The 144,179-nt window shown below is 40.0% G+C and overlaps 3 protein-coding genes across 5 annotated transcripts in view; 1 reads left to right on the top strand and 2 right to left on the bottom strand.

Moving 5' to 3' along the window:
• The window catches only part of LOC131227486 (small polypeptide DEVIL 19-like), a 1,090-nt gene extending 923 nt beyond the window's left edge, over positions 1-167 (bottom strand). Inside the window, exon 1 of the mRNA XM_058223275.1 lies at positions 1-167. This exon is cut by the window's left edge and continues 923 nt beyond it. The gene's annotated coding sequence lies outside the window, so the exon portion shown is untranslated.
• A 59,006-nt stretch (positions 168-59,173) lies between these two features.
• On the top strand, positions 59,174-114,006 carry LOC131227664 (vacuolar cation/proton exchanger 2-like). 3 transcript variants are annotated; one of them, XM_058223458.1, is made up of 12 exons: positions 59,174-59,341; positions 104,814-105,086; positions 105,352-105,419; positions 105,526-105,554; positions 105,644-105,840; positions 105,945-106,157; positions 106,669-106,803; positions 107,991-108,107; positions 108,197-108,250; positions 110,242-110,358; positions 112,870-112,963; positions 113,718-114,006. In XM_058223458.1, the coding sequence occupies exons 1-12, from the start codon at positions 59,300-59,302 to the stop codon at positions 113,726-113,728; spliced, it is 1,350 nt and encodes a 449-aa protein (XP_058079441.1). In that variant the 5' UTR covers positions 59,174-59,299; the 3' UTR covers positions 113,729-114,006. The 3 variants fall into 3 exon arrangements, with proteins under 3 accessions (XP_058079441.1, XP_058079443.1, XP_058079444.1); XM_058223460.1 differs by having other exon boundaries at positions 105,945-106,161; positions 106,673-106,803; XM_058223461.1 differs by having other exon boundaries at positions 59,175-59,341; positions 104,814-104,894.
• Positions 114,007-116,605: 2,599 nt separating this feature from the next.
• Positions 116,606-130,909, bottom strand: LOC131227554 (myb family transcription factor PHL6-like). The gene is made up of 7 exons (XM_058223355.1): positions 130,039-130,909; positions 129,512-129,725; positions 129,327-129,403; positions 129,184-129,223; positions 126,081-126,150; positions 125,257-125,326; positions 116,606-117,292 (listed from the first exon to the last, which is right to left on the bottom strand). Exons 1-7 carry the CDS (start codon positions 130,726-130,728, stop codon positions 116,945-116,947), a joined length of 1,509 nt encoding a protein of 502 aa, XP_058079338.1. The 5' UTR covers positions 130,729-130,909; the 3' UTR covers positions 116,606-116,944.
• Positions 130,910-144,179: the final 13,270 nt, after the last annotated feature.

Genomic DNA, 144,179 nt, shown 5'->3' with positions numbered 1-144,179 from the left:
TAATAAAAGAGGGTGAACGTGGGTATGGTCTTTAATAAGGTTAGGGTATTTTTTAAAGTGAGTGCAGATAGATTAGAAAAAGTATCAAAGGAAGCATTTCAAAAAGGAGGCCTGCTTAAGCAAGACAAGGCATTGGGATAGCTTAAGGGGACATTGTGCCGGCTTCATGATCAACGGTGAGGAGGCAAGGTTGCTTCTATTCAACTGCCTCTCCCAACTTACTCCGTGGATTCCCAAGACTCAGCTGCATTGGCTTAGCTTCACCTGGCTTGGCTTGACCTTAGTCCTACCATAGTTACATGTATTTAGCAGAGTTGGTTATGATATAAGGATAGCCATGGCTAATTAGGAAAGTTCATATTCGGCTACATGTGATTCAAGTTAAAGCCGTCCAATCTTGATTTTTGGGAGGCATGGGAAATTATCGGTGGGAACCACATGATGGACAGTCCAAATTAATGATTGGGACCTTCACAATGGATGGATAGATCAAAGCTTCCAGAAACAATTAAGTAGAGATCATTTATTTTCATACCCATTTTTTAGCTGACCAAGATCATTCAATCAAAGTGACTGCCCATGGGGATATGCAGTAGAATGTCCCACATAATGGATGATCTGAATCAAGGCTCGGGCATTCTCTAGTCCTTTTTCCTAGACAACAATGAGATAGTTAGAATCGGCCGATCCAAGTGGTTTTTGATAGATGGGCAATTAAATGTGGCTTGCATGATGGACAATACACATTTTCCTATATAATCAATTGTAACAGCTATTTTTATTTTATTTTTTTATCATGGTGATGTTTGTTCAATCAAAGTGAGCATCCAGAATCAATTAAAGAGGGGGCTAACCTGACAGAGGCACTGTGACCAACCAAATTACATACTTTTTCTAGAAAATATTACTGTGACAGAATTTAGACTATTCACAAAGGAGTGAGCCAAATATAACTTAGATGCATGCCTTCTTGGAAACTCTGAGCCAGGCCAGAGTTTCCACGGTAAAAGTTACAACCAGGAAAGGCACTCTGCAGTGTATATTTCTTTGAATTGGGGGAGCTGTGTTGGCCCCACCGTGATGCATGTTGAACATCTACCCCATCAGTCAGATGCACTATTCCATGGTGGGCCTCGGGCTTAAAAATCAAGTCAATCCATGACTTGTGTGGGCTACACCACGTACAAAAGTTGAGAGGGGTTACCCTCCCATTAAAACATTCACAATCATTTATTAGGCCCATATATAGTTAGTATTACAACTAAGAATGTTGCTTGCCCCGATAAGCACTCCTCCAAGTACACCTCCACACACACCAACCTTGGATGTGTGCAAGACATCAGAGCCATATATCAGGTGGGACCCACTCTATAAATGATCTGTCCAAACATTTGGGCTGTTCAAAAATGCACTAGGCCACACATGTGAAAACAATTAGGACCTTTTAGACTGTCCATCATTTATGTAAATATGTGGCCTACCAGTTAGTTAAAAGGCCAGTGTTTTCAGCTAGGTGATCCACATGGTGAGTTACACCAGATAGGGATGTCAGGTTGTTACATGTCATCGCATGTAGAGTTGTGTTGTGCTAGCAATTTTCACCAGTTGAAGAAAGACTATATATATAAACTGGGTGTACTAGGGAGAGTATCACTTTACAATGATGTAATAAATATATAAAACCAAAGGGCGAGTTTCCTGTTCATTTAATTAGATAGGGAACTTTCCTGTTTGGTATTTAATATGTACATGCGGGGACACATAATTGGTTTATCCAATCCATTGATATGATGTCCCATATCATGGAAGAATTATGACAACAAAAAAAAAAAAAAAAAAACCAATTGGGAAGATCCCAACCATCAAATCTTTCCTCTTTTCTCCTTTGAATGTGGACTGTTGGTGATTGTTTTCTTGACCATGTATTTACATGCCAAAAGTAGAAAGTTTACAATTGATTACATGAAGAGATTTTTTTGGTGGGGCCGTAAGATTAATAAATTAAATAAACCATGGGCCCTGCATGCACAGATTAAGTACCAAACATGGAAATTCTCATAATGAACAACGAACTCAGGCCTCATAAAACCATGTTGAAAACCATTTCATGGGGGAAATATATTTGTGATGTGCCAGTAGTCACGAAACTGAAATGTTACATACTAATGAACTGGCGGGGTGGCTCGGAAGTTGCTCATCGACTGCACACCAAGGCTCCTCCTCGAAATAACCATTGAGTCTATTCTCTAATCTATGCATTGCACTGTAATCTATTAATATATAAGTATTAAATAAAACGTCGTGTCGATAACCCGGTATGTGTTTAATACATATATAATAAGATGGTACATTGTACTTGTCTCCTATTCATCAACTTCAAGAACTAATTAAAAGAGAGAACCAGTTGCTTAGACACCAGGGAAAAAGCTGTATTTTGCTGAGAGGGACAGAGAGTGGAAGCCAGGGAGGAAATGGGATTTTTCTAACTGATTAATTGACACATGGAGATTCGGGATTTGATCTTCATATCTCGGCATTCCACATGTCGAGTTTGGCATTGGTCAAAAGCACATCTCCTTGCATAGTAGGAGCTGATAAGAGATTTGCATGTCTGTGTGTGGAAGAAATAAAATCATAGATTCTTACATTTGAGTTCGATATGACAAGTAAGAGAGAGAGAGAGAGACTATAGTATTTAGTAAGATTTTAAATGGTTTGGATAGAGAGTTTGGTTTGCTATCTTTATAATATAAAATTAAAATTAAAATTAAAATTAAAATTTAAAAAAAAAAAAAGAAGAAAAAAGAAAAAGAAAAAAAGAACGTTTGGTTTGAAAATTAAAGAGGTTTCTAAAATTTGATTTCTGTTGGTTAATTCAGATACGCAAGGTTTATTGAGGGAAAAGAAGGATTAGTCCTTTTCATTTATTGAGGTTCCACACGCCACCAATCTCCACTCACTGAGGGATGACCCAACTGATCCCAAACTTTAATTCAGCCAGTGGGCCCCACTTGACCCGACCAAGCTCCACTTTTCACTGAGGCATGCCCCTGCTGACCCAAAACTTCAATTCAGCCAGTGGGCCCCACTTGTAGGGCTGTACACGGACCGAGTTAGCTTAGTTAGCTCGCTCTCAACTCAACTTGAAAAAGATCGATTCGACTGGTACGAGCCAAGTCGAGCTGATTTTTTGAACTTGAAAAAATTTCAAACCGAGTTCGAACTTACTTGAGCTTGACTCGAATCGGATCAAACCCCAACTCGAATCGAACTCCGATCAAACAATTCGGTGACTCGGTTACTTTGATATTGATGTTGCTCACCAAGTGTTTGATGAAATGACTCAAAGAAGAGTTGGTTGGTGGCAAGGAAGGTATGTATATGAAACAAATACCATTTTTTCTTGACTTTGTTGTTGCCTGCAAGGTGTTTGATGAAATACCTGTAAATAGCTGCTGTTGTTTTACATACAGTAAGAAATTGAAAGTGCGCTTCATGTGTTTGTGAAAATGCTGCGCTCCATGTGTTTGTGAAAATGCTACACAGGCTTGATCTTGGCTCAAACTCGGCTTGAATTGGTCCAAGTTGCTGATCGAATCAAGCCGAGCCGGCTAGTCAGGCTCGAGGACTGAGCCGAGCCGAGTTCGAGCTGGGGTTAGCTAGTGGCCGAGCCGAGTTGAGCTATGCCAAGCTCAAGCCAAGTTGAGCTGTGCCAAGCTCGACTCGGTTCAACTCACGTACTCCTCTACCCACTTGACCCCACCAATCTCCACCCATCAGTGACGCATAACCCTAGTGACCCAAAACTTCAATTTAGCCCGGGCCCCACTCGACCCCACAATCTCCACCCATCACTAATGCATGGCCCTACTAACCCAAAACTTCAATTCAGCCAGTGGGCCCTAGTTGACCCCACCAATCTCCACTGCTCACTAATGCATGGCCCTTGACCCCAAACTTTAATTTAGCCAGTGGGCCCAACCCACCAATCTCCACTCTTCACGGGGGATGCCCCAATTGACCCAAAACTTCAATTCAGCCTATGGGCCCCACTTGACCCTACCAATCTCAACTCATCACTGATGCATAGCCTTACTTACCCAAAACTTCAATTCAGTCATGGGCCTCACTTGATCCTACCAATCTCCAGTCCTCATTGAGGCATGACGCTACTAATCCAAAACTTTGTTGGAGAACCAGCCTTGCGGAAGCATCTTAATCTAGATTGAAACAAACAAGAGAATGAAAAGATCCAAGCAACCACACAAAAAATACTTTAAAAAAAAAAAAAAAAAAAAAAAAAAAAAAAAAAAAAAAAAAAAACACAACGTGGAAAGTCATTGTGGAAAAAAATCAAGGCACAAAACAACAATCAACCTATTATTCTGAGAAGATTATAGAGATGGAAAGAACTCAAGTAAAAAAATCATAGCACTCTTTCTTCGAAGGCTTTCAAAATATCAAAAAGAACTCAAAAATAGTAACTTTTTCTTAAACTCTAACATAACTTATCCTAAAAGCCATCATTTCACGAGGGAAATATCAAAAATACTCCTCCAATAGTTCACTAACATTTGGCCCTTGTTAGCATGTAAAACATGAATCCTTGTTAGATGGAAAGAACTCATAAAAATGCATAAACCTATAGTGATCACGGTGTCACAATTTTAACAAACTACAATTCAGCCAATGAACCCCAGTTGACCCCACCAATCTCCACTCTTCACTGAGGCATACTCCTACTGGCCCAAAACTTCAATTCAACTAGGGGCCCCACTTGGAAGGTATATGACTGATTTTGTGCAATCGTAACCATTTCACAGTTGTTCATTGGAATCATTGAATCAGTTTCGTAATTCAGCTGCATCAGTAGAAAACTTGATATTACGACTCAGTCACCACTGGTTCCACTTGATGGCCAATTGATTGACTCACTTGGGCGTGGGTTTTCATAAAATGGATCAAGGTTTGAACTTATTACCTCAATCAGAAAAAAGAAGAAGAAGAAAAGAATTAGTGCGCGCATTAGATGCTAGAATTTTTTATTTACTTTATTTATTTTATTCACTTTATACCACGTAGAACTATGCTAAAACTTCATTTATATTTTAATAAACAGCAAAGCTTCGATACTCTGGCAGAGTGCGATGAATGATATGCAGCTACTTAGAGGCCACTCAGAAATTACATACTTGGTGTACAGGTAATTCAAACTAAAGTGTCCAAAGTACCTGTCCCAGTTTAGATATATCATGGACCAAAAATTAAGAATATTCGATTATCCGACTATTGGATTGGTGGACATGAAAGGGACAGTCAAAACTGAAATATATCCAATAGTTTTGTTTCAAGAAACAAGTGTCAGCCAAATAGAGGTTCGGATTGCTCAACCAATTGATTTTGAGGGACTTTTAGTGACAGTGGGATCCACAGTTGAGTTGGTTTAATTTGAGTTAATGTATGTTACATTTAAAATCTGTGGCTGCCTGCATATCAAGTGTCATATGCAGCCAGAGTATCAAATAACTCCCCTTTAATGACTCCTCCAAGTCTTCAAGTTAACATGACCTTGCTAGACATCCAGACACATCCAGTTTTATGGTTTTTGAACTATATATGGTGAAAATCAGGCCTGAACCCAGATTAGATCCAATTAATGGGTCTCGGGGCTCAGAACAAACCCAAGCCAGAGCAGGCTGACTAACATTGACCCAGGCTAGCCCAGCTTATTTGGCGGATTTCCTAGCCGGTAAATCACTCACGTTACTTATAAGTATGGTTGTCAGACATGTTGACTCGACTCGGAACTCATCTGAGTTAACCTGAGCCGAGAGGGAGTCACTTCCATAGGCAGCTTTTTAATAAATAAATAAATAAATAGACCTCTGGTAGGAAGATCAGCATCTCTAACCAACAAGCTAAGCATTCCATGTCTGAATTATTTTTATTTTTATTTTAAAATCTATATATGACTATTTAAAATATTTATGTATAATATTAATTTATTTATTAAATATCGAATTGAATCAAGTAAAGACTCATCCGAGTCTTCGAGTCAACCTAACTTGGCTAGAAATCGAATAAGTTGTGTTTTCCAATTTTTAAACTATGCTTGTAAGGTCGGCTACAGTATATAAAATTTGGATGGTTAGAAAAGTCTTTTTCAATACATCCATTTGTTTAAGATTGTTGAAGTGATAAAGTCCCTTGATATATATTGATACACCACACTCTGCAGCTTAAGCTTTTAGAGTAAATGGCTATTTAACATGGTATCAGAGCGGAATGTCCTATGTTCGAATCTCGAGAGCAGCAAATATGTCTCGCTAATATATTATTCTCCCACAGGGGGTCAGGAAAATCAGGTCCGGCCCAGGGACCGGGAAATTAAGCCCGGCCTATTTATAGTGTGAGTGTCCCTCCACCTTCGTCAATATGTTTCCGTGCGGAGTTCCCACTTCGCACGTGCTGGGGGGTGTTGAAGTGATAAAGTCCTTTGATATACATTGATACACCACACTCTGACAGCTTAAGCTTTTGGAGTAAATGGTTGTTTGACAAAGACACCGTGGCCCACCAACGCAGATTCCATGGTGACCCTGTGGCCACCAACATCAGTGGTGGCATGACCCTATGAGGCCCACCGTGATGTGTATATATATTTTATCCATGTTGTCCATCTGTTTTGGCAGGCCATTTTAAGCCATGAGACTAAAACTAAAGTACTATATCCATAACTCAAATGTACCACACCAGAGGAAACAGTGGAGATAATGACATCCATCATTGAAGCTTCCTAGGGTCCACAATGATATTTCTTGGTCATCTAACCTGTTAATAAGGTCATTCAGACCTGGATGAAGAGAAAACACAAACATCAGCTTGATCCACTACTTCCGTGCCCTTAAGAAATTTTCAACATTAGGCGTTCAATCCTCACTGTTACTTGTAGTGTGGTCAACTTAAACTTTCTATATGTTTCTATTTTAGGTTCATAGCCTAATATTAGCTGCCAAAACGGATGGACACTCCGGATAAAACACATACATCACGGTGGGCTCCACAGTCCCGCCACCAAGGAGGTGGTGGTGGCAGGGCAGGGTGACCACGCAATCTGCGTCCGTGGTCCATCTGATGATAGGACTAGGCTGAACTTTGTGCCAAAAAGACCACACAGTGTCGCCCATCTGATGGACGGCTGAAATCTGGCACATGTTTGACATATTGGCAAGTGCAATGACTTGTAGATGGATAGGCTATACACGTGCGTGTGCTTAGCAAAGCTGGATAATAAAGGCAATGTTATGCTAAGGTTGCTAAATGATAAAAAAAAAAAAAAATAATAATAATAATAAATAAATAAATATAATCCAAGTTGAAAGGAATCATAACTGGAGGAATATGAATAAAATACGTTGTGTTGTGTGAGGATTTGAGCAGTAAGAAGTTTAAGAGTCACGTGATGGTCAAGTCTCCTAAGGGTGGCAATGGACTGGTTGGCCGGCTGGACCCGAATGTCTGAACCAGCTTTGTACCGAGCTTTGACCAACTAGCTTAGCCCATGAGCCAGCCTTGTGAGCAATACCCAATCAAATTTTGAAATGCTTGGGCTTAAGATTTCAGCCCAACTCGGCCAACTGGACTAAATATGTAAGTATTTCATTCCATTAATCCTTCATTTAAAGAAGGAAAGGAGGAGAGAGAGGTGGCGCGATGACCCCCGGTGGGGCCCACGTTGCGTGGCAACACGCGTGTGGGAAGGGGTTCTCTCTCTCCAAATTCATGACTGCGCCCCTCACCCCTTTTTTGTGTTAGGCCGCACCAGCCCTTAAAGTCATGTAGCTGCACATCTTTCCTCTCACCCCTTCCCTACTTTGTGCGGCCATTTCATCAGCATCCTGTTTTTGGGTAGAGCCACACCACCCCTCCACACTACTCTTTTCAGTGGCTGCACCGCCTACCTGAGGTGAGAGAACAAAGAGACGAGGTATGTGATATTGTGAACGCCCCTGACAGTTGCAAATGCGGTCTTACGTGCTTTAATGTTTTTAGTTTGAATTAGCTATGGTTGCCTCTTTTTTTGCTTTTTTTTTTTTTTTTTCTTTTTTTTTTTTTTTTTTTCTTTTTCTTGACTGTGTAATATCACGGAGATAAGCTTGGAATATGTTGGTATTTGAAGTTGTCACTAGCTAAAGCATGCGTCCATATCTACAACCGGCTAGATGCCATAGGATAGCTTCGGATTAAGAGGGTTCAAAATTTATTGATTCCGGATGACTCATATGGTTTAATCTACAACCATAAATTTCTAGGGCCTCGGTTATAAAAGAAGAAAGGGTTAGGTATCTTTTTCACCAGCACATTGTGCGGTCTTTACTTTACGAAGTTTGTCAATTTTTTGGATATTTTAATTGAACTTTAGCAGTATTACATCTAGCTTTACAGCACAAAGATTCGACCCTCCTGGCAGGCAAAAATATAAAAAATAAAAGTAAACAGAGAAGAAGAGATTAGATAGGAGAGAATGTACAGGAAGTCTTAATCCTGGGAATGTATGGAGCTGGATACAACTTGACTTTGAGATGTGGGGAAAAGAGAAACATCAAATACTCTTTTGTGCACAATAAAGGTATTGAAGGTCCCTTATTATAGGGTAAGTTTTTAGTATAAACCCGACGGAGCACCCACCTTTTTTTATTCGACCTGAACAAAACCTACTAAACCAAACTAGACCTCTACCCGTACGGACAAACCCATAAAGACGAAAATACCCCACTTTTTCGAGCTGTTTTACCCTAAAGACGAAGGGTATTTTCATCCATAACCCTATTTCCGTACCCTAAAAATCTCCTTTAGTAGCATAAGTTTTCGGGTGTTGAAAAAAAAAAAGGCATAGTACGGAAGAGTCTACAGTGCTAATTTTTTCCTTATTATATCCATACTCTCATCTTAAACTGCTTCAATGATGGATTCTTCTTGAGTTGGCCTAGTAGATTTGCGTGGTTGGGATTCGGGCATGACCTCGAATTCACCCTTGGAATTTTTGTTCACTTGAATTCTCTAACTGTCACAGCCACTCTTTTCTCCATTAGGGGGCATTTGGTGCATGGTATTAGATGGGATTAGGAGGGATAGAATTGCATTTGGTCCCGTGCAATTCCATCCAGCATTTGGAGAGGATGGGATTAGGTGGGATGGAATTGCATTTAGTCCCGTGGAATTGCACTTAGTCCCATGTAGGATTTTCATGGATTTTGAAATCCACTACACGTGGGCCCCCACATTGATGCATGTGTTTATCCATGCAGTCCATTCATATACACCACTTACACGTGACATTCTGGTTATATATGCGTACAAACGAGTGATGTCTGTTGCAAATTTGGTCCTTTGGTTACAATTCCATGGTCCACCAAACATGATTTTGCTTAATCCAATGTTTTCCCGTAGCAAAATTTTTATCTCAAACATGGGATTGGATGGGTACAATACTATGGCATATCGAACATGCAATCATTGAGCAATAATGATGTTAATCCCATCGAGTCCTTTGATTACAATTCCTTAACCTCTTTTTCTTAATCTCCCCCCTCCTAGAAAGCTTGTTATGATTAGGGGTGTACATCGAGTCGAGCTGGCCTTAGCCCGACTCGGCTTGGCCACTAACTGATCTCGGCTTGAACTCGGCTCGACTCGGTCCTCGAGCCTGACTGGCTAGCTTGGCTTGGTTCGGTCAACAACTCGGGCCAGCTGTTCACACCCCAAGTACTATAGGGTTGTGATGTAGTAATAATCTTGGTAAGACCGAGGTCGAATCCATAGGAACTGAACCTTATACGTAATATGAAAATAACTTGAACTAGAATTAGGCGAAGATAAAATCTAAATCAGAGGCTTTTAAGAGAGTAATTGTGAAATAGTAACCTAAAACTTAGAAATTTTAAAGGTTAGGTTGTCAAGGATCCCCTTGTAGAGATCAGGGAGATCTCATGCTTGATTCAAGAACTCAACTAGACTTAGAGTCATATCATCATTGAGTTGGAAGATATAACTATGCAATTCAAATCTGAACTTCTTTTGATCTAGTTTTCAAGAGATAAGAATGATGTAGATTAGAATGGATTTTATCACAAGACCATGCCCATGCGACAAAATAAACAACAGAATTAAGCCAATCCACAACCAATCTGAGAGATATATGAATGTTAGGAAGGATTCCATCATCCAACCACATCCAAGGGGCAATGGTGAACAACAGGGCTTCCTATCTTCACGATCATAATCTCCATACATGCATGAAAAATATTAGAAGATATCGTAAATCTATTTTAATTTAAGTCACAACAAACCATTAAAAATTAAAGGCATTCCATATAAACAAGTTAGAATCAAATAGAGTTCAAGTTTAACATAAATCCAAAGGCATAAATAAAAATCTCATCTCGCTACAAACTTCACCTCTTAGCCCTAACTAAGAGGTTTAGTCAATCACAAACATGATAGACTAAAATCTCTAAAAAACATAAAAGGAAAAGGAAGAAGAAAAAAAAAACTAAAAGAAAGAAGGAGAAAACTCCCTAGCCAGCCAGCTCTTCTGCATCTCTCTTTCTCTTTCCTCTTCTCTGCTCTCCATGTCCAAGCCCTCCTTTACGTTCTCTCTATCTTTCCTTTTATAATATTAGGAAGGTCGGTTGGTGCATGTCGGTTGGAGTTTATGCACTCCACTGCGCAAGGATTTTTTTTTACGCAGAGAGACATTACACAGCCGTGGTTTTGTTGTTGCGATTTATTCGATTTCCATCAGATATCTTAGGAATTCTTCACCATCAAGATCGTTCAAGTTGCTGGCCAGCTAATGTCTAATGGCCCATCAACAGATTATTCTTGGACTATTGATTGGACAGTCCTTTTTGATGGATGATTTGCGAGAGTTCCTCCCGTGTTTTGCGACTGTCTTGCATGAGAAATCAGCAAACTCCAAGTTTCCTCTTGCTTCTTCTCTTTAGATGATGTGGTTGTGGTCAGAACCACCCCTACTAGTTTTTTAACGACTCAGATCGTCCCATGTATCCTCCATGAGATTTCCTTTCTCATGAGATCTGCAACTCGGTCGATTTCCTTCTTACGATACTTGTGGTGGAAGGAAGTTTGACAGTCTGTGGGGTTCCGATTGAGAGTGAAAAGTGCTGGGGTTCGGTCGTATTTGACCTGTCTATAAGATGGGCGGCTTGGATTGTACAGCTGGATCGAAGTGATGGACTTACAGTCATCACAACCGGACGTTGTCCATCGGTTTCATATTGTAGAGGTCCCTTTTCGGCCCGATCTCGCGAGCACCACTGTGATCAAACTGTTACAAAAAATATTGATTTTAATAAAATAATATATAATATATAAAAGTTGTTTTGAAAAAATACTTTTTTGTGGGTTTTTGGGAATAGTCCCACATGGAAAAGAGGAGAAAAATCTATGGTTTATATGAAGGATGTGGAGTATTATAATATTTACCTACCTAGTCCGTGGACTATGGACCTCACCCGCGCGCTCGTGCTCGGGCTCGGGCTCGGGCACAGACTCGGACTCAGACTTGGTCACGGGCTCGGACTCGGTGCGAGGGCGTGGGCATGTAAGGCAGTGTGGCAGGCTAGGTGCGTGGGCGTGGGCATGTGAGGCAGTGTGGCTGTAGAGGCGCTAGTGGCACACTTCGCACGTCTGCATCGTGTCACAGAGGGTCGCTCCTTCGAGACCTTGAGCGAACCGGAGCGAGACGTGTGCGAGTTGGCATGCGACTAAGTGGCTATGGCGGGTGGCTAGTTAACAGAGAGACTAAAGGACTGAGAGAGAAATCTCTCAGTATAAATAGAGGGACTGAAAAGAGCTGTTGCAGCAGAAACTGTAACAGCTGAGCCATTAATGCAGGGTCCAGCTGTAACTGCTGCATGGCTAGCCCAACAGCTAGAAAATGGCTAGCTGTTGTCTTACAACAGTCAGCATGCAGCAGCTTAATGGCCCATGCACAACAATTAGAAAACGGCCATAAAACGGCTAGTTTTCTAATAGCCAGAAATGGCTTAATGGAATTTAAGTCTCTGGACCATAACCCCCTAGCCACCATAACCTATAAAAGGAGGACCTGGATGGGTTTCCAAACATCTCAACTCACTCCAGCAAACCCATACAAACTGAGACAGCCATCCCCTCTCCACTCATATATTCTAGTGTTTCCAGCAACGTAGCAAGGCTTAAACCTTAGCTTGAAGAACAGACCAGCGGTGTGGTCTAGGACGGTTCAACTGAACCAGTGGCTGAAGATTTGAACTGACATGTGTAGAAGTCGAAACTATTTTTCTCTTCTTTTCTTCTTCTCTTGGAATTTTTTCCTTTATAGTGTAATACTGCCAAAAAGTGTGTAATTGAGTTCTATTTAGTGAGCCTTCGTATTTGCTGAACGCAGACCCACACCAGGCTCGTCGTATCCTAGAAGCTGTTTGCCTGTAACCTATCAGCATACTCAATTCACTTAAGTAGGGGTAAATAACGCTTTAAGGACAACGTTTCAGACGTGCTTTAGCCTGTCCTGATTTCTTATTATTTTGCAATTTTCAGTTTCCACATTATACAGAAATACATTAATCTGTATAATTTCAAACAATCTTAAAGCGTTAGTTTTCTGATGGAAGCCAATAGTGTTTCATCCATCAAGTTGATGAATCAGGACTTGATACGTCTTGATCGGTTCGATAGAACCAATTTTACAAGATGGCAAGATAAGCTGAAATTTCTCCTGACGACGCTGAAGATCTATTACATATTATATCCAAATTTGCAAGCACTACCTAAAGCATCTGACAAAAACACACCTGAACAAGTAGCTGCCCGCACCAAAAGAGCCGAAGACGAACTCTTGTGTCGAGGACACATTCTGAACACTCTCTCCGACCGCCTGTACGATCTATACCAACAGACATCATCAGTAAAGGAGATATGGGCTGCTCTAGAATTCAAATACAGGGCTGAAGAAGAAGGTACCAACAAGTTTCTCATCGCCAGGTATTTTGACTTCAGCATAGTAGATAATAAACCGCTGCTGCCCCAAATTCAAGAACTGCAGCTAATAGTAAACAAAATGAAAGCGATAAAAATCGATCTTCCTGAATCATTCTAAGTCGGGGCTATAATCGCTAAATTGTCACCGATGTGGAAAGACTATAGAAAGAAGTTGCTGCATAAAATCGAGGACTACATGCTGGAACAAATTCAGAAACACCTCAGGATTGAGGAAGAATCCCGTAACTGCGATAGAAAAAATGATAACGGAAATACCTCGTCCAAGGTACATGCTGTTGAAAATACTAATAACAAACATCCCGAGAAGGGCGATTCCCTGAAACCTAATAAAGAAAAATTCAAGAAGAATACCCAAAAGAAGAACGGAAAGTTCAAGGGCCCATGCCATGTCTGTGGAAAAATCGGGTACTATGCTCGAGTATGCCGCTATCGCAAAACTAAAAAAGAGGCAAGTGCAGTAGAAGAAGGCGATATCGTGGCTATGATCACTGAGGTAAATACCATCCAAGGTAAAGTTCCAAGTTGGTGGTATGATACTGCCACTATTGTACATGTGTGCTACGATAAATCAGCCTTCAAAACCTATGAGGAATTGACCGATGGTCAAAAAGTCTAAATGGGTAATGAAGTCTGATCGAAAGTCGTCGGCAAAGGGACTGTCGAAGTGATATTCACCTCTGGAAAGAAAGTGATTCTAACTAATGTACTGCACGTCCCAAACATGAGGCGGAACTTAGTTTCTGAGGATCTTCTGGGAAAACCAGGCATAGGGGGTGGTATATGAGTCGGGTAAACTGATTCTATCCAAAAATAAAATTTTTGTCGGAAAGAGATATGCTTGTAACGGAATGGTTAAGTTTTCTCCGAATGAAAGTAGCACTTCTGCGTATATGATTGAATCCGCTGGACTGTGGCATAATAAACTAGCCCATATAGGGTATAATACCTTGAAGTTCATGGCTAAGAATGGTTTAATCTTATACACAAATAATGAAACCGAAAAATTGAAGTGTGCATAAGATATAAAATGACAAAGAAACAATTTTCAAGTGTTAAAAGATCGTCTCAAGTATTGGATCTTATGCACAGTGATATCTGTGAGTTAAATGACATTCTTACTTGTGGAGGTAAACGGTACTTCATAACCTTTATAGATGATTGCTTTAGGTATGTGTATGTGTACCTATTAAAGAGCAAAGATGAGCATTAAACATGTTTAAAATATATAAAGCTGAAGTAGAGAATCAACTGAATAAGAAAATAAAAATTCTCCGTAGCAATAGAGGAGGAGAATACTTCTCTAATGAATTCGATAACTTCTATGAAGAACATGGACTGATACATCAATGTACAGCGCCATACACACCTTAACAAAACGGAATAGCTGAAAGGAAGAATAGAACATTAGTAAAAATGGTCAACTCAATGCTGATAAGAGCAAAGTTGCCACTAAGTCTATGGGGAGAGGCACTGCTTGCAGCATGCCATATAATAAACAGAATTTCGTCTAAAAAATATAAAATATCTTTATATGAAACATGGAGAGGTAGAAAACCTAACCTAGGATATCTAAAAGTGTAGGGGTGTCTTGCATATTGCAGAACCCCTGATCCAAAAAGAACTAAGTTAGGACCAAGAGCTATTAAGTGTGCCTTCGTAGGGTATGCACAAAATAGTAAAACTTATAGACTTCTAGACATAGAGTCTAATACAATAATAGAATCAAGAGATGTTGAGTTCTTTGAGAACTCACTATCCTTGGAGTCAAAGGATAATGGAATCCAAACTCTTAGTAGAGAATCAGATAGCACAGCTCCACAGATAGTGGAAGCTCCTATTGAGCCTCGTAGGAGTCAAATGACAAGAATAGAGAAGAGTCTAGGAGATGACTATATAGACTCACAACGTGTCATTTTTCATCTTCTAGAAGGAGATAGAGAAAATGTTATAAGGAAAATACCTATAGTAATAACTATAGAAGATGATCCTAAAACATATAAAGAGGCTGTATCCTCTAGAGACTCAACTTTCTGGAAAGAAGCGATAAACGATGAAATGGAATCTATACTATCAAATCAAATATGGGAACTAGTTAACTTACCTCTAGGTTCTAGACCCATAGGTTGTAAGTGGGTATTTAGGAAGAAATATCACACTGATAGGACTATCCAAACCTTTAAAGCTCGACTAGTAGCTAAGGGTTTTAGACAAAAAGAACGGATAGATTACTTTGACACATACTCTCCTGTAACTAGGATAACATCCATTAGGATATTATTTGCGCTAGCTTCAATACATCATCTTCACATCCACCAAATGGATGTAAAGACCGCATTCCTGAATGGTGACCTCAACGAGGAGGTATATATGGAACAACCTGAAGGATTCATTTTACCAGGAAATGAAAACAAAGTATGTAGATTATTCAAATCTTTGTATGGATTAAAACAAGCACCAAAACAGTGGCATGAGAAGTTTGATTCCAAAATACTATCTCATGGTTTCATGCATAATGTAGCTGACAAATGCATATATTCTAAAGTAGATGGTAGTTATATCGTTATTATTTATTTATATGTTGATGACATGTTAATGATAAGTAGTAATAAAATGGAAGGTGTGACTGAAACAAAGAGGTTTCTATCTTCCGTATTTAAAATGAAGGATCTTGGACAAGTTGATACCATTCTTGGTATCAAAATTAAAAAACATTGTGGGGGTTATGCTTTGTGTCAATCTCATTATATTGAGAAGATACTAAACAAGTTTAACCATCTAAAAATAAAAGAAGCAAAGACCTCATTTAATCCAAGTATCAAGCTAAAAGAAAATACTGGAAGAATAGTTGTACAATTAGAATATGCGAGTGCTATAGGGAGTCTTATGTATGCTCTGCAATACACTAGACCTGATATCGCATATGCTGTGAGTAAACTTAGTAAGTTTACTAGTACCCCAATACTGAACACTGGAATGTAGTAAGTAGAGTCCTTGGTTACTTAAAAGCAACCAAAGACTTAGGACTATTTTATTTAGAGTTTCCTACCGTATTGGAAGGATATACTGATACAAGCTGGATATCGAGTGTAGGGGACAACAAGTCTACTACAGGGTGGGTATTCACCCTAGGAGGTGCAGCTGTATTTTGGGAATCCAAGAAACAGACTTGCATAACGCATTCGACTATAGAGTCTGAATTTATAGCCCTGGCTGCAACAGGCAAAGAGGCTAAGTGGCTAAGAGATATTCTATTAGAAATTCATTTCTGTGTAAAGCCTATATCGGCCGTATCACTACATTGTGATAGTTAAGCCACTTTAGCTAGAGCCTATAGCGGCACTTATAATGGTAAGTCTAGACATATTAGTCTTCGACATGATTATGTCAGACAATTGATTCGAGATGGAATCATTGCTATTTCTTATGTGAAATCAAGCAATAACCTGGCAGATCCTTTCACTAAACCTCTACCGAGAGAGGTGATAAAGGCTACATCTAGAGGGATGGGGTTGAAACTCTTCAACCAAAGTTCCACCAGTGATGGTAACCCAACCTAAAGTCAGAAAATCTCTAATTTTGAGTTTAATGGGTAAGAACAAGTCACTAATATGTGGAAAGTTTTCAGCACTAAATTATAAAACCTCATCCATAATAGATAAGTGTTGAGCGTTACGATAGAGGGTGGAGTCTTAGAACTCTTAATGAAATTCAGTCTATAAGGATAAGTATCTTATAGTAACGGAGACACTGGAAGGATTTCACCTATATGAACGTAAAAATGGTGCCGTCTCTCATGAGAGTTAGAAGTTTTCTCTTGGGATCGTTCATGAATTAGGATAAGCACATGGTCATTAATTGTGTTGAGCAAGATTGTGGGAACTCTAACAAACACATAGCGAATATGTGTGTAGTATTTTCAATTATGTTATCTAGGAATAACTGGTTCAAAGGTGCGGCTACCAGTCATTTCGACAGAGTTTTGAGATACTTACACTAAGAAAAGATTAAAATCGAAAGATATCTTTCTTTATGCATATAAGCAAATTATTCTGGTAGTATTATTTAACCGAGAAAATATTTTTATAAAATCAAGTGGGAGATTGTTGCAAAAAATATTGATTTTAATAAAATATATTTCAATAATAAAATAATATATAATATATAAAAGTTGTTTTGAAAAAATATTTTTTTTGGGTTTTTGGGAATAGTCTTACATGGAAAAGAGAAGAGAAAAATCTATGGTTTATATGAAGGATGTGGAGTATTATAATATTTACCTACCTAGTCCGTGGACTATGGACCTTACGTGTTCCAGTGCGTAACACTGGAACACCCACGGGCGCGCTCGCACTAGGGCTCGGGCTCGGGTACGGGCACGGGCTCGGGCTCGAGCTCGATCTTGGTCTCGGACTCGGACTCGGACTCGGACTCGGTCTTGGGCTCGGTGCGAGGGCATGGGCATGTGAGGCAGTGTGGCTGTAGAGGCGCTAGTGGCGCACTTTGCACTTCACACGTCCGCATCATGTCGCAGAGGGTCACTCCTTTGCGACTTTGAACGAACCGGAGTGAAACGTGTACGAGTCGCGGTGCGACTAAGTGGCTATGGGAGGTGGCTGGTTAATAGAGAGACTAAAGGACTGGGAGAAAAATCTCTCAGTATAAATAGAGGGACTGAAAAGAGCTGTTGTAGCAGAAACTGTAACAGCTGAGCCATTAGTGTAGGGTCCAGCTGTAACTGTTGCATGGCTAGCCCAACAGCTAGAAAACCGCTAGCTGTTGTCTCACAACAGTCAGCATGCAGCAGTTTAATGGCCCATGCACAACAGTCAAAAAATGGCCATAAAACGGCTAGTTTTCCAATAGCCAGAAATGACTTAATGGAATTTAAGTCTCTAGACCATAACCCCCTAGCCACCATAACCTATAAAAGGAGGACCTGGATGGGTTTCCAAACATCTCAACTCACTCCAGCAAACCCATACGAACTGAAACAGCCAGCCCCTCTCCACTCATATATTCTAATGTTTCAAGCAATGTAGCAAGGCTTAAACCTTAGCTTGAAGAACAGACCAGCGGTGTGGTCTAGGACGGTCAACTGAACCAGTGGTTGAAGATTTGAACTGACCTGTGCAGAAGTCGAAACTATTTTTCTCTTCTTTTCTTCTTCTCTTGGGATTTTTTCCTTTATACTGTAATACTGTCAGAAAGTGTGTAATTGAGTTCTATTTGGTGGACCTTCGTGTTTGCTGAACGCAGACCCACACCAGGCTCGTCATATCCTAGAAGCTGTTTGCATGTAACCTATCAGCATACTCAATTCACTTGAGTAGGGGCAAATAATGCTTTAAGGACAGCGTTTCAGACGTGCTTCAGCCTGTCCTAATTTCTGATTATTTTACAATTTTTAGTTTCCACATTATACAGAAATACATTAATCTGTATAATTTCAAACACAGACTCGCACAAGTCTACTTGGGTTAGAGAAAATCAGTTCGAAATATCTGATGGACGGTTTGGATCTTCTGTATGAACGGTCCAGGTGGGCCCACAACGTCCATCAAACGAACAAACTCCGTTGTTGCGCGGGACTGCAAAACAAAAAGGAAATCCTTTCCTAATTCAAATAAGAGTCGAGTCAACATGCGTTTGACCTGACCTCTCGTTAGGTGCGCGGCTGCTGCACCTGTGCACGGTGCACTTGCGACTGCCAATGGGGCTAATGGTGATGTTTTTTAAAAATCCACTCCATCCATAAGTTTTTTCATACCATTTAAAGGGTTTATACCATAGTTAAAGTATATCAAGATATCATGTGGGCCCCAGATCAATATTTTATGGGCTTATTTGTCCTTTGGGCTACCTCCACAAGGATATAATGGTTGAAATTTGACGTGTACGGTTAAATTGTGATCCTCAGGTCATAATATAAAGTTTCGAGTTCAACGGATGGTTGAAACCCTATGATCTTGTATTCTGGACAATTTTCAGGCCCGTTTAACGCTAGTGGCTTGATTTTCTCGGATCTCTAGCATGTAAATTCTTCGATATCAGTCCTTTAGGGTCTGTCCCTTACCTTGGTGACTTCAGAGCACTAAATCCATACTTTTAGAACCCCTTTTCAGTCCAGGCTCCTAAATTCACCTTGCATCATAAACACAATTAAAATAGGATGTTAAACCATATCATGTTTGTTGAGGATCGAATATTGCATATTAGACCCCAATTACTACATGGATTTATGTACATGACACTGCTTAATGGTTTAATTTAATCGTGTTTGTGATGCAAGGTGAATCTAGGAGCGTGGACTGGAAAGTATGCTAAAACTATGGATTTAAAGCTCCAAAGTCACCAAAGCAAGGGACGAACTCCATGGGACCAAGATCGAGGATTTACACGCCAGGGATCCGAGGAAATCAAGCCGTTCACATTAAAAAGGCCCGAAAATGGTCCAAAATGCAAGATCATAGGGTTCCCGCAATCCGATTGGCTCGAAAATTCATACATTTTCTGGGGGCCATAAATAAACCATACCTATTAAATTTCAGCCATTGGATATCTCGGGAAGTGGCCTAACGGACTGATAAGCCCCTTAATTTCCTAAGTGGGGCCCACCTGCTATCTGGATATGCCTCAACTTTGGATTCAACACATTATATGAGGAGACAAGACGGATGGATGGAGCTGATTTCCCAGAACCATCATATTGGAACCCACCTGAGTTGGGTGTGCATAGTGCACAAGTGCACTAGCCGTGTACGGCAACGAACCTCCTTCCTAAAAACGGAAACTCCATTTTCGTTCCAGCGTGCATAACAGGGACTTACGCTGTGATTTTTGTGGGCCAACACCGTGCATCAAAGGTCCGATCTGGACCGTCCATGAGACTCACAAGGTCCCTCTCAGCTACGCCTAGGTGATAGAATTGAATAAGACAATGAAGATTGGTTTTTCAACCGTTCAAAGCGGAATGGACGGTAGAGAAGAAAATCAGGTGGACCGCATCAAAAGCAATCCAAAAGCAGTCACTTCCTACTGAAATTTTGAGTATATTCTAATAGACGGCATGAATTTCTCATTAGAATTTGATCATGGTGCCCTCTGACACCACCGACTCAAAACAGAAATTTTCGTTTCTTCTGGCGTGAAACAGAGCACCGTTTGATCTATAGTGGGCCTCCATTATGGTCCAAATGCTCAATCCGAACCGTCCATCATATAGAGTGGCTTGATTTAATCAAACCCATGTTGACCTTGTGCACTCATGCACGCACACGTGCTGGTTTCAACAGTTACAAACGGATAGCCCTGCACAGATTGCAGCTTGATTACTACCTTCAGTTGCGTCAATAACATTCCAAAACCACCCATATCTTGCTGAAATTTTGTGTACAATCCAATGAATGGATTGGATCTTGTGAGCAATTCCAAGAAATGGGTCCCACCAACGTCTAGCGTCAGTCAGCAGGCCCTGCTGCGCACATTGCTGCGTAAGCTTACGATGTCACCGACTGACCTCCACCGACACAGCCTTGGCTATAAAAAGAGAAGAAAGGGAGAGAGAAGGGCATCCTATCTGGGGTTGGACGTGAAGCACAGAAGAGGGAGAGAGAGTAGAGTTGTTTCTCTTTTGCTTTTTCTTTTGTTTATTTTTTTTTAAGGGACTTAGCCTAATCATGTTGCTAGGCTAAACCTCTTAGCTAGGGCTAAGAGGTGAAGCTTGTAGTGTGATTGGGTTGTTAGCTTTGCTTTGATTTATGGTTATTGAACTCTTATGGATTTTAGTTTAATTATTAAGGAATACTTTTAGTTTTTAATAGTTTATTGTGACTCAAATTACAGTAGATCTGCAATAGCTTTGAGTATGTTCTTTTCATTATGAGATTGTGAACTTAGAAGGCCCTGTTGTTTACCATTGTCTCCTTGGCATGGTTGGGTGACGGAACCCCTTCCTAATTATCACAATTTTCTTGTGATTGGCTGTGGGTTTGGTAAATTGTTGTTATTTGCCATAGTCTCCTGGGCATGGTTAGGTGATGGGATCACTTTCAAATCTACATCAATTGTATCTGTTGATGATTAGATCTATGAGATATTCAGAGATCTGACAAATCTCTTCTTACCAACTGGATAGGATGGGACTCTGATTCCAGTTGTGTCCTTGAATCAATACAAGGTAACTTTCCAATTGCTAAAAGTGAATCCTTGGCACTCTAGTTTCCACCTTTATTTTTATTAGTTTTTAATTAATCTATTCACAATTATTCCCTCATATTCGCTTGATTTAGATTACATCTTAATCTAGTTCTAGTTCTATTTAGTTTCAGATTACGTATAGGTTTCAATCCCTTGGGATTCGACCTCGGTCTCACCGAGTTTATTACTACATTACAACCCTATACTTGGGGAGTGAACAAGTTTTTGGCGTCGTTGCCGGGGATTGACGGCTACATTTTCTGAGATTAATTAGTTTTAGAATTAGGTTAAGCTTAGGATTTTACTAACTTTAGGTTAAAGGTTTATTTTATTTTATTTTTAAAAACTAACCTATTTTCTTATTTTTTAGGATCCTGAAATAACTTCTAAATTGGTAATCCCTTTCTAATTCCTCTACTTTTTCTATTTTTAGAATTAGGGTTTGAGTTTTAGAAATTTTCTTATTCTAGGCTTTCTTTTAATTTTAGAAAGTTTCTATTTTCTCATTTTAGAAAATTTTTCCTTTTTAGAAACTAACTTTACTTTCTATTTTAGGATTATGTTTTTTTTAGAATTTTCTAACTTTAGGTTTAGAACTTTTCTACTTATTTTTAGAAACTCTCTAATTTTAAGTTTTATTTTCTCCTTTTAGAAATTTTCTAATTCTAGTATTTTTCTATTTTTAGGAACTAGTTTATTTTTAGAAACTTTCCTCTTTTGTTTTTAGAAACTAGGTTAGTTATTTTCCTTTTTAGAAATTCTTTCCAATTTTAGAAACTAACTCATCTTTCCTTTATTTTATTTTTAGAAACTTTCCTTTTTAAGAATTAATTTATTTTTAGAAACTTTTTAATTTTAGGTTTGGATTTTCTATTTTAAAAACTTTCTAATTCTAGGTATTCTTTTTAGAAACTAACTTAGCTTCTAGGTTTAGGGAACTTTTCTTTTTAGAAATTAACTTTTTATTTCAATTATAGGAATTTTCTAACTTTAGACTTTCTATTTTAGAAACTAATCTCTTTGTTTTCTTTTGCAGGATCTTAACATAGGAACTTCTCATTTGGTACCTTCTTTCTAACTTCTCCTCCTCTTAATTTCTATATTGCTGTAGGATCGTTTCTTTTATTTTTCTTAGGATTAGATTCAGAGTTCGGGTTTCACCATGTATATGCATGAGTGGGAACGTCAGTATGCTGAGAAGAATAACATATATTGGGATGATGATTATAATAGAAAACAACCTATGTATCAAAACTTTTCTGAAACTATTATCGAGAACCGATCGGAATATAAAGATTCACTGGTTAAGAAGTCCTTACGTGATCATATGCAAGAAAACAATTACACCCCACGGATTAACAAAACAGTACGTGAGTGTTGGGGTTATCATAACTATGGGAGTGAGAATTATTATCACCCATCTGATAAAAAGAAAACAATACGGGATTATATTATGAGTGATAATATGTATTACCAACCATCAGATTCTTCCACCTATGATCCGTATGACTATAATCAGTGGAAACATCAAAATTGAAAAAATGAACCAACAACATGTTATAATGATTATTCTCTTGGATCCCCTACCTTTGAGATCCAACCAGAAACGATCTAAGATGATTCATTTCAGTATAACATGGCATGTCTTGTGGAAATTAGAAAATCATTTGAAGCGCTTACTTCGCGCCTTGACAAGATAGAGGAGGCGCAGTCATCCCAGCCACAATTCATTCCAGAAATATAATGTGAGGAAAGTGATCCTAACTCGCCTTTGAAGAATTCTGGAATTTGGAATGAAGAGTTGGATTGTGTTAATGAGCATATGATTCAATTCCCTGATGAGTTGATCTCAATGACGGTCCAAAGGAATGGTCAAGAGACGTGGTTATCTTTTAAATACAGTGATGATAACACACCTCCGTCACATGACACACAGGATTTCAATGATGAGGTAAATGTTAATTTATTCGAACCTCAACCTAATTCAGGAATGGAATGTGAGGAAAGCGATCCCATCCCGAGTGTGCACTACCGGACAGAATTAGACAATGATGTATATTGGGATGACTATTATGAACGTGCAACCCAAATTCCCCTAAAATCAAACTCAAGTTTGGTCCAGGTCAATGATCAAGTCGTACACGAAGTGGTCGGTCATAATGAGCCACTCCCTTCACCTGACATGTCTGATTTAAAAGTGGATAATGAGCCCCTTACAACCGACCTTTCTAACTCTTATAAAACATGTGTCGACCACTCCTCTGAATCGAATGATGATGTGATTCGGGAGAAGAACGAGTTGCTCGCTACGACCCTGGAATTTGAAACCACTCAGTTGAGGACACCATCTGAGTTGTACATATTTGACAATTCAACGCCTCGATTGAGTAGTTTCAATGAACAGAGTGATCACATAAATGCTTCCCCTATTGATTTTCAATCTATTTGTGCAGAACTAAAGCAAGAGAGCGTACCTCCATCCACTTTCAAGGATGATGGATTCCTTGGGCAGATCATCATGAGCTCCAATATAGAAAATAAGTCACGCTCAGCTAAACTTTCCAACTCTTTAGATAATTGCTTGGCACACTTTGTAGATTCAACTGATCCTATGTCAAAAGACAAAGTGGATGCCTTGCAAGACAACATCTCGGTAGTCATCACTGACCGAGAGAACCCTTATTCTGAAGCCCCTCCCTCCCTATATCCTCACTGTTTACAATTAAGGGAGGAGGAACTGAAAATTAAACCGAAGTCTGATACTTTGGAATGTGTTGAGACTATACCGCTTCCTGAAAATTTTTCTCAATTTGATCTACATGTAGTCTCTGATTCACCATGGGATACTAACTTTGAAACTTTTTTTTGACACAGGTGAATCATATATACTTTGGATACCTCAGGCGAATCAACGGCAAATTTTTAATGAGGTACATAAGTTTCTCTGGAAAGTCAAGCTCTAGGGCATCCAAGCTTATTGCAAAAAGGGCTTTTGGATGATCTTGTTGAGAAACCTACTGAGAAATTTATCACGATACTGGCCAGAAGAGGAACTTTGTGGCATAGTGGCTTTTCCTCTACTTTCATAGGACTAGGGTAGTTTGCTTTATGTTGTTTTAGGATAGTCGGTTTTATGCTGTTAGGTTAGTTTGCTTTCTACGTTGTTTTAGAATAGTTTGCTTTACTCTTGTGCTGACCCGCTCTCACGTTACGATCTCTTTGGTAAAAGCTTCTTAATTCCTTCGTCCAGGTACTATCTTCCCATCACTTCTCATTTACTTTCATTGTCTCATGTGCATTGCATGCTCATATCTTTTACATTAAGGACAATGTAGATTTTCGATTGGGGGTGGGAAATTAGGTTACCTAATCAGTGTTTGCTTAGTCTTGAGCGAAATTTGTGAAAAAATTGATAGTCGTGATTTGAGAAGTATAAGATATGTAATGTTGGATTTATGACTCTTGGATCCAATCATCTGGTAGATTTCACAGTTAAGTTCGAAACATTAACCCATGATTAGAAGTTTTAAACATTGACTGAGTCATGATTTCACAGGACACATCTCGCTTACACATTGAATGATTAACTTGGTAATCACTAAGCATGAAAGAAACCAGCCTGAAAAAAATAAGAAATAAATTATTATCATGTTCAGTAAAGAATTTAAAGGGTAAGTCGCATAATCTTCATGATAAGTTTGCTCCCTATAGGTGTAGATTCGATCCCCCATGGTTGACATTTAAAAAAAGTTAGGCGACAAGTTTTCACCATAGGTTTGCTCCCTATAGGTGAGGATTTGATTCCCCTCCTTGGCGTTACTATTCATAAAGAAAATCAAATGCTGTTATAATGAAAAGTAAATCTGTAAGGCAAGTGTTGGTTTTAGGTTTGGTTGCCATGAATCATCTTGTTGGTTACTAATGATATCTTGAAATAAAGAAGTGAATTTTAATGATGATAAGTCGAGATTAGACTATACACCATGGAATTCAATGTTTAGAATTGTTCTAATTGAAGGATACTTTGAACTTAATCATGAAGTTTACCATGTGCTTGAGTCTAGGACTGAAAAATGGCCAACATTCATGAATTTTAGATTTTTTGTATCTGAATCGTTTTTTAAAATATCACTCAGTTTCAAAAGAATTGTCTCGTAATTCTCAACTTATTTTTCGCATACTTTGCTCGGGACTAGCAAGATGCTGGTTGAGGGTTGTGTTGAGGGTCGAATATTGCATATTAGACCTCAATTACTACATGGATTTATGTACATGACACTGCTTAATGGTTTAATTTAATTGTGTTTGTGATGCAAGGTGAATCTAGGAGCGTGGACTGGAAAGTATGCTAAAACCATGGATTTAAAGCTCCGAAGTCACCAAAGCAAGGGACGAACTCCATGGGACCAAGATCGAGGATTTACATGCCAGGGATCTGAGGAAATCAAGCCGTTCACATTAAAGAGGCTCGAAAATGGTCCAAAATGCGAGATCATAGGGTTCCTGCAATCCGATTGGCTCGAAAATTCATACATTTTCTGGGGGCCATAAATAAACCATACATATTAAATTTCAGCCATTGGATATCTCGGGAAGTGGCCTAACGGACTGATAAGCCCCTTAATTCCCTAAGTGGGGCCCACCTGCTATCTGGATATACCTCAACTTTGGATTCAATACATTATATGAGGAGACAAGACGGATGGATGGAGATGATTTCCCAGAACCATCATATTGGAACCCACCTGAGTTGGGTGTGCATAGTGCACAAGTGCACTAGGCGTGTACGGCAACGAGCCTCCTTCCTAAAAACGGAAACTCCATTTTCGTTCCAGCGTGCGTAACAGGGACTTACGCTGTGATTTTTGTGGGCCAACACCGTGCATCAAAGGTCCGATCTAGACCGTCCATGAGACTCACAAGGTCCCTCTCAGCTATGCCTAGGTGACAGAATTGAATAAGACAATGAAGATTGGTTTTTCAACCGTTCAAAAGCGGAATGGACGGTAGAGCAGAAAATCAGGTGGACCGCATCAAAAGCAATCCAAAAGCAGTCACTTCCTACTGAAATTTCGAGTATATTCTAATGGACAACATGGATTTCCCATTAGAATTTGATCATGGGGCCCTCTGACACCACCGACTCAAAACGAAAATTTTCGTTTCTTCTGGCGTGAAACAGAGCACCGTTTGAGCTGTAGTGGGCCTCCATTATGGTCCAAATGCTCAATCCGAACCGTCCATCATGTAGAGTGGCTCGATTTAATTAAACTCATGTTGACCTTGTGCACTCATGCACGCACACGTGCTGGTTTCAACAGTTATAAACGGATAGCCCTGCACAGATTACAGCTTGATTACTACCTTCGGTTGCGTCAATAACATTCCAAAACGACCATATCTTGCTGAAATTTTGTGTACAATCCAATGAATGGATTGGATCTTGTGAGCAATTCCAAGAAATGGGTCCCACCAACGTCCAGCGTCAGTCAGCAGGCCCTGCTGCGCACGTTGCTACGTAAGCTTACGCACGTCACCGACTGACCTCCACCGACACAGCCTTGGCTATAAAAAGAGAAGAAAGGGAGAGAGAAGGGCATCCTATCTGGGGCTGGACGTGAAGCATAGAAGAGGGAGAGAGAGTAGAGTTGTTTCTCTTTTGCTTTTTCTTTTGTTTATTTTTTTTTTAAGGGACTTAGCCTAATCCTATTACTAGGCTAAACCTCTTAGCTAGGGCTAAGAGGTGAAGCTTGTAGTGTAATTGGATTGTTAGCTTTACTTTGATTTATAGTTATTGAACTCTTATGGATTTTAGTTTGATTATTAAGGAATACTTTTAGTTTTTAATGGTTTATTGTGACTCAAATTACAGTAGATCTGCAATAGCTTTGAGTATGTTCTTTTCATTATGAGATTGTGAACTTAGAAGGCCCTGTTGTTTACCATTGTCTCCTTGGCATGGTTGGGTGATGGAACCCCTTCCTAACTATCACAATTCTCTTGTGATTGGCTGTGGGTTTGGTAAATTGTTGTTATTTGCCATAGTCTCCTGGGCATGGTTAGGTGATGGGATCACTTTCAAATCTACATCAATTGTATCTGTTGATAATTAGATCTATGAGATATTCAGAGATCTGACAAATCTCTTCTTACCAACTGGATAGGATGAGACTCTGATTCCAGTTGTGTCCTTGAATCAATACAAGGTAACTTCCCAATTGCTACAAGTGGATCCTTGACACTCTAGTTCCCACCTTTTTTTTTTTAGTTTTTAATTAATCTATTTACAATTATTTCCTCATATTCACTTGATTTACATTACATCTTAATCTAGTTCTAGTTCTATTTAGTTTCAGATTATGTACAGGTTTCAGTCCCTTGGGATTCGACCTCGGTCTCACTGAGTTTATTACTACATTACAACCCTATACTTAGGGAGTGAACAATGTTCATAAAATCAGGTAATTACTGGGGCCTAATATGCAATATTTGACCCTCAACACCAGCTCGAGCCGAGTTCGCCATTAAGCAATTTTCACAAACACTTGGACTCCACCTTCCAAATCTCACTGTTTTTGAGATAACAGCAATAGTTTTACAGGTATTTTATCAATCACCTTCGAAGCAATATAAAAAATTGAGAAAAAAAGGGTGTTGGTTTCATATACATACCTTCCTTGCCACCAGGCACACTTCTTTGAGTCATTTTATCAAACACTTGGTGAGCAACATCAATATCAAAGTAACTGAGTCATCGAACTGGTTCGATCCGAGTTCAATTCGAGTTGAGTTCGATCCGAGTCGAGTCAAGCTGGGGCAACTCGGCTCGAACTCATTTTTGAGCTAAAAAAATCAGCTCAACTTGGCTCAAACTCAGCTTCGAACCAAGCTTTTTCGAGTCGAGTCGAGCGAGCTAACCGAGCTAGCTTGGTTCGTGTACACCCCTAGCTAGCTATGATGTTGTTTATATAGACGAGACCACCCGGTTCGTGTGCCTTATAGGCTTCCCTCATAGCCACTGTCAGGATAGAGTTTTAGGGAGAGGAGTCTATGAAAGCGTAGCTATAGGGATAAATAATTTCAATTGTCATTTTTGGGGTCCAGAATTATTGGAGTTGAGATATGCGGCTGAGATCTACCCTATATGGCTCATCTTTGAATTGATCAGACCCGGTCGTTGTGTGTGCCGAGGGTTTGGCTGATCGAATCTATGCGGGCCTACTACCGTTGGAGTTGAGAAGATATGGCCTGATTAAGCATATTTATCTTTATGGACTATTGACTGTTTTAATCTCGAGCCCATCAATTTGGACCATTGATTATTTTAACTGTGCACTTTCCATCTTTCGTGATCACTCACCATCTTACTAGGTTCTTGAGACATCTTCATCAAGCCAGGTCTTTAGAATCAAGTAACTTGCTTTTTTGGTGGGGGTGTCTACAAAATTATGCTATATGGGGCCCGTCTACTCGTAAGTCTATCATTGGATTAGAGATGGCTTGTCTTCCTGCATGCGATCGATTTGAGCAGGCCATTGGATATCATGTTTCAACTCTCCGAATTGATTAGTGATCATATCGGTTCGATTTTTAATAATAATAAATGCCACACTGTCCACTTGCGCAACTAATAACCCATACATCCTGAACGTGCATTGTTGGTTTCTTTCCTCTAAAATGTCTATTCCTTTGTCCACGTGTGGCCCATTTGATCAACAAATTTAATTAGTAATATTCAAGTGAAAAATAATGATCTTATATATCATTTTTCAGGCCTTAGGCCAAACAATTTTCTCAGGTTTGGCCTTGGGTGGAATGTGCTAGGTCCATGTTGGAATCAGGCCTCGAGTCTTAAGCATCGGTCTGGGACCAGCCCTGGCTTGGCCAATTGCCACCCCTAAGCTCTAATTTATAATATTTGTAATTGGATTTATGAGCTTATAGGCTATTGCAATTTGAACAATTTCATTGCAGTATTTGTGTACCCATGTAAGGGGAGCAATGTATTTCTTTGTGCAATGACTCCACATCAATGATGACCCAGGAGTGACGAGGAACATTAGCCGGGGCTAATCATGTTTAGGAACAAAACTTCTAAATGCCTCGTTCAACTCCTTTCTATCATAATTTTTTTCTCTCTTTTTTTACATTGGTCCCAAAGCATGGTGGCTGGTGTAAGATTATTATTTTTGTATTTATTTATTTATTTACATTAGTCCCAAAGCATTACATATTGTGACACTAAAACTCGGCTGTTGCTGATAAGGGTACATTTGGTTACACCAAATACTGTCATATGTCATGACTAATCAGTTTAATTTGGTGCCAAATATCATGAAATTTTATGATATTTGGTGTGACTAAACGCACCCTCCTAAACTTCCGTTGCTAATAAGGGTGCATTTGGTTACACCAAATATCATGATATTTCATGACTAACCAGTCTGATATATATAGAGCTTTATAGCCAAGATGAATCGGAAAAGGCCTGATCGAAAGTGGAAGTGATCCGGACCATCCAAACCTTAAAACAGACATATCTTGTAAATCGGAATAAGTTATTCGACATGCTATTGAGGGTCAAATATTGCATATTAGACCCCAGTTATTACCTGGATCTACAAGCATAATACTGTTTAATGGTTGATTTAATCATGTTTGTGATGCAGAGTGTACTTACGAGCTTAGACTGAAAAAGGATGATAAAGCATAGATTTAACGCGCTGATGACACCAAGGGCAAGGGACGGACTCCAGGGGACCAAGATCGACAGAATTACACGCCAGGGATCCGCGAAAATTGAGAAACTGAAGCTTAAGCGGCCTGAAAGTCAGCCAAAATGCAAGATCACTGGGTTTCCATCATCTGTTTGGCTCGAAACTTCATAAATGGCCTGAGGGCCATAAATTAACTGTACACGTAAAATTTCAACCATTGGATACCTCTGGAAGTGGCACAACTGTCAGATCAGCCCATAAATAGTTGATTCTGGGCCCACCTAATCTTCGGATATGCTTCAACTTTGGTCTCGACCTCTCAATTCACATGACGAAAGGAATGGATGGAGAGGATTCTTCATATACATCAAGCTGGAACCCACCTTGCATGGCGCGTGTGCACAGCACACGTACAGTCGCCGTGCACCGAATCTCCCAAAGTCGGTCAGCGCACGCTGACCGACTCTCATCTTCCAAACCAAGAACGACAACAACGTCTTGACGCTGATCGCCGGTTCTTGGTTGTGGGCCCCACCCATCACTTATATATTAGATCTGGACCATCCATGGTGTCCTAATGTGAGCTTTAACCCATGCCAAGGTTGCCTTTTCGTCCCATGTGCACACAAACACGTCTTCAACCGACCAACGCAGGATGGACGATGGAGTGAAATATCTCGTGGGCTTCATTAACGGCGGATTAAAACCAGCCATTTCCAATTGGTTTTTTGAGGAGATTTCAATGGACAGGGTGGATTTCCAAGTTGACACTGATTATGGGCCTCACCAACTTTCACAGCGTCGACACGAAAGCTCTGTTTCGCAACAGAGCTTGCAGACGGAATTTGTGGGCCACCATAGTCCATGTTCCAGATAATCGGGATCGTCCATCAGGGGTAAAAGGGCCCTATAAACATGGCCTAGGTGTCGGAATCGCGGAATGAAGTGCAGGCGGCTGTTGATATTCCAAAACGCAGAATAGATGGTGTAATAAAATAAATTGTGGGCCACCATGGTTTTAACCCAAAATCGATTAGGTCTGAATGGTTTTTCTTAAGTAATCTGGTGGACGGTGTGGATTTCTTGAAAGATAGCCAAAGTGGGCCCCACTGAGAGCTAAGCGCAGCTCTGATGCGTATGTTACGCACGTCCGAAAATTTTGGACGTTCCGGACAGTGGTGGCCCATCTCCGTCGATCTATTTGATAATCCAGACCATTCAAGTTGCAAATTCTAGGGTCTAAACTCCTCCTAGGTGGTCGGATCGACCGGACTGGCTTCACTTTCATCTTGCACTCGATCCAAACGCAAGTCCTTTTGTGTTTTCTTTTGCTGTGCACGCTGCTGCACCGCCTGTTGCTGCCTAAGAAGCTTTCTAAGAGTTTCTGCACCGTCTCCAGCAGCCACAGCATTGCCCCTAATGCTTCTATAAAGGGGAAGCATAAGAGAGAAGGGAGAAAAGGAAGAAAAGGGACAGGACGTGGAGCAGAGAAAGTTGGACGTGGAGAAGTTCACAAAGTTCTTTTTCTTCCTCTCTCCTTTGTTTCGATTTTATGTCTTTTATGAGATCTAGTCCCATCATGTTGGGCTAAACATCTTAGCTAGGGCTAAGAGGTGAAGCTTGTAGCGTGATGGGAGAACTTGTTGCTCTTGCCTTTTTATTTAGATTGAATGGGTTTTTGATTTAATTTTATTATGGAAATATTTTTAGTTTTTAATAGCCTGTTGTGACTGAAATTACAATGGGTTTGCAATGGCTTTGAGTATCTTTTTTTCCTTATTTTGATTATGACGTCAGGAAGCCCTATTGTTCGCCATCGTCTCCTGGGCATGGTTGGATGTCGGTACCCTTCCTAACCTTCATAATCATCTGATTGGTTGGTAATTAGTTTAATTATGTTATTGGCTTTGTCTCCTGGGCATGATTTGGTGATAAAATCCATTCTAATTCATATACCTTTTATCTCTTTAAAATTATATCAGAGAAAGTTCAGTTTAATTTTCATGATTTTTGAAACAGGCATAAGATCTCCCTAATCTCTACAAGTGGATCCTCTGAATCCCTAGTTTCTTATCTCTAATTTCTCTTAAGTTTTAGATTAATCTCTCACCATTATTCATCACTTTATATTGGATTTAGATTTCATCTTAAGCTAGTTCTATTTCTACTTAGTTTCAGGTAACGTACAAGTATCAGTCCCTTGGGATTCGATCTCGATCTCCCCGAGTTTATTACTACATCACAACCCTATACTTGGGGACTGAACACATGCCATATATGATTTTGAAGTAGGACGAGCTACTTTAGCCACCCAACTAGCCGAGTTGCGCAAGCTGAATTTTGCGAAATTCCGCCATATCAACGGTTGAAATGTCATTTTATTTCCATTTTTACTATTTATAGTAAGTTTTAGTTTGATTATAACTCTTCATCCGTTGGGCTTTAGGAGATGAGTCCAACATGAAAAGTTCTTAGAACAATTAGGAGAATAACATAGTGAAGCCAAATAGGCCACTTACTATTTTTGGCCAACAACCATGTGCACTAGTGGAAATCACTACCGTCTATAAATAGTAAGTTTACTATTTATAGTAAGTCACGATTTCTAGGAGTTTTAGTTGTAGTTTAATTCCAAAACTTCTTTCATGACTTAGTAATTCTATTTAAAGGGTTGTAAACTCGTTTATTTTGATCATCAATCAATTTACGAATTTTTTAGAATTTATTTCTATTTTTCCTTGTTTTTTTTCTCATGAATTCGAGAAGTCTCTGCGAGGAGTCCAAAAAAGCTCCGTGGATTCAAAGTAGTTATCCTTGAGGAAGACGGTGAACAACCTCATCACGTTAATCCCCGCGTCACAATCTAACTTGGTGATATCATGAAAATTTATGATATTTGGTGCAACCAAATGCACCCTCCTAAATTGCCGTTGGTAATAAGAGTGTTTTTGGTTACACCAAATATCATGATATTTCATGATTAATCAGTTCAATTTTATCAAACAACCACTTGTTCTAAAAACTTGAGTAATTAGAATATGGCGTATTAATGTATATTGAGGGATTTTAAAAGATTTAGTGCCAAATATTATGAAATTTTATAATATAATTTGATGCGACCAAACACACCCTTCAAACAAGTAGTATCATCTAATAATGGCCGTTAGTGTCATGTAATGGTATGCTAATGCAAACTTCAGACAACCCAGCCGGCCAGCTTACCCAGTTTTGTACAAGCATAAGCATAGCCCAGATCAGCAATGGGCTTTAACATCCAAGCCTAACCCTAACCCATTAAAATTAATTAATTCATGCCATGAGCAAACCTAGCCCAGTCCACATTCTTCAACCTTGGACATTTTTCCATATTAAAACAAAAACACATTGGACAGGTTTTGAACATTTGAATAGTATGTGTACACCGAGACCGAGTTCCCAAAAAATTTGTAATTAATGGAAATGAATTAATTGACAGAAAAAACTAAGTATAATTATTATGCTACTCTTAGTGTTCTAATCGGTTCATGGGCCCACCCCATATAATTACCATTTCTAAAATTCCCATGAGGTTGACCTCATAGTACCATTTATAACAAAAAGTTTTAAATGGTGGGTGTCCAATTCCCACTGTTGTCCACTTGAGCCTCGGATCTACCTCAATTTTGAGTTTATAACTAAAATTATTTGAAAAATGGATGGGCAATGTTGATAAAACCCATACATCAAGGTAGCCCCACGGATCTTTGCCTAGGTGGATTATCGTCCAACAGGCAAGACACGGTAGGTTTGCTCCCGCCTTGGCTCATTAATGAGTACAAGCAAGGGTTTTGTGGGTTCATCGCAATGTATGGGTTATATACATGCCTGTCCATCCAATTTTTAGGTCATTTTAAGGTATTAGTTAAAAATTAGGCAGGTCTAAATGCTCAAGTGGACTGCACCATAGGAAGCAACGGTGATAATGAAACTCACCATTGAAACCTTCATAAGGGCTATGGTGATTCTTATTTGCCATCTATCCTGTTTATAAAATACAAATATTAGATTGATCTAAAACTTCTGCTGCTCCCAAGAAGTGTTTAATGGTGGGAGTTTGACACAGAGATGGATGTGATTAGGTCGATCACCATCTTCCTCAAGGGGATAACTACTCTGAACCCATTGAGCTTCTCTAGACTACACAGAGATACCTTGAATCTACGAGGGAAAATAAGAAAATAGAAAAAAAAATTTAAAAATTCAAAATTTGATTGATAGATGATGAAAACGAATTTACAACCTTTTTAAATAGTGATACCAAACCTTGGAAGAAGTTTCAGAATCAAACTCTAACCCAAACTTTCTAAAATTTGTGACTTATTATAAATAGTAAGCGTACTATTTATAACTGGTCATGATTTCCACTAGACTTCATAGTTTTCAGTCAAAAATAGTAAGGCTGTGTTTGTTAACGCTGAATTTTTGCACTTAACATGGAATGGGAAAAATTTTCCGTGTTTAGTGGTGTTTGTTAATGCATTATTAACGCGAAAGACAGAAAGTGCTAAGTGGTTTTTCACTGAATTCTTTTCGTGATAGAGTTTGGCTTAATGATGAACGCGGAATGCGCTCCGTGATTTTTCGTTAAATAAAATTTTTTTGCTTACAAAAGTACCCATTTTCAAGTTAATTTTTTCTTTTAAATTGTTTGCGCAATGCAAAATCAACCTTTAACCTATGAAACTTCTTTATGCCCCACCATGATTTATGTGTTTGATCCACACTGTTCATCAACTTTTTCAGATAATTTAAGGTGTGATCCAATAAAAGAAGCAGGTCCAATAATTAATTGGACCATAAGGTGGGGATTGAACGTCCACCGTTAAAAACTTCTTGAGAGCTGGAGAAGTTTTAGATCAAGCTGATATTTGTGTTTTCACTTTATCCATGTATACATGACCTAATGAATAGGTTGGATGGTAAAAAAACATCACAGTGGCCCTTAGAAAGGTTTCAATGATGGATGTATACATGAATTTTTTAATGGTGCAAAACATTATCCCGCTGCTATTTTTGGTGTGGTCCACTGGAGTATTGGATCTGCATCATTTTTGTGTTCATGCCTTAAAATAATCTGAGAAAAGGGATTGATGGTTTGGATGTACAGATACATTGCCCACAGAATTGCATGCCTGTTTGGAGCTAGGGACGGGGGCAATACGCAATCCGCGTCCTCGTACAACTCGGCTCTAGACGCGGATTTCCTGCAAAAGCCTTTCGCATGAGGTTCCTGTGTTGAAACCTGGGTGGGGCTCAACGTGATGTTTTTGAGAAATCCACCCTGGCCATCCGTTTTCCGAGATATTTTTAAGATAACAGGCCAAAAATGAGCTGTAACTAATACTCAAGTGGACCTAAAATGTGAGTATTGAACGTACATAGTTGAAATATTCGTGGGCCACAAAAGTTTTGAATCAGGCTAATATTTGTGTTTTCAGTTCATCCAAGTAGAAATGACGTTATTAATGGTATGGATGTCATGTAAACATCACTTTCTACCCCAGAAAGTTTTCAACGGTAGGAATTTTCCTACCCACCTTTTACTCTAGTGCGCCCCACTTGAGTCTTGGATCCTTCTCAGTTTTGGTCTCAAGTCCTAAAATGAGCTCAGAAAACGGATGTATGGGGTGGATTTCTTAAAAATATCACGTTGGGCCCCACCTAGTTTTCCAGTGCAGGAAATCCGCGTCCCTCGTCCTGGACAGAAGACGGTAACGGATTGGCTACTCCCCCTGCCACCGGCCAATGGCTGGTGGTCGGTGCTTTGTGGGCCCTGCCATGATGTATGTGTTTCATCCATGCCGTCCATCTATTTTTATATATCATTTTATGGTATAAAAGAAAAAATGAACCATATATCAATCTCAGGTGGACCACATTACAAGAAACAGTGTTGAATGAACATTGACTATTAAAAACGTTTTAGGGGCCATAAAAGTTTTGGATAAGATTAATATTTATTGTTTCCCTTCATCTGGGTCTTTATGAACTAATCAACAGATTGGATGTCAAATAAACAGTACGGTAGGCCTTAGAAGGATTTTAATGGTGGATATCCATTCATTTTTTTTCCTATGGTGTAGCGCACCTAAGATTTATATCCCTATAATTTTTTGTAACAAGCCCTAAAATTATCTGTAAAAATGGATGAAACACGTACATTATAGTGGGGCCCAGAGAGCACCAACCACCAGCCGGCTGGTGTCAGGTGGAGTAGCCAATTCATCTCCAAGTCAGGGACGGGATTGGAAGTGGATTGGCTGGAGTATTGACGTCAGCAAGTTATGTGGGTCGCATCATGATGTATTTGTTATATCCAAACCGTCCATTCATCTTGCGAGCTCGTCGTAAGACTTGAACCAAAAAATAAAATAGATCTAAAGATAAACTGGACCACACTGCAAAAAGCAGTAGGGGATTGAACGTTTACCATTAAAACCCTTTTGGGGTCACAAAAGTTTCGGATCAATATGAAATTTGTTTTTCCTCTTTATTCAGATAGTTTTGACCTTATGAATAGATTAGGTGCAAAATAAACGTTACAGTGGGCCTGAAAATTTTTTAACGGTGAAAATCATTATCCCGCTGCTATTTTTGGTGTGGTCCATTTGAGTTTTGGATATGATTCATTTTTTTTAAAAATGTTCTAAAATAATCTCGAAAAATTTATGAACGGTGTAGATATTATAAATACATTATTGTGGGGCCCATATAACTTTCATCTCCTTTGATTCGTACAACTGGGACCTCGAGGAGCGTCTTGGGCACGACACGTATCTACACCAACAATATAGCTAGTGTGTGATACGAAAATGGATTGGCTACTCCCCAGCTTGGTGGGTGATGGTCAGTGTTGTGTGGCCCTATGATGGATGTGTTTCATCCATTTTTACATATCATTTTTTTTCTCTATCCCAAAAATAAGATGCGTATAAATCTCAGGTGGACCCACCACAGGAAAACAATAGTGATTGGATATCCACCATTAAAATCCTCCTAGGGCCCACTATACTGTTTATTTGACATCCACTATGTTGATTAGGTCATACATGCCTAAATGAAGTGAAAAAACAAAAATCAACTTGATTCAAAACTTTTATGGCCCCCAAAAAGTTTTCAACGAACAAAGCTCATTCAACATTGTTTGTTGCATATATCCCGACAGATAAACAAATACCTTATAAAGGAAGAGGAAGGGGTGAATGTGCTCATAATGTTATGATCATCTGTGACTTTAATATGATTTTTACATATGTCATAGCTGCATGGAAAGGGGTGACACATGATTCAAGGGTCCTTATGGATGCTGAGCCTGATCCAACAAATATATATATCTATATATATATATATATATATATATATATATATATATATATATATATATATATATATATATATAGGCATGCTCACCTACGCACCTACGCACATGCGCACCCTTTCACACGTGTCATGGGTGTCGAATCCGAACGGTCCATAAGATGCGGAATCCCATGAAACCTTAGGCAGTGAATTTTCACCCTGATATAAGATTCTAGTGGGCCATAGAAAAGAGAAATTCAAATCAAGGAAAGAAATTGTTTGCATTTTTCATGGCCCACCAAAGTTTTGGATCAAAGTAAAATTTTGTACCAGGTGGTTTCATGAGGTTCTGCTTCATGTGGACCGTTCAGATTTTCGAGACTAATCAGATAAAATGAGTTTTCAAAAAAGTTCGTATGTAGTACGTACGAACTGGTTCGCAGGTGAGCGTTTCCATGTGTGTGTGTGTGTGTATCTTGGTAAAATTATAACTTAAAATTTTGCTAAAATGTCATTCGTTTTTATGTAAATAAATATTATCTGGTTGATGCTGCTTACACTCACACAAGAGGATTTATGGCACCATACCGTAGTTTATTTGAATTAAATAGAATAATTTTATTTTCATTTAATAAAAAATAATTTCTTTATAATGTAAAATATTTCAAAACAGGAAATAGGGGCGTCAAATTAATAAATTTCAGACATTTCAAATATTTGTTAACAAACAGATTGCTTCAAATTCAGTACTTAATTTTCAGACTTCAGCCATAATTACCAAACAAGCTTTTTGACTTTAGATTTCAAAATCAGGGTTTCATATTTCAGATTCAGCTTCAAATTTCAAATTTAAGCTTTAGACTTCAGATTTAACAAACAGGGCCTAAGTGTCATGTTTGGCTTAAATATGTTATTCTCTTAATTTTTCTAAGCACTTTTCACATTGGACACAACTCACTTTTCACGTTGGGCACAACTCTTAAAGATCAAAGGATGAAGAGTTATAATAAAAAATAAAACTTAATATAAATAGTAAAAATGAAAATAAAGTGGATTTTCAACTGTGGATATGATGGAATCTCTTAAATTTAGCATGGCAGCGGGTTGGAGGGCTAAAATAGCTTCTCCTACCCCTAAAATCATATATGTAAGTCAAATAACTCATTCCAATTTGGAAGATACATCTATTTTAAGGTTTTGTTGGTATGAAATACTTTCGCCTCTGGTCAAGCATTCTCTGGCTCATCTTGGAAATAAAAGTGTCTGCGACCGCTCTACATCGTATGTCAATCCGCATTGTATAATCCAGCCTCTTATTTTCTTTATTTTTGGGTTCCTACTGTAAAATGATCTTTTAAAAAATAGTTGAATGCTTAGATAAAACCTATAGATTAGGTTGGCCCTGTAGAACCGTGTCCACCATTATTTATGTAGTTTATCCGCTCCGTCCAACCATTTTCCCAAATAATTTTAGGCTTGAGCACAAAAATGTTTAATGTATAATGTTCAAATGGACCACACCACACGAAACAGTTGAATTGAACTTCTACCATTGAAAATTTGGGGGGCCACATAAGTTTTGGATCAAGCTTATATTTGTTTTTTTCCGTTCATCCGTGTCCGTATGATCTTATGAACAGGTTGGATGACAAATAAACATCATTGTGAGGCCTAGCAAGGTTTCAACGGTGGAAATCATTATCTCTACTGTTTCTTATGGTATGATCCATTTCATCCTTGGATATGCTTCGATTTTGGGCTCAACCCCTTAAATTAGATTAAAAAACGGATGGACGGCCTGGATAAATCATACACATTCAATGTGGGCCCAACTGAGTTTACTCAGTACGATAAAAGCGTACTGAATAACGCAGTACGCAATCCGATTTCTTGTTGTTGCTATGATTGCCCACCACATTCTTTTCCTGCCGTACTATTTATGGAACTTTCGCGGAAGCTTCCGTCTGATTCTTTCCCCGCCGTATTTGGCACTTTCTCAAAAGCTTCCGTAAGATTATTTCCCTTCCGTGCAATAAATGGCATGTCCGTGGATCCTTGAAATTAAAAAAAGGTAACTGGCCCACATATGATTCCATCACAAGAGGCCGTCTGCTAAGTCCAACCAGATTAGGTTTTTGCCTGTTGCCTGCCCAGCAATGGTGGGATCTACCGTGGGAGTCACCTAAGTATGTGGGCCCCATCCACTGCTCCACAACCAAAATATTTTTTGCACCGTTGCCCATCTATGGTGGGGCCGGCCTATTGGGTCTCTGCTCCAAACCATCCATATGGGCTCCATCAAACATTACTATGTAGACATTTTAAGACTAAGTTGCCCATGATCAATATTCTTGGATGGTACATGGGTGGCAACCAACCTTATTTTTGGACCCAATGATCTCACTTGATGGATCATAGTGACATCCGGATAGGATGAGTGGCCTATGGTATCTGATATATAGTCTATCATGAATTATGATTTAGAGTTAAAATTACTAATGAATTATGGTTAAATATTTAAATAGTTTAGAAGTACAATAGATGAATAGAATAAGCCATTATAATTTCCCTTGCTATTTTTTCTATAATCCCTTTAAGTGAATATTTCTTTTTATAAAAGAAATGAAAGAGAGAGAGATGAGAGGATTTAGATGAGTACATCTAATCTCTCTTTTAAATTTGAAGGAAAAATAACTGAGTCCAAAGGGAAGTATGAGAAAAATGTGTTCATATGGACCGTACAAATTTCAGCACGATTCAAAAATTTTGCCGCCCATAAGAGGTTATTAATGTTCATTCACCACTGTTTCCCGAAGTGGGGTCATATGAGATTTGGATCTCTTCATTTTTAATTTTTGTTTTGGATCATGCCCTCAAAGGAGCGGTCAAAACTCAAATATCCAAAAGAAATTTCCAGAGGCCTGTTAGGGGTTGCAATCGGCGAGGTGGCTAGGCTGTGGCCTGGCCCCATTGATTCAGGGTATGGCCCCCTAGACTTGACTGGAGGACCATGCCTAGGGTTGAAAGCTACCTCATATTTAGGCTGGACCAGGGTCTTTGCGCTCCTGCTCCGGTAGTAGACTACTAGGAGTTTCAACACCGGGTCACGGGTTCGAGTATCCACAGGTGGTGAAATTCCACTAGCGTGAGTGTGTGGGGGTGTGCGTGCGTGTGTGTTTAAAAAATAAAAAAGAGCTGGACCAGGCAAGGGTCAATGATTAATGGCCGATCCCAGCCCGTTGGCCCCAGTCCAATCATCGAGTGGGCCACCATTATTGTATAAAAATGGACTGTTTAAAGTCACACTCAACCATTCACTATACATGTGAAACTTGTTGGATCCCTATCATGTTTTACATGATGGGACTCATGGTAGGTAAAAGGATCTATGTGGAAAAAAGAAAAGATAAATCTAAAAAGATTTAAATGATGGATGGTTTGAAATTGGAAGGATGTAAATAATTGGAAAGATAAATTTTTATTTAGACTAGTTTCAAACCATTGATCATTGTCTCTATCTTTTTCTTTACAGTGACCACCTTTTGAGCCCTAAGGCCAACCCAGCCCAGCCTTTTGTCACTCCTACGGACTCTTGTTGGAAGTCCAAATGGTGCAGCTCCTTGCCTAGCATCTCCTTTTCTTGGGGCTGTTTGGTTTTTTGTATTACTTCCTATGTTTGTTAGATTTTTGTGAGTAAATCCATTCCAAAATTGGTACAAAGAGGACTGACTTAAATTTGTGAGACCCACTATAATCTATGTGAAATATCCACACTGTTCACCTGTTTTAACAAAATATTTCAGAGTATGAAGCAAAAAAATGAGGTAAATCCAAAACTCAAGTAACCCACACCACAACAAACAATGGTCCTGAAACTTCTACCATGGAAATGTTTTTTTTCTTTCTAAGCTCATAAGACCATTTATTTATCATCTAACCTATTCATGAGGTCACACACATTGATAAAAGGAAAACACAAATATCAGTTTGATCCAAAACTTTTAAGCCCTCAAAAGTTTAGGCTTTTAATTTCTACTGTTTCCTTTGATGTGGTCCACTTGAGATTTAGATCTACATGATTTTTGGGCACACTCGTTAAAATCATCCACCAGAATGGATGTACGGCATGGATAAGCCATATACATCACATTGGGCCTTATATGAAATTCAAATTCCATTAATACCTATTTCAAGGTCTTTAATGTTGTGAATTAGAAAACAAACGGCCCCAACAATGATTATGTACATGACAACCGACCAACACTGTCTGCAGATGCCTAGCTCCCCACAAATCTTCACGGGCTGAAAAGATTCCAACTTGAAGATTGTTTTGCCTCAGTCGCGATTGGGAAACCAGCGTGTGCTTCTGCTTCTGCCAACAGAAGGCCACGTGCTGAGATGGTCCGTGATACCAACCGTTCATATTATCATCATGACGTGGGACTAGAGCTGTACACGAACCGAGTTAGCTCGGTTAGCTCGACTAAACTTAGACTCAAAAAGCTTGATTTGACTCGGTTCGAAACTGAGTTTGAGCCCAGTCGAGCTGATTTTTTTAGCCCGAAAAAATTTCAAGCCGAGTTTAAGCTTGCCTGAGCTCGACTCAACTCGGTTTGAACCCCAACTCGAATCAAACTTAGATCAAAACAGTTCAGCGACTCAGTTATTTAGATATTGATGTTACTCAGCAAGTGTTTGATGACATGACTCAACAAAGTGACGGCTAGTGGCGAGAAAGGTATGGATATGAAACAAATACCCTTGTATCTTGATTTTTATGTTGCCTACTGAGTGCTTGATGAAATACCTGTAAACCGATGTTGCTGCCTTACATTCCGTGAGAAATTGAAGGTGCAATCCATGTGTTTGAGAAAATGCCACAAAGGCTCGAACTCGGCTCGAATTGGCCCGAGCTGCTGACCGAACTGAGCCGAGCTGGCCAGTTAGGCTCGAGGATTGAGCCAAGCTGAGTTCGAGCTGAGGTCAGCTAGTGGCCGAGCCGAGCTGTGCCAAGCTCGACTCAGTTCGACTCGTGTACACTTTTATGTAAGACGTGACACAAATATATTGTGTCACGCCCCAAACTCGGAAAACGGGCTCACAAAATTTTCAATCGCCGAATCTGGTGCCGACAGCCTCCGTAGTGTCCCATTCTCGGATCCCAGCACTCACATGCCAAATTTCGATCCTGAGATCATACTAGGAGGATTTTCAGTATGACTTTTTTTTTTTTTTTTGTAATGGAGCATAACCACAAGTATAACTAAGTCACAAACAATATCACCACATACCCACTATATTAAAAATTTTAAGTACAATGCGGAAAGGAAAATATAAGGGATCAAAAACTCCAAAATAATCTGAAGTGCACTCCTGCCTCAGCGCTGCTGCGATCCAATGCCACCTGCACGCAACGGTCGTGCATAAGCTTACAAAAGCTTAGAGAGTGGTGTAAGTGTGTGCGCAAGGCAAGCGTCAAGTGTACAATATCAGAGTAATGCGGAAATATACGGTAAGTCCATAAATGTTATCAGCTGTATCAAAGCTATGTGATGCAAGACATTAATGTTATCGGCCATACCAAGGTCAAGCGATGCAAGGCCTATGTAGCCTAATGTCATATGTGAGATGCAAAGCAAGCATGCTAGTACTCATCAAGTACACGTATCAGTACAGTTCCTCTCTGAGATATCACCGGGGTCTAATATACTTCACACTGACTGCCGCCTCCTTAACCATATAGCCCAGCAAGCGGAATCGACCTCACTATCCGCCTGACCAGTAGTTTGCCAATACCCACATGGCTCGTCGATAACGGACTCATTTACAAGCTGGTCAAACTCAGCCTAGCTTATAGCCCCCTCACTCGGGCGGATAAAGCCACTCCCCCTTCCAACAAATCACGACACAGTGGGAGATGCAGCCTACTGGCATTCGGCACTCGGGCGCTCGTGTATCCACTCGGTCTAGACGTTGGAGCACCTCCTGGTACCAAAAAGGTTCTAAGACTTTCACCCAAGGACATCCTAAGTACCCACAGTGCTAGAACCAAGTATTTTCGGTATCCGATACGGCCATCCATGATGTGTCTGTGGAGCCATGACCTTGATGTCGGTAGAGCGTACAATGATCAAGTCACATATATGCGAGATGCATAAGTCACACTGTACAATCATGCAGCAATTTTGCGCATACCACGCGATCATGTGGGGCACTCCGTCTCATAAGGAGTCCAGTAAATGTCTCAACCCAACGGCTTATGCTATAATGAAATATTCCTCATATCAAGCATACATATGATGCGTATGGGCATGAATCATGGAATTGTACTAAGCATATTATAAAGTAATAAACTACCATTTCAACGCAAATGGGCTTAAACGGCCTACGCACAACAAGCATGGGCCTATCAATGGGCCATAGGGAGAAATACAATGCGGACATTTAACCAACATTATCCTTACAATGCGGACGTCAAACCAACATTGCTCCCAAGGCATGGCCCGCCATAAAGGTCAACACATAAACCACAGTGGAATCACATTCCAATGGGCCTTATGTACATCCCATTGAGCCTCGACCCATGGGCCTCCAATACATCAAATGGGCCTCATATCATGGGTCTCATATATATCAAGGTGGGCCTCAACAACGGGCCACAAATACATCAAGATGGGCCTAATCACATGGGCCTCATGAATTCCCAAAATGAATCATAGATCATTTGGACCATACCACAAATAGCATTTGAGACAATAACTTTCACGGTTAGCTAAATCACAGGGCCCACTCTAGAGTTTATTTTTTTTTCCAACCAATCTAATCATAAGGTCATAAAGACCTGGATTAAGAGGACAAACAAATATTACATTGATCCAAACTTTTAAGCACAAGGGTTAAATGGTGGATGTTCAAACCCACTGTTTCCTGTAATGGTCCACCTGATCTAGATCTGCCTCATTTTGTCTCAAGCCCCAAGGCAAGTCTGCCAACTGGAGGGCCTATTGGGTCTCTGCTCCAAACCATTCAACCATATGGGCTCCATCAAACATTACCATGTAGACATTTTAAGACTAAGTTGCCAATGATCAATATTCTTGGATGGTACATGGGTGGCAACCAACCTGATTTTTGGACACAATGATCTCACTTGATGGATCATAGTGACATCCAGATAGGATGAGTGGCCTATGGTATCTGATATATAGTCTATCATGAATTATGATTTAAAGTTAAAATTACTAATGAATTATGATTAAATATTTAAATAGTTTAGAAGTACAATAGATGAATAGAATAAGCCATTATAATTTCCCTTGCTATTTTTTCTATAATCCCTTTAAGTGAATATTTCTTTTTATAAAAGAAATGAAAGAGAGCGAGAGATGAGAGGATTTAAATGAGTAAAATAACTGAGTCTAAAGGGAAGTATGAGAAAAATGTGTTTATATGGACCATACAAATATCAGCACTATTCAAAAAATTTGCGGCCCATAAGAGGTTATTAATGTTCAATCACCACTGTTTCCCGAAGCGGGGCTCATATGAGATTTGGATCTCTTCATTTCTTTTAAAAAATTTTGGATCATGCCCTGAAAGGAGCGCTCAAAACTCAAATATCCAAAAGAAATTTCCAGAGGCATGTTACGGGTAGCAATCGGCGAGGTGGCTAGGCTGTGGCCTGCTGGCCCCATAAATTCAGGGCATGGGCCCCTAGACTTGACTGGAGGACCAGGCCTAGGCTTGAAAGCTACCCCATATTTAGGCTGGACCAGGGTCTTTACTCCTGCTCTAGTGGTAGACTACCAGGAGTTTCAACACCGGGTCACGGGTTCGAGTATCCACAGGTGGTGAAATTCCACTAGCGTGAGTGTGTGGGGATGTGCGGGCGTGTGTTAAAAAAAAAAAAAAAAAACAGAGCTGGACCAGGGAAGGGTCAATGATTAATGGCTGATCTCAGCCCGTTGGCCCCAGTCCAATCATCGAGTGGGCCACCATTATTGTATAAAAATGGACTGTTTAAAGACACACTCAACCATTCACTATGCATGTGAAACTTGTCGGATCCCGATCATGTTCATGTTTTACATGAGGGGACTCATGGTAGGTAAAAGGATCTATGTGGAAAAAAGAAAAGATAAATCTAAAAAGATCTAAATGATGGATGGTTTGAAATTGGAAGGATGTAAATAATTGGAAAGATAAATTTTTATTTAGACTAATTTCAAACCATTGATCATTGTGTTTTATCTTTTTCTTTACAGTGACTACTTTTTGAGCCCTTAGGCCAACCCAGCCCAGCCTTTTGTCACTCCTACGGACTCTTGTTGGAAGTCCAAATGGTGCAGCTCCTTGCCTAACATCTCCTCTTCTTGGGGCTGTTTGATTTTTTGTATTACTTCCTATGCTTCTTAGATTTTTGTGAGTAAACCCATTCCAAAATTGGTACAAAAAGTACTGACTTAAATTTGTGAGACCCACTATAATCTATGTGAAATATCCACACTGTTCATCTGTTTTAGCAAAATATTTCAGAGTATGAAGCAAAAAAATGAGGTAAATCCAAAACTCAAGTAGTCCACACCATAAGAAACAATGGTTCTGAAACTTCTACCATTGAAATGTTTTTATTCTTTCTAAGCTCATAAGATTGTTTATTTATCATCTAACCTATTCATAAGGTCACACACATTGATAAAGGGAAAACACAAATATCAGTTTGATCCAAAACTTCTAAGCCCTCAAAAGTTTAGGCTTTTAATTTCTACTGTTTCCTTTGATGTGGTCCACTTGAGATTTAGATCTACCTGATTTTTGGGCACACTCATTAAAATCATCCACCAGAATGGATGTACGGCATGGATAAGCTATATACATCACATTGGGCCCTATATGAAATTCAAATCCCATTAATACCTATTTCAAAGTCTTTAATATTGTGAATTAGAAAACAAACGGCCCCAACAATGATTATGTACATGACCACCGAACAACTCTGACTGCAGATGCCTGGTTCCCCACAAATCTTCACGGGTTGAAAAGATTCCAACTTGAAGTTTGTTTTGCCTCAGTCGCGACTGAGCAACCAGCGTGTGTTTCTGCTTCTGCCAACAGAAGGCCACGTGCTGAGATGTTCCATGATACAAACCGTTCATATTATCATCATGACGTAGGACTAGAGCTGTACACGAACCGAGTTAGCTCGGTTAGCTCGACTAAACTTAGACTCAAAAAGCTTGATTCGACTCGGTTCAAAACTGAGTTTGGGACTAGTCGAGCTGTTTTTTTAGCCTGAAAAAATTTCAAGCCAAGTTTAAGCTTGCATGAGCTCGACTCAACTCGGATTGAACCCCAACTCGAATCAAACTTAGATCAAAACAGTTTGGCGACTTGGTTATTTAGATATTGATGTTACTCAGCAAGTGTTTGATGATATGACTCAACAAAGTGTCGGCTGGTGGTGAGAAAGGTATGGATATGAAACAAATACCCTTGTATCTTGATTTTTATGTTACCTACTGAGTGCTTGATGAAATACCTGTAAACCGATGTTGCTGCCTTATATTCCATGAGAAATTGAAGGTGCAATCCATGTGTTTGAGAAAATGCCGCAAAGGCTCGAACTCGGCTCAAACTGGCCCGAGCTACTGACCGAATTGAGCCGAGCTGGCCAGTTAGGCTTGAGGATTGAGTCAAGCCGAGTTCGAGCTGAGGTCAACTAGTGGCCGAGCCGAGCTGTGCCAAGCTCGACTCAGTTCGACTCATGTACACCTCTATGTAAGACGTGACACAAATATATTGTGTCACGCCCCAAACTCGGAAAACGGGCTCACAAAATTTTCAATCGCTGAATCCGGCGCCGACAGCCTTCGTAATGCCTCATTCTCGGATCCCAGCACTCACATGCCAGATTTCGATCCTGATATCGTACTAGGAGGATTTTCAGTATGACTTTTTTTTGTAATGGAGCATAAGCACAAGCATAACTAAGTCACAAACAACATCACCACATATCCACTATATCAAAAACTTTAAGTACAATGAGGAAAGAAAAATACAAGGGATCAAAAACTCCAAAATAATTTGATGTGCACTCCTACCTCAGCGCTGCTGCGATCCAATACCACCTGCACGCAACGGTCGTACATAAGCTTACAAAAGCTTAAAGGGTGGTATAAGTGTGTGCACAAAGCAAGCGCCAAGTGTACAATATCAGAGTAATGCGAAAATATGCGGTAAGTCCATGAATGCTATCAGCTGTATCAAAGTTATGTGATGCAAGGCGCGAATGCTATCGGTCATACCAAGGCCAAGCGATGTGAGTTCTATATAGCCTAATGTCATATGCGAGATGCAAAGCAAGCATGCCAGTACTCATCAAGTACACATATCAGTACAGTTCCTCTCTGAGATATCACCGGGTCTAATACACTTCACACTGATTACCGCCTCCCTAGTCGCACAGCCCAGCAAGCGGAATAGACATCACTATCCGCCTGACTAGTAGTCTGCCAATACCTACCTGGCTCATCGATAGCGGACTCATTTGTGAGCTGGTCAAACTCAACCTAGCTTATAGCCCCCTCACTCAGGCAGATAAGGTCACACCCCCTTTCCAATCGACCACGGCACAGTGGGAGATGCGGCCTACTAGTATTCAGCACTCGGGCGTTCGTGTATCCACTCGGTCTAGACGTTGGAGCACCTCCTGGTACCAAAAAGGTTCTGGGACTTTCACCCAAGGACATCCTAAGTGCCCACAATGCTAGAACAAGTATTTTCAGTATCCGATACAGCCATCCACGATGTGCCTGTGGAGCCACGACCCTGATGTCGCTAAGGCGTACAATGATCAAGTCACACATATGTGAGATGCATGAGTTACACCGTACAATCATGCAGCAATCTCGCAGTAACCACGCGATCATGTGAGGCATTCTGTCTCATAAGGAGTCCTATAAATGTCTCAGCCCAACGGCTTATGCCATGATCAAACATTTCTCATATCAAGCATAGATATGATGCGTATGGGCATGAATTATGGAATTATACTAAGCATGTTATAAAGGAATAAACTATCCTTTCAACGCAAATGGGCTAAGACGGCCTACGCACAACAAGTATGGGCCTATCAATGGGCCCTAGGGAGAAATACAATGCGGACATTTAACCAACATTATCCTTACAATGTAGACGTCAAACCAATATTGCTCCCAAGGCATGGCCCGCCATAAAGATCAACACATAAACCACTGTGGAATCACATTTCAATAAGCCTTATGTACATCCCATTGGGCCTCGACCCATGGGCCTCCAATACATCAAATGGGCCTCATATCATGGGTGTCATATATATCAAGGTGGGCCTCAACAACGGGCCACAAATACATCAAGATAGGCTTAATCGCATGGGCCTCATAAATTCCCAAAATGAATCATAGATCATTTGGACCATACCACAAATAGCATTTGAGACAATAATTTTCACGGTTAACTAAATCACAGGGCCCACTCTAGAGTTTTTTTTTTTCCAATCAATCTAATCATAAGGTCATAAAGACCTGGATTAAGAGGAAAAACAAATATTAAATTGATCCAAACTTTTAAGCACAAGGGTTAAATGGTGGATGTTCAAACCCACTGTCTCCTGTAATGTGCTCCACCTGATCTAGATCTGCCTCATTTTGTCTCAAGCCTCAAGGCAAGTTTGCCAACTGGAGGGACGATTTGGACGTAACACATACATCAAAGGTGGGGTCCACTAGTCGTCTAGCAGCCCAGCAAAATGGCTGGACGACATGATAAAACACATACATTTTGGTGGGTTCCACCGTCCACCTGGACGGTGCGAATAAAACACATACATCATTGTGGGTCCCACGTAGGGCCCACCATAATGTTTATCTAACATCCAATCTCTTGATAAGGTCACACGGACCTGAATGAAAAGAAAAAAAAAAAACAAATTCCATGATGATCCAAAACTTTTGTGACACCCAAAAGAATTTCAGTGGCAGTCGTTCAATCCCACTGCTCCCTGTGATGTGGGCCACCCAAGTTCCATAATACGGCTGATTTTTTTGAGGGGCCACTGCCCAAAAAGGGGGCCACCAAATGCACGGTTTTGATATTCCACACACATCACGGTGGGGCCCACGACTGGGACCCGTGGTCCTTGCCCGTCCGCCCACGACCAGCGCAGGACGCTGCTGCGTCCTTGGGTTGTCAGCAACAGTAGCGCCTACTACTGTTGTGTTATATATATTTTTTTAAAAAAATAATGAAAATTTGAGGTTTTTCCTAGGTGGGGCCCGCATCAGGGGAATCCGACCCAGCCATTGGTTTCTATAGCTCAAGACAGACTAATCGAGCCCAATATGCGGTATGTTTTGGCATATAGAAAGGTCGAAGTGGCTTTCAACGGTAACAATACTGTTTCCTATACTATGGCCCACCAGACAGTCAGATTGGGTTCATTTTTCAGCTCAATGTCTAAAATGAGCTGGGGAATGAAATGGACGGTGCGAATTAAATCCATACATCAAGGTGGGGCTTGTATGAGTGGCCCACCCAAAAGCTTGTGAATCAAGCTAATATTTTTGTTTTCATTACATGTCCAGCGTCCCTAGACGCTGGACGATTTGGCATAACACATACTTAAGGTGGGCCCTGCTCAGGTGGGCTACCAAATGATGGATGGTGTGGATACAACACATATGTAAAGTGGGCCCTACCTACAGATGGCTAAGATAAAATACATGCTTCATGGTGGGGTCCATCCGGGTGGACCACATGGCCACATCATCACATACAATAGGAAGAAATGAAAGAGAGAGGGAGAGAGAGAAAAAAAAAAGTGGGACACACGTGTGATGGAAGGACCCCGACACTATGGGCCCTCCTTTTTGAGCATTCAATCATACATCAAGTGGGTCCTAATACATGTGGGCCCACCAAATCAAAAATCAACGGTGGAGATTACTTCTCCACCAAAATGGAAGGTCTAGATGACCTCTTTAAATCTTAGGAAAGTAAATATCATAATGGGGTCCATGGAGAATGGCCCCATCATGGAATGATAATGAAAATCAATGTGGACTATCAGCCACATCAAGGGTCCAAAGTGAGATCCATACCATCAATTGGTAGGCCTCACTTGGCCCCTTATAAAAATATGAAAATCTAGCCTATACAAGCACCCACCATTCGATCTTCTTGGTCTGATGGAAAGTTAATCTCCTTGTGTCTCACTTTGATGGAAGATGATGAGGGATGAATGACTAGGATGAAGGATTTTGGGGTGGGAAAGTGGGCCATACAAAACACCTTTTCTCACACTTGGGGTGCTTGGACGTCCATTTTTTTGCTTGAGATTTGGAAAGTGTGTTGAGAAAGAGAGAGAGAGAGAAGGGTTGTAAGGAGAGAGAGTGATGAGTGATGGATGTGAGGTAAGTGATGGATGTGAGGTGATGGTGTACTTGACTTGAGAGTTGACTTGGTGGTTGTTTGACTTATGGAGAAAGAAAGCATGGGTGTGTGTACTTGACATAAGGTGATTGACTAATTGATTGATTGGACATGTTGTAGAGATTCTCTTGAGATTGCAAACGCGCGGTGTTTTTCTCGAACTGAACGTGGGCTCACATCTCCCTATCAGGGTATCGGATCGGTATGCAAGATGCGGCATTAGAATCGCGGCGACGGTGCGGTCGTAATAGTACAAGTCTCGGATTATGCCGACTCAAATCTACAGGATATGACTTAAGATCATGCGCAAACGTCGATTATCGGTTGCAGGTTGCCGGAATTCGACGAGAAGGATCGCGGAAGTCGACGGAACAATACGAACTAGAATACGGGTCTTATATATTGCTAGCATGATTGGACCAAAGAAGGTGAATCGTAAATTAACCATAACTTTTGATTGGAATGTACAAACTATCAATTTTTACTATAATATGGCATTCCTGTTTCACAAGAAAACACAGAATTTTAGCTCAAAAATAAAATTTTAGAAAAAAAATTTAAGATATTTAATTGTTCCGATTTTTATAGTATTTCATTATTTTTAAAGTTAATCTTTTTCCTTTTTAAAAATAACTTGTAATTATGGTAGGACTCTTCCAGCAAAAATTAATTTGAAATTTTTATTTTTTGAAATTAAGCTTTATAAGAGTTTTACTAAAATTTGGACTTTTATTAGGATTAAAATTTCATTATTTTTTATAAGAATTTGGATCCTCTGCTTGCCATAAGCATGAGAATCCTATTTATTGCAATTTAATTAGGCTACGTCATCACACACTGCATTTAATGCAATAGTACTAACAACATCAGTGATGATGTGGACTAATTACGATGCAGGAAAACAAGATTTTCCTACTTGTAGCAAGTAGAGGATCCTGATTCTTTTAGTAATTATGAATTTTGATTTATTTTTTTCTTTATTAATGGTGTAATTAAGACGCTTACAATTAGACAATTATAATTGATTAATAAAATTTTATTTTTCCTTGTGGATTTAATGTTTTAATTACTTGAGAAAGATGATAATCTTTCTCATTATCCCTTCACACTCTTCCCTGCGTCAGTTAGTATCAAAGCGATGCTTTTCCTCGAGCTGATAGCATTTAACAAAGGTGCGGGCAATAATTCCATGAACAATACTCCAAAGAATAATCCAATAATAATGATGACGTTTGAAGCTTTCCATCGGGAGAATCGACAAATCATGCAAGGACTGCAAGCAACAATCAATTGTTCGACGAAAGCCACAAGACAAGTCCATGTTTTTAATAATAAGCAATATGAGATTAGTGATGGAGCTTACGGTCATTATGTTCATGGTGTGACACTACTAATGAATCGTAAACTACCACCCGATATTGGTGAATCGCGAGTCACCACTTTAATCATGAGGAAGTCGTTGTACATGCTAAACGTAAAGATAGATTTATAATAACTAATATTTAAAAAAAAAAAACTGTGTAGTGTAAACAAAAAATTTTGTAACATGATCATCGATGTCGGGAGCAACAAGAATCTCATATCGAAAACAATGGTGGAAAAGTTGCAAAAAAAAAAAGAAGAAAAGTACCCATCTCCGTATACGATTAGATGGATCAAGGATATCAATAAAACAGAAGTAACCAAACGATGTCGTATATCATTTTCTATTGGTAAATATTATAAAGACGAAGTAATATGTGACATAATCGACATATAAGCTTGTCACATGTTACTTGGTCGATCATAGCAATGTAATATTGATGCTACACATAAAAGCCAAGATAATGTATTTATATTTATTAAATAGAGTAGAAAGATTATTCTCACCCTTATGGGATTAGAGAACCAACCCAAAACTTATAAAGTGGAAGGATGGTTTCTCGTAATCGAATAGAATTTTGTCAAACAATCAAATGAAATAGGATATATTGATATATTAGTTGAAAAGGAAAAAGACGTGGAGTGAGCACATGAACATCCTAGAGGATTTAAAACTAGTATTACAGGAGTTCAAGGAAATTGTACCCAATGAACTTCCTAAGGAGTTACCTCTCATGCTAGATATACAAAACCACATTGATATGGTCCTAGGGCAAATTTGTCTAATTGCTCACATTATTAGAAAGAGTGCGAGATCTTGTAGGTATAAGTGAAGGAACTAATCCATATGAGTCAAGTCAATGAGAGCATGAGTACATGTATTATGTCAGCTCAAGAGTTTAATGCAAAGTATAAGAAAAAGGCTGACAAACATCAGCACTATGAATTATTTAAGTATCATAACCAAAATCCTTTGAATAATTGGAGGACAAGTTTTTTCCAAGTTGAGATGTTTGATGTAAGACATGGCACAGATACAATCCTAGTATGGTTCGGCCAAAAGAATGTAAACCTTGAAGCTAGATTTGCGGAAGAAAATTTAAAATGAAAAAAATTAAAGTAAATAAATAAATAAATAAAGAGAGAGAGAGAGACAGAGAGAGGATTCACGAATGCCGGTCCTTACAAAATTTTAACATGAAAAATCCATAAAAGACCAATGTAGGATGTAGTTAGCTTCAAATCTTTTGAAGATAGGCATTGAAACAGAAAAACTGCTTTAAGGTGGGATTTGGGAAAATGAGCAGTGTCAGAGTGAATGAGGTTGAGGTGCCATTTTGAGCCAATTGCATTGCATTATTTCAATGATGCAATTGAAACCATTCACATTATTGTAATTTTGGTCGTTTGTGCATTATTGAGTTGATTTATAGCTTTGGAATTAATGTACCCGATGATGACCACCTTTAGTACAACCTGCTAATTGAGTGCCACGTGGGTACGAAACTTTCATTAGATGGACCCGTACATCATGTACCTGCTCTGTGTTTAACATGGAATCATGGACTCGTGATTATCCAAAAGTCAAGTAGACCACAGGAAACAAATCGAGATGAGACATCCACCATTACTTTTCTGTGTAGCTCCACCTTCCTACCCATTCATCTAATGTGGCTCATTAGGATGAAAAGATCACCCTAACATCACATCACAGTACAATTTCAAAACTAAAGTGGACCCTAACATGAGAATTAGAGGTCTGATTAACGGTGGATGACTGTTGAATCAGCCTGATTTTTGGGATGAAGGCCAAACAAGGGGAGGATTTCATTCACATTAGTGAAAGTTTAATACTACCGTCGGTGGGAGTTGTCTGTATGATAATAACATCAGTCCAACGATATTTTTGTCGAGCCTGTTCCAATACATGAAAGGAAAGAAAAGGTAACTACTTTTTTTTTTCTTTTTCTTTTTCTTTTTTTTTTTTTTTTTTGAGAATTGATGGTGAGCACCTTTTCTCACATCTTCTTTTTGTTCTAAAATAATTAATTTGTTTTCCCACGTCTCCCCCGGGGGAAGAGATTGTTTCCCAGTTGAAAGAAAATAAGAATTTTGAAGAATTAAATATTATGTACCACCACATGCCGTTCTAATCACATACGTTACATATGCAAATGTTTTATCGTCCATCTTCTATTTGTCACACATGTGACAATGAGCCACATGTGCCTTAATCCATCTTCACATGGCCCCATATGTACAAAACACCTCAAATATGTTGCGGGTGCCAACTTTTAATTGCTCATCTTTTAATATTGTGTCATACGTGCCACCATGCATCTATTTTCAGCTGAGCCCCACATATAAAAGGCAACTTGCATGTGTTGTATGTGCCAACTTTTTATTATCCATATTCTTCTATCATGTCATACCACATGTGTCACAATTCATTTTAGCTTGTACTCCCCGTATGTTATTTTCCATCTTCAATTGTTGTATAAGTGAATGTGCACACATGTCAAATATGCTATCACACGTACAATCATATAACTTTAATTATCCCTCACATGTCGTGTGTGACACCATTAAGCTCAAGTGCCTACAAGTGCCATCGTCTACTTTGAAGCATTCCAGCTCCAAATTTTATGATACAAGTTATCTTTCACACCATTTATTGAAAAATAATGTCTCTACAATGTTTCCTTTCTCATGCTTTCTACAAATCTAAACCAATGCTAGAGAGAGAGAATAAGAAGAAGAAGAGATTTTTTTCTTCCCTTAAAATTTAAATGAATCTATATTTTACCAAATATGCCTCCATGATTGGAAAATACATGGATGTGCTTTTCAAGAAATAAAATTACAAAAAAAGAAAAGAAAAAAAAAAAGAGTAAAAAGCCCATATTTATCTCTCTTTTTTTCTCTTTTTTTTTTTCTTTTTTTTTTTTCTTTTGTTTTTTTTTTTTTAAAGTAGTGAAACTAAAACTTGTGGGGCCTTGTGGTATGTATATGCATAACATCTAACCTCGAAAACATATGCACCATACCATGATGATAATATGACCAAAACAACGTGTCATTAAGATCATCAGATGGGCTACATTTGAATTAGGAAATTGTGAAGGGTGTATGTTATTTTTTATGGATTGGCCCACCCTATGATGGGATCTATCATTTATTTTTTCCATGGCATGCATTTGTTGGGGGGATTTGATATAAGAGATCTACCACTTGAGTCCTACAACTTTTGATTTTCCACTTTGTTGCAGTGTAAAAGCAAGGGAGGGCAGCAATGTAATCCAACTTCTTAGAAAGCACGGCCCGCGGATGTCGGCTACTGGGGCATTAATTATTTGGTAAAATCCACTTCATTGAGGAATTTAGAGGTAAAAATCCCAAATAAAATCACAATACTTTTGCATTTGGAACACCTCAATGGTACTGTAAGCTCACGGTTTTAGCGATCAGATGTGGGGCCCATGTGGTGTATTTTCACCATCCAACTAACCTATCTGATGTGTCATGCACCACCAAAACCCTCTGTGGGTCACAGGAAAGGGAACAAGCACCTTTGAATTCCACATGAGCCCACCTGAGTGGTAAAACGGCCTCCTGTTTGATTGGCCTTGATTATATACACACAACACAGTGGGCCTCCATGCTAATCAATGGCAACCCTGCGCTGTAGCTGATCTGAGTTTTGGAGCAGTCTGATTTTTGGGCTGTGGAACTTTTCTGAGGCGACGGAACGCATAGATTAGTTGGATTCTGTGAATGGATAACTGGATCCCACATCTGCCCAGTACTACCGTAAGCTTACGATTGCACCGTTGCCACTGGAGCTTCTCTTTTGAGGAAATGACAAAAATAGTACAATGTTTATGGGCATTGTATACTCAATACTTCTCTTTCATACTCAACATGGAAACTTTTCTCCTATGACCCCTCCACAGAGATTTCCTTTGCAAATCCAGTCCGTCCATCTATTTTGCAGGAACACAATAGGATAGTAGTCTTTAAAAAAATAATTTTTTTAAAAAAATAAAAAAGGCAGATCCAAAACTCATGTGGGCTATATCACACGAAAAAGTAGGGATTGAATACTCAGGGATGACACAAGTTTTATGTCAGGATGATGTTTGTGCCTACTGTTTATCTGAGTGGTAATAACCTTATGAACGGTTTGGATGACATATAAACATCATATCGTCAGCTCCATGAAGGTTTTAACATGGGTGTTTCCCTTCCCTTCCCAGTGTTTCACTGTGTGGCCCAACTGAGTTTTGGATCGGTATGAATTTTAGATTCCCATACTATTGTGATCTTTCAAAACAGATGGACCGTGTGGATATGTCATGGACATATGTGGACCCCACAGCCCTGTGCAAAGGTATATCTCTCTGACGGTTGGGGTCACAGGCAATCGGCTCCCTCATGTCATTTTTGTTTTACATAGGATGTGAGTAGTCGCCTTCATTTCCTATTAGTTACACTGATAATTGCAAACCAGCCCAATTCTACATCCAAACACTCCACCCATATCTCTGTTGTATATATGTGACGCCACCTATATAAATTCTTCCATCTTATGGGTTAGAGGTAGGAGAATAAATTTTAAATTTTAAGAGGAAAGGGATTTTGATATGCTCTTTTAATTTGGGTATTTTTTTGTCATTTTAATCTATTTACCTAAGCTATTTGCTTCCATGTCTCTCTTCTTTGCCGGTAGCATGGTCTGAAATAAAAGAGCTCATGCAACAAAGACTTTGTAAGGTTAACCATGATAACTTTGTGACATTTATTCAGTAAATCTATTGCATTAGAGCATGTTAGTACAAAAGATCATTAAAACACTATAGATCATATAGAGTGGGCCACAACACTTAAAAAAGGTGAGGATGGACCACCATAAATGAAACTATTTTGGCACCTTTGTCACTTTCTCTCTCTCCACGTGCTGCGCGTGTAGCAGGTACCCTTTCCTTCCACCTCGCTTTGATATTCTCTCCATGAGAGAGGATTATGTGAGACCGAACTCATCCAAGATGGACTGTGGGCCACCTTGATGTATGTATTTTGTATCCACACTATTCATTTGTTTTTCCATATCAATTTAGGGCATTATACCAAAAACTGAAGAAGATCCAATTATCCGTTGGACCCTACCATACGAAATAGTGGTGATTGAAGGCCCTACCAATAAAAACTTTTTAGAGCACACCTTAATGTTTCCATAGTGTTTATTTGCTATCCAATCTATTGATAAGGTCGCATAAGCATGGATGAAGGTAAAAAAACAAATATCAGTTTGATTCAAAACTTTTGTGGCCCATTAATGGTCAATCACTACTGTTTCCTATGGTATGGATCACATGATAATTGGATCTGCTTCATTTTTTTAGGATAACACCCTAAAATGATATGAAAAAAATGGATAGACATTCGATACAAAATACATACATCAAAGTAGGCCCAATGGTAAGGGCCGCACCCTCTTGGGTGAGTCCGGGGTCTCACCTGATTTGCTCCCTCTCTCCACATACCACCTAGTGTATCTGAATTAATTGCCCCTAAGGCCACAATTTAGGAAAAAAGCAGGCAGCTAGGCAGCTAGTTGTTGTTTGTGAGCAGGAAAGAAAGTATTTGGGTCCGTCGAAGGCAAAAGCTATCTAATATAAAAATAATAAAATTGTCCATTTTGCATAGTGACAATTAATTTGGTTTATTAAGAAAAGGCCATTAAAAAAATTAAAAAATTAAATTAAAAAAAAAAAATCCTTGAAATAGGCCATTCCAATCCTTGGTTGCACATGCAACCATCTTGGCTGTCGACCACTAGTTTTATTCCTCTAAAATGTCTATTTCTCTATGCATATGTGACTCACTTACTAGTGCAAGGATAGATGTGATAAGGTTGATGACTGTCTTCCTCAAGGGATGATTACTCAGAATCAACGATGCTTCTCTATACTCCTCACAGAGATTTCTCAAATCCATGAGGAAGAATAAGAAACTAGAAATAAATTCGAAAATAAATTGATTAATGATAAAAATGAAATTATAACCCTTTAAAAAGTAATCTCAAACCTACAAAAGAGTTTTAGACTCAACTCCCTAAAAATGTGACTTACCATAAATAGGAAACTTGCTATGTACAAATTGTCATGATTGCTACTAGACTTCATGATTTCCGGCCAAAAATATTAAGTGCCTAATTTGGCCTAACCACATTATTCTCCTAATTTTTCTAAGCCCTTTTCATGTTGGTCACGACTCCCAAAGCTGATTAAGAGTTATGATGGAATTAAAATTTACTATAAATAGTAAAAACAAAATTAAAAAGGATTTTCGCCCTTCATCTAATCAAATCTTGCAATTCCGGCATGGTAACCCATCATAGCAGGGTCGGTTGACTAAAGTAGCTTCTCCTACCCAAAATCACATATGATATATATGTCGAATAACTCGTTCCAGTTTGGGAGATATGCATGTTCTAGAGTTCTGTAGGTCTTGATGACTTCCGCCTCCAATCAGGCCTTCTTTGGTCCATCTTGAACATGAAAGTGTCTGCGACCCATTCTATATCACTTAATCAATGCATAATGAGGAATATTCAAATGAAGAATAGGGATTTTACAATTTTATGTGCCGCCCTGATTTAAATTCTATTTTTTCAGGCTCGAGATTGGCTTGGCTGGGCTTGGGTTACGCAGGACCGAACCTGACCCATTTCCACACCTAGCTGTTACCCATGTTCCATCCCTGATAAAGCCCACTAAGGTGTAGAGTCGTGATGTTGAAGGGTGGGCCTATCATATTCATGTCCCGTGAATAAAGAGAATGCTGGGGAAGGAATATAAATGCAAAGCATAAATAAGACGGTGGACCAATCAAGAGGCCTGGCCAGTCCACGGGAGAATTGCAATCGAGCGAGATATCCTACCATTTCTCGTTAAACCAAATCATAAATAAGACGGTGGTCGGTCCTTCAATCACCCCTCCTACACTCCCTCAGTTCTAATCCCCATCTTCCATATCTCTCTCTCTCTCTCTCTCTCTCTCTCTCTCTCTCTCTCTCTCTCTCTCTCTCTCTCTCTCTCAGAGAGGATCTTGCTATTTGGACGGCGGAGATTCACTGACTGGATAATTCCATGAGGCCCGACTACTTCGTTAGCTCGCCTGCTCCTTTTCGGGTACGTATGTGTTTTGATGGAATGCCTGGTCACAGGTGTTAGAAAATTAGGCCATTCATAATGTAGTGCGTACCATAAACATGCTGTATACAAAATGTTTCAGGGCGGTACTCGTACGTACATTAAATTTGCCACACACGTAACTAGATTTTGGACTGTCGGCCTTTTCTAACCGTCCATTTTATTGGTTTTTTTTTTTTTTTTCCTGAATTACTATCTAATTATAGAAATTGCATCCCATTACCATTTTTCAAAAGTTTTAATTAAACTACCTCATTATTTTATTTCAGTTATTTTCACTAAGATACCTTTATCTTAGAAAGACATCTAAATAGAAGTTAGCTTAAGTGGGTTATGTTTTGTAACTGGCAGAACTAACGTGATTCTTGAAAGACGACCATTCTATATTTTTCACTTGTAAATGTTCAAACAATCTCCATCAGTCATGTAAAAATATTAAATAAAGCATGTAATTGTTTTTTGGGAGATTCATCGTATCTAGGAACTGTAATTTGGACGGTTTAGTTTGGCATACTTGCATGCCATGTAAGTGCCTGCGTATCATCCATCATAATCTGTCAGAGTATGAAATTTCTCTCGTAGCTCGCGACTTCTTGCGTCGGCAAACACATGTTATATGAGAGAAGAGATTGGAGAGGAGACTTCAAGTCACACACAAGCGAACATGGCGTATGAGCGTGAGTTCCGGATCAATCATCAAGTGGGGCCCACCGTTAATATCCCCAAAAGTCTTGAATGTTACACTAGTCAGATGGGCTCCATGTAGATGGAAAAGACATTGGCCATGTCATGCAGGGATGAACGCGCGTGATAAGGTCGATCACTATCTTCCTCAAGGATAACTACTCCGAATCAATGGAGCTTCTTTGGACTCCTCACATAGATTTCTCGAATCCACGAGGAAAGAAAGCAAGAAAATATAAATAAATTTTAATAAATTTGAAATGTAACCCTTCAAACATGGATAACAAGCAATGAAAGAGAAATCAGAAGCAAACTATAACTAAAACTCCCTAAAATTCATAACATACTACAAATAGTAAAATTACTTTTTATAGTAAGTTTTCTATGTAGCTTAACCACGTTATTCTCCTAATTATTCTAAGCACTTTTCTTGGACACAACTCTTAAAGCCGAATGGATGAAGAGTTATAATCAAACTAAAACTTACTATTTATAATAAAAACGGAATTAAACATGGAATTTGACTATCAATAGGATGGAATCTCACAAATTCGGCGTTGCCAGGTTGGTTGGCTAAAATAGCTTGTCCTACCCCAAAATCATATATGGTGCGTCGAGTAACTCATTCCGTTTTGCAAAATATGTTTGTTTTAAGGTTCCGACTGTCTTGACGACTTCTGCCTCTGATCGGGCCTTCTCTAATCCATCTTGAATATGAAAGTGTCCATGGCCCGCTCTACATCACCATGTTTTCCTAGCCACCCATTATCCACACATGCCCAATGCCGACCAAACAAGTGGACCAGTCTCAAATTTTGGACAGGACATGGTAATAATGGGCCGACATCGTCGCAGATGTCACATGCAAGTACATTTTTTACCCATGCATTGTCAATCATCTCTTGAAAGGGAATATTTCCATGCGTGAATGGGCGTAGAAGTTGTGGTTGGAAAATTCAATGCATTCTTCGCGTTAAAAGGTCTGTTTTATCCTTTACAAAAAAATTAACCTGCTTAATCTAACTGAAGGTATCTCAGTAAAAATAATCAAATGTATGAGGTAACTTAATAAAAACCATTTTTTTTAAAGTATGAGCATGTATTTTATAAAATAATTTGCTAGTAATTTGTAAAAATCCCCATTTTATTCATGGTAATGGGAGGGCATCTTCACCGTTTACCCTGCATGACAAATGGGCCAGATCTCTACGTGCCAAGGCCGCTTGCATTCTATTAAAACCATACTCTCTCTCTCTCTCTCTCTCTCTCTCTCTCTCTCTCTCTCTCTCTTCTTTTTTCTTTTTTTGCTGGCTCTTTACGATCTCTCTCTCTTTTTTCTTTTTTTGCTGGCTCTTTACGAAATGCAGTTTCTCTCTTTCGCTTTCAGCACAATACTAGTTTTTGATAGAATGTGGGATCCACATGGGAGCACAAATTACCACTTTCAGATGGCACACATGTTAGAGATCGGGACCATTCATTTATTAGGCAGGGTTGAGAGCGAACATGCGTGTCCGACTAAGTTAACGAGTGTGGAGCTCTTTTTTTTAAGAGTGCATATTAACGAGGACCGGAATCAACTACAAACACACGTTTTATGCAGCAGCGTAAAGTATCCACTATCTATGGGGGCCCACCATTTCGTCCATTGGGTGATAACCCTTATTTTGACCGTACCTATAAAATATCAACCTGACTAAAAACTCAAATGGTCCACGCGGATAAGAACAAGGTGAAATTGAGCCTAAAACATCCTAATTTCACATGGTGGGACCATCTAAGTTTTTGATGAGGCTGATTTTTGTATTTTACTTGGTGTGTTGGGGATTTGTGCTGCGGAATAGCAAAATCAATAGCCTCTAGTGCATACTCCGTCCTTCTTTTACACCATCGTCAAACCCAGAGAAGTTGCACATAACTTAAACTTCTCTGCAGGAACGACCTTGAAAATCATGTCTTCCGGATTCACACAGGTGTGAATCTCCTACAGAGTTATGCATCCTTCCTTAAGCACCTGTCGGATAACATGAACATCCAACTAATTGTTCCACCCGCTAGTACAAACGAGTAACCTGAAGTTGACTTCTTATAATCCACACTGCCTGCGTAATCTGAATCTACATACCCTTCCAACTTTGTTTGTCTTCTCAAAAGGAAAGACGTAGTCTTCTTACCATCTCACTGTTACCCAATATTGCTTGCCGGGGTACTTGCTCATAACACTGATAGCCTGTGAAATAATCGGTCTAATCCAAACCATGGCATACACTACCAATCGTATTCGAATAAAGCTCATGAGATATATCTTACTTTTCCTCATCTGTTTTGGGACATGTCCTGAGAAAAACTTTGAGGAGAGATGTGTAAGAAACGCTCTCCAGCTTTGCTTGGTCCATCACATCCTTAATCAATACCAACCTAAGGTATTCTGCCTGAGATAACTAAAGCATACTCCTCTTCTAGTCTCAATGCCCAGAACCGTCTTTGCAGCCCCTCGATCCTTCATCTTAAATGTCCCACTTAACCGAGTCTTCAGTACATTGATTTTATACATGTCATAATTGCAATCTACATGTTATCAACATACAATTCCTGACTCACCATGAAGGAATCAAACCACTTGCCTAGGTGACAGGTCGTACCACGACCTCTTGCAAAGTCTTTTTCTCAATCCCTTTAACTTCGAACCGCTCTAGTTGTTTCATGTAGATCTGCTCTTCCAATTTCCCATACAAGTGTAAACTCTATATCCATTCTTCCAGCTCCAGATCACATTAGCCAACCAGTGTCAATCACGGATCTAATAGACACATGTTATACCATCGGCGTAAATATCTCTGATAAACCGATCCCTTCTCTCTGAGCATAACCCTTCGCTACCAACCTCGTCCTGTATCTATGTTGTACCCTCCTGAAGATCCACTTGCATCCAACCGCTCTCTGACCCATTGGAAGCTCCACCAGCTCCCATGTGTCGATCTGGTACAACGAGTCCATCACATCGCACATAGTCACCTTCCACTTCTTAGCATCAAGCTCACCTAGAGCCATCTGAATAGAAGATGAATCTCCTGCAATATTGAAGTCATCTATGTACCTCACCGATATCCAACGATTATGCTGTGTAATTCTTCTCACAGGTGGCTACTCTACTTGCTTTGTATCCCTGTCCGCGCATCTCAACCCTCCTGCCCTGCCCGCTCATGTGGTCATGCCCAACATGCCACACACGTGCAAAGGTGGAATCCGCTACAGCCACTGCAGCTCCACCTGTTGAAGTGCTCCTGATTAACCTGTAAACATTATCGAGTCGTTGTGCTTTCATGATTACTTGTGCCCCCTTAGATACTTTAAGAGCACCATCAATACTTGTGTACTCGCAACCCATTGCTTCAAGTACGCCAAGAGAAATCAGATTCTTCTTCATGTCAGGAATGTGCCTCACATCAGTTAGGGTATGCTCCACCCTATCAAACATCTTGATGCGCACCGTACCAACAACCACAACATTACAAGCAATGTCATTGCTCATAAACACATGTCCACCATCATACTCCTTGGAGCTGGTGAACCAACTCCAATGAGGAGTCATGTGAAAAAATGCCCCTGTGTCTAGCATCCACTCGTCCTTACGATCATCGTATGGTCGTCTAATCGTAGACACAGATAAAACATCACCATCACATCCACTCAATCCATCTGACATGGCAGCATTGTCCTCCATTTACAAAGCCTCAGAATCTTCTCTCTTAGATTTAGAATTTGTATAAATTAACCTTCTTCTCATGTCCTTCCATCCCATAATTCCAGCACTTTACTTTTCCTTTGCCCTTGCTCTTGGATTTGGACCTAGAACCTGAAGAACTCGTACCTTGTTCAAAATTCCTACCCCTTGTAAGCAGTGCATCAGAAGATATCCTCATGTCGACATTAAGCTTTCTCATGGCCTTCCCTTGAAGGGCTGAGATAATAGTGTCGACACTCAGGGTTTTATTCGTGGAGCACATTGTGTCCTTGAATGACTCATAAGACGCCGGTAGAGAATTCAGCAACATATATGTTTGTTTTCATCTTTCATCACTTTCTCCATATCCAGCAATTTGTAAACTAATTTATTAAACTTGCTTATGTGAGCCTCCAGATCTCCACCTTCTTCCATCTTCAAGTTATACCACTGTCACTTCAAGTGTAGACAATTTTTAGAGGATTTTTTCATATAGACATCCTCTAATTTCGCTCATAATCTAGCAGCAGTTTTCTCCCTCATGACATGGTAGAGAACCTCATCCATGAGACATAAATGGATCGATGATAAAGCCTTCTTATCAAGAGTATTTCATTCACCATCAGTCATGCATAGTAGACTTTCGCTCCTCATGAGCACCATCTTCACTTTGCTTGATTAAGGTACTGATCATCTTGATTTTCCATAACTCAAAATTATTTTTCCCTAAGTACTTCTCAATATCATACCTAGTGTTCGCCATTATTACTAATCCCTCAAATTCATATCTGTGTCCAACGATTACTCTGACACCACTTGTTAGGGATTTGTGCTACGGAATCACACAGATCTAAATCTAAGATAATAATGTAATGGCACCAAACAATCACAAGAGAGCACAAAGATTTAATGTGGAAAATCCTTTCGGAAAAAAATCACGGCGCAAAGCGACAGAATTTCACTGTGAAAGCATAAATTACAAAGAGAGTGGACTTACCCGAGTTGAACAACCTCGAATCTCACCCTTGCTACTCCCTTTAGAAACCCTAAAAACCCTTTTAAGAACCCTTGAAACCCCTTTAGAAAGCTTTAGCATTGCCCTAGAATAGCCCTAGGGACCCCTATTTATAGTTTAGGAAACTCCCCTTCTGCACCTCTGTGAAACCGCCTTAAATTTACGCAGTCCGCGTAAAATCTGTGTAATCCTCGACTAGTCGAGCCAGGTCCTAGACTGGTCTAAGGGCACCCTCGACCAGTCGAGCAGCCCAGACACCTAAAAGAAAAACACACTGGACTTCGAGTCGAGGGGGCAGCTCGACAGGTCGAGGGCGCTGCTCGACCAATCAAAGGGGTTACTCGATCGATCAAGGGGATTACTCGACCAGTCGAGGATAGCTCAACTCGAAGTCCAGCGTGTTTTTCTTTTAGGTGTCTGGGCCGCTCGACCAGTTGAGGGTCAGGTTCGACCGGTCGAGGGTGCCCTTCGATCAGTCAAGGACTTGGCTCGACTAGTCGAGGGTTACGCAGATGGTGCGTGGATTTTGCGTGGACTGCATAAATTTGAGACGGTTTTGCAGAGGTGCGGAAGGGGAGATTCCTAAACTATAAATAGGGGTCCCTATGGCTATTCTAGGGCAATGTTAAGACTTTCTAAAGGGGTTTCAAGAGTTCCTAATAGAATTTTTAGGGTTTCTAAAGGGTGTAGCAAGGGTGAGATTCGAGGTTGTTCAAATCGGATAAGTCCTCTCTTTGTAATTTATGCTTTCATAGTGGAATTCTGTCCTTTGTGCTGTGGTTTTTTCCCGAAAGGGTTTTCTATATTAAATTTGTGTTCTCTTATGATTGCTTGGTGCCATTAAATCCCCAACATGGTGATCCACACCTGACCAATGGGTTTGATGAAATTTATACCCTATGATGCTTATGATTGGTGTCCCATTCCCATTGTTCTTGTGGTGTAACGCCCTGAAAATCAGGAGTCGAGCATCGGCCCAACTCCCGAGTTCCAACGCATCACTTATGCAACATGGATAATGATGATTAAATGTTGTCTGTATTAGTGCATTTAACATGAATGAGATTATACCAAAACAGCATATCATACTCCAGAGACAGTTATATTACGCAAGCGGAAGACTGTGATAAGTATATAAAGTATGTAAGTGATTGTGAGTCTCCCAAGTATGATCATGATACCAGGTTGAATAGTTACAAGTAGTATTTCAAAGTACAAAATGTCAAAATGTCGTGGTCCACTACAAAGTATCAGCCTAGAAGCCCCGCCGATTCAGAACGGTCTACGTAAACCCACCTGAATACTGCATGTATGAGAATGCCTCCTCATCATCCTCAAAGCTCAGCTCCGCCTCACAGGCTGCGCCATCATCTGAAACTATAATAGGGTCTGTTTTGTGTTTAAAACACTGTCTCGTAACGTAAGAGTGAGTGATCAACTCAGTGGAACAATAAAGCAAAGGTTAGCATGTTATCAATTCAGTCAAGCAGTAATGATAAAGCAGCACATTCAAACATCCCTAAATACTCTGATTAATGCAAGAATGATATGAAATAATGATGCATGCCCTCGCTACTCTCTCTCAGCGACTTCATCTCATGATCGCGCATGAAACACTTCCTTAGTGCTTGACCTACTACACCAAACACACACGTAATGCGGTGCATGAACATGATTACAGAGTTTCTTATTAGACCCTTTTCATACAGTAGGGTTGGGAAGCTAAGGTACCTCCCTTATGTCCATTCCCAAACGATGATCCATTCTAGGGTCGTCAGTCCTAGTAAATCTCATACGATGTTACGGTTCTAGGTCACTGTAAAGGGCTCGTCACCTTATCAGTGCAGGCCTAGTATGTACTCTTGTTGCTACGTAAAGGCTCGTCGCCTCCACGCGGTCTTAGAGTATGCTCGAGGTCACTACAATGGGCTCGTCACCTTATCAGTGTAGGCCAACAACACGAATACAGTATCCCATACCACCGTATTTAGCTCACGAGTTTGGGTTGCTCACTAGTCACTACGAGGAGGCTCGTCACCCCAGCGTACGCCGACAGCTCGACCACGGTGTCCCATACCACTATGCCCGGCTCATGAGTCTTGGCGGATCGAGGTACCAAGGTTAAAGGGGTTCTTCCACTGGTGAGTTTGGTACCTTAGATTCAAGCAGTAGCGTCCATACATGGTGAATACACATCGGGTCAATTAGGTTACTTGACAAGCTCGACTGGTACGAGCACACATCGAATTGATTGACATGAAGTGCACGAGCACTCCATGTGGCCTAACCACTGTTGACAACCGAAGTACGGCTCAGACTCATCGAACACGTCCTGTGGGGCGAAAACAACCTCAGCCACCAAATCAGGGCCTGTTACCGATTACCTGGACTATATCATAGTCCCAAGCGCATTCAACTTCAACGGATAATCATATAAGAAAATCAAGGCAGCAATGAATCAATAATTCAATTCATACAATCATTTGAGCATATTAGGAAATACAACTTAAACATGAATTCACACATATACATTCCATACCTAAACAGACATTATAGTATAAATACATGGAGAAAATCACACACATAATTAAGGTAGTTGAGAATCATATCTTAACAATCATATAAAGTACAATTTACTAACTACTAGTTCATTTGGACATTTTTACAAACACTTAGACTACACTTTTTAACATACACGACATATATTGGCCATAACATGTATTGGGGCAAATCCTTTCGCCAAGAAATTGTTACACATACAACTAGTATAAACACATAGCAATTAATCATGGCAAACACATTTTCAAATTCCAAACGTATACGACCCTTTCTAAAAATACATGGAATACACCAAACTCAATATAGTTCATATATATCTGAAACGCGAAACAAACATCGTATTTGGCATGTAAAATAGCACCCACGTCAGTAATAAATCATTAACCGACATTGAAAGCCTTGAAAACCATAACCTAAACATTTATAGTCCGCACCTTACGCCGGTAAACACGTAACGGATTCGTTTTAGACACTTAGTCTTTGTCAACGGCGGATTAGCAACCTATAGCATGAATTAGGTTAGCTATTTCATAACTTATACTATCTAAAACCGTAAAACAGATTAGGGTTAGGCTTTCTTACCCAAGTACAATGTCAGAAACGCCGAATTTGTGATACAGGTGGGGTGGCTAAGTGCGTGGAGCAACGGGATCAAATCCCAGGATGAATCTCCAACTCTCTCTCTCTCTTTCTCTCTTTCCTTTCCTTTCCTTTCCTCTCTTTCTTAGGGTTTAAAATTCGTATAGAATATGAGAGAGAGGGTTTAAGGCCCTTATAAAGGCCCAGAACTGATAGGAATGGCCCCAGGGCTATGGTATACTTAGGTTATGTCCAAAGATCGGCTGTTCCGATCCAACGGAGTACTTCTGGAGGCCCCTTTTCTACGTGCGGTCGGACTTAAGCTCCCTAACATTGGATCCAGGTCAGGCTGAGTTTTTGCTCCGATCGGGTTTACAAATCGACCGTGGCAGACCAGTTTCAGTTCAACGATCACCCGCACTCGATCAGGGCCACAAGTACATTGCTATGTATGGGAAATTTCTCCTGATCCGAGGGTGTATTTGGGTCAGATTCTGATAGTCTAAATCCTTATATTTGGCCCGCAAGCGACACAACTTAGTTTACTTAAATTTGGATTTTATTTCTAAAGATACTCACGTTTCTCACACACTTTGCTCCGGGCTCAAGTTGTGCATTTCTAGACGCAATTAAGACTTGATTTCTGAGGGGATTGTCAAGTCCAGTAATGCGGTCATAGCTGTATAGTTTTGCGGTTATCAGACTTTCGACGTGCGGTCCAGGTCCAATATGGAGTTTCGGTGTGCTCCCGAGAGCAACCGGGTTTAGAAATAGATTCTAGATTTCAGGGTAATGTAGCATCAATGAATCTGCATGTTTCGGGTCTTGCAAATCATATTTAAAGTGATTAGTGTTAATTTCACAAGTACTCTAGTTTAGCACTTGCTAATATTAACCTAATTTCTAAAGGTTTTGGTCCTGGGTGATTTCTGCCTGAGGTGGTACTCGAGTCCTTGTACGGATTTTTCTGAGACATTACATGTGGTGTGGCCTGCTTGTATCTGTCTTATTTTTTTAGTTCTAAAATTAGCATCGAGAAATCTACGTGATGGATGGAGTGGATGTCACAAAGATAACATAGTGGGCTGATAGAGCTGCAGTGTTTAGAACAAGTATTGTAGAGGATTCCGGACCTAGCGAATGGCCTAAATATAAGTAATTAGCACCTAATAGTAGCTATTATGTAGGGCTTGCATGGGTTTTAACACAACGCAACCACATGAAAACTCTATTGCATGGCACATGTGTTAGAGATCACTACCGTACATCTTGATAGAATGTGAGGCCACATTTGGATGGAACACGTGTGAATATTGATCTACTGATTGAGTAGGTTAAACTTGTATCAATACTAATGTTTAAAACAAAATACCCATTTTCTATTTCAGAAAACGTCTCATTTATTCAGGTGTATGCAGCCCTCACCGTTGTCAAAGAGTAGTAACATATAAAATCATGTATGATCCAAATTGGTTATTGATGCAGGGATGAACGTGATGAGGTCGATCACTGTCTTCCTCTAGGATAACTACTCTGAATCCATAGAGCTTCTCTGGACTTCTCACAGAGACTTCTCGAATCCACAAAGAAAAAAAGTACGAAAAATATAAATATATTCTAGAAAATTCATAATTTGATTGATGACTGAAATAAATGAGTTCACAACCCTTTAAATAGGGATACTAAGCCATGGGAAAAGATTCATAATCAAACTACAACTAAAACTCCCATAAATCGTAACTTACTATTTATAGATTGTCGTGATGTCTACTAGTGCGCAAGGTTTTCAGCCAAAAATAGTAAGTGTCCTATTTGGCCTAACCATGATGTTCTCCTAATTATTCTAAGCACTTTTCATGTTAGGCGTGAAAAGGCCAAGCTATATGTCCTAGAGAAGGGGGGGGGGGGGGGGGTGAATAGGACTATGCCAAATTTAGACTATAACAGTGGAAAAATGATAACCAAATAAAATAAATCAATTCACAATGCTTAAAATGAAAAGCAGCCTCAATAATCAAGTATTGAGAGATTGAAACAAATGCAGTTTTAAGGACAACCTTACACCATAAAAACCAAGGGTTTATGGCAGGACAACTATCATGCCCCAAACTCGGAAACCGGGCTCACAAAATTCCCGATCACCGAATTCGGCGCCGACAGCCTCCGTAGAACCCCATTCTCAGCTCCCAGCGCCCATTCGCCAAGTTCCGATCCTGGGATGCTACTAGGAGAATTTTCAACATCAGTTTAATTCGTAATAAGCATAACCAAAGGCATAACCCACAAACAACAACCAAAAACTCCATCACATTTTCACTATGATCAAAAACTTTACAAGTACAATGAGCATAAATGGAAATACAATGAAGATGAACAAAACTCCAAAATGATCTGTCACGCGTCCAAGCCTCAGCGCTGCTGCGATCCAACGTCACCTGCACGCAACGGTCGTGCATAAGCTTATAGAAAGCTTAGAGCGTGGTGAAAGTGTATGCTCAAGGTGGTAATGCAGTTATGCAGTATCAGAGTAATGCAGAACATGCCGATGAATGTCAAGAATACCATTAGCCGTACCAAGGCCATGCGGTGTAAAGAATGATGTCGGCCATACTAAAGCCATGCAATACGAAATGGAACTCAAGCATACAAATCCTCATCTAAGTTCACATCAATAAGCTCAAAAATCTGGAATATCACCGGGGTCTAGTACACTCCAAGCCAGATTGCCTCCCCATCACGCACAATAAGGTGAGTGAAAAGACCTAACTATCCGCCTGCCAAAATCGGGCTTGGCTCATCAATAGCGGACCCATTCCTTGAGCTGGTCAGACTCAGCCTAGCATTGCCCCCTACTCTCGGGCGGGTAAGGCCGCACCCCCTTCCAACCGACCACGACACAGTGAAAAGCGCAGCCGTCTGGTAATCGGCACTCAGCGCTCATGCACCCACTCGGTCTAGACATTAGAGCAACCTCTTGGTACCATAAGGGTTTAGGGACTTTCACCCAGGGATATCTATCGCACCCCATGTAGAACAGTATTTTCGGTATCCAATCTTGCCAACCACGATAAGTCTGTAGAGGCTATGGCCCTGACGTCGCTAGGGCATACAGTAACCATATCACACAATGCGAATGCATGAATCACACTATCCAGTCATACAGCAATCCTGCGCGTATCGTGCGCTCATGTAGGGCAACACCCCCTGTACAGGAGCCCCTAGACAATCTGTCCGAAGGCATATGCTATGATCAGTCATTTCTCATATCAAGCATACGTATGATGCATATGATCATGAATCATGGAATTAAACATGTTATATGGGATGGATGATGTTCATAATGAAGATGGGCCTAGACGGCCTACACATTACACGTATGGGCCCTAGGGAAAGTCATAATGCGGACATTTAACCAACACTATACTTGCAATGGGGACGTCAAACCGCCATTGCTCCCAAGGTATAGCCCGTCGTAAACATCATTACATAATTCATGTTGGGATTGCATATTGCAATGGACCTTAGGTATATCTCATTGGGCCTTCAATACATCAAATGGGCCGTATCCTATGGGCCTCATATTCATCAAATGGGTCACATCAATGGGCTGCACCAATGGGCCTTATGTGCATTGCAATGGGCCATAACCCGTGGGCCTTAGAATGCATCAAATGGGCCTAATCTTATGGGCCTTATGTGTATCAAATGGGCCACACCAATTGGGCCCCATATGTACATCAAATGGGCCTCAACCCATAGGTCTTAATACATCTTAATGGGCCTTAACCCATGGGCCCCTAATACATCAAATGGGCCTCGACCTATGGGCCTTTCATATAAATCAAAGTGGGCCTCAACCATGAGCCACAAGTAAGCTGAAATGGGCCTTGAATACATATCAAAGTGGGCCTCGACCACGGGCCACAAGTACTGAGATGGGCCTCCCATCACCAGCAAATTATATATAATAAAATATAATATATATATAGCACATACAATATTATACATAATATAATATTATGTATATATATATATATATACATATATATATATACACACACGCACACACCCACACACGCACGCAAACACCACAGTGGGCTCAACACAAACACACACGTACACACCCACACACACACGCAAACATCACAGTGGGCTCAACACAAACACACACATTGGGCTCCACCGTCCGCCTGGACGGTGGCAGCAAAACACAAATATCAGTGTGGGCTCCAAGTGAGGCCCACCATAACATTTATTTTCCATCCAGACCGTTGATAAGGTCACATGGACCTAGGTGAAGGATAAAAACAAATTTCATGTTGATCCTAAACTTCTGTGGGCCCCAAAAGGGTTTCAAAGGTAGAGGTTCAATCCCACTATTCCATACGGTGTGGGCCAGCTGAGTCTTGGATGGACTTGAAATTTGGAGGGTGGTCCACTGACCTTAGGGCCCACCATATGAACGGATTAGATGACAAATAAACATCAAGGTGGGGCCACGGCTACAGCCGTGCTTGCTGCTGCTGTGTATTTTATTTTTTTTATTTTTTTTATTTTTTTCATGGTTTTCATAGGTAGGGTCCACATCTAGGCAATCCACTCCGTCCAATGGCCCTCCATGGTTCCAGACAAACACAACAAGCCCAATATTGGGCATATTTCAGTGTATAAACAATCAGGGGAGGTTTTAGTGGTGAAAACCACCATTTGATATGGTATGGCCCGCCAGGACCTCGGGTTGACACCATTCTTCGGTTCAACGTCTGAAATGAGGTTGAGAGGGGAATGGACGACGTGGATTGAAGACATACATCGAGGTGGGGCCAAAATAAGCGGGCCTCCTCCTTTGGCTTTGAACTAAGCTGACATTTGTGTTTTTCCAACAAAACATCCAGCGTCCGTGGACGCTGGACTGTTGGCTGTGCAAGGTGGGCCTGCTCATGTGGGCCACCACTGATGGATGGTGTGGGTACAATACACGCATAGTGGGCCCCACTTGTAGGTGATTTGGATGGGATACATACCTTGTGGTGGGGTCCATTCAAGTGGGCCACACAACCTCATTATCATAACAACCAAAAAAATAAATAAATAAATAAAAGGGGAGAGAGATAGAGAGTGAGACCCGCGTGATGGAGGGACCCCGGCACTATGGGCCCTCCCTTGCACTAAATCATACATCAAGTGGGTCCCATTACATGTGGGTCCATGAAATCGAAATCCAACGGTGGAGATCCCTTCTCCACTTAAAATAGATGGTCTAGATGACCCTAAGTATGCAAGAAAATAAACATCATGATGGGGTCCATGGAGAATGGCCCCATCACGAAATGATCATGATGATCCAAGTGGGCCATCGGCCACATCTTAGGGTCCAAAGTGAGATCCAAACCATTGATCGGTTGGCCTCACTTAGCCCATCTTAAAAATATCAAAAACTACCCTATCAAAGCACCCACCGCCTGATCTTCTTGCTCCCTTGGCTTCCTTAGCTCCTTGTGCTTCTCTTTGATGGAGGAAGATGAGAAATGGATGGTTAGGATGAGAGATCTAAGGATAGAAAGGTGGGCCACACTTGCATTTTCTCACCATGGGAGGGCTTGGAGAGGTCTTACGTATGAGATTTTTCTTGCTTATGGGAGAGTTTGAAAATGAGAGAGACTTGTAAAGGAAGAGAGAGAGAGAGAGAGGGAGTGATGGGTGATGGAGTGATGGATGTGGTGGTGATGGGTGTAAGAGGCTCTTTTTGACTTTTTTGGCAAAAGTTGTAAGAGAGGGTTTGGGTTGTAAGAAACTTTTTGACTTTTGGGGCTTGCTTGGGAAAAGGTGAAAGGTGATGTGTACTTGACATGATGGGATTGATAGATTGATTGATTGATGTGACACCTTGTAGAGATTCTCTCAGAATTTGCACGCGCGGTGTTTTCCTCACACCGAACGCTAGCCCACATCTCCCGACCAGGGTATCACCTCGACGCGCGAGTCGCAGCATCGGAACCGCGGCGACGACGCGGTCGCTAAGGTACGAGTCCTGGGTTGATGGCACGAGAATCAGGGTAGCGCGCAAATACCGGTTAAGGGTCGAAGGTTGTCCGAATTCGACCAAAAAGACTGCAGAAGCCTATGGAATGGTACGGTCTAGGATACGGGGCTTACAGCTCTCCCCTCCTAATAAAAATTTCATCCTCGAAATTTACACAATCATCGCAACTAGGCAGAACTCAAGAGAGAGAAGAAACATAATATCACTATATAACATCAGAGATAACATACAAAATACAACACAATCAATCATCAAAAAGATGGGGATAACGCTTACGAATCTCGGCCTCACGCTCTCAAGAAGCCTCTTCAACAGAATAGTGACCCCACTGAACCTTCACCAACGGAATGACCTTGGTCCGGAGGACCTGCTCCTTCTGATCAAGGATACAGACTGGCTGATCGATGTAAGAAGCGTCCTCACGAACCTCTAACGGCTGCCAATGGATAACAGGAACGATGTCTGACCCACACTTCCTCAACATAGAGACATGAAAAATGTTGTGGACGCCAGACAACTGAGATGGCAAGGCAAGCCGATAGGCCACGGCGCTAACACGCCCAGTGATCTCAAAAGGTCCTATGAATCTCGGGGCAAGCTTGCCCTTCGCTCCAAATCGAACTACGCCCTTCATGGGCGAGACCTTGAGATACACATGGTCTCCTACATCAAACTCCAAGGGACGATGCAGACGATCAGTAAAACTCTTCTGCCGGCTCTGAGCTGTGCGCATTCTCTGCCTGATGATATCAATAGCCTCTGACGTCTCCTGCACAAGCTCGGGACCTAGGAGACGACGCTCTCCAACCTCAGTCCAACAACTCGGTGATCTGCATGGTCTGCCATATAGTGCCTCAAAAGGAGCCATGCTGATGGTCGCTTGATAACTGTTATTGTATGCGAACTCAGCCAATCGCAGATGCTCATCCCAGCTACCCCCGAAATCAATCACGTAGGCCTGAAGCATATCCTAAAGGATCTGGTTGACCCTCTCGGTCTGGCCATCGGTCTGCGGATGGTACGCGGTGCTGAGCTGCAAATCAGAACCCATCGCTCTTTGGAAGCTCCTCCAAAATTGAGACGTGAACCTTGGGTCTCGGTCAGAAACGATCGAGACTGGAACGTCATGCAGTCTCACAATATCCTCAATGAATAACTCGCAAGCCGGTCCAAAGGCCAAGTCGCACGTATCGCAATAAAATGTGTGCCGACTTCGTCAGTCGATCAACGACAACCCAGATGGCGTCATGACCGCGCTGAGTCCTTGGCAAGCCGATAATGAAATCTGTCGACACGTGCTCTCACTTCCACATCGGGACACTCAACGGCTGCAATAGACCAGGGGGTCTCTGATGATCAGCCTTGACATGCTGGTACGTGTCACACTCGGCCACAAAGCTGGCGATCCGGCGCTTCATCACCGCTTAAAAATACTGTCGCCTCTTGTCGCGGTACATCTTCGTCAAGCCAGGTAGGATAGAAAACCGCGATCGATATGCCTCGGTCATAAGATCTCTGCGTAACTCAGGAATATTCGGGACACATAATCGGCCTCTGAAGCGAAGTCCACCATCTGAACCAATCTGCCAATCTACCTGACTCTCAGATGCTGCCTCTGCTCGGTAATCCTGTAACGACTCGTCTGCCTGCTGAGCCTCGATCACCCTTGCGACAAGAGAGGGTTGAATCGACAGGCTCGATAACTGCACAATAGAAGACTGCAAGCCAAACTCAAAGTAGTACTCTACTATATCCTCGAGCATCCACCACTCCTGAATCATCATATACGCCACCAGGCCTCGTGGCTGATGGCTGAGGGCATCCGCCACCACGTTTACCTTACCCGGGTGGTACTGGAGATCGAAATCATAGTCCTTCAGGAGCTCCATCCAACGTCTCTGCCTCATGTTCAACTCAAACTGTGAGAAGAGGTACTTTAAGCTCTTATGGTTAGAAAAGAGCTCGAACCTAACCCCATAGAGATAGTGTCTCCACACCTTCAGTGCGAAGACAACTGCAGCCAACTCTAAATCATGCGTGGGGTAGTTCAGCTCGTGGACCTTGAGCTGGCGAGATGCAAAGGCCACTGATCTCCCATGCTGCATCAGGACAGCACCCAAACCAATATGCGAGGCATCAGTAAATACAATAAATCCGTAACTTCCAGAGGGAAGAGTGAGGACAGGAGCTGACGTCAGACGGTCCTTTAACTCCGTAAATGCTCGCTTGCAGGCATCACTCCAAATAAACTCTGCGCCCTTCCGGGTCAACCTGGTCAACGGGGCTGCGATACGAGAGAAGCCCTCAATGAAACGCCGGTAGTAGCCCGCTAAACCAAGAAAACTGCGGATCTCGGACGCAGTCGTAGGTTGGCCCCATTGACGCACTGCCTCAACCTTCGAGGGGTCCACTGCGACGCCCTCCCTCGTCACCACGTGACCGAGGAACTTCACCTCCTCCTGCCAAGCTATATGTCCTAGAGAGGGAGGGGGGGTGAATAGGACTATGCCAAATTTAGACTATAACAGCGGAAAAATGATAACCAAATAAAATAAATCAATTTACAATGCCTAAAATGAAAAGCGGCCTCAATAATCAAGTACTGAGAGATTGAAACAAATGCAGTTCTAAGGACAACCTTACACCATAAAAACTAAGGGTTTATGGCAGGACAACCTTACACCATAAAAACTAAGGGTTTATGGCAGGACAACCTTATTTCTAGAACGTTTTTTGTATCAAAAACTAAAACTAAAGAGGAATAATAAATAGCAAAGAATTGAAAATTTGTAAGAATTTAAATCTAAATTATTACAACATTCCCCACTGTGCTTGAAATGTAAATATTACAACATTCACATCCACTCATACATTCCACAACTTAAATGATAAAAGATAGGAAATTAAGCAAACATTCAAACTACAATACACAAGGAGTTATAGTGGTTCGCTTGTGTGTTCACCAACTGTTAAACAACAGCCACACAGAATGCTACTCCACTCCTAATATCCACACACAGGGGATATTAGAGTTCACTATCAAAATAGGTTTCACAAGTTCACCTAAAACCTTCACAGTTGTGTTTTTTTAACTTGGGCTTACACAATCCAAAAACCCACACTTTCTAAGTTTTTTGGCTCTCCTTAGATAACCAAACACAATGAGATTTTTCTGGCTTAATCTCAAAAGAAACTAAAAACATAATGTAAATTACAATAATGTAAAATACCTGGATTTCTCCTTTGTAGCAGCCCGGAAGATCCAAGTCGGAGTAAAGGTTCGAATGTCAAAGTTCAATGTCCAAACTCGCTTTATAATGGTTCTAGGTTCTAATAGATTTTAAATTAAACTAAAATGGGTTAGCTTTAATTGATTTTGATTCCAGAAAAAGGAAAATAACACTTCATCTTTTCAAATCAGATTGGAATGCAAGAAACAAAATCAATTTAAAAAGCTAAAGAAAGAGAATATTAAATATGCACACTTAGCTTAAAATAGAGCACAGACTTATCTCTCAGAAGGCCGGATTACAATTACTTCAGATGTCCTCAATATTCAGAGATTCGTGCTCTATTTATAGGTGAGCAAATCGCATCTTCGACTGGTCTAGAGATTGCTACGACTGGTCTTAGAACCAACGGATATTTAAAAATTTGAGCGCGATAAGCTAAGGCAGTTTCACGACTGGTTGTAAGTAGTCTACGACTGGTCGAAAGACACCTTTGACTGGTCTGAGGTTGATCACAACTAGTCGAAGCAAAGAAAAATACATCGTTGTAGTTTGAGTCGTAAGTTCACGACTGGTCGAAGGAACAGTCGACACTGTTCATACGACTAGTTGAGTAGACCCCAGGACTGGTTGAAGCTTAATAAAAAATTCTAAATTTTTGCAACAAACTTACGACTAGTCCAGAAAAATCTTAGACATGTCGAAGCAGTGCTAGGACTAGTCGAGAAAGATCCAGGACTAGTCTTAGAGCAGATCAGATTCCCAAATATAAAATATTTGCATTATATATCCAAAATGACCTACTCTAAAGGTCAACCTAAGGTCAAACATACCTTAATAGTGAAGTAAGGACATTTAACCCTTAAGATATGTAACCTTTAAAGAAAGTGAAGCTTGAAATCTTGATGTAGCTTTTCCTTAAAAGATTCAATTACGCAATCTTGAATCTTGACTTGTAACTTGTAAATTCAGTTGAACATTCTCAAGTCTTGACTTATAAACATGTCTTGTCTTTCAAAGTCGATCTTGCGAGACAATGTCGTGGCTTGACATATCTTGAGTTGAGCATTGTGCTTCACTAATGTAGTCAACATCCATACACTGAGACTCGCTTCATCCATACATGCTTCATCCATACTGTGTCTTGAACATTTACATTTATATAATTTCACAAAGTACAAGCAGTGTTTTTGGCACCAAAAAATTGACAACATAAAGGGGCTTTCAACCATGCACTTACAGGGCGCAACTCCTAAAGCCCAATGGATGAAGAGTTAAACTCAAACTAAAACTTACTATAAATAATAAAAACAAAAATAAAACAGTAATTTGACCATCGATCTGATGGTATTTCACAAATTCGGCATGGGCAACCTGGGGTAGTGGGTTAGATGGCTAAAGTATCTTGTCCTACCCCAAAATCATATATGGTACATCGAATAATTTATTTCGGATAGTGAAATACACCCGATTTAAGATATGACGGTCCAGATCACTTCTATCGTCGACCAGGCCTTTTCTGATCTATCATAGCTATGAAATTGTCCATGACCTGCTCTACATCAGTTATAAAAGAGGTTCTAGTCTCATGAATTTTAGGGCATATTTCAATAGATCTCTAAATGAGAGCTATATACAAGACACCTACTCTTGTTTGAAAAACATTGAATGCCACAACAAGTTAAGTATTTGAATTTTCTTTTTCCTAGTCAATAAGAGAGTACTACATTTTCTTTTCAAAAAGTCAAATAGAGGGAAAAGAGCTTGTGATGCAACAAAGAACGTGTTGAGGTCGAGCACTATCTTCCTCAGGTGATAATTATTCCAAATCCACGGAACTTCTCTGGACTCCTCACAGAGATACTTTGAATCCAAGAGGAAAATAAGAAAATAAAAATAATTTTCTAAAATTTGAAATTTGATTGATTAATAATTGTCTGATGTGTATATGTCTATTATATTATTAATATAGAAACAAAAAACCAAAATTCGTAATTACTAAAAATAGCAAAATTCGAACTCTAATAAAAATCCTAATTCTAATAAAATTCTTTTAAAACCTAAATTCTAAAAATAAAAATTTTAAATAAACTTTTGCTAGAAAAGTACTAGCATGATTAGAAGCTATTTCTAAAAAAAATAGAAAATCTAAAACTCTAAAAATAATATATATATATATATATTAAAAAATCAGAATTACTAAAAATAGTAATTTTTCCTCAAAAATTCATTTTTAAGCTGAAAGTGCGTGTTTTCTGACGAAACGGAAAAACATTTATAGGTCGGTTCACATTGGATGACCCGTTTCAGTAAATATTGATAAGTTATGCGCCCCGTAACAATACCCGAATCAAAAGTTATGATCAATTTACGATCCACCTCTTTTGGTCCAACCATGCTAGGAGTGTATCGGTGTCATGTCCTACATCAAACCGCTCCACTTAGAAAAAACTCGTTCTTGAGTTATCCAAATAACTTTGCACGTGATACTCAAATAATTTATGGTACCGATGTTTATCAGTTTTTTTCTTGTACTTCACATTAGGCTCTTGAGCTAACACAGTATATGTACTCATGCTTTCCTTAACTTGACTAGTGTATATTAGTTCCTTCACTTGTGCCTGTAAGATCTCACATTCTTTCTGATAATGTGGATAACTTGTCAGACTTGCCCCTGAGACAAGATCAATATGGTTTTGTATATCTCGTATGGGAGGCAATTTATTAAGGAGTTCAACGAGCACAATTACCTTAAACTCCTGCAACACTGTTTTCAAACCCTCTGGAATGTTCACAGGCTCCATATATTTTTCATTTTGAACTAATACATCTACATCTCATGTTTCCTCAGATTGTTTAACAAAATTTTGTTCGGTTATGAGAGACTATCCCTCCATTTTAGAAGTCTTGGGCTGGTTATCCATTGCCATAAGAATGAGGATAGTCTTCTTACCATCTTTAATAAATATAAATACATTATCCCAGCCTCTATACGTAGCATTAATATTATATTGTCATGGTCGAGCAAGTAATATATGACAAGTTTCCATATTGACCACATCATAAAGTACTTGATCCTTATAATTTTTAGTAATTGAAAATGAGACTGTGTATTGTTCGGTTACCTCTATTTTGTTGACTTCCTTGTTCCATCCAATCGTGTACGGAGATAATTATCTTTCTGTTTTCAATTGTAGTTTTTCCACCATTATTTTCAACACGAGATTCTCATTACTCCTGACGTTGATGATCACTTTACAGACTTTTTAGTGTATAGTGTACCCCATTCGAAAGATATTGTGTCATTGTAAATTTATCTCTAAATTTATCTCTACCTTTTGACATGAACTATCACGCCCCAAACTCGGAAACCAGGCTCACAAAATTCTCGATCGCCGAATCCAGCGCCAACAACCTCCATAGAACCCCATTCTCGGCTCCCAGCATCCATTCGCCAGGTTCCGATCCTGGGATGCTACAAGGAGAATTTTTAACATCAGTTTGATTCGTAATAAACATAACCAAAGGCATAACCCACAAACAACAATCAAAAACTCCATCACATTTCCACTATGATCAAAAACTTTAAAAGTACAATGAGCATAAAGGGAAATACAATGATAATAAACAAAAAGCTCCAAGATGATCTACAAAGTGCTCCTGCCTCAGCGCTGCTGTGCTCCAACGTCACCTGCACGCAACGGTCGTGCATAAGCTTATGGAAAGCTTAGAAAGTGGTGTGCACAAGGTAGTAGTTATGCAGTATCAGAGTAATGCGGAATATACTGATGAATCCATGAATGTCATGAGCTGTACCAAGGCTATGGAATGCGAGGCATGGATGATGTCGGCCATACCAAGGCCATGCGGTGTGGAATGCAACTCAAGCATGCGAATCCTCATCTAAGTCCACATATCAATTGTAATACCCCGTGTTTCTAGAACACAAGTACGAGACTTGTTCTGAAAACTCGAGAGTTAACAAATCAGATATCTAGCGGAACATTAAAATCAGAGTATGATAGTGTAAGCAAGCATGGATTAATATCATATAAGCTCAATTATTTAGCCCACTCAATTGGGGGCCTTATTACACTTTTTTTTTTATTTTTAAACAAAAATTATCAATGTATCAAATTAAAGAGCACTACTGCTATTAATTTAAATCGAAACAACCGGCCGCTTCTTGTTGCTGCTCGTCTTCGTAATATCCGTTTTCAGGCTCCACCATCATACCATCAGGGTCAGTACTATCGTTTTCTCCACCTATACCTGCATACTCTGTACGGTTGGATATTCGATGAATGAGTGGCCAGCTCAGTGTGAATTCCCCTCAAGATTACACACCGCCGCCTTAGCTAAGCATAGTTAAAAACAACAAACATTCAAAATAGTACATGATGCAGTCTTTTTATATGCATAGATGCATGAATGCGCATCGACCTTGGGATGTTTATCCAGTCGGACTTGGGCTCATCACCCATGCAATCATCGACCTGGGGATGTATCCAGTCGGACAAATAGGTCGATAGTCGGTGGTCTGGAAGCTAGCAAAGTAATCCCTTAATGCTCCCAAGGGAACATACTACAACATCCAGAATTAGCCACCCGTCATCGCCAATATGTTATGGATGCATGATCAGCCAACCCGTTATTATTCCAATTACAATCAGCCATTTTAAGTTACTCAATGGTCACTACGGGGGACTCGTCACCCAGCGTAGGCCGACAGCTTAGGCATAGTGTCCCATTACCACCATCCCTGGCTCATGAGATTTCTCCCACCTTAGGATGCTTAATGAAACCCATCGATCAGTGATTAATCAAATTAATTGAGTAGGGAATCTCATGTACTACATAACCTCCAATCGAGGGTTCATTCGATTCCACACTCCATCATGTTACATCCTAAGTCTGGGTTCACATACACTAGAGGATTTACCCACTAATAAGTGCAATGAATATAAGTTCATAATGACTTACAACAATTCATATGAGAATATACTGTTATAGCATGATAGGCATATGTTAAGCATAATAATCAAAACAGGTCATGATGTGAACTATAAATTAAAATGAGAGCTATCATATAGCAACTATCACATGCAATCATTAAATCATATATAAATCATATAAGAGATCGCATGCTATGAATTAAAAATTTTAACATTTGATAAAGACTATAACTTAAACCAATTTGGAAATGGAAAGCTTAAGGGGAAAAATCATCACCTTATAATTTGAATCGCCTACCAGTGTTACTAGGGAGTGCGTGTTTCCTTAGAATCAAACCCTATCATGAGTTATAAATTTATACAGTTATGTTCAAGCTTACAAACTATTTAGGGTTAAGGTCTCAACCTAAGGTTTAGATTACCTAGCCGGGTCGAACATTGATACATGTAAGATCCAAGTAACGTTAACCACACTCCACATGGAATATATGTATAGTGATCAAACCAGAGATCATGTGGGCCCCTCAGATTACTAGAGAAGTAGTACCCCATCCAAGTCGGCAGGTGGGATGGAAAACTTCGGCCAACTGGCGTGCACAATTAGGATTTATTTGGTAATAATACCAATAAGAGAGGGGTTTTATAGCAATGGATGAAAAGATAGATATTTATATATTAAAATTAGGAAATGAGGGCCAGACCTTTTAATGTGGCCGAAATGCAATCGGTTTCAAGAGATCCGCACTAGAACTGGAATCAAAATTTTAAAACAGAAAACTACATGAGGTTATCAAAACAGGAGAATTTAAATCCAACTAAATGGGAGAACGGCAAAATTCTAATAATGGTGGGAATTGGAGTTCAGATTTGGAATTTTACCTGAATCTTTCAGCTTTCTCTTTCTCCCACGTTTCTTCTTTTCTTTCTGTCGTGGCTTATACTGGTGGGACGGGAGGTCTTTTGTAAACATGAGGACCCGTGCGTATCCTTCACGCAACTGGATGATTGGCTGAACTTACGCAGAACAATTGCCACTACCAGTTTTAATGGAAAACGACTATCCTTGTGTGGCTAGTGCGCACGCCACGATTTGTATAGCGTCTTTCAATTTTTAAGGTTTTGGGTTTTGTCACATAACTAACTGAATGGATGGTTCAGATCATCCTTAGGGACGATCGTGGTGGGCCACGACTCGTCCCAATGGACGGTCGTCCGTGAATGCGGAAGGAAGAAAGGATTTCCTTCACGTGAAATCTGGGCTGAAATCTTGGCTAGCCTTGGTTTTGGTGATCCTTAGGAGTTTACACAATATGTGTACATGCACCACCAATGTGTGGGGCCTTCAGTGAGGATTAGTGAGATCCATACCGTCTGTCATGTTTTATAGGTCCTATTTAGGCCATCTGACTATGGGTGGTGCAAGATCAAAACTCAAGTGGCCCATGCTAATAGGGCACACCCCAAATCTAAACTACATATCGTTACAATGACGATTTTCATGGGCGTTGGTGTAGCATGCGAGAGAGTTCCTTTTCCAAATCGGTCCTTCAGTTAGCAGGGTCCACTGAGGGTGGGGATCATCCCATATGGAGTGGTGAGATCTATTGATGCTAATCCTAGTTGGAACGTGATTGATCTATTGATGCTAATCCTAGTTGGAACGTGATTATTTTAGGAGGAAGAAACGGAGGTAGTTCCTTTTGAATTTGAATACATATTTCAGAAGGATTTCTATCTTGGAGAGTTGAGACTTACTGTAGCATTGAGTAAGGTCCACTTTGATGGCATTCCCACAGATCTAATCCGTTCATTAGTTTTGTAGGGTTGTTTTAGGCCAAGGGCCAAAATATGGTGGGAATCCATTGATCCGGTGACCCACACGCGGGGTAGGGAAGTGGGGTGAAACCCGTCATTCCGCTCGGTTTAGTCGCTGTAACAACAGCTAGCGGAAAAAATGTCAATTCTGTTTGATTAGGTGGGGTCCACTTGTGATGATCTTTCGGAGAATCCATGCCATTCACCACTATTTGCATGTCGTTGTAGCCCACAGCCCCAAGTTTGAGTTAGATCCGCTTTCCAGGTGGGCCACACGATCTGTTAATACATTAAATGGTATTTAACGTCAAACCCCATGCACGTAGAAATTTGAATGAATTGATATTTTGTGAGAAGTTCACTTTACTACTTATAGTTGTACGATCCGCTCTGTTCATTGTGTTCCCCATATCCTTCTAGGATTAAGGTCCAAAAATGGGGCAGATCTGTTGATCGGGTGGGCCATAATATGTGATTCAAGCATCAATGGTGGCATGTAATGGCATTTACGAACTCGCCATCCATTTCTCAACCGGCATCCGATGCCTGTTATGTTGAAATGTGCCGTCCGAATGTCTTGAAATTTGACGAACATGCATCATTTGTCGTGCTCTTTCCTGTGATCCAGTTTGGGTCCCGATCTCCTGAAGATGAATAAAATATTCTTTTAATGGCTAATATACTGTAAAATTTCAAAATAATATTTGTACACCTCAAATCAACAAGTTACCGGGCAGTTTGGACTTAAAACCTAAGATCTTCATGATGATCGGTTTACCGTGATGTTCTTGTGACCCGTTTGGCAGATCCAAATATGACCGAGGGTCAGATGACTAGCTAAAAATAAGAGAACTTAATGGTTAACACTCTTACTATGTATGTAAGTGGGTATACGGTCAGTTTCGTAAACGGATAATATATAAAGCGGGTTTCAGGAGGATTAGGGGTAAAGCATGTGTATCGTCAGATTAGGGTGTCTTATTCACACGTATAGGTTTCTCATATTATAATTCTAATAGTGGGTTAAGCATATTCATATGGTGTGAACAAGGTGAACGGATCAGAATCTTGATCTGATAAGTGTACGGACGAATGTAGGGATCAAGTAGCTAAATTAATGGGATCTAAGGGTTGAAATTTTATGTGTACGGTTGATTTATGATAATTAGACCCGGTATAAAATTTCACAAGAAATGGATCATGAGAACCATGTGAATTTGTATTCAAGGTATAGGTTGATGGCATTTTTGTAATTATTGTTAATCTAAGAGTTTTGTGAAATCTAACAGTTCTACTTGGTTCTATGTCTATTTCTAAACAATTCTTACAAAATAACTTGCATCTAAATCATTATAGTTAAAGAGTTATTCACCGATTTAGTCGAGGGAAGGTACATGTATCCGACCACATGATCAACGGTCGGATGACTTGATTTATGGATGAAGGTCATTCCCAGTGGTCAGATTCAGGTTTGAGGATAGATGCAAGGTGAGAATAGTTAAATTGGTATCGTACTCATATATATGGTAGACTAAATTTATGGTAACACCCGAGGACTTTCAATACTTGGGTATTGAAAAGTTCGGGGTGTTACAATTTACCCCCTTAACAAAATTTCATCCCCGAAATTTATTTATTTGTTCCACTTGTACTGATCCGTTATGTTTAGTATTTTACTTTATCCCTCGTGAGGTGGATGTACATGAATAGGTGTGGATGTAATTGGCTTACGTGGAAATTGAGATGTTACCATATATATATCTACCCTCTAAAATAATAATAATAATAACAATAAACAAATAAATAAATAAATAAATTTTTGCCCTTGAAATTACCTGTGACGCGTTATTGAATAAGTGAGGGTACTTTTCCATGACTTCTGCTTCTCGTTCCCAAGTTGCCTCTTCTTTTCCGTGATGGGACCAAAGGACCTTGACCAATGGTATAGTCTTTGTCCGCAGGACTTGCTCCTTATGATCCAGAATGCGGATAGGTTCCTCAGTATAAGAAGCGTCATCTGTAAGTTCAATCTGCTCCCAGCTAACAATGTGCGATTCATCCGGTGTGTACTTCTTTAACATAGATATGTGAAAGATGTTGTGGATACTTGTCAGTGCAGCAGGTAGCGCAAGGCGGTATGCTACTGCTCCCACGCGATCCAAAATTTCGAAAGGTCCAATGAAACGAGATGCAAGCTTTCCTTTCTGTCCGAACCTCATCAAACCCTTCATAGGTGAAACCTTTAGAAATACATGATCGCCAGTTGCAAACTCGAGGTTGCGTTGTCGATTATCTGCATAGCTTTTCTGTCTGCTCTGGGCAGTGCGCAAACGTTTTCGAATAATATCGATTACCTGAGTGGTAACCTGGACGAGCTCAGGTCCTAACAAACTTCGTTCTCCTACTTCTGCCCAACACTGAGGAGCTCGGTAGGGGCGACCATAAAGAGCTTCGTAAGGTGTCATGCCTATACTGGACTGAAAACTGTTATTATAAACAAATTCTACGAGTGCCAAATGGTCGTCCCAATTTCCCTTGTAATCGAGGGCACACGCCCTCAGCATATCTTCCAAAACTTGATTTACTCTCTCTGTCTGTCCATCTGTCTGGGGGTGAAAAGTTGTGCTAAACTTGAGTTCTGTGCCGAGTTCTTCCTGTAACCTCCTCCAAAAGGTGGATGTGAACCGGGAATCACGGTCTAATATGATCTCCCGAGGAACCCCATACGATCGAACGACTTCATGAACGTACAGCTTAGCCAAATTATCTGTTGAGTCTGTCATACGAATGGGAAGGAATCGAGCAGACTTTGTCAGTCTATCCACAATAACCCATATCGAGTCATGCTTCTTCTGAGTCCTAGGAAGTCCCGAAATGAAATCTATAGAGATGCTGTCCCACTTCCATTCTGCCACAGGCAGTGGTTGAAGAAGTCCTGCGGGCTTGCGATGCTCGGCCTTTATCTTATGGCACACCATACATCTTGCTACAAAACCTGCTATATCTCTCTTCATGTTGCTCCACCAATACTGCCTCTTCACGTTATTGTACATCTTCGTACTCCCGGGGTGTATTGCCAACTTAGAATGATGCGCTTCTACCATCACTTCTTTCCTTAGATCTGCATTGTCAGGTACGCATACTCGTCCTTAATATTGGAGACCGCCATCATTGCCAATACTCCAACCAGCAATCTCCTCGCTTCTACACTTCTCCTTTATCTTGGTAAGCTATGCGTCCTGGTCTTGGGCAGAAATCACATGTCGAACCAGGGTCGGTTCCACAGTCAAAAGAGCCACATAAGCATCTGGTTCATCGAGTGTGAGTTGGACATCAAAATCCTGGACAAACTCCATCATTTCCCACTCTTTAATCATCAGAGTGACTATCAGTTCATGCTTCTTCTTCCGACTCAGAGCATCAGCCACTGAGTTTGCCTTACCAGGATGGTAAGATATATTAAAATGGAAGTCCTTAAGGGTCTCCATCCACCGACGTTGTTGCATATTCAAGTCCTTTTGCGTGAATATATATTTCAGACTCTTGTGGTGGCAAAATAACTGGAAGTCCTCTCCGTAGAGATAATGCCTCCATATTTTTAGAGCAAATACTACAGCTGCCAACTCCAGGTCATGAGTCGGATAATTCTCCTCGTGCTTCTTCAACTGACGAGAAGCATAAGCGATCACCCTGTCGTTCTGCATCAGTACACAACCTAAACCTAACTTCGAGGCGTTGCTGTATACCACGAACTCCTCTCCTTCTTGAGGGAGAGTAAGCACCGGTGCAGAGGTTAGCCTCATCTTTAACTCCTGAAAGGCTGCTTCCGTGTTCTCGTCCCATGTGAAACGGTCGTTCTTCTTTGTCAGCTGAGTGAGCGATCAGGCGATCCTTGAGAATTTCTTGATGAAGCGCCTGTAGTACCCTGCCATGCCCAGAAAACTCCGAACCTCGGTAACTATAGTGGGTTGCTCCCATCTTAACACTGCTTCTACCTTAGCGGGATAAACCGATATACCTTCTGCCTTTACCACACGCCCTAAAAACTTCACTTCCTCTTCCCAAAACTCGCATTTGGACAACTTCGCATATAGTTGATTTTCCTTTAACGTACTTAGGACCGTGCGCAGGTGTTGTTCATGCTCCTCCTTGCTTTTAGAGTAAACCAAGATGTCATCGATGAACACGATCACAAATCGATCTAGGTAAGGCATGAAAACTCGGTTCATGAGGTCCATGAATACTGCTAGAGCATTTGTGAGGCCGAAGGGCATAACCAGGAACTCATAGTGCCCATAACGAGTCCTAAATGCTGTTTTGGGGATATCCTCATCCTTGATTCTCAGCTGATGGTATCCTAATCGTAGATCGATCTTGGAGAAGTACTTGGCACCCTTGAGCTGGTTAAATAGGTCATCGATACGTGGTAGGAGGTACTTGTTCTTTATCGTGACTTCGTTCAATCGTCGGTAGTCAATGCAGAGACGCATCGACCCGTCCTTCTTTTTCACGAACAAGACCGGCGCTCCCCACGGAGAAACGCTGGGGCGAATGAAACCCTGGGTCAGCAGCTCTTTTATCTGGTTCCTGAGTTCTTCCATTTCACAAGGGGGCATGCGAAAGGGGGATAATGATATGGGAGCAGTTCCTGGTTTAAGATCTATGCAAAAATCTATCGCTCGTCTTGGGGGCAGTCATGGTATCTCTTGAAATACCTCAGAGAATTCGGATACTACTGGTATTGGGCTGATGGTGGACTCGACTGATTCTGATTCGTCTAGGGCTTGTAAGCTTCCAAATATGTTGTGCCTACTCTTTCCCTTTACTGTAAAAGAGGGTTGCCTAGAGACTGTTATAGTGACCGTTTTGCTGTGGCAGTCCATCACTGCTCGGACTTGAGAAAGCCAATCCATGCCTAGGATGATGTCGAACCGTTTTATAGGCATTATGACCAGGTCCACAACCACTTTGCGTCTTGCAAGGGTTAGAGGACAAGCTTAACATATTTTGTCTGTTTCGATGAATGTCCCCATGGGAGATGCTACGACTAAGGGGGCATGCATTCGGGTTATTTTCAGTTCAAGTCTATTTGCAATAGTAGAGTCTACGAAAGATAAAGTTGCACCAGAATCAAATAGGAGGAGTACAGGGGTACCGTTGATGTGAGTTGTACCATGAATCGTCTGATGAGGGTCCTCTTCAGCTTCTGTAGCGGCTATGGCATACATGCGGGCAGGGGGAACCTTCTGCTGAGCTGAAGGTCTGGACCTAGGCGGCTGCTGCCAAGGTGCTGCCCTGGTTGTTACTGGACCCGGCTGAGGGCGATTTTTCGGTGGAGTGATGCCTTCGTCCTTCATTTTCTTGAAACAATTTTGTGCAAAATGTCCAGCTTTGTGGCAGTAGTCACAATTCCTCGTGGGAGGCATGATTGGAGCGCCCGCAGGTATGACTCTGTTCTTTTTCTCTGGTATTAGTGGGGCGGAAGGTGCCTGCCTAGGCCTGACTAGGGTGCCACTCACTAGAGGGCGAGTCCTCATAGTGCGTTCAAAATCTTTTTCTACCCGCATGGCTTTGTCCACTAGTTCTGCAAAATCTCCGAAATTCCAGGCGCATAGCCGTGACTGAATACCTGGCCTGAGTCCTTCCTTGAACTTTTGTAGCTTGTATTCCATATCTTCCAGGGCCTTAGGCATGAAACGGGAGAGTTCGTCAAATCTAGCCTCGTATTGGGCAACGGTCATACTACCCTGTTCCAGCTTCAAGAACTGGGCTATTTTCTCGTTCCTACATGACCGAGGAAAATACTTTTCTAGGAATTTTTCTCGGAAGCCTGCCCATGTCCAGGCGTACGTGGTTGGAACACCCCGCTGCACACTCTGCCACCAATTTTCTGCTTCTCCTTCTAACAGATAGGTAGCTAAGGTCACCATTTGCGAATCAGAACACTCTAGAGGCCGCATTAGCTTAGTGATTCTTGCCAACCAGTGTTCCGCCTTCACCGGATCTGGCGCCCCTTCGAACGTGGGCGGGCGAAGCCTCTGAAATCGTTCAAAGATATCTGCACTTCGACCCTCTCTATCTCGTGATGACTCTCGACGATCCCTACTCCGTAAAGTCTCCATCATCAATGCATGCATGTCCTGCTGTTGCCGTGCGAACTTGTCCTGTTGTTGTTGCATTGCCGCGGCCATTTGTGCGAAAGCAGAAAAGGCTACCGCCCCCATAGGTGTGTCGGCATTTGCGTTGGCTGAAGGTTCAGCCGAAGGCGTCCGCTGCTCAAAGTATTGCGAGGTTGGCCCTGATGCAAGGGCCTGAGGGGATGGAGAATCCCCAACAGCTTCGGACCTCGTGTCCTCATTCGCCACTCCAGGTGGAAGGCCTGGTGTGTAGACAGGGCTATGCTCCCTCGGGCGCTCGGTTGGTGGAATGGGGTGGACATCGATCATATTGGTTCGTTGGGACCGTAATACTGGCGGCATGGTTTCTGAGAGATTTAGAATTTCATGGTTCAGGTGATAGATTAGTGAATTAGCATGGTATGACTATGACAGTAACATTGAGTATATGTCAATCATTAAATAAGCTATGATTAAATGAACCTAAATATCCTAAATCATTCTAAATATCGGGCCTCTTTGCCAGTTCAATATATATATATATATATATATATATATATATATATATATATATATATATATATATATATATATATATATATATATATAATCTTATTATTATTATTAATTAAGGGGACCTAAGTATTTCTTGTTTCTTCATTTGTTCTTTCTACCTACATTCTACGGGGGATTTTCCTAAAGTTTCATATAATTTTATTTTTATTTTTATTTTTATTTTTATTTTTTTATTTTTATCCCACAGCCTGGCTATCTCAGACTCTGCTCTGATACCAACTGTAACACCCCGTGTTTCCAGAACACAAGTACGAGACTTGTTCTGGAAACCCGAGAGTTAACAAATCAGAGATCTAGCGGAAGATTAAAATCAGAGTATGATAGGGTAAGCAAGCATGGATTAATATCATATAAGCTCAATTATTTAGCCCACTCAGCTGGGGGCCTTATTACACTTTTTTTTATTTTTAAACAAAAATTATCAATGTATCAAATTAAACATAAGAGCACTACTGCTATTAATTTAAATCGAAACAATCGGCCGCTTCTTGTTACGGCTCGTCTTCGTAATATCCGTTTTTAGGCTCCACCATCGTACCATCAGGGTCACTACTATCGTTTTCTCCACCTATACCGGCATACTCTGTACGGTTGGATATTCGATGAATGAGTGGCCAGCTCAGTGTGAATTTCCTTTAAGATTACACACCGTCACCTTAGCTAAGCATAGTTTAAAATAACAAACATTCAAAATAGTACATGATGCAGTCTTTTTATATGCATGGATGCATGAATGCACATCGACCTAGGGATGTTTATCCAGTCGGACTTGGGCTCGTCACCCATGCAATCATCGACCTGGGGATGTATCCAGTCGGACAAATAGGTCGATAGTCGGTGGTCTGGGAGCTAGCAAAGTAATCCCTTAATGCTCCCAAGGGAACATGCTACAACATCCAGAATTAGCCACCCGTCATCGCCAATATGCTATGGATGCATGATCAGCCAACACGTTATTATTCCAATTACAATCAGCCATTTTAAGTTACCAATGGTCACTACGGGGGGCTCGTCACCCAGCGTAGGCCGACAGCTCGGGCATAGTGTCCCATTACCACCATCCCTGGCTCATGAGATTTCTCCCACCTTAGGATGCTTAATGAAACCCATCGATCAGTGATCAATCAAATTAATTGAGTAGGGAATCTCATGTCCTACATAACCTCCAATCGAGGGTTCATTCGATTCCACACTCCATCATGTTACATCCTAAGTCTGGGTTCACATACACTAGAGGGTTTACCCACTAATAAGTGTAGTGAATATAGGTTCATAATGACTTACAACAATTCATATGAGAATATACTGCTATAGCATGACAGGCATATGTTAAACATAATAATCAAAACAGGTCATGATGTGAACTATATATTAAAATGAGAACTATCATGTAACAACTATCACATGCAATCATATTTCTCATTTATCAATCGTAAATCATATAAGAGATCGCATGCTATGAATTAAAAATTTTAACATTTGATAAAGACTATAACTTAAACCAATTTAGAAATGGAAAGCTTAAGGGAAAAAATCATCGCCTTATAATTTGAATCGCCTACCAGTGTTGCTAGGGAGTGCGTGTTTCCTTAGAATCAAACCCTATCATGAGTTATAAATTTATACAGTTATGTTCAAGTTTACAAACTATTTAGGGTTAAGGTCTCAACCTAAGGTTTAGATTACCTAGCCGGGTCGAACATTGATACATGTAAGATCCAGGTAACGTTAACCACACTCCACATGGAATATATGTATAGTGATCAAACCAGAGATCATGTGGGCCCCTCAGATTACTAGAGAAGTAGTACCCCATCCAAGTCGGCAGGTGGGATAGAAAACTTCGGCCAACTGGCGTGCACGATTAGGATTTATTTGGTAATAATACCAATAAGAGAGGGGTTTTATAGCAATGGATGAAAAGATAGATATTTATATATTAAAATCAGGAAGTGAGAGCCAGACCTTTTAATGTGGCCGAAATGCAACCGGTTTCAAGAGATCCGCACTAGAACTGGAATCGAAATTTTAAAACAGAAAACTACATGAGGTGATCAAAACAGGAGAATTTAAATCCAACTAAATGGGAGAACGGTAAAATTCTAATAATGGTGGGAATTGGAGTTCAGATTTGGGGTTTTACCTGAATCTTTCAGCTTTCTCTTTCTCCCACGTTTCTTCTTTTCTTTCTATCGTGGCTTGTACTGGTGGGACGGGAGGTCTTTTGTAAACATGAGGACCCGTGCGTATCCTTCACGCAACTGGATAATTGGCTGAACTTACGCAGAACAATTGCCACTACCAGTTTTAATGGAAAACGACTATCCTTGTGTGGCTAGTGCGCACGCCACGAGTTGTATAGCGTCTAACAATTTTTGAGGTTTTGGGTTTTGTCGCGTAACTAACTGAATGGATGGTTCAGATCATCCTTAGGGACAATCGTAGTGGGCCACGACTCGTCCCAGTGGACGGTCGTCCGTGAATGCGGAAGGAAGAAAGGATTTCCTTCACGTGAAATCTGGGCTGAAATCTTGACTAGCCTTGGTTTTGGTGATCCTCAGGAGTTTACACATTATGTGTACATGCACCACCAATGTGTGGGGCCTTCAGTGAGGATTAGTGAGATCCATACCGTCTGTCATGTTTTATGGGTCCTATTTAGGCCATCTGACTATGGGTGGTGCAAGATTAAAACTCAAGTGGCCCATGCTAATGGGGCACACCCCAAATCTAAACTACATATCGTTACAATGACGATTTTCATGGGCATTGGTGTAGCATGCGAGAGAGTTCCTTTTCCAAATCGGTCCTTCAGTTAGCAGGGTCCACTGAGGGTGGGGATCATCCCATATGGAGTGGTGAGATCTATTGATGCTAATCCTAGTTGGAACGTGATTGATCTATTGATGCTAATCCTAGTTGGAACGTGATTGTTTTAGGAGGAAGAAACGAAGGTAGTTCTTTTTTAATTTGAATACATATTTCAGAAGGATTTCTATCTTGGAGAGTTGAGACTTACTGTAGCATTGAGTGAGGACCACTTTGATGGCATTCCCAGAGATCTAATCCGTTCATTAGTTTTGTAGGGTTATTTTAGGCCAAGGGCCAAAATATGGTGGGAATCCATTAATCCGGTGACCCACACGCGGGGTAGGGAAGTGGGGTGAAACCCGTCATTCCGCTCGGTTTAGTCGTTGTAACAACAGCTAGCGGAAAAAATGCCAATTCTGTTTGATTAGGTGGGGTCCACTTGTGATGATCTTTCGGAGAATCCATGCCATTCACCACTATTTGCATGTCGTTGTAGCCCACAGCCCCAAGTTTGAGTCAGATCCGCTTTCCAGGTGGGCCAAACGATCTGTTAATACATTAAATGGTATTTAACGTCAAACCCCATGCACGTAGAAATTTGAATGAATTGATATTTTGTGAGAAGTTCACTTTACTACTTATAGTTGTACGATCTGCTCTATTCATTGTGTTCCCCATATCCTGCTAGGATTAAGGTCCAAAAATGGGGCAGATCTGTTGATCGGGTGGGCCATACTATACGATTCAAGCATCAATGGTGGCATATAATGGCATTCACTATTTACGAACTCGCCATCCATTTCTCAACCGGCATCCGACGCCTGTTATGTCGAAATGTGTCGTCCGAATGTCTTGAAATTTGACGAACATGCATCATTTTTCGTGCTCTTTCCTGTGATCCAGTTTGGGTCCCGATCTCTTGAAGATGAATAAAATATTCTTTTAATGGCTAATATACTGTAAAATTCTAAAATAATATTTGTACACCTCAAATCAACAAGTTACCGGCCAGTTTGGACTTAGAACCTAAGATCTTCATGATTATCGGTTTACCGTGATGTTCTTGTAGCCCGTTTGGCAGATCCAAATATGACCGAGGGTCAGATGACTAGCTAAAAATAAGAGAACTTAATGGTTAACACTCTTACTATGTATGTAGGTGGGTATACGGTCAGATTCGTAAACGGATAATATGTAAAGTGGGTTTCAGGAGGATTAGGGGTAAAGCATGTGTATCGTCAGATTAGGGTGTCTTATTCACACGTGTAGGTTTCTCATATTGTAATTCTAATGGTGGGTTAAGCATATTCATATGGTGTGAACAAGGTGAACGGATCAGAATCTTGATCTGATAAGTATACGGACGGATGTAGGGATCAAGTAGCTAAATTAATGGGATCTAAGGGTTGAAATTTTATGTGTACGGTTGATTTATGATAATTAGACCCAGTATAAAATTTCACAAGAAACGGATCATGAGAATCATGTGAATTTGAATTCAAGGTATAGGTTGATGGCATTTTTGTAATTATTGTTAATCTAAGAGTTTTGTGAAATCTAACAGTTCTACTTGGTTCTATGTCTATTTCTAAACAATTCTTACAAAATAACTTACATCTAAATCATTATGATTAAAGAGTTATTCACCGATTTAGTCGAGGGAAGGTACACGTATCTGACCACATGATCAACGGTCGGATGACTTGATTTATGGATGAAGGTCATTCCCAGTGGTCAGATTCAGGTTTGAGGATAGATGCAAGGTGAGAATAGTTAAATTGGTATCGTACTCATATATATGGTAGACTAAATTTATGGTAACACCCGAGGACTTTCAATACTTGGGTATTGAAAAGTTCGGGGTGTTACATCAATACAGCCTAACTCTGGAATATCACCGGGGTCTAGTCCACTCCAACCAGATTGCCGCCCCATCACACGCAAGAAGGTGAGTGGAAGAGACCTCACTATCCGCGTGTCAATATCGGGCTCGGCTCGTCGATAGCGGACCCATTCCTCGAACTGGTCAGACTCAGCTTAGCTTTGCCCCCTCCTCTCGGGCGGGTAAGGCCGCACCCCTTCCAACCGACCATGACACAGTGGAAAGCGCAACTGTCTGGTAATCGGCACCCGGCGCTCATGCACCCACTCGGTCTAGACGTTGGAGCAACCTCTTGGTACCATAAGGGTTTAGAGACTTTCACCCAGGGATATCTATAGTACCCCATATAGAATAAGATTTTCGGTATCCAATCCTGCCAACCACGATATGCCTGTGGAGGCTACGGTCCTGATGTTACTAGGGCGTACAGTACCATATTACACAATGCGAATGCATGAATCACACTATCCAGTCATGCAGCAATCCTGCGCGTATCGTGCCCTCGTGTAGGGCAACACCGCTCATTCGGGAGCCCCTAAAGAATCAGTCACTTCTCATATCAAGCATACATATGATATATATGATCATGAATTATGGAACTATATTAAACATGCTATAAAGTAATACACTATCCTTACAACGTAAATGAACTAGACAGCCTACACACAACAAGTACGAGCCTATCAATGGGCCCTAGTGAGAGTTATAATGTGGACATTTAACCAACATTATACTTGCAATGTGGACGTCAAACCATCATTACTCCCCAGGCATAGCCCGTCGTAAACCTCATCACATGAACCATGTAGAGATCAGACATTGCAATGGACCTTAGGTACATCCCATTGGGCCTTAAATACATCAAATGGGCCATATTATATGGGCCTAATATTCATCAAGTTGGACACATCAATGGGCAGCACCAATGGGCCTTATCTACATTGCAATGGGCCATAACCCATGGGCCTTAGAATACATCAAAATGGGCCTCGTGACATGGGCCTTATATATATATCAGATGGGCCACACCAACGACCACAATTACATCAATATGAGCCCCATCTTATGGGCCTTATAAATGCCAAGGTGGGCCTCAATGGATGGTCACAATTAAATCAAGATGGGCCTCAATCCATGGGCCCTAATACATCACAATGGGCCTTCTAAATGGGCCATAAATATGTAACAGGTGGGCTCTACACATAGGCCTTATATATATATATATCAAATGGGCCACACCAACGACCACAATTACATCAATATGAGCCTCATCTCATGGGCCTTATAAATGCCAAGGTGGGCCTCAATGGATGGTCACAATTAAATCAAGATGGGCCTCAATCCATGGGCCCTAATACATCACAATGGGCCTTCTAAATGGGCCATAAATATGCAACAGGTGGGCTCTACACATAGGCCTTATATATATCATAGGTGGCCCTTAAAAGTTTTGAATGTTGGATGTCACTGTCCACGTGGATGGTGGGGTCCACTTGAACCTTGGATCTGACTCATTCTTAGTTTCGAACTAAGAAATGAGCTTCTAAAATGGATGGACGGTTTGGATGCACCACCCGCGTCCTGGTGGGTCCCACTGTCGTTGGACAGTGTGAATAAAACACATGCATCACCGTGGGCTCCACCGTCCACAGCCATGGACAGTGTGGCAACACATACAACAATGGTGGGTTCTACGTGTGTGGCCCACCATAATGTTTTCCCGCCATCCAACCTGTTGACAAGGTCACACGGACCTAAGTGAAAGGAAAAACACAAATTTCATCTTGATCCAAAACTTCTATGGCCCATAAAATGGTTTCAATGGCAGAAATTCAATCTCACAGTTTCCTGCAGTGTGGGCCACCTCAGCTGTGGATGGAGCTGAAATTTGGAGGGGGCCCACTGCTGGGAGTGGCCCACCTCGTGAACGGTGTGGATGTAAAGTATACATCAAGGTGGGGCCCACATGTAGAGTCGTGGTCCCTGGCCCGATCGCCCATACGCAGCAACGTGCTGCTGCTGTTGTCAGGGGCAACAGGCACTGCCCCCTTATGTAAAAAATATATTTTTTTTTGAAACCCAATTTTTTTTTGGGGCTTTTCATATGTGGGGCCCGCATTAAGTAAATCCACCCCAGCCATTGGTCTCTACAGACTATGACAAGTCCATCGAGCCCAATATTAGACATGTCTTGGCGCGTAAGAAATTTTAAGCAAACTTGAAAGGTGAAAATCACCGTTTTTAATGCTATGGCCCACCAGATACTCGGATCAACCTCATTTTTCGGCTCAACGCCTAAAATAGTCTGAGGAAGAGGATAGACGGCGTGGATTAAACACATGCATCAAGGTGGGGCCTACATGAGTGAGCCACCCATAAGCTTGGAAACAAGCTGATATTTGTGTTTACCAAACCACGTCCAGCGTCCCTGGACGCTGGACGTTGCACGTAACAAATACATTAGAGGTGGGCCCTGCTTAGGTGGGCCACCTCATGGAGGATGGTGTGGATACAACACACACAAAGTGGGCCCCACTTGTAGATGATTTGGATAGAATACATGCCTCATGGTGGGGTCCATTCAAGTGGGCCACACAACCATATCATGATCTCATAAAAGAAAATGAAATGGAGAGGGAGAGAGAGGGAGAGAGAGTGGGACACGCGTGATGGAGGGACCCCGACACTATGGGCCCTCCCTTACAACCAATCATACATCAAGTGGTCCCATTACACATGGGCCCATTAAATCAAAATCCAACGGTGGAGATCCCTTCTCCACTAAAATAGACGGTCTAGATGACCCTAGGTATACAAGAAAAATAAACATCATAATGGGATCCATGGAGAATGACCCCATCATGGATGATCATGATGATCAAAGTGGGCCATCGGCCACATCTTAGGGTCCCAAGTGAGATCCAAACCATTGGTCAGTTGGCCTCACTTGGCCCATCTTAAAAACACTAAAACTACTCTATCAAAGCACCCACCGCTTGATCTTCTTGTTCCATTGGCTTCCTTAGCTCCTTAGCTTTAATTCCAACGGAGGAGATGAGGTTTGGATGGTTGAGATGGGAGATGAAGGGGTAGGAAAGTGGGCCACCTTTGTTGCTTGGGAAAGCTTGAAGAGGCTCATACGTATGGTGCTCTCTTGCTTGGGAAAGTGAATTGAAAAATGAAGGAGAGAGAGAATTGTAAAGGGAGAGAGAGAGAGTGATGGGTGATGAAGTGATGGATGTGGTGAGTGATGGGTGTAAGGGACTTTTTAACTTTTGTGGCTAATGGTGTAAGAAAAGTATGGGCTTTGTAAGAACTTTTTGACTTTTGTGGTTCCTTGGGAATGGGTGAAAGGTGATGTGTACTTGACATGTTGAGATTGATGGATTGATGGATTGATGTGACAAATCGTAGAGATTCTCTCGAAATTCACACGCGCGGCGTTTTCCTCGTACCGAACGCTGGCCCACATCTCCTAACCAAGGTATCGCCTTGGCGCACGAGTCGCGACATCGGAACCGCGGCGACGGCGCGGTCGCTATGGTACAAGTCTTGGGTTGAGTCGACTCGGGTTGACGGCGTGTGAATCAGGGTCGCACGCAAATATCGGTTAAGGGTCGAAGGTTGTCGGAATTCAACCGGGAAGACCACGAAAGTCCATGGAATGATACGGTCTAGGATACGGGGCTTATATGTACAATGGCTTCCTCATTATCAAAGTGGTGGCCTACGATTCACCATCATTGGATGGTGCTCTGCGAAAATTGGGTTAATGTCGTATAGCGCTAACCGGCGATTAAGCATCGCCTTGGACTCGGGGCAGAATTAGTGCATCCGCAATACGGTCGAGGGTTACCTGCAGCCCTTGCATAGTTAACTGACTCTCACGGTGGAAAGCTTTCATTCTTTCCAAAAGATAATGAATCGCTGAATCAACGTCCATAGAATTTTGATACATAACATCGTTATTTGTCATCAGTCCGAAGGGAATCCTCACTCTGATACCAAAGTGACGCAAGGAAGGACGTATTGAGCTCGAGCCTCGTCTTCCTCAAAGGGATAAATGTTCCAAATCCACGAAATTTCTCTGGATTCCTCATAAAGAAACTTCAAATCCACGATGAAAATAAGAAAATAGAAATAATTCTAAAAAAGCTTGAAATAATTTGGTTAATCAAGAAAAAGAGTTTACAACTCTTTTAATAAGGCTAAGGACTCTAGGGAGAAGTTTCGGAATCATCCTATAACTAAAACTCCTAGAAATCACCACTTACTATAAATAGTGTCCTATTTGGCTGAACCATGATGTTCCCCTAATTTTTGTGAGCACTTTTCGTGTTGGACACAACTCTTAAATCCCAACGTATGAAGAGTCACAATCAAACTAAACTAACTAAAAATAGTAAAAACAAAAATAAAACGGGAATTTGACCGTCAATCTAATGGAATCTCACAAATTCGACATGGGGAACCCAGCATATCAAGGATAGATGACTAAAGTAGCTCGTCCTACCCCAAAATCATATATGGTACATCCGATAACTCATTCCAGTTTGCGAGATACGTCCATTTTAAGTTCTAACGGTCCGAATCACTTTTGTCATCGACCGGGCCTTTTCTAATCTATCTTGGCCATGAAAGTGTTCGCGACCCACTCTACATTATCTTGCCTCTCATATAAACAAAGATATAAAACTCCTAATCTCATTTAAACAAGACAACTTTTAGTTCTAGACAAATTCTTAAAAAACTCTTAATATATATGTCCAAAAAAAAAAAAAAGATTCAATACTAAAACTCATATCTTAAAAGCCTAAAAATCGCAAAATAATAATAATACTTATAAAAATGACAAGTTTTGACTAGGAATTCATATTTTACCCTTTAAATAATTAAATTTTGTGAATCTATTTAGAGTTTAATTAACCTAGGTAGATTGAACAAGATGTAAAGCATTATTATAAATTCTCAACAACATATTAATGGAATTTCATCGAATTGCATGGCGGAATTCAATTTTCTCTTAATCCGAAATGAAATCATAATCCCAAGATCTTTTGAATACGATCATGTATAATTTGTAGAATCATATAATTTGAGAAAGTTTGGCTATATTTGGAATGTGACGATATGTGTTAATTCAATGTCGATGATGGTCCTTCAAACTAAGAGGTCTCTCCTCGACCTATCTCAATACAAGAGAAATATAAATAGCCTAAGGAACTTCCTATAGCAGGTGTCAGAAAATCCCACAATCATCTATTTGGATGGACCACACAGAGATGAAGAAGATAATGAAAAACTTATTTACTCTTTATGCGCTTTTCTCTGATTCACATACCCAATGAGAAAGGTGTCTACGAATATTCATATCAACTCCTCTAGGATATGTCAAATAAATAAGGAAAAAATTAGGGTTTAGGGGAAATACCAGTATGGTAATCCATCATCCTACACACAACTTTGTAACCTAGTATAAGGGAAGTACATCGATCTGCCTCATATATATATACACTCATGATCCACTTACTCCACTACCATATCCATCCGCTAATGATCATATCTCATGCCAATCAAAAGTAGACCATCAAATCTAGACCATTAAGTTATCTTAAGGTACGATAAAAGTAGTTTTAATGGTTAAAATAAAACTTCAACAATTAAAAATCTTTGAAAACCTTATTAAATCAATCACAACGTTGGGCCTAGCGAAAAACCACTTGATAGGTTCTTGATTTATTTAGATCAAAGACAAAACATATTCCTAGGAAAATCAATGCATTCATTATTGGACTGTGCAAGAATCAACGGGTCCTAGTGGAAGTACCCAACTACATCCACTTTACTGGCACCTGCATGGACCTTGTAGGAAAAGCCAAAGCCGACTAACCAAATCTTGACCCTTATACATCTCAGGTCTAAGGATTAATTATCTTTCATGCATCATCAAGTCATGATCTCACATTCACAGACCAGGCTAATGGGCCTGTAGACTATTGACTTTATCTCAATCTATCAATGTAAGTGACCAAAGATCTAAACCCAGATCCTTTATTCATTGCACACTCACACTCCTATTCAGGGCAAGGGGTAAGGCATATGTTCACTCCCCAAGTATAGGGTTGTGATGTAGTAATAAACTCGGTAAGACCGAGGTCGAATCCACAGGGACTATAACTTGTACATTTTCTGAAACTAAATAGAACTAGAACTAGACTAAGATGTGATCTAAACCAAATAGAATTTAAGAAACAATTGTGGAATAATTATCTAAAACTTTAAGGAATTCTAAGGAAGGAAACTAGGGATTCAGAGGATCCACTTGTAGAGATCAGGGAGATCTTATGCCTGCATCAAGAATCATGGACATTTAACTGAACTTACTTGATCTGGTTTTCAAGAGATGAAAGGTATATGAATTAGAATGGATTCCATCACCATACCATGCCCAGGAGACAAAGTAAACAAAAGAATTAAACTAATTACCAACCAATCAACATGCCATGAAGGTCAAGAAGGGTTCTGTCATCTTACCGTGCCCATGGGACAATGATGAACAACAGGGGTTCCTGACTTCATAAACATAAAAAGGGAAAAGAAATAATCAAAGCCATTGCAAACCCATTGTAATTTCAGTCACAACAGACCATAAAAGACTAGTACAAATATTCCTTTAATAATCAAATATATCAAATTCAGTTTATAAATTAAAGGCACACAGTAAAATCTCCCATCTCGCTACAGGCTTCACCTCTTAGCCCTAGCTAAGAGGTTTAGCTACACATGAATGGGCTAACTTCAAATATCAAAAACAGAAGAAGGAGAAAAGAAAGAGACAAGGAAAAAAACCAGGTCCAGGTCCAGCCCAAGCGACGTTGCCAGCACCTTCACGTTTCTTCCTTTTCTTCCTTTTCTTCCTTCCTTCAAAGCCAACCCCTGTTGATCCCACCGTCCCTCACACGCTGCCTCAGCTCCCTAGCCAAAAGAAAAAAAACTTTCTTTCTTTTCTTTTCCTCCCCACGTTCCTGCCCGTTTTTCCTTCACACGCTGCCAGCAGCAAAACTCTTCCTCTCTCTTCCCTGACGTCCAACTCCTCTTTATAGCAAAAAAAACCCAATCGGTCGGTGAGAGCTTCCGCCTCGAGAAGCAGTGGAGATGGCCTCCCCTTTACGCACAGCAAGTGCGGATGTTTACGCATCAATCAACACAAGAATGTGCGCTGGTTCTTCATAGGGCCCATAGTTGTAGTCGATGGACAAATCTACTCCGTCCATTGGATGCGGCTCGAAAATCCAGTCAGCTATGTTGATTTTGGCAACGATTTGGAGTGGCCCGCAGATTCTTTCTTGGTGACGTCTACCGGGCATTTGAACGGTTGAAAAACCAAACGCCATTGTCTTTTTCAAATCTGTCACCTAGGCGTGAATGAGATGGAATGAGGGACTCTCTTGAACGGTCTAGATCAAACCTTTGACATACGGTGGTGGCCCACAGAATTCATCCGCAAGCTCTGTTGCGAAACAGAGCCTGCGCAATTAGCGCTGTGATGGCTGGTGGGTCCCAGATTGACCTCAGAAGGAAAATCCAATCCGCTCATTACGTTCCTCTCGAAAAACTAGCTGAAAAGGGTGTTTTTGTATGTCTTTTGGTTCCGCCCATTGAGTCTTTTCTTTCACCGCCCATCCTGCTTTTGATCGCTATGATCTTTCAATTACTTGCATGATGCCAAAAGGTCCTCTAGGTGAGGTTAATAACCCACTTATTTACACAATGGACGGTCCAGATTGATGATTTGGATGATGAATGGGCCCCACTGAGAGGAACCGGCGGACCCACGTTCGCCTGCTATGATAAGGATCCCGTTTTGAGAAGGAGAGTCGGTCAGCACTTGCTGACCGACTTTTGGTCTTTTGGTGTGCGCCCGATGCACCTATATAATGTGTACATGCACTACCTATGTGGGTCCCACAGAGATGTTTGTGAGAAATCTACTCCGTCCATCTGGTTCTTCACATGATTTAGGGCGTTGAGACTGAAGATGAGGTGTTTCCAGAGATCAGGCGGGCCCCAGATCAGTAATTTGTGGGCTGATCTGCCCGTTGGGCCACTTCCACAGCGATCCAATGGATGAAATTTTACGTGTACGGTTCATTTATGGTCCTCAGGCCACATATGGAGTTTTGAACTGATCAGATGGTGGGAACCCTATGATCTTGCATTCTGAACACTTTTCAGGCTACTTGAGCTTCAATTTCTCAATTTTCTTGGATCCCTGGCATGCAAATCTGTCGATCTTGGTCTCCTAGAGTCCGTGCCATGCTCTGGTGCTTTCAGACCATTAAATCCATGCTTTTAGTCCCTTTTCCAGTCCAAGCTCGTGAATACGCCCTGCAACACAAATATAATTAAATCAGCCATTAGACGGAATTATGCTTGTAGATCCAAGTAATAGCTAGGGTCTAATATGCAATATTTGACCCTCAACAGCATAAACCAACAACAAGATGGTTTCCAATGGTAGAGACTGTCCATCATAACCTAAGTCGGTCCCCTCATATAAGATGACTGTACATCTTATGAACTAATGTTCATGGGTGTATCACATGCACCTGTGACAGTCATCGTCTAACATGGTACTGAGATCCATGGACCATGACTCTCTCAAGTCAATGACTATCATATCCAATCTCAAGTTCCCAATGACTATCAGAGGAATCACTCCTCAACAAACTCATAATAAAGATTTTAGACAACACTGCACATTGACAACCAATGGGTTGTCCACCAATTACTCATAGTCATCATGATTTACGGCTAAGATCGTCCTAATCACATCCATATGGTTAATTAATTAGATTTCACGTTGGTTTTCTAGGACACTCACTTTAAGACATTATGTGCACAAACCAGATAACTAATTGTAAAGTTATGGTCGTCGGAAGGTATAGTACACATTTAGGCCATTTCCTTAGATCGAAATTTTCAACCCAATTCCTTTTAAACATGGCCATCCATGAAGTTATTTTTCATATGTTTTACATCAATTTTGATGCAAATTATAATCAATTATAAATATCCAACTAAATCGAGAGAGACCAAGCATCAATATTATTCATAACGAGGAAGCAATCCTCAAATCATAATTACGTCCCTTTTGGTTTAACTTGAAAGCAACACAATAGTAATTTAAAGCAGTATGGTTGATACTACGATAGTCGCTCTCTAATTATTTAAAACATAATTGTATTTGACTTTGGAGCCTCACACATTAATATAAATACTATGATAGTTTCTATATGATATTTTTACTTTATTGAACTAATTATTGCATACATATAGCTTATATATGCTTCTAAAGAAGTATGTTCTAATTGAGAAAAGTATCGATTGATTTTAAGTTTTCCTTGTATTATGGTGTTGGTGTCAACTTAATGTTAATAGACGAGATGATTTGACATGCAGACGAGACCTGTAGAGGAGAAGAGAGACCTTGAATTGGAAGGGGAGAGCCTCATTAGTTCATCATCACCGTCATCATCAACTGTAAGAAAGATGCGCACTTATGAGACATCTCATGGTGGGTCACTAGGTAATGTGGCCCATGTGTGGATGCCTATAAGGGCTATTAATAGACTATTCATGAATGTTTATATCGTCCTAATCAAAGCAAAGATCAATGTGCTACTACCTTTTGGTCCTTTAGCAGTGTTGCTCCATTATCTTACCAAAAACCAAGTAAGGCTTACATTGATTACTTCACCTATTCAATTGACAAAGTAATTATAATTTGTCTTAAATTTTCATTTAAGCTCGCATAGTTGATTGCCTTCTTAGCAAAACAATTGTTATAGAAATGGTTGTATGATCACATGTTTAATTGATTCTTCTCTGACTATAATCATCATATTTCATAACATTGTTTAGATTATACTTCCATAATTGCAAAATACTTTTAATATTATTGGTTTCTCAATACTTTTACTTGTTATTCAAATTATAGGGATGGGTTTTCTTCTTCAGCTTGTTAGGCATAACACCTTTGGCTGAACGTTTAGGCTATGCAACAGAGTAAGTGATGGTTTAAAGAATGAAATTTGAACTTCTATAGATTTTTCATACATCCATTGTTCTCAAGTATGCTAACTCACATAATGTTTTTTCTTTATTTATGTAGACAACTAGCCTATTACACTGGACCTATAGGTACATTCATTCTCCTTAAATGAATTGCGTTGTTGTGTGACATTTTTTCATGTGTCAATAATTTAATCACTTGTTATTAACGAATGCAGGCGGGGGTCTTCTTAATGCCACATTTGGAAATGTGACGGAGATGATAATTTCAATCTATGCTTTAAAGGATGGAATGATCCGTGTTGTTCAACAATCACTACTTGGATCTATCTTATCAAATTTATTGTTAGTGCTTGGGTGTGCTTTCTTCACGGGTGGGATTGTCCATTATCAGAAAGATCAAGTCTTCAACAAGGTAGATAATCTTGTATGTGAGACTTTCTTTGTAAAATCTTTTTGTGAAACAATATATGCATATATTATTGTAAATATTTGACTTAACTATCTCACCCTCAACAGGCAGCTGTTGTGGTGAACTCTGGATTACTAATGATGACAGTCATGAGTATAACATTTCCAGCTGTACTTTACTTCACGAATTCAGAGGTCCTACTTGGAAAGTCAGAGTTAGCTCTTTCGAGGTTTATCAGTTGCATTATGCTTGTTACTTATGCTACTTATCTTGTTTTTCAATTCAAGAGTCATCAGAATCTTCATAATCCTATCAACCAGGCGAGTCTTCTTCATCTTTCTAGGACAACTCCAAATATATATCTTTTGTTTTTTCATTCTATCAAGGTTGTAAATAGACTTGTAACATAACTTAAATCTATTAGTTATATTAAGTTCATTTTACTCATGGGTGATAGTTCACGCAATTAACTTACAGTTTTATAATGTCATGTTAAATTTGGTTATTATTCCCCGCGCTCAAATATTAAAATTGTGGACTACTAACTCGTTCTCAAATTTGCATTTCAAAAAAAAAAAAAAAATCATTCTCAAATTGATGTTATTTTTCCATTGTAACTATCATGCAGTAGAATAGTGCAGATACAAGCATTAGAATTTAATGATATATATTTCATTTTCAAAATAAAAAATAAAAAATAAAAATCATTATATTGATGGCCTTGTACTCTCCTGTTACTTAGCTTTTGTCCTTAAGAATTCTTATCTGAAATAAATAATTTATGTGTTATAGTTGTTATGATCAAATATCAAATACTTGTAAATTTTGTAGGAAGTGGCTCAAAATGAAGAAGTCTCTGACGAAGAAGGTATGCCTGAGATAACTTGGTGGGAAGCAGTCTGTTGGCTTGCTTTTTTCACATTATGGATTTCTATTCTCTCTGAGTATCTTGTCAATACCATACAAGTGAGTTGCACTTCAACTAGTAATCCCTCTTATGTTATGATTCTTGCTCAGATCAATAATTTTCTCCACCATTTAAAACATTTTTAATTATAGATGTTCTACTTTTGTTTTCATCATAGTAATTGATCGCTCTACTTTTGTTATCATTGTTAGAAAATGCAAAATAGTAGTAAACAAAATCTCCATTATTGATGGTCTATGTACCCTTAACTTTTTGGTAAATCATATTATTGAGTGACAATTGTTGAATGTGGATGAGTATTGTTTTCCTTATGTCCATGGCTCATATATTATAAGATTTAATTTGTATTGGTGTGTACATATTCTCGAACTTTGTGACAGTGTTATAAATTGTATTATTTTTTAATATTTTATCCTTTTTCTACTTTATGGTTTGATCCTATATACTAGTTATATATATAATGTCATAGGGGGGTATTTATTATTTCATAAAATCTAAGATAAACCTTATATCCCTTCGTGCCTCAATTGGAGTGATTAGATGTTGCAATGATAATTTATTTTGGTTTTTTCATTGTCATGGGAACACTATCGATGGTGTTACAGAATCTAAGATCTTTATAATGGCCTTCGCCTTAGCATGAGAAGTTCACTTGATTATACTAAATTTTATAAATAGTTATATATTTTTGCTTGGTTGAGATTGCATTGGGTTGATTTTTCATGAAGTATTTGTATTCTATGGTGGAAAACTCAAATTTCAAAGCATGGTTGTTTTTATTAGGTGGTTATACTTGTGGTAGATTACACTTTCTACAAATTAGAGAAAATGTTGTTAAATATTTATTTTTCTATTAAGCAATCATATAATAAAAGAAAACTCTATAATAGACAAACATATTCACTTCAATAATTAATCATAATTTAAGAAAAATCTCATGATTACCATATCCTAACATAGGTCTACATCCTCTTATTTTGTTTTACTAAAAAATTTTAGAACAGAAAATCTACATCTGTTTATCTAGCAGTTATACTACAGGATTTTCTTACCATTTTTTTTCCAGCATGGTAGCAACTATAGTCATATACTCCACTTAAAAAATATGAAACCCATCCCTGTATATTGGTTTTCTCCTATATCTATTGTTGCTTGATATGCAATAGAACTTTCTAATTTTGGGAATGCTAATATTGGTTCAATTATGTTGTATTTTGTTTCATAGGGAGCATCTGAGTCATTGAACATTTCAGTATCTTTTATTAGTGTCATTCTGCTTCCTATAGTAGGAAACGTGACAGAACATGCGAGTGCAATGATGTTTGCTATGAAGGACAAACTTGTAAGTTCATTGTAGCAAGTTTTCTACTAATCCTCTCTTATTATTATTTATTTGATTGCATTATAGTGGACCTTATTTTGCTCTTGTAGGACATTTCACTAGGAGTTTCAATTGGATCATCTACTCAAATATCAATGTTTGTGGTAATGCTTTGCATACTTCTTTTGTCATGGTCTGTGTTGTTCTTGGATCCATAAGTTCTTTCATTCCAATGGATAATGAAATTTCACTATATTTTAGTTTTTTTGGAAATTCAGCATGTCACCATTTGGCTCAAATAAATAATTATTAAAGTTAATACACATTTATAATGAGAGCTGGGGTAGTACTTGCTTGTAACACATTCTAATTTGCTATACTATACGTCCAATCTTTCTTGTACCACATTTAAGTAAAAACAAATTTGCATTTATTATTAGACAGGTGTGCTTTTCACTATTAAGGATTTTTTTTTTTTCTATTAGTTAATATTGCAACTGAATCGATGGACAATGCTATGATTACACAATGGAAGTTATGGCAAAAGTTTGACTCTAGCTACCAACTTGATGCAACCGTCGTTTATTTGGGCTTGAGACCAGTAACAATAACACAACTCCAATTGGTGTAGCGTAATAGACTATACATGGGTTGATTACAGTCAAGCACTATCTAATAGTATAATACATAGGTTGATTACAATCAATGAGCTACAAGGCTATGACTATGATTATATTTATAATTAATTTTGTGGACAATATAATTTTTTAATAATTTAATACCTATCATTGTGAATTTAGCTCAAGACACACATGATATTTGAACCAACTACATTATGGGAAATGCTCCAGTGTTACCAATGCCACCATAAGTAACAGCGATGGTACTTGGATCTTGGGGGCCCACAGTGTGCGTATGGCATCTAACCCATCCAAAAGATGTCCCCCACATTGATGACTAGATGCCCAAGAAATAAGTCAATCAAACCTTCAAGTGAGCCACAACATAGAAAACCTTTGAAAAAACAAACAAAAACATCCAAATGCAAGTGGTGGGCTCAGCTGATGATTCCATTGGCCTGATTTTTGGGGCGTACATTTTGAATGGGTAGGACTCCAAGAACATATCATGTGTGAGACCCATCACTTAAATTTAGGGGTGTAGAATGATTGTACATTGTTTATTATTTTATGGCCTGCCTTTTTTTTTTCTACACACGCACCCCCCACACCCACACCCACGCCGTAGTGGGATTTCACCACCTATGAGTATTGAACCCTATACCTCGTGTTGAAATTCTAGGGAGTCTACCATCGAGGCAAGGTTAAGAACCCACTTAATGGCCTGCCTAATGATTGGATTGGCCTAACTTTTGCTCTAAGCCCACATCACGATCACCTTTTCGACATCAAGTGGGGCCACAACATAAAAGATATTGAAAAAAAAAGGTCCAAAAACCTCCAATTCAAGCGGTGGGACCCGGCTGATGATTCAATTGGCCTGATTTTTAGGGCGCAGATTTTAGATGACTTAGTTTCCATATGCATATCATGTAAACCACACTACTCAAATTTTGGAGGCAAGGGGGCATTGAGCGAATGCACATTAATGATTGAATTGGCCTTATTTTTGCTCTAGGTGCAAATCATCATAACATTTTGAATGGGTCAGATTTCATCCACCACACCACCCACAATAGCCCATACACACATTACTTTCGGTAGTATGGTCACAAGATCATGGCCCTTCATTATATAAATACATTAACGACATGCTCATATCATTGTGTATTCTGCTCAAGCCAAACAAATATTTAAATCAACTTGATTATAATGATACATTAACTAAATGCATTTTTTATATTGTTAACTTGAAATGGATTATTATATATGGAAATGATTTTGCAGCTGCTGTGGTAGCTAAATACCCCACCCTTTCTACTGGAAGATATATAACAATGTCTACTTTAAGATATATAATAGCATGATCTTTTGTATTATTATATAAATAAAATGTAAAGGTTAATTTGGTGTATTTAGCTTTGCGACTTACACAGTACATCAGACTCTTGTTTGAATTGATTATGTAGGACAATGCTCCATTTTTTTTCAATATCAGTAACAGGCATATACTTCTCATGTGACAATAATTTCAGATTCCTTTCTGTGTGGTTGCTGGTTGGATTGCGGGAAAGCCAATGGACTTGAATTTTCAGCTCTTTGAAACTGCTACTCTCTTTGTAGCAATACTTGTTGTTGTAGTTACACTACAGGTTTGTTCTCAACTTTGAAAAATGAATACATACATAAATATGTACATATATACATGTAGTTCATAAGGTCATTCCTACTTTAATAGGACATTGTTCTTTTCTCCCTCTATTATTTCATTTCATTTTCTTGATGCTGACACTAGAAAATTCATCAGCTTTAAACTAAATGCATAGAAACTTAGAAATCACGAACTAGGACTGGTACCTTTTTGTGGGACACTTGTAGGAGTGATCACCTTGTTGATTTTTTCACTTTCATTGTGAATGCTCACACAAAGAAACATAATGTTGCTTGGTCATAACAATATATAAGAAAGTTAGCCTGTTATATATTCTTTTCTTTTGCACCAACGGTGTTAATTTGTTTTTTCAACCTTTTCGACATTAATGTGTTATCTAATCAGTTCTCTAGTTGTTTGAGCTTCATGTTCATTCTCTTGCAATTAATGTGCTTTTTATCAGCACTTGAAGTCAATTGGGATTGTAAAGGGAAGTGTTTGAATTTTCTGTCTTACAATTTTACTAACATTTTTTCTCTCATCAAGTCCATTTGCATCTCTCTGCTATTCGCATCATTTTTCTCACCGATTTTCATTGCAAAGGGATGGAGAGCCTTTCTATTTGGGCTTCCTAGCCCAATGTGGTCATCATAGATGATGTACTTTATTTCCTTTGGCTTGGATGAGTCCCATCCTTTCTTTTCTTTTTTTGTATCCTTGCTAGCTTTCCCATTTTGTTGGACCCTTCCTTGTGGTGGAGCCTTCCTCAAGTTTTCTACGTTTTTTTGAGGATTTTATATTGAAGAAATCATTCCTCTGAACTCTATTAATTATTCTGCTTCTGACGTAACTACTGCAAGATCCTGCAAGCCTCCTGCAGTTCTTGTTATGCTCAAGTTTGTGGACTATCAATAAATTTGAACAATTTTTTCGACCATATTAGGTATCTTTTGCATAACGCTTTCCATATTCCCAAATTGAATTCTTGCCTCTTAATTGTTTTAGATTTTTTATTTTTTTTTTTTTTTTTTTGGGTGTGCCAAGAATTCAACATTCTCAAATAGATTTTTTTTTTGTTGATATCTCTTTTGAAATATTTCCAAGTGGCAATTGTGCACCTATTCAATGCCCACACGACACCTACACCATAGGTTCACCGTATCAGTGAGGCACATTGTCACAGTCCACAATTTGTCCTTGCATCATGACCTAAAAGTATCATTCTAGTTACCAAAGGAAATTGTTAAGCTCCCCAGCATCTCTCTATTTGTTGAAGGTCCTAGGGTCTAGTATCCACACCCTGGATGCACCCCCAATAGTCATACTCCAATTGGCAATGGCCCTTTTCCATATGGCCCAACTCTCCTCATTTCTTGAACCATTAATGTAAATTTTGTAGGTTCTCCACCACTATAGCCTAGATGACTTCCCTTTTCTTGACGCAAAGTGTCGGCCAGCGTTTTCAGGGCTCCCAGCTTCTCCCCCTTGATTTCTTCAAGCCTTTCTCAAGGCCCTCATTCCTGTTGCCCATCTCTTTGAACCAATCATACCCATCTCCCATGGAAATCTCTGACTATGCAACTCTCACCTTTATGATTACCAATACATCTAGAGACTTCTCTCTCTTAGGCTTGCTTGGACACACACCTTTGTTCCCATGTGCTTGCTCATTGATCACCCCAAATGACATTGTGTCTCTCCTACACCACAAGCTTTAAGAACTCGTTTCTGATAATGCTTGGATGTCCCATGTCACAGCCTTGGTGCCTTCCCAATTGTAAACCTTGAAGCACTTGACTCAACCCCTTTGTGGATGAGTCAACCAATCACCCAGTGCTTAGGGTTTAGGACAAGAAGCTGGCATCATGCTAGAACCAAGAACTTACAACTTTCTGAGATGCCTTCCAAATGAGGAGTCCTTATATAGGCACAAGATTCTTCTAGCTACTTCACATTAAAGGCTAGGAGGAAGCCATATTGCAATCATCCAAAGCTAAGGAATACTTTAGGCATCTTTTAGACTATTCCACACTATTCTTCTTTTTTTATATACACACACCACATGGGCACTCAAACCCATTACCTCAATGTTGAAACACACTCTGTCTACTATTGAGCCATGGGTTGGATCCCCTATTCTACACTACTCTAGCTACAAGAGGGCACCAGAGAACTCTACAATATCCTAGAGACATCTAAACAACTCTAATCTTCTGTAGAACTCTCCACATTGTACATAGCCTCATAATGTACAAGGAGAGCAAAAATTGGCTGAGTCTATTAGTTGGGACATGGAGATGAACTTCATTTAAAATGATTCGTGGCATCAATAAACCTATATTTTTTAAATGCATAGAATAACATATGGAATAATGTCTTAGATATGGAGTAAGTTTTCTTTATTCACTTAAAAAAAATAAGAGAGAGAGAGAGAGAGAGAGAGAGAGAGAGAGAGAGAGAAGGTTTTGTATGATTCTAATCTCTTCAGTCATTTTTGCCTCTGTTGTTGCAGGAAGGGACTGCAAACTATTTCAAAGGGCTCATGCTCATACTCTGCTATCTGGTAGTGGCAGCCAGTTTCTTTCTACATTCCGATCCTTCAAATGGTAAGCCATTGTGAAACGTAGTTGATCTTATCACATACTGATTATTTTCAGTAGCAGCCCAAGAAAAGCATTGCAAACATGACCTTTTCTTAAGCCTTGGCAAAAATTTGAATCCATTTTCTTTTATATGCTTAACTGAGCTTTTGTTTTTTTTTCTTTTTCTTTTCTTTTTTCTCTTTTTTTTTTTAGTTTTAAAGAAAACAAGTTAACTGTTTGGCTCCAGAGCCTGGATGAATTTGAGTCCATTTGGTTAGATTTTGTAGTAATCTTGGTTTTTATTAACACTAATATGGTCCATGTGTACAAAAATGTTTACGTGGGTTTCGGAATTTACATTACTCCATTTCTTTTGCACTCGGTTGATTGCCACTTGCACTTTTTTCCTTATGAATGTGTGGTTGGATGAAAAGGAAAGATGTGCAAAAGCTTGCTGATAAAATCTGAAGTTGGAGAATTGAAAATTTTAAACAAGCTCTTATTACTGGTTACAACAATGATTTTATAAGGCAATTTATCAAGTTGGCAATCAACACATCCAACTCAAACCTGGAAATCATAGACTGATTTTTTACCCAAATTCAAGTTTTTGAAACCCATAAAAACTTCATAAAACTGTCTTTTTTCTCTCACAGTATATAAGCAAAAGAGTTGTCAAAGGATGCTTTAGCCATTTTCATATATGACCGATTTCTAGAGATTAAATCAAACATATGGGAAATTAATTTAATATTATTCAAGGGTTTTTTTTTCGCAGGTTATTATTAAGGATCTACTAAAGGAGACAACCTGGCAAGAACAACAATCTCTGCATTAAAATAATGAATAGAATGTGTTTTTCTTGTAGAATTGTAGGCATGCACTCAATATCTATGCAGTTTCTGTATTCCTAGATTATCTTTTGTTTCAAACTTCAAAAGTTCAGGATTTTGTGTTTTGGAGTCTGATCCATTTCCTGAGAGCAGAAAGCAACAAGACTAGAGCTTGTACTAAAATGGTCCTCCTCACTACCAATTCAAGTTGTTGCATCATTTTTTTTTTCTTTACTACAGATTTGATTTCACAATGGTGTGATAAAAGCTGATGTAACTAAATCTAAGGTCACAAACTAACTCCCTAATCATGGTGTAGTGATAATTTCCTCTCTTCTAATACTGGTTTCTTTCTGTGATTATTTCTCCTCAAATCGACTCCATTTTCTCTCTAGATAATGGCGTGCCTATCTCAGTGTGATCAGTTTCCTTTTTTCTCATCATCATAGCCTTGTTACAACTATTTGGGGTTGCTTTTATGAATCCTGTTTCACCTAACGTTCCTAGGGCCATATTCTCTCTCTCTCTCTCTCTCTCTCTCTCTCTCTCTCTAGGTGAACAGCACCTGATATCCTCCTTCTCCTTCTTGATCGAAATCCTTATAGGTCTTCTCCTCATATTCCTTTTAAGCCCTTCAACCCTAATCAAGATTCCCTTCCTTATCAGAGCCATCTCTATTTTACTTTCCACATGAACAGGCCATATCAAATAGTGCTCAATCATTTTACCTCCAATTGGGGTAACTCTTAGGTTGCCTCAAAAGACCTCCTGATTGATTTTATTCCTCATAGCCTTCCACACATCCATCTCATCATTGTCATCTCTACGATGCTCACCTTCTGCTCATGTTGCTTCTTAATATCCCAAATGTAATCAGTTCTGTTTTTTGTTCAAAATGATTGAAACTGTGCTCATGTTTCTTGATCCATTAAACGACTGGGCCTGCAACATGTAACATATTGCAAAGAAGTTAACAACTAGATTCTTTTAATTTAGAACACCACATATGATTACTGTATGAGGAATTATATGATCCATGGCCAAAGGATGTGTCAGCGTCCACCCATTTTCAGTTTGGACTCGCCGGTCCATGGTTCAGTGATCAATGATGAGCCTCATGTGAACAACCATGCCTAAAAAATCTCCATTATTGGAAGATTCTACCCTTTCAATCTTCTCCCTTTTCTCATTTGAATGGGCAATGTCTGTATTTCTTTTCTTAACCATCTCTTTGTAGGTTACCAATCAAAGGTTTTTTTTTTTTGTTTTTTTTTTTTTCCTTTTTTCCATTTTTCTGGTGGAGATGCAGGGTATCGATCCACCAATCAAAGAGTTAAATCTGTCCATTAAGGGTATTTTGGGTATGAACTACCATTAGTTGCACAGTGGGAATGGGCAATCACCTATTTTTAAAACTTAGATTTTAAAAGATACACTTCTATTGAAAGATTTTCTTAAAATATATGCAAACATATGATTAATTGTAAGATTATTAAAATAAAGGTTATATGAATTGATTATCTCTGTCTTTTTTTTTTTTTTGGGGTCACAAAACAGTGACCTCCATATGTATATATATGTGATAAAACAGCAACACATCCCATTCGGACACAGGGAAGGACGTGTTGAGGTTGAGCACTGTCTTCCTCAGGGGGATAACTACTCCGAATCCACAGAGCTTCTCTCAACTCCTCACAAATATACCTCGAATACACGAGGGAAAACAAGAAAATAGAAATAAATTCTAGAAAAAACAAATTTTCATTAGTAGATAATAAAAACGAATTTACAACCCTTTAAATAGTGATACGAAGCCTTGGAAGAAGTTTCAAAATCAAACTCCAACTCAAACTCCCTAAAATTCGCAACTGTCTATAAATAGTACATTTACTATTTATAGTAAATGTCCTATTTGGCTTAATCATGTTATTCTCCTAATTTTTCTAAGAACTTTTCATGTCAGACACAACTCCTAAAGCTCAAAGGATGAAGAGTTATAATCGAACTAAAACTTACTATAAATGGTAAAAACAGAAATAAACAGATTTTCGACCATCAATCTGATGGAATCTCGCAAATTCGGCATGGGCAACCTGGCACAGCCTGGTTGTTGGCTAAAGTAGCTTCTCCTACCCCAAAATCATAAATGGAACATTGAGTAACTCATTCCAATTTGAGAGATACACCTGTTGTAAGGTTCTAACGGTCTGGATCACCTCTGCCACCGATCGGGTCTTCTTTCATCCATCCTGGACATGAAAGTGTCCACAACCCGCTCTACATCACATTCAGTAAAGAATAAAAAATAGGGAAGGCAGTTCTTAGGAGTTGAGACAGGATCTTATAGACAGAGACTTGCGGTTCCTACAAGAATTGAAATTGAAAGTACAAATCCATAGTATGAAGCAAGAGCCTTAGGCAAAATGGAAGAATCCTGCAGCTAAGGGTCCATCAGCTGTGGGGTCTATCATGTCAATCGACTTCAGCCGCCCATGGGCTCCACTCGTACAAAATGAGAACCAGAAGATATCACACCTATTCTGGGTCAATATCACTATTCCTTATTGACTACTATTAATATTATCTGCATTATTTCAATTCATAATATTTCATGATTAATCAGTAATTTGGTCCAAAACATCATGAAATTTGATGATATTTAGTGCAACCAAATGCACCCTTAACATTTTTCTCATTATTTGATAAACTTACTTTTGAGTCCCCACCATATTTTCTGGAAGCCGAGTTGTGCTGGGTTGCAATAAGAACTGTCCATACAGGCTATGGGCTGCACAACCTCACCAACATAATACATTTAAGCCAACAGAACACATTAACCAAAAAAAATTCAAAACAATCTCAACTGGAAAAAAAATGATAGAGAAACACCAAACAAAAGTTCTGCACCTGAAACAAAAAGGCGAGCTTCTCAACCACATTTCCTGCCAAGTTTATTTCGTCTAGCAGAAAAGGCTGATTTAGAAGAAATAGCAAGTTTAGGATCTTTGTTTCATAACTACAGTGAAAATTTACTGCACTCCCAACTGTGTATAAGTGAACTGACAAAGAACCAGAAACTATGGTTCAGGCATTGCATCTGATCTTTTTCTGAAGAAGCCTTTTGCAAGTCCCGGTTGTCACTTCATATTCTGATTGCATGTTCCAAGTTTACCTACGGCTTCTGAGACATGTTCGAGATAGAAACATTGGGGTCCTCGATATCAAATCTTGTTCTTTTCGGGGATGGGGACAGCAATTCAACATCTAACTCCAAAGTCAACCTGTCCTCCTCGATACTATCATTACAATGCTCGTCTTTTCCATGACATCTTTCAATTGCAAGCTGCACTTCATCTGAAGACAAAGGCTCAGATGGTGATCCTTTTGCATTAACCGAACTAGTTGAAGACAGAGGTAGGTGTGTTAGCATGACTGCTCGGCTTACTTTCCTCTGTTCCTCCACCAAAATCCGCAGCTGCTGGGCACTTTCTTTGGCTTGTAGTTGTAGCGCTTTTTGAATCTGCAGGTACGATATTAAGAGTGATTAAGAAGTTGAAAGAACTTCCAAATCTATAACCAATTTTATTTCATGTCATCCTCATCATCGTCTAAGCCTTATCCTAACTACTGATTTTTCTTTCATATAATTCTAAAATTTATATGTACAATAGAAGTCCGAATGCCTTCTGAATGTTAGAACCACAGACATTGGGCAACCAGATGCCTCATGAGAATTCCCTGCAAAAACTGCTGTGGAAATGAAATGGTGGAGAAAGAATGCTATGAATGCTATGCCTGAATGATCACACTATCCTTAAGACAGTAAATGCTCCCACGCCAGTTAAACCAGAACTGCAAAAAGGTCCCATCAAGTCTACCTCCAGGATAATTCAGGTGAAATCTGCAGACTATAGTTGACCAACAGTTGTAGCACTATTGCACAACTCAAACACCTTACAGAGACAGTCCCAAAGAAACTAGAGAAAACAGTTTCAGGGGGGTGGTGGGTGAGAGAGAGAGAGAGAGAAATTATGAAGGTATGAAAGATGAAAGATGTTTGTTCTATGTAAAATGTGATGCAGGACAATTAGCCATTTGCTCTAAAAGCTCGAACTGATAGAGCATGGCGAATTAATCCCTTTATCTCATAGCCCAGGCCCCACACCCCATGGGTTAGGACCTTGGCCGAACCCCCCTCGTGGGCCCCACTTCACATGGGTACTGCCAGCCACCTGCCTCACATAGGCCGCCCACCCCGAGTGTGCCCTAGCATCCCACAAGCCACCCCACTCAAGCCCGGTGTGAAAATGCCCCTGCATTAAAATTGCTCCAGACCCTGTATATGTAGAATTTAGATGGGTGCTGGGAGGCACTTAAAAGTTTCCTGAAGAGGCACCTGTCTATTGCTAGTAGATACTCACTCTTCATTTGAACCAGGGGAATTTTTGTAATTTATTCACGTTGGTCAATCCAAATAGAGCTGTCAATGCTCCACCATGTCACCTGCTTAATGAACTTCTCAACTCTTTCAGAATCACCATGCCACAAAATGGTACACATAACTGCCACTTAGGTGTGCCATGTCTTGTGGCAGTTAGCATAGGATCAACCGTTGACTGAGGCGCCCCTTCTCCCAGTCACACCTGGTAGCCTCCTCACAACAATACATACATATGAAGTGCGAAGGGTATCAGAAAAGCTGTCAAAGGTGCCCAAGCATCCCTAACGCTGCACGTGTGTAACGCAGGGATGAACGTGATGAGGATAACTACTCCGAATCCATGGAGCTTCTCTGGACTCCTCACAGAGACTTCTCGAATCCACGAGGAAAGAAAGCAAAAAATAGAAATAAATTCTAATAAATTCAAAATTGATTAATTGATTAATAAAAACGAGTTCACAACCCTTTAAATAGGGGTACCAATCAATGGGAAAGAAATTAGAATCAAACTACAACTCAAACTCCTAGAATCCGCGACTTACTATAAATAGTAAACTTACTATTTATAGACGGTCGTGATGTCTACTAGTGCGCAAGGTTTTCGGCCAAAAATAGTAAGCGTCCTATTTGGCTTCACCAAACCGTTCTCCTAATTATTCTAAGCTCTTTTCACGTTGGGCGCAACTCCTAAAGCCCGACGGATGAAGAGTTATAATCAAACTAAAACTTACTATTTATAGTAAAAACGAAATTAAAACAGGGAAACGACCGTCGATCCAGCGGTTTTTCGCAATTCTGGGCTGCGAAACCCGGCGTAGTGGAGTTGGTTGGCTAAAGTAGCTCGTTCTACCCCAAAATCATATATTTTACGTCAGATAACTCATTCCGGATTGTGAGACACGCCCGATCTAAGGTCCGATGGTCCGAATCACTTCTGTCGTCGACCGGGCCTTTTCTGATCCATCTTGGCCATGAAACTGTCTGCGACCCACTCTACATCAGTCCCCTCCACTTCAAAAGAACTCATCCTCGAGTTCTCATCCTGCTCTGGTTCATGATATTCGGTCAGGTCCGTGACGTTGAAAGTTCATGAGATCGCCATGTCATTTGGAAGATCAACAACATAAGCGTTGTCATTGATTTTTCGAATGATTGGGACGGGTCCAATCTTCTTATCTTTCAACTTGTTGTACGTCCTGGTCGGAAATCTCTCTTTGCGCAGATGAACCATAACGCAGTCGCCCACCTCGAACACTTTTTGTCGCCGATGCTTGTCCGCTTGTTCCTTACTTCTTGTTCAAGGCATGTAGCTTGGTTTGCACTTCTGCATGGATGCCCATGATCTTCTCTGCCATATGTTCTACTACAATACTCATGCCTGGGTGCTTGGGCAGAGGGACCAAGTCAAGTGTGTGGTGAGGCACTCGTCCACAGATAATCTGGAACGATGATCTCCCTGTCGAGCGGTTCACCATGTTGTTGAATGCAAACTCTGCTTGAGACAATGTCAAATCCCACTGCTTCAGTTTTTCTCCTGAAATACAGCAAAGGAAGTTTCCCAACGTGCGATTCACAACTTCGGTCTGCCCATCAATCTGTGGGTGGTAAGCACTGCTGAATTGAAGTCGTGTATCGAATCAATTCCATAAAGTCCACCAAAAGTGCCTAATGAACTTCGTGTCACGATTGAAAGTAATGGTCTTGGGGACCCCGTGTAGCCGTACAACCTCCCTAAAAAATAGATTCGTCACGTGTGTTGCATCGAGGGTCTTCCTGTATAGGATAAAGTGCGCCATCTTGGAGAAACGATCTACCACCACGAACACCGAATCCATGCCGCGTTGTGTTCGTGAAAGACTAAGCGCGAAGTCCATTGTTAAATCCTCCCAAGGACCGTCAGGCACAGATAACGGGTGTAAAGTCCCGTATTCTGAGATTGCCCCTTGGAGATCTGACAAACATGACAACGTTGTACAGCTTTTCCCATATCGCGTACTAATTGCGGCCAGTAATATCGCTCTTCCACAAGAGCTTGCATCTTTTCTCGCCCCAGGTGTCCACCAAGGCCACCTCCATGTAGCTCCTAAATAATCTTCTCCCTTAGAGAACTTTGGGGGATGCACAATCGATTTCCTTTGAAGAGAAAATCGTCCTGTATATGAAGGTCACTGGGGTGACCTTCTTGGCACTTCATCCAAGAATCTTTAAAGTCCTTATCCTCGGCATACAGCTCCTTGAGACAGTCAAAGCCGACCACCTCGTTGCTCATCGTAACAAGTAGTGATGCACGACGGCTAAGTGCATCAGCCACCTTGTTCTGCTGTCCTGACTTATGCTTCAGAACGAACGTGAATTCCGGTAAAAATGCAACCCATCTAGCATGCACACGATTCACGTTAGTCTGACTATTAATAAACTTTAATGCTTGATGGTCAATGTACAAAACAAACTCTCTTTGAATCAGATAATGCCGCCAATGTCATAGTGTCTGAACAACTGCGTACAACTCAAGCTCATAAGTTGACCACTTCTTTCGGGGTTCGCTGAGCTTCTCACTGTAGAAGGCTACCGGCCTGCCTTCCTATAATAATACTCCTCCAATTCCAACGTATGAAGCGTCACACTCAACCTCAAACAATTTGTCGAAATTAGGACGCACCAAGACCGGTGTTGTAGACAAACGATGTTTGATCTCATGAAAGCTCTTGTCAGCTTTATCGGTCCACTGGAACGGCCCTTTTTTCATGCAATCTGTTATAGGCGCGACTATGGTGCTAAAATCTCGCACAAATCGACGATAGAAAGTCACCAACCCGTGAAAACTCCTCACCTCATGAATGTTTGTCGGGATTGGCCATTCCCTAATAGCTCGCACATTTTCATCGTCCATACGAATGTCTGTGGACATTAAAACAAATCCTAGAAACAACAGGTTGTCAGTTAAAAAACTACACTTCTTCAAGTTGAGGTACAACTTCTACAGCACCTGCCTGAGATGTTTCCTGTGCTCCGCCTCATCCTGGCTATATATCAATATGTCATCAAAATATACTACCACAAATCGGCCAGTGAACGGTTTTAGAACTTGATTCATCAAACGCATAAAAGTACTTGGTGCGTTCGATAAGCCGAAGGGCATGACCAGCCACTCATACAATCCTTCCTTGGTCTTCAATGTCGTTTTCCACTCATCACCAGGTTGAATACGAATCTGATGGTACCTGCTCCTTAGATCTAGTTTAGAGAACACCTTGGCCCCTTCTAACATATCGAGCATGTCGTCCAACCGTGGTATTGAGAACCGATATTTGATGGTAATTTTGTTGATTGCCCGGCTGTCGACACACATGCGCCAGCTTCCATCTTTTTTTGGCGTTAATAATGTTGGTACGGCACATAGGCTCATGCTCTCTCTCAAGAGACCCTTACGGATCAATTCCTCCACTTGCCCCTGAAATATCTCACACCCCTTCGGACTCATCCGATAATGAGGGCGGTTGGGCAGGCTAGCCCCAGGGACGAGGTCTATGTGATGTTGGATGTCCCTCATGGGGGGCAATCCATCAGGTAAATCCTCAGGCCAGACTTCTTTGAATTCGTTTAGCAACAGTCTTAAACTTGTAGGGATGTTTGAGGGTTCCTCTTCCTCGCCCTTCACCACTACGGCTTATACCTCGCCGGTTTCCTTGGATTCCTCCATGAAATCCCGAATGGTCAAGAGGGAACTCCCCTCCACTTTAGAGGCTTCAGGATGGTTCTCTGGTGCCATAGGGGCAAGGATTATTTTTCGACTATCATTGACGAATACGTAGACATTATCTCGTCCCTGATGAGTAGCATCACGGTCCGACTGCTAGGGTCGACCGAGTAACAAATGACAAGCTTTCATATCGACCACGTCACAAAGTATTTGATCTTTATAATTTTTACCAATTGAAAATGAGATAGTGCATTGTTCAGTTACCTTAGTCTCATTCACCTTTTTTATCCAGCCAATTGAGTACGGGGAAGGATGTTTCATCATTGATAGCCGCAACTTATCCACCATCACTCTCGAGACAATGTTCTCGCTACTACCACTGTTTATGATCACATCACAGACCTTTCCATTGACGGTGCACCGAGTACGAAATATATTGTGTCGCTGTGGGTGTAATTCCTTTCGTGGGGCATACAGTAATCGCCTCACAACTAGAAATTCGCCACTATCCTCGCCCGTCACTTCATCGTCACCTGCTACTTCTTCAGTAGTTTGTTCATGTTCATCAAAGCGATGGTCTTCTTCTGCGGCCTCCTTTTCAGTGCCCCCTTCGTTTATAGTCAAGTGTACTGCTTGACGTTGAGGACAGGTGTTTAATAAGTGGCCTGGTTGGCCACAGCGATAACAATTGTTCGACCTTAACCGAGCATAAGGATTTGGAATCCTACTCGGACCCGCTATTGTGGGTGTTGCATGTTGAAGTCTGGATGAGCCGCTCTCCGTATCACGGTTTGCGGTTGTAGGAAGTTGAGGTACAGGGTCTTTTCCTCGTGACAGCACTGGATCCTGCGTGGGACCCGTCATGGGGGGTCGAGTTGAAGGATATGAACAAGCAAGAGCTCTTGCAAGTTGTGTTTCTGCCCTACCTGCCAATTGAACTGCTTCATCCACGGTCCAGAGTGGGAACATCTAAACTCGGTCCTAAATTGTCGGTTGCAACCCACCTATAAATCGTGCCACCTTCTGTGACTCAGATTCTGACAAATCGTTTCGTGTAGCCAACCGTTGGAATTCTTCAGTGTAATCTGTGATGGTTCGATTTCCTTGTCTGCAATTTTGATATTACTGAAATAATATCTGCTCATAATCATTAGGGAGAAATCGTGATCGAAGAAGACGTCTCATCCGTGGCCATGATGAGTTGGGCGTCTTATTCTGGCGGGCTCGTGAGAGTTGTAATTGTTCCCACCATGCAGAAGCACCAGATTTTAATTTAAACGCTACCAATTTTACCCTTTTATGATCTGGCACGTCCATGTAATCAAAATATCTCTCTACTTCGGCTAGCCAATCGAGAAAATCTTCTATACGTAATAAACCGTTAAAACTAGGAAGTTCAGCCTTACCTCGATAGTCTCTTTCAGCACGATCTAGATGATCACCTCCATGGATTGGTCGTCGGGCAAAACCCTCATTAAGGTCCTCGTCGCTAGAACTTGAATCATCTGGTGTAGCCCTACGGTTTGCCACTGGTAGTAATCTACGAAAATTGGGGTTGCGTCGTACAGCAACCATGGGTGGTGGAGCCACCATGGGTGGGGGAGCAACCAAAGGTAGTGGAGCACTGCCTAGGGCTCGGGGCGGAAGTAGCACATCCGCAAGACGGTCGAGAGTTTCCTGCAGTCCTTGCATGGTCAACTGACTCTCCCGGTGGAAAGCTTCCATTCTTTCTGAAAGATAACGAATCCCTGGATCACCGTCCACAGGATTTTGATTCATACCTTCATTGTTTGCCATCGGCCCAAGGAGAATCCTCGCTTTGATACCAATTGACGCAGGGACGACCGTGATGAGGATAACTACTCCGAATCCACGGAGCTTCTCTGGACTCCTCACAGAGACTTCTCGAATCCACGAGGAAAGAAAGCAGAAAATAAAAATAAATTCTAATAAATTCGAAATTGATTAATTGATTAATAAAAACGAGTTCACAACCCTTTAAATAGCGGTACCAAGCAATGGGAAAGAAATCAGAATCAAACTACAACTCAAACTCCTAGAATCTGCGACTTACTATAAATAGTAAACTTACTATTTATAGACGGTCGTGATGTCTACTAGTGCGCAAGGTTTTCGGCCAAAAATAGTAAGTGTCCTATTTGGCTTCACCAAACCGTTCTCCTAATTATTCTAAGCCCTTTTCACGTTGGGTGCAACTCCTAAAGCCCGACGGATGAAGAGTTATAATCGAACTAAAACTTACTATTTATAGTAAAAACGAAATTAAAACAGGGAAACGACCGTCTATCCAGGGGTTTTTCGCAATTCCGGGCTGCACAACCCGGCGTAGTGGGGTTGGTTGGCTAAAGTAGCTCGTTCTACCCCAAAATCATATATTTTACGTCAGATAACTCATTCCGGATTGTGAGATATGCCCGATCTAAGGTCCGACGGTCCGGATCACTTCTGTCGTCGACCGGGCCTTTTCTGATCCATCTTGGCCATGAAACTGTCCGCGACGCGCTCTACATCAGTGTGTAGCTGTATGGACAGTATTTCACACCATCCTTACAGTGCTTGTGGCTTGAACCCTTGAGGAGGTAAACCCAAAGCCCTCTTCTCTAGCTACTGTTCCTCTACAACCTTTCAATAAAAATTGCATTTTCAATCATAAAAGGAAACTTTTGAAAGAATCGAAATCGAGGAAAAAGAGTTTTTGACTTTAAAAAAGGAATTTTTTACATGTTTTAAAGATGCACCCCTCATTTTGATAGATAACCCCAAAACAATTTTCCAGTTTGAAAATATCCTACAAAAACTAGGGTCATCTTGTGAGCTTTTTTCAAAATAGCCTAAAAGAATTTAGATTATAGAAAGACTTTTTTATTGAGATAAATTAGGTTCAACATGATAACATCCATAAGATAAGGAAATTGTATAACTTTAAAATTGGGATGGTTTTTATAATTGCAATGCAAGATTATTTTGTTCAATGTTCAATTTTATTTTTTTTAGATCTTATACATAAAGATGATTTGGACAGGCCATTCCATGCATCCAATCCAACCTAATATTTTAATAAGAATGTGATCCATTTACTTAGAGGTTAGAAGTCAAAAAGATTTAATTTCTGTGGCAATGAGTGTTTGAACATGGGTTTTGCTAAACACCTAATTTTGTTGAAGCAACTAATTCACATCCAATACTCATTATAAATCAATTTTGTACATAAGGTTCATTGGCCTTCGCAATAATAAATGTAAAAAACTAACGGACGAAATTTTGAGTTATAAAAGCAATGAAAAGATAAGATCTGTACTGCAGGTCAAGGATAAAAACACACCTCAAGCTGTTCACGAAGGATTTTTTGAAGCTCAAATCTCATGCGCAGTGATCCATGTTCATTTGAAGCCCTGTATTCAAACAAAATATTATCGACTCCATAGACATTCTTATACAAAATATGTTTTTATGCACCAATTTATAGAACTTGAATATATTAGTTGGTTGGCAATTCAACTCATTTTGAAAACCATCACATGAAGCGAACAAGGTAAAAAGCAAGGAGTCTGTTCAATCATGATTGTCAATGTCCAAAAAACATTGAGAGAGATCATAATTTAGTTTGTAGAAAAATGCAGTTCAGGAACTCGCTGATCAGCAAAAATTAAATGGGGCAACTTCCATCCAACAAAATCCCCACGAAGCAACTGACTAACCGACCAGTCAAAAAAATTGCCATCCAAAAGATTAAAAAAGAAAAGAAATAAACCAAACTCAGTTTGGCTGGCTCCAACAACTCCAGAAAATGAAAAAAAAAATACAAAGAACATCAACCAACTCAATGATTAACTATGCAGCCTTTCATTGATTAAGCTGAGTCAAGCTCAGAAGTGAAAGAAATTCTCATTTGAGTCCAAGTTTCTAAACATTAGGGAAAAAGCATGAAGCATTTGCACCTAACTGTGAACGGCGGTTTTAATATATTATAAATGGGTAATTGTTAAAGAGCATAAGATTGTGCCAGCTCATGCCAGCCCTAGTTGATATCAATTCCTCAATAGTAAATGTAAATTCAATATAATTTCTGTAGCTTTTCCCTGTGTCAGAAAGATATTAAGAAAGATAAAAACAGTAGCAGAAATTCAACATACTAAGCCAACTTACATTCTTGAGGCCCGACTCTCCCAATCAATCGAACTCCTCTTCTTTCCTTCTGAACAGGTAGACCTTTTATCTATAAATCAAAATCATACTCAAGTCATAAAAGATGGGTAACAATATTTTTTTATCAATCTTTGAGGTATAACAAATTATCAACAGGCAACAAGACGTTTTATACAAATTAGTATATGCTTGGAAATTTGATACCTGAATTTTCTGGAATATTACTTGGGTACAGGTAAAAAGATAAGGATGAGCTATGGCATTGGAAAATCCTACTTTAAATAGGCTAGAATGTGAACCCTTCTAGTTGGCCGCAATCCCAGTCGTCTTTTGTTTTAACCATATCATTCTTTTTACCACTACTTTAATCTTATCGTGATATTGCACTTCATAATTCTATTAACCTATCATTAACTTAATATAATTATGCCCATATTAGGCACTTAATGTATTATATCCTTTTACCCATATCCTACATTATCCTGAGATTTCATAATTTGGAGGATTGCCATGCTCAATCCTTCCCGTATTTGACACATGTACCCATATTCGAGGAACATAGGTTTGCATACTGAACAATGATTATTCAATTAAACAATAAAAATAAGATCAACATAGAGGTGGAATCATTTTCGTTCAGAATGATGACCAGGTCCTACTTGCAATTTGGTGTGTTTCAATTTTTTTCTTGCAGACAATCAAAACCACAATTAGAGGCTAAGCCTCATTCTGAATGGAGTGCAGGAAGCTCACCTTCAGTTATGTCCACTTTATTGCATTGAACAGTTGGAATTCAATTCAATTCAGAATCCAACGCAACCTTAGTTACAGAACAGAACACTAGCAAAACCAGTCAAGCAATAATGATGACAGCTGGGAAGCAAAGTCGGTAAGGTGAATGTATATGAAAAAGGGAACAAAGGGATCGTATATCTAGGACCTCATGATCACAAAATATAACTGATAAGGGAAAAAATCCAAAAAATTGGCAATGCTAGCACAAAGTATATGAAATGCAATGGGACAATCTTTATCCAACTAGTTCCTATTCTTCTTCCATTCCATTGAAGAATACAAGTAGAATCCATATCCTAATGGAAGCCTCCTGAATCATTTACATACTTGAACCCAGTGTTCGAAGTATTGGTATTACTACAAGTTTCGCTGGTCAAGGATACGGAAACAATATCGATATCGCCAATAATATCGTTGATAACCGGAAATGCAGGGAAACATGGGGAAAATGGTGGAATTTTCAGTGACACTCTAGGAGATGCTAAAATACACATATTTGTATATTTAGGAATAAGAAATTACAAAAAGAATGCATACATAATAAGTTTCCATTTAATGGAGGCCTAAAAGCATGTGTCATCATAAGAAATCAGTCCAACCATCCATCCAACCTTTCATCCAAACGTCCATCCATATTTCAGAATATCGATAACACATTTATCTAGCCAAGAAATCATCAACAACTAGAAAGGAAATGAAAGATTGTGGTCTCAATATCGCGCATGTTGTGGTAACAATAATATCGAGATATTATCGATCTTATCATTGATAAATTGAAGACTGCATACAACCATGTGCCCGTAAAATTTTGAAATGGAATTTTTTAATAAACAATTTTTTGGTGCTATCGATACATTGGTGAAATTATCGAAATATTGCCGATACAGTTGTGATACAAGTGATACCTAGAATTTACAAGGTCGAAAATATTGGCGATACATTGTTGATACCTGGAATTTCTGATACTTCCAATGTTATCGGTATCACTACCAGTGCTATCGGTATCGTCAAGCTAGAGATAAAGATAATATCGGGGATATTTCGAACAATGCTTGAACCTTCTCTACTTTCTTGTTAATTTCTTCATCAATGTATTCTTTACAACAATTGACGGCACTTCTTATTGGCTCAATTCTGTGTGTGCGTGAGTGGGAGGGGGGAGGTTAGGGTTAGGTTAGAAGTTTTATGTCAAAATCAACCTTCATTTGAAGAAATGGTATTATTTGAAATAAACATTACGAGCTAAAACAGGCAGAAAGACACAAACTCGTTTCCTCCAAGGGGGCATTCTCTACTAACTAAGTGTTTCCAAAGATTGATTTTGTCCCCCATTCCATCCACCCAGGTGGTGATTGAATTAGATTCCATGTGGTAATCATTCCTGTACACCCTGCCGGAAAAGACTCATCTCCTATTTTCAGTGTGTGAAAGAAAAGGTTTCCTTTTGCAGAAATATAAGCATTCCATGTCTACTACACCCGTGCCTTCGACCACTGAAGTATTTGGCTGTTTCCAAGCCCACATTGGATTAAAGGAAGTACTAATGATTCTAAATTTCTTGTGGAGAAACTCCTGTGAAATGTGTTTAATTGGTGAGAGATTCTCAGCGACTACAAGAAAAACTTAGCCAAGTCTAACAAAATCCTAGAACTTTTCTACACACAAGGCAATTTAATCATCCGATTCCTAAACACTGCAATAATCAGAGTTTATTAACTGAAAACAACCATTTTATGGTAGCGATATTGTCCTTGAATGTTCGAAGGCCCTCATTTGATTTTCTCAACTACCCAACTCATAATGTTCTAGCTCTCTAATTAATACCCTTTATTGGAATATATCATAAATTTTCCATCCAATAATCATGCAGCATGCAGAAGAGAATCTAGCTTCTAAAGGTACCGACATCAATTCAGTGGTGATCTATGATCTCCAACAGTTACTCTTCCAAGAATCTGAACAAATGATGCTTCAAACTTTCCTGCATTCATTACCTTGGTTGCTGAATTGGTCTGTTGACCTCTACCAAGAAGACCATAGGCTTCTTAAAACCATATCACTTCCATTTTCCAATAGACAATCATCTTGATCACTATTATGTAGCTTCCTATGATTTTTTTTTTACTGGTAAACTATCTTAACCTTACAAACCATAAAAGAAGAAACGAACAGAAATTTGTTTTTGGGTATTATCGTTCATTTCAAAAGCTGATATTTTTAAAAAATCACAAACAGTAAAATAGGAAAATGTGCGGATAGAGGCAATGAAATTTACAATTCCAGCTGTTACTGGTTTAATGGGGTTCACCTTCTTTGGCTTCTGGCTGGCATATGGTGAGACGGTATTTCTGCAAGTAAGCCATTGCAAGTTAGCTATTTGAAATAGAAGGATGTGATATGTCCCAGAGAATTACCTGCAAATAGAAGCATATACTGGGTCCGCATAATTACCTGCAAGTGGCTTTTCACGTGTTCTATTTTTAGTCCTTTGATATTCATTTTCCTCAAAATGCATTTCGGGGTTGCTTCTGCAATGAGGGGGGGGGGGGGGACAAGTTCAATAATTTACCAAAAAAAAATGGAAATAATTTTCATTAAATGGAATCTTTTCGACACCAATACAAGGGAATACTAACTATCAGCGCCACCAAGATCATTAACAGCTTTCACAAAGCAGTCATGGAGCTCTATGGTCCACCGCATTCGATGCTTGCTTGCAGAGTCAGATACAGAGATGGAGGGATCCGGCTCGAATAGTTCCTCAACAGGATAGACAATTTTCTTGCATATCTGGTTGTCTTGCGATTTCATTGTGCAGGCGGGGGAATCCAGTGTAGCCCCATAAATTTCCTGGAGAAAATATTAAGAGTGCGTATTTCACCATTCAGGAATTGACATTGACACGAATGCTTAATACACCCAAGGTTTCTAGTTAGGATATTACGATTGTATTAGAAGAAATATAAAACTTGGGTGTATTATCAGTCAGTCAGGATGGGTTTAAATAGAGAAACCCTTCACAATTTCAAAAAAAAAAAAGGAAAGGGAAAAGGAAATAAAAGGGTGAAGACATCCTTTCTTTTGTTGCAAGTAATTCACAGCCAAAATGCGGATTTAAGTTATATTTCTATGAAATTCCCATATGGAATGGTGAAATGCTTACATCCATTGTAGGATTTTCATCGTTGCCAATGATCAGCTCAAGATGATCAGATTCCACTTGCCAACCCTCTCCTTGAGCAGTATTCGGGGGGAAACTGTTCTCCCCAATTTCACAATCAAAATCTTCAAGCGAAATATCTCCTGGCAGTTCAGGAGGCCTCTTCATCATGTCTTGTAGGTGATTGTCTATGTTCATTTGATAGGATAAACCTCCTTGGGTTGGGAGGAGTGTATGTGTCGATGGTTGGACCAGAGGAGCCGGATAGTCCACCATCTTAGGATGGGGAAGAAAGGGAATGCTTCCCATCTTTGGATTATGTTCCAAGACTGGTGAAGACGGTGCATACAAACTAGGACAAAACGTCGAAGACTGAGGACAGGCATTTGCTGGTGGTTTTGCAAAATACAATGGTAAAGAAACAGGACTGATTGCCCCATAATACATCCTAAGATCCTTTTGTTGGTGAATCAGGAAGTCTTCAGATGGATAAGAAAGTGGTTGTGGAGGTTCAAGTGGAAGCGTATCTCTGGGCAAAAAACTTTCACCATTTCGCCAATGAAATGTCACATTAGCAGAATGGAAAAATGGAGCGGTTTTGCCATCAGCAATATGTCTTTTCACACTTGTCCCGGCATCATAATTCATGGTCATGGCATAGGTTGGATCCAGTTCAACTGTATAAGTTGTCATCAGACTTCTTTGCTGCTCGGTAATGAAATTTTAAGTCGTAGTAGATTCCTGCTGCATATAGGTAATCACGAATTGACCCTAGAACCAAAGTAGAACTATCAGGCATCTACTGGAAAAGGGGAAAAAAAAAAACTACAAACAAGAGGATTTATTTTCAGAGAATTCAATTGCTTTTCGGAAGCTAAGTAGAAACTATCTGACGTGCAAAGAAAACATAGCCAACATTCAAAAGATAAGCATATTTCAATAACAGCTACAGTTTCTGATGTTCCCAAAGGATTAAAAAAAAAAACTACCCAAAAGTTGAGAGCTGAAACTTAAAACAAACAAGAAGCACCAGTGTGAAATGCAATGAGAAATCAAGACCATCCCAAGGTGGACCAGATGCAATTTTACCATTTCTTATCCCTGCCATGGCTATGTGGGAGTGAGGAATTAAGGGAAATGCAGTGTGCCAATTTGTATGGTATGTTTTCACTTTTGACGAATGAAATGGAGCCCATGATTCAGTGATCTAGACCACTGATCTTCAGTCAGACCATACCCCAAAAATCAGCTCAATAGGTTAATAGTAGCCTTCCGATTTGTGGACTAAAAACAGATGGTTGAGAAGAGAAATCCAGCAATGGTCCACATTCAACTGAATAAATCCAGGGAATGATGGCTACAGTCTTCCAATCAGGAGCATCATCCATCCATGGAGTGACAGAACAAACCAATGATCTGGAATGAATTGCTGAACCGTGAGCCTATTTGTATCAATTAAAAACCACGATTTTATGTGGAAAACCTCAGGTTGTGTATGATGTAATACCTCTTTAGAAACATTGAATTTCATCAATCTAGTAGCAGGCAAGGAAGGGAAAAAATACCTGAACGAATTGATAACGACTGTGAATTTTGGGGAAAAAAGAAAGGAATCGATGCACGTAAATCTAGCAGTGAAAAACAAGAAAAGCGTTTTGGCTCCACATCTTGTAGATGTCATGGATGCATGATCGAAAATCTCACATGAGGTTTTCCATGGCCACCCCAACTAGTTCTGGGGGCAAATGTAAAATTCACATCAACATGTAATGATATCATGCAATGGCGTGAATGTCAGATTCATACGAGGGTTGAATAATAAGTGCATGATCCACATGAGAGAAGAAGAGAAAACAACAACAACAACAAAAGGCAGAGCAGCCATTTGATAGGCTTTGAAAATATTAATCGGGTTTTCATTTCTGACAAGTGAGGACTGATGGTTGGGTTTGATCTGTTCTCCCACAATTGAAGGACGAGGACCCACAAAATCTGCCATCTTAATGGTCCGTTTGTAGGTGGAAAACAGAAAGATTTCGTTATTAAAACTTCTATGGAGGAAAATTTTGTGGCGGTCCATTTGCAGTGGGGCGCGAAACACTGATGGGCCTAGATTGCTAAAGCATGGGTGCTGCTTGTCACAATTGAAAAGGCGTGTATGCTGATGTGCAAAGATGGAGATCGACGGATTATAAAATTTCTCCACGGAAGAACAATCACAATCAAAGCTTTTCCAAGCATACCAAAGCCATCTCTTCCTCGTACTAAACATGCTCCAAAGCTTCCAATTTCAAATAACTAATCATTTGAAACTAATCGCTTTAACGGGAGAAGATGCAGGCTTACCGTCTCTCCTATCACATATTTCGTAGAGAGAGGGGGGGGGTGGGGAAGGGAGTGGAGGGAGGGAGGGAGGGAGATGTTGTGCGGGAGGAAATGGTGAAGGACAGAGAGAGAGCGTATGGTTTGTGGGGGAGGTAAAGGTGGAGGAGGGAGAGAGAGAGAGAGAGAGAGAGAGAGAGAGAGAGAGGCCGGCTGGTGCCTTGTTGGAGTGAATTGGATGTTGGCCGTTGGAGCTATCCGTTCGCGGCAAATCAACCTTCCCGCCCCCAGTTTTTTAACTTGGCATCTGCGACTGCCAAGCGTGAACGGATTAGGTGTTCCCGGGTAAAACGTTAGTGTGTGTTACCCCGATCGTGGGGGCCTACCTTGATGATATTTTGTATATCCATGCTTTCCATCCGTTTTTTAAGCTCATTTTAGACGTTGTCTAAAAACTTAAGCAGAAATCTCAGGTGGACCACACCATAGGAAATAGTGGTGATTGAATGCCCACCATTAAAAACTTCCTACGCCTCCATCATGTTTATCTGCCATCCAACCTGTTGACAAGGTCCAGAGCTTGAAAAGAGTTATTGGGCCTGAACCCGACCCGATCTACACCCCAAGCTAAATTTTGATAAAATCTCTATTTTTTGTTTAAATTTTCCAATTCTATCTATTGATCAAGTGGGTCACACATTCACAAAGAATTGGATATTTAAGAGGTAGAGGAAACCAGTAGTATGCGTGGGCTGTCTAAGTGAGGATATTTGAATGACTTGGTTGAGATAGGGATGGGCATGATGAGGTAGACGATGGTCTTTCTCAAGAGGATAATTAATCTAAATCCACTAGGCTTTTCTGGACTCCCCACAAAGATTCTTTGAATCCATAAAAAAAAAATAGAAAATAGAAATAAATTCTAATAAAATAAGAAATAAATTAATTGATAGATAAAAACGAATTTAGGATCCTTTAAATAGTCATACCAAATCCACGGAGAAGTTTCAAAATCAAACTCCAACTCAAACTCTCTAAAACTATAACTTACTATGAATAGTAAACTTACTATTTATAAATAGTTGATTTTCACTAGACCTCATGGTTTTCAGCCAAAAAAATAGCAAGTGTCTTATTTAGCTTAAGCATGTTATTCTTCTAATTTTTCTAAGCACTTTTCATGTTGGACACAACTCCTAAAACTCAATGGATCAAAAGTTACTATCGAACTAAAAATGACCATAGATACTAAAGATGGAAATAAAATGGATTTTTGACCGTCGATCTGATAGAATCTCACAAATTTTGTGTGGGCAACCCGACGTAGCATGTTGGTTGGCTAAAGTATCTTCTCCTGCTCCAAAATCATATATGGTACGTCGAATAACTCATTCCAAATTACGAGATATGCATATTTTAATGTTCTGACGGCCCGGATCACTTCCGCCTCCAATCAGGCCTTCTCTGATCCATCTTGGACATGAAAGTGTTCATGACCTACCTATACCAATGCTTGTGTCATATATGTGTGTGTGTGTGTGTGTGATGGGCTTACCTAGTATTGGGATAGATTGGGTGACATGATTGCATGGTGGGATCCCTAGCTAATTGTCGAGATCCGTTAGGAGGAGAAACAAATGCATCCTATTATTGTCATATTTAGATAAAATGATGTATATTAGCTTTTGATTACCGATGAGCCCTACTGCCTAGGACATAAGGCATGAGTAGTGCTTATTGTCGAGTCCGAGTAAGATATTCTACTGCCGGAGACGAGCAGCAGTTGGATATGGAGGGTAGATATATCTAGGGTGAGAGCATGGCTATGTTACCTATATCCAATGTGCAACATGTGGTTAAAATAGTATGGTTGTGTTGGAGGTGACATGCATACTCATTTCATTCATATTTGCATTTTATCATATCATATGGCATTGTATCAAGTTACATTGCATACAAGTGTTCATTACACTATTACCCATATAGGTCACAGCATGAAATAGGATCACACATGCACAAGATTTACTTATTCAACTTTAGGAAGCTCATACTTTCTTCTGCTATATTTTTCAAGTCAATGCATATGGTAAGAATAGCATTATATGAATGATATTAACATTACTCTAATGTTTTGTTCCTTTAGATTTCTATGATGCTGATGTAGAGCGGGTCACGGATAGTCTTATGGCTAAGATGGATCAGAAAAGGCCCGGTCGACAATAGAAGTGATCCAGACCATCAGACCTTAGATCGGGCGTATCTCGCAATTCAGAATGAGTTATCGGGTGTAAAATTTATGATTTTGGGGTAGAACGAGCTACTTTAGCCACACAACCCTGCTAAGCCGGGTTGCACAAGCCAGATTCGCGAAATACCCCCGGATCGATGGTCGTTTCCCTATTTTAATTTCGTTTTTACTATAAATAGTAAGTTTTAATTTGATTATAACTCTTCATCCGTTTGGGCTTTAGGAGTTACGCCCAATGTGAAAAGAATAGCTTGGTGAAGCCAAATAGGACACTATTTTTGGCCAAAAACCTTGTGCACTAGTAAACATCATGATCGTCTATAAATAGTAAGTTTACTATTTATGATAAGTTGCGAATTCTAGAAGTTTTAGTTGTAGTTTGCTTCTGATTTCTCCCTCATTGCTTGGTATCCCTATTTAATGGGTTGTGAACTCATTTATTTCATTCATCAATCAAATTACAAATTTATTAGAATTTATTTCTATTATTTTTACTTTCTTTCCTCGTAGATTCGAGAAGTCTCGATGAGAAGTCCAGAGAAGCTCCATGGATTCGAAGTAGTTATTCTGGAGGAAGACGGTGATCAACCTCATCGTGTTCATACCTGCGTGAGATGCACGTGTAATTAGAATTTGTGCATTCATTGTAGTTGCAAACATTAATACTTCATGAAATTAAATTTTGGATTGTTCTCTTATATCATTTACAAATGTTAGATATAAGAGATGTTAGTGACTTTTCTCATTTTGTAGTGTGTCCCAAGTTCATGCCCAGGTGCAACCTGTGTGGCAATGGCCAGGGACATTCATCTGGTGGGACCTAACAGTAACATGACCTGGTGCAAAATCAGGATCTACCATCAGGTGGACCACGCATTCCCTTGAGTATTATACTATTGGTCTGTTCGTTCTTTATTTTCTTTTCTTTTTTTTCTTTTTTTTTCTTTTTTTTACACTTGCAAGTGAGCTTCAAGGGACCCAGATTCCTAGGACAACCAAACACAACCAAATGGATTTGATCGTTGATCGCCTGTTTGGATTGTGGGACCAGAAAATCAAAGGTTGCAAAACCAGGATACTACACATTGTCACCGGTGGATTTTTCTTTATTCATGGGTAATATGAGGCCATCATAATGGCCAGGATCATCCAATCCATCAAGGCCGTGCATCCACCCAAGTATCAAATATGTGTCATGTACTTGAAATGCCACACGCGCCATTTGTGAGTGAGCTCACCATATGGGAAGCGGATTAGGTGAGACCCCGGCCTCACCCAAGAGGGTGCGGCCCTTACTGTGAGGCTACCTTGATGTGTGTATTTTGTATCCACCCCATCCATCCATTTTTCCATATCATTGTAGGGCATTATCTGCAAAATGAAGAAGATCAAATTATCAGGAGAACCATATTTTAGGAAACAGGGGTGATTGAACACCCTACCGTTAAAAACTTCTTGAGGCGACTATAGTGTTTATTTGTCATCCAATAAGGTCACGTATGCCTGGATGAAGGTACAAAACAAATATGAGCTTGATCCAAATCTTTTATGCCCATTCATGGTCAATCGCCACTGATATATAGTTGAATATGCTTCATCTTTGGTAAATTATTCTAAAATCTTACGTAAAAATAAATGGACATGATGGATAGAGAATACACACATCAATGTGGGCCCCATGATCAGGGCTCCATTTTCTTGGGTAAGGCTACCTAGTTGGCTCCTCAATGGGAAAATTAATTAAAATAACCATTAATTAGACATAATAAATATGCTGACATCAGATATGTAGTCCACCATCCCCTTGTAAAGTAGTTGCGTGTTGTAGTTCTTTTGAGAATGAGGTGTGGGCCTCACTAAATTAATTATTGGAGTCACCCCTCAGTTAATCTGATCTATTTACTTTAATTTGACCGTTGTGAACTTATATTAAAAATCATTTTTTTTTAAAAAAAATTATCTATGACCCAAAACTGCATTAACATTGTGTATTAATTTCAGATTTTTTCCACTGGTATGGTCCATCCGTGATGAATTATGATAAATGGTATGAAATTAAAATCTCTTTCATGTGGACAGCTTAGATTTAATAGTGGGTCCTATGTAGAGTTTTATGTAGGGTTCAGTGGGTGGGTCCCCCAGAAAAGGCCCTTTTGCATTTTCTTCTCTCTTTCTCTTTCTTCTAAGGCTGTACACAAGTCGAGCTAGCTCGAAAAGCCCACGGCTCGGCTCGAGTCAGTTCAGATTGACTCGGCTTGAAAGACTAACTTAGGGCGCTCATTTTCTAAAGCTCGAGTTGAGTTCAAGTCGAGTTCCAGTATGGTGCATTTCAACTCGACCTGACTCGAACTTGACTCAACTCGAAGCTCGAACTTGAGCTCAACTCGGCTCAAGTAATATTTAAAATTTTTAATATTATATATTATATTAATATTAAATATAATATTATATATATATATAAAGTTAAAAGTTAAAAAGTTAAAACAAACCTTACCTGACCCTACCCTACCCTACCCTACCCTACCCTACCCTCCCTCTCTTTCTTTCCCTTGCCCCACCCAGCACACCGTTGCCCGCCGATCGCCGACATATAAACAAGCTCGACTCGACTTGAGGTAAACTCGACTCGAACTCGACTCGATAGCTTTGGCAAACAAGCCAAGCTTTAATGTTGAGCTTGAGCTTGAACTCGAGTATAGCATGGACGAGTTGAGCCGAGCTTGGCCCACCTCAACTCAACTCGGCTCGATGTACAGCCCTACTTTCTTCTTCCTTGATGCAATAGGTTAGTGTGGGTTCCACTCCTTACTTGCTCTGATCCATTAACTTATTTTGGAGGATGGTGAGACACCGGTGGATGTTGATTTCATTTTTATCTCAATTGTCTTTGGCCTTGTAGTAGAGATATGGGTGTTGAACTTTAGAGAGATGAAAGGTGCACTCCCATGGCATTTGTTACGAGTTATTGGGGCGGTTAGCCATCCGGTGGATCCAATGTAATCTTTTGTCTATGACCTCTCACCCATTTTCATGGCCCAGCATTGTTTTTGTTTTTTTAATAGAAGTAGGGACTACTACTTCCAACTGTGCAGATGGAAACACGTATGAATCTCTTATAAGATGTATGAATAAAAGTATAAAATAATGAAGCTGGTATTCTCAAATTCCATTAGAAAATCAGTTTTGGCTTTTTTGTTGGGAACCAACTCCTGTCTCTCGGTCGTGCCAACATGACACGGGTGCAATATCCAGGCCATGTATTTGGTGGGGCCCATGTGCACCAGCCCCATCCGAAAGGGCGTGGTTTAGGTGTTACCCTCACCGTAGGGCCCACCGTGATGATATGTTGTATATCCACTCCATCCATCCGTTTTTCTAGCCCATTTTAGGACATGGTCCCAAACATCAAGCATATCTAATTCTCAGGTTTGCCACACCACATGAAACAGTGATGACTAAGTGCTCACCATTAAAAACTTCCCAAGGCCCGCTTTAAGTAAATCGTAATGTTTATTTGCCATCCAACCCGTTGAAGTTCAAACAGAACTAGATGAAGGGAAAATACAAAGGTTAGCTTGATCCAAAACTGTTGTGACCTACAGAAAGCTTTCAATAGTTATTCATTACTTTTTCGACAGGTGTGGTCCAACAAATATTTTTATCTGCTTAAATTTTGGGATAAAACTTTTAAAAAATGAAAAATAAATAAATAAATAAATAAAATGGATGGCGGCGTGGATATAAAACGAATTCATCAAGGTGGGCCCCACATGGTAAGGGTAACACCCACTAAGCTGTTACCCGGGTAACAGCTAATCCGATCCCCGTCCGAAAATCCATACTGGTCTCCAAACCGTATATGATTGAATACAGGCCACTGGTGATTTTCTTTCTGGTCATACGTTATTTCCACGCTGCTGTGGCCCACTTGATAAATGAACGAGCCTGATTTATGGGAAGTGGAATGTTAACTGTCTGTCCCTCTTTATGAACGGCCCCGATCTCACACGTCTGTGACTCGTTAGCACGTGTCGCGGTCACCTTTTCAGGATCACTACTGCATTCCTCGTATTATAAGAGCCGCGCTGGCGTAACTCGCATTAGGTACACCATGTTGGGTGTAACTTTTATGAGATCTACCCCGTCCATCAGGTACACCACCTCATGTTCACCTTCAAACGCTAAAATCGTGATCGTCCATGGGTCAGGTATGCAATGCCTAGGAAAAAGTTGGCACGGGACTCCCACCATTAGTTTTTTTTTTTTTTTTTTTTTTTTTTTTGGGCCCACCGTGTTGTTTGTAACCAAGCCAACATATTCAACTAATGTGCGTCATCAGGATCAAAGAAACCCAAAAAGGACAGTATCCCAAAACTCAGGTGGCCCATACCACATGAACTTAGAGGTTTTAAGTTATAATTTCATGGCATGGCCCACTCAGCCTGATTTTTGGAATCAAGGCAAAACAAGGGCCGATGTACCGGATGGACGGTGTGGATTTCATGCATGTTAAACCGTTTCCTCCACGTTAGAGAAAGTGACCCCGATGGGTAGGGTAATTAAGTAATTTTGTGAAAATGATTTGAATTTGATTACTCCCATCTCTTTACACGTTCACACCTCTGAGCTTATTTCTAAAATACTTTGGATTCCACAAGATTCAAAATTCACCATATTCCAAAAAACAAAAAAACAAAAAACAAATTTAAATCCATAAGACATATTTTAAGCTTTAAAATACAGCTGCAACAGCTAAATTTAATACTTAAATATCACATCATATGATTGATTACCATCTAAACATTCTAAATAGACAGATTATCGGATGTCATTATACAGCCATTTTTTTCCCGCCAACGTATCATGCATGCATAATATCCAATCCATGCAAAAGGTGGGCCACACCATGATAATCACCTGATAAAAAATCAGGCTGATCCCCACATCCAGTGGGCTATAAAGAGAATGGTTGTATGATAACCTGAGATAAAACAGTTGTATGTGATCATTCTCTTTTAATTATATCTAATAAATTTTCGGTACCATGTAGGAGGTGGACAGGCATCCGCTAGAAATGGGGGCTGCCCAGAATGCAGATTGGGTACTACCCTCACCAGGACCTAGCTAGCGTCAAGGACTCCGTAGGAACTACAGTGATGTATGAGTTTTATCAGAGCATTTAGTCTATTTTGAAAGATTATATTAAAGCATTATTTTTTTAAAAAAAATTGCATATCAAAGGCCCAACTAGACCACACCACAAGAAGTGGTGGTGACAATGACTCGTACTGTTGAAGCCTTCTTAGGGCCTACCTTGATGTTTTTGCCATCCATCATCTTCTTAGGATCACTTGGACCTAAATGAAGGGAAATTATAAATATTAGTTCAATTCATAACTTTTGTGGCTTCCAAGAAGTTTTTAATAAGTAGGCATTCAGTCTCTACTATTTCTTATAAGTGTACTCCACTTAAAAATTTGTTATGCCTCATTTTTTTTTGGTTCATCACCTGCAATGATTTATCAAAATAAATGAACAGCATGACATGTATCACAGTGGGTCTCATAGAGCCCCTAACATGAACATACATCCCTCTCTACTTATATCCTAGTGGGGTAGTATTAATCCACACCTAGCCACACAAAGCATGTTGGAAAATTGTTAAGCAGGGTGACTAGGCCATATATCTAACAGGCCTATAAGCCAACCAAGTCCTGCCAAGTTGTCATGCCTTCTCCTAGTGATTCATGGTGGGGGTAAATTCCATATACAAGGGGTGAAGTGTTATTGTTGAGGCGGAAAAATAGAAAATGAATCATTTAAATATGGGTTTAAGGTGCGTTACGATGTCACTATCTTTAAGGCGATATTCGCATCCTAATGGTGATTAAACCAATTTGCAAGAAGGTTACAGCAAATCCGCCTCCAGGATACAATAAGCATCTTCTTCAACACTGGAAAAATGCGGGTTTCAACCTGCAAAACTGAAAAACCGCACTCTGAACATATTTTTACAACCTACAACCCTGACTTCTGTGCCGTTAAAATTTACCCCTTAAAATCTGTTTGTAATTTACTGCCTGAAAATTATTTACAGTTTAGCACCTGAAAAACCGTTTTATTCAAAAAACTTTCCAAAAACGAAAATGGTGAAAAAGAAGAAGATGGAGAAGAGATTGTTGGAATGTGAATTCGGATTGACCCAAAGATAAATTTATATAGAATCAGAAGAGATGCTTAAGAGCCTTTTCATGAAAAGACATTTTCTTCTATGGTGTCTTTTCATCAATGATGATGTCTTTCCGACAATGGCATTCCTCCATTTCAAATTCAAAAGATGCTCTCTTCACCAAGAGTCATTACCATTCACACCAACAATCACCAAAGCCACAACCATTCTTTTCTCAAAAATAAAATTTCTTTTCTTCTTATTTTGAAAAAACCCAGCATAAAGTAATAGAGATATGATTAACATTTCTTAAAACAAAATAAGACAGCATTATTGAGTGATCATTCCTTTTTGTATTATATCATTAGCTTTGGAATCTCCATGTCCTTGTCTCTCTCTAATTCAAACACATTTCTATATATGATTTTACATGCATTCTAGCAAATGATAGGCAATCCACTGACCAATCAAAACTCACAATTACATGCTTTGTCTGGTAGTTCTTGCCCACCTTCAAAATCACAAGATCCCATCTCTCTTCAGAGGATTTGCCCATCTGATCAGGTGGATCACATATACAGATAGATTGAATAGATGAGACTGATTTTTGAACCATAGATGTTCAAGGTCCCATTAAATACAGCCAACCAAAGCATAACACTTGAGGTTGGCAAAGCTCACACGCATGTGCAAAAGGCACATGTATAAGCCACACACGTGCCATCATGGCACAGTCATGACAGCTACGAGATTCAATCCATCCATCAGAACGTCACCACCATATTGATGGCATCAAGAATCAGGTGGGCCACGGTTAGCAAAACAAATGTACCACTCTGAAAATTTTGGCTGAAGTTTTCTAACTCATCCATTCAATTTCCAATACTGGGGTTTACGTGCTGAGTGGACCAGATTTATTTTGGGAAAACATATAAAGGTAGGACCAACCTGATGGATGGATCAGATCTTACACCCATGTGCCATGGTAGCACATGTGTGTCGCATGGCTTAGCAAAGTTGTAGAAATATTTTATAAAATTGGAAGGATCTGTCTGCCGGTCTCGATTGATTGAATATCATTTTTCTCGTATGGATTCTGAGGTTTCAAGGGGCCTATTGTTCAGATTGTCGCATTTGATCTTGGTCCATTTCCACCTCGCCTTTCTATCTCCGTCTAGCTACAACATTTGAATCACCCGACTCTTGACTTGACCCGCTTCCACCTCATTAACGAAAGCGGATTACGTACTGCCCACGTCTGGACGGACTCGGTCCAAGCAGGGGGCTCTGTGGGCCACGTGTGATGTGTGGGTTTTATCCCAGCTGTCCATTCGTTTCTTTTCTTTTCTTTTTTTATTTTTCCAGATCATTTTATGGCATCAGCCCAAAAATTAGGCAGATGGAAGGCTCAAGTGGACCATTAGAAACTTCTTGGGAGCAGCAGAAGTTTTGATCAGTCTAATATTTGTGTTTTCCCTTCAATCCAGGTCTATGTGACCTTATGAACAGTTTCGATGGAAAATAAACATCACGGTGGGCTCTAGGAAGGTTTCAATGGTGGGCTAATCACTGCTGCTTTATGTGGTGTGGTCCACTTGAGTCTTGGATCTTCTTCACTTTTGAGTTCATGTTATGAAATGATATTGAAAAATGGATGGACAGCATAGATAAAACCCATACATCATGGCGGTCCCCACAGTGCCCTGCCTGTACCTAGCCCCTCTAGGGGTAAATGCAATCCGCTTCCCTCATAAACCATAACTTCTCTTGTATACCTCACATAGTGAGAAATGCTCACACATTGGTTGTACATCCAACTACTGATGTGTGGGGCCTACTATGGAGTTTGTATGAGATTCACCCATCCAGCAAGGTTCTCCTAACATGAAAATGGGATGCTTCAAAAATCAAATCTATCCAACTATTAGATGCGCCCCCACATGCGAATGCTCAGTTTTTAAGTGGTTGTTCATTGTTTTCTATGGTGTGCACCACTTGATAGCTGGATCAACCAGATTTTTGAGGCATCCAATTCTCGTGATGACAATCTTGCTGGACAGGCGAGATATCATACAAACACCTTGGTAGGCTCCATATCCCAACTAGCTGTGTGTGAGCAATTCATCCAACTAATTAATAACTCATTTATAAGCTGGTTGGATCGTACCGGTTGGACTTTAGAGTTTATTATGTGTATATATATATGTGTGTATGTAGGCATGCGCGCAAACGGTACGTGTGATGAACAATTTTGCCCATGCGATTAGTTTTAGGAGAATCACGACCTTCAAGATTTTACTGGATTTTAAATGAAATTTTCAATATAAACAAGGGGTATTTGTGGAATTTTGAAAATGTGTGCTTATAACTAATGGATTGGATTTTACTTGCTCCTCTTCCCTCATTTATGTGTGACTAGCCTACTCCTGATTCTCTTATAGTTTGTGAGTAGCCGCATGAGGTTGCTGAAAGAGCCATCCAACAAAGGCTATGTAATGACTGTCTAACATTTGTTCATTTATTTGTTGTGCCAACTCATATCAGAATGTAAACCCAAGCAAAAAGCAAATCTAAAACTTGTGTGAGCCACAAAAAATGAAAAAGCAATGATGGTTAGAAACCTTCTCTCTCTAGTGAATGTAACGCATCCTTCAATTTTCTCTCCCAATTTCTCCTCTCCACGTGAGTGGCCCCTTCTCTATTTATGGTTACTCATAATTATATATTAGAAGACCTCTAATACATAATTATGATTGATTAACTCATTTTCAAGAGTCTACCAAGCAAGCAGGCCTTAAGTGTATTCCTGTTTGTATGATATAAAAGAAAGAGAATGTGGTGGGAACTTCTCATCTGGTATAAGATGTCCACACCCACACCATGAGCAAATTCCAAAGGCCCAAACCTAGCTTCACCCAGAGAAAACACTTCTTTATTTATCTACAAATTAACATGGGTGAAACCTTGAGAGGCAAGGAAATGCACAAGGTTAGCACGCCCACCTCTTCTGATGAGAATAATTTTCAGGAGCTTATGCATGTGGGGGAGTGTTTGTTGCATCCTCCTATCCTCACTTGGTAGGAATGTGCCAAACACTACTACCCCTACACACACCAAAAAAAAAAAAAAAAAAATCCTAGCTCAGCCCACTGATATGCATCAGGCGATATGTGCCAGTATCAGACGATATTCCAAATACAACCTCTACAAAATGTTCCCTGGCTGAGCTTCTATCCAACCCATTCTCACCATGGCGTGCCTCCAAACTGCCACTGAATCTTTGGATGGTGAGTTGAACCCAAAACAAGGAGAGGCAACAGATGTGAGCACTGGCCTTAGTGAAGGAACCACAAATGGTTACAAACATTCCTCGGCAGACTCAAATGGACAAATAAATCTGACATG

This window comes from Magnolia sinica, chromosome 15, assembly GCF_029962835.1.
Source record: "Magnolia sinica isolate HGM2019 chromosome 15, MsV1, whole genome shotgun sequence".
Taxonomy (NCBI): Eukaryota; Viridiplantae; Streptophyta; class Magnoliopsida; order Magnoliales; family Magnoliaceae; genus Magnolia; species Magnolia sinica.
The sequence above is the reverse complement of the archived record's forward strand: the minus strand, read 5'-3'. Positions and strand labels throughout refer to the sequence as shown.

Coding starts and splice junctions, on each gene's coding strand:
- LOC131227554 (XM_058223355.1), bottom strand. CDS start 130,728: ATGACAACTTATACAGTTGAACTGGATCCAACCTATGCCATGACCATG. Junction 129,224..129,326: donor ACGTGAAAAGCCACTTGCAG/GTAATTATGCGG, acceptor GCTTACTTGCAG/AAATACCGTCTCACCATATG. Junction 126,151..129,183: donor CCAGCCAGAAGCCAAAGAAG/GTGAACCCCATT, acceptor TTTGATTTATAG/ATAAAAGGTCTACCTGTTCA.
- LOC131227664 (XM_058223458.1), top strand. CDS start 59,300: ATGAGGCCCGACTACTTCGTTAGCTCGCCTGCTCCTTTTCGG. Junction 108,108..108,196: donor TTGCTATGAAGGACAAACTT/GTAAGTTCATTG, acceptor TTGCTCTTGTAG/GACATTTCACTAGGAGTTTC. Junction 108,251..110,241: donor CTCAAATATCAATGTTTGTG/GTAATGCTTTGC, acceptor CAATAATTTCAG/ATTCCTTTCTGTGTGGTTGC.